This window comes from Natrix helvetica, assembly GCF_964273705.1.
Source record: "Natrix helvetica genome assembly, chromosome: 2".
Lineage (NCBI taxonomy): Eukaryota > Metazoa > Chordata > Lepidosauria > Squamata > Natricidae > Natrix > Natrix helvetica.
In genome coordinates this window covers 48,278,032-48,422,210 of record NC_138552.1, presented here as the reverse complement: position 1 = coordinate 48,422,210, position 144,179 = coordinate 48,278,032, and the positions used below count along the sequence as shown (strand labels likewise).

Here is a 144,179-nt window from a genome sequence, read left to right as displayed (position 1 = left end):
AGAGGAAAGAAAAAAAAAATAAAAAACATACATTATGGTTATGAAAAGCACCATAACTATGCTATAAAGTCTGAAAAAAGCCATGAGTTAAATCTGCATATTAACAGAGATCAATTTGAAGGTTTAAATTAGCACTAAAGTACATCAATGTTAAAAGTATGTTATTACACAACCATTAACAACTGCAGACAATATTACTCAAATTATAAGTTATAAAAGGAAATAAAAGTTGCAATAATTTCTGCCTGATATTCAAAATTTGTCAAGTTTAAGAAATCAGATAAAATTTAATACTATAATTGTATGTTAGGAAAAACCAGGATTGCTGCAATCTTAAATACGTTTAACCTCAATTTGACAGAACTGAAATGTCTTTCTCATAAACGTCTACTGCTGAAATCTATTTATATACTTCCTTAACCTTAAGCTTTAACAACTGACTTCTTTCAACTTCTCATTTAATTACAGGTTCTATAGTGGTAAAACTTCCGGTCAGTTCTTGAGAGCAAGCCAAGGTACTGGTTGTCCCCTCTAAAACCCTTTATGGTATGGGGCCATTTTACTTGGTGTCCGTCCTGTCCCACTGGCCTCTGTCTATTTGTTTGTTTGTTTGTTTGCCAGTCAAACATGTACAAATACGAACATAAACAAGAACCAAGTAAGTAAATGCAGATAAATGGGGACAGTGGGACAGGGACGGTAGGCACCCTGGTGCTCGTATACACGGCTCCTTTACAGACCTCTTAAGAATGGGGTGAGGTCCACGGTAGACAGTTTGAGGTTGTCAATTTTGTATACTATGCTTAGATCAAACTGCAAGTGGTGCAGTTCCAGATTGTCCAAGCCCAAAATTTCAAGCCTGTTGGCATAGGGAATTCTATTGTGAGTTACATATTCTAATGTTTCAGCTTCAGCAGGGTACGCATGTTTCAGATGCCTCCAGTGAAGTAGTCTCACCTGGCATGACCTAGGACCGTGATGACAAACCTATGGCACGTGTGCCACAGGTGGCACACAGAGCCATTTCTGAGGGCATGCGAGGCATTGCTCTATCAGCTCCAGGGCCTTGAAAGACCTGGCATTTTCCCTGGGCACTGAGGCTGGGATGTTAACAGATGTTAACAGGATGGGCTTCTTTACATTGCTTGAAAAACATTTTATAGTGTTTTAGACTTTTTGTCCAGTGCCCAGAATTTCATTGGTTAAAATGGATGGTCACATAAATATGTCATTTATTCATACATTCTAATGAACCAGTTAATGTATATATAGGATGTTCCTCTCAGCTGTATCTGTTATATTTTTATGCCTAATGGATCCAGCCATCAAAACCAAAGTTCAGCAGCAACGATCCAGGTGTTTAGTCAAGATGGATGGTTATTGCTACCCCATTGGACAATTCTGTTCTGCTGCTGTGCCTTCCCTTTTTGCGGCAGTAAAAGAATTCCCAGTCACTTTACTTTCTGTGGGCAGGCCTAAGATGACACCATTACTAACAGTAGCTATAGCAGAAATTAGAGACCGGCAAGAGCAACCACCAGGCCAAATATTATATGAACAATAGCCAGTCAAAATGCAGAATGTATTCTAGAAGAACGTAAAGCATAGCAGATGAACTGGACATCAATGCTTAAGCTGAAAAAACCCTAGTTCTAATGCAGAACAGGAAAATGTAGGGAGAATTTTCCTGCTCTATTCATGGTAGGCCATTAAAGGATCATCTTTTCCTGTCGTGATTAACATTTGTCTTGTATGGTTGCAGTTCATTTCCTTTTACACGACATTCATCTACTTATTATAGGAAAACTATCAATTTTGTCATACAAAAATGGGTTTTGTTTATCAGCCAGTTTGTTGCAATTTGATGGTCCTGATTTGGACTAAGAGTGAATGACCAGCCCAAAGTCATCCAGCTGGCCTTAGAGAGGACCAGGACTTAGTCACAGCATTACATTTCATGAATAAAACCTGTTCTTGCTTTATATTTACAATATGACAACCCAGCAGGGTAGACATTACCACTCCTTGTGCAATTGTCTGTTTGAATGGGGGAGTGCTTGTGTGTATGAGGATAAAAATTTTCACAGATGGAATTTTTAAATTTTTTGTTGTAAAGTGGTATCCATCTTTTCCTGGCAATTTTATTTCAGAGTTCCGTTCTGAAAAAGTCATAGAGGGCTGTCAGTTGGATGGCATTTATTTCTTTGGCTGTGATCTTTTAATTCATTTCTTCTACTTCTTTGATAGTCTTGTCCTGGCATTTCCTTGTGCTAGGAATCAGTCCAGGTGCCCTACATTTGTTTGCAATGTCCAAATCTGACTGTAAATTACATAAAATAATTGGTTTCCTCTATCTGGCCCAAAATTCAATCTCCAGAAATAACCTGCTGAATGTCCCTATGGGCAAGGTATGAGGACAATCACTTCCACAAATTGTACATTGGGGATAAAGGAAAAACCAAGCTATGCAAGGCTGAAACAAATGTGATATTGGTTTTAAGCTGTTTTATACTATTTTCATATTCCTTTAATTCTTTATACCTTTGAACTGATTGAATTCTCTCCAAAGAATTTCTGTGGTTGACTGGAATGAAAAGACAATAAAAAAGCCGAATAGCAGAGGAAAAAAACTGAAGTTACACATTTAAACTATGGTTTCCTCAACAAACCATAGCATCTTTTGTAAATCTAATATATAAAATACAAACCTGTATTTAGTGAGTCCGTATGGCATACTAAGCAAAAATATTTTTGTTTATGATTATGTGTGAACTAGAATTGCACAAGTACATGATTTGCTATTTTTACAGTGAAGATAAAATCTGTTTTTACATTTTGTAATGTATAATGAAATTTTATTGTATACGGTACAGTAGGATTTTACAAAGGATTCCAAAAATGTGGTTCACAAAATATGTTAGTAGTAATAAAATACTCTGCAGAAATGGGAAGTATTTTCCTTGAGTAAAGTGTGTGATTGTTGATTTTAAAAGACTTCATTCCTGAAGATATCCGTGTGTGTGTGTGTGTGTGTGTGTGTGTGTGTGTACACATATTATTCTGCCTTACATCATGTATTATGCTGAGGAAGAATCATCATTTTTGCTTTTTTCATTTAAGTAATTTAACCAGCTATAAAAACATTAAACTTTGTTTTTGAAAAATAAGTAGAAAGAAGAGCAAATAGATTTCAAAAGAATTCCTTATTGCTAGGATTCTACTACTGATTTATAAACGTTGCGGGGAGGGGACCCACAAAATCGCTATGATTGTTTTTATTTAATTCCATTATAAAAATATTTATTTTGCATTTACTGTTTTCAGGAGGGTTTAGAAAGAAATGTGTTAATTGCTTAAAGCCAATGCATCTTGAATACAGAAATAGGTTTACACCTAATTCAAAAGATTTAATTTGAATTTAAACACCTGTACATTATGCAAAACCTTTCCCTTTGGAGAAGGCTCTAGTACTGGAAAAAGTAGAAGAAACTAGAAGAGGATTACCAACACCAATTTGGATGGACTTTTTTACAACAGAATTAGCTGAACTATTGGAAACCTTGAAGGATGAAGTCAGAGGCAGGTCACCATGGGAAAAATCTATCAATGTGGTTTCTAGGAGTTGACATGGTCTTGATGGCACATAATTAATCACATAATCAATCAATCAGGATTTTTTTGTGCAATTTTGGAAGTTAAATATTCAAGGACCTGGGATAGGGAGATACTGTAGGCAAATTATTGTTTTGTGTAAATACCAAATAAAATGGTACTGAAGCTGTTATGAAATTGTCAGGATTCATAAATTGTACTGATTAATTATTTTGGGACTCGGACATAGGATAAGTTGCAATGGTCAAGTTGGAAATGATGCAATTGTCTCAAGGCTAAAAGCTTCATGCTTCTAAAATACTTGTCCTATAGCTGAAATACTTGTCATGTAGCTGAAAACATATGAAAGGACAGAAGCACTGAAAATAGCAACAGCAATAGCATTTAGACTTATATACCACTTTACAGTGCTTTTACAGCCTTTTCTAAGCAGTTTGCAGAGTCAGCATATTGCCCCCAACAATTTGGGTCCTCATTTTACCCACCTTGGAAGGATGGAAGGCTGAGTCAATCTTGAGCCTGGTGAGATTTGAACTGCCAAATTTCAGGCAGGCAGCAGAAGTAGCCTGCAGTACTGCATTCTAACCACTCCACCACCATGGAGAATACTGGAGAAGGAAGTTTCCAGGAACTCCAATGGCTGTTTTGTTCAATGGACGCTGGCAATGCTGTGTATATCGAAGAGATGTCTGCAGTTGGAGACCCAGCTGGAGCAAACAGAATCCGAGAGAACAATATTTTGAGCAAAATGGCCAGGGGGAAAGATGATATTTTTTGAATAATGGATCAGATGTCACCAAGGGCAACTTGTCAAAAGTTCTAGAAGCCCAAAATCCCAGAAAATAAATCATTCCCATTCTTCTTCCTATTCGCCCTAGGAAAAGTATACTCAGAAGTGAAAAAAGAGAAACAAAGAAGGAAAGAGAAAAATAGATACGACAGTGTAAAAAAAAACCCTCACTTTGAAACTGCTTTTATTGATCTAGTAGTTGAGGGGGACGTGGTGGTTCAGTGGCTAAGACACTGAGCTTGTCGATCAGAAGTTCAGCATTTCGGCAGTTCGAATCCCTAGTGCCTCATAATGGAGTGAGCTCCTGTACTTGTCCCAGCTTCTGCGAACCTAGCAGTTTGAAAGCACGTAAAAAATGCAAGTAGAAAAATAGGGACCACTTTGGTGGGAGGGTAACAGCGTTCTGTATGCCTTCGGCGTTTAGTTATGCCAGATACATGACCACAGAGAAATTTTCGGACAGCACTCGTTCTTCGGCTTAGAAACTGAGATGAGCACCGCCCCTAGAGCTGGAAACAACTAGCACGCATGTATGTGGGAACCTTTACCTTTACCTATGGATAGTTTATATTAAAGCTAAAGCCACTGTATATGTTAGATATTAGGGTAAACAGAAAAGAACTGTAGTTCCTTTCCATTTTTGCCACCTTCTGATAGACCCAAAATCCATTTAGCTGTTAAAATAGCTTCTCTATTCAACCTTGAAAATGAACTTGTATTTTTTCCTCCTGCCTTTGTTTGTTGCTTCTAGTTTAACTTTAATCCCTTTTGTATCTCCTACTTCATCTTTGCAATCTGTAAAGCAGCAGCTTCAGTTGGTTTACGCACACAACTGTCTCCAAGCTTCCCACTTATAAACACAGATAAAATATTTGGACCAGATGCACAATTCAGTTCAAATTATAATTAGACCATCAACACTTTATCAGTTTATGGGTGTTCTGTTTTCCTTTTCTTTAAAAAAAAAGTAGATTCAAATAAAACATTGCAAATAGCTACTTTATAACTACTTCCCCTAGGAAAAAGAAGGGAAGGAGGGAGAAGGAAATCAGACAAGTTTATGTTTTTGGTAATTTACATGTCAACTCTAAAATCAGAATGATCCTTGCTATAAGACCATTTTTATCCAGCCTATATAGATATGAATGAAAAGACTGTGGGCTCATTAGTTTTAAAAAGTGCTTTAAGGGATGGAATTACCTTGTTATCATTTTTTCATTTGGAATAAATTTTTAATTTAGCTACATCAACTGACCAACCTCACCTAGTACTTATTTCTTTTATTGAAATTGTGAGTTTACTTCTTATATGTGTAGCAATATTTTATAATCAACTTCATTGTTCTAAAAGTATGCCTTATATTTCTGTCAAAAATCTGTTCCTTATGGATTGACTCCACAAGCTGTCTGGAACTTGGCACCAAGTTTCTCTACAACACGAATGACCCCTGTTGCAAACTGAATTACAGTCTATCCCATAACAACAAAGCAAAAATCACTTAAAAACAAGCAAATGTCAAGAAAATCTCTGAACTAATTTATGTGAAAGTTTGCATGTGTCAGTTTCTCATAATGCTTCATTAGCTTTATGAGCCATGGTGACGCAATGGTTAGAATGCAGTATTGCATGCTAATTTTGCTGACTGCCAATTGTCAGCAGTTCAGCAGTTTGAATCTCACCAGCTCAAAGTTGACACAGCCTTCCATCTTTCCGAGGTCAGTAAAATGAGGACGGAGATTATTGGGGGCAAGATGCTGAGACTGTAAACTGCTTAGAGAGGGCAGTAAAGCACTATGAAGTGGTATATAAATCTAAGTTATAACAGTAAATTTACCCCATTTCAATGAAAAGGAAACATTTATGTTTTACCCATGTTAAATATAGGAACATGGAACTTTTTTTCCCCTAAATCTTGCTCTGGATCTGCACAACGCAGCAAAACTGATATTTTTGGAACCACCTGGAACTGCAGACTTGGCTACTAAACTAAATTTGGTATCTCTGTGTCTCTTTACTTTAAAACAAATAATTAGCTAAGAAATTGCCACATGACCTTCTAATAATCGTTGACAGAAATAACTTTAAAAATCGCTTAACTTCACAGTAAAAATGCCCACTGATAACAATTACTATGAAAGATAGAAATGCATCTTTGACATTCTGGGAACTTCCTTCCTATAATTGGATGCTTGGAGACAAAGAAAAGAGAGCTATTATTATCTCACCCTGTTTGTGAGTTTCCCAGGGGTATGTGAATGATGGCTATAAAGTCCGAAGAAGGCCTCGGGTTTGATCCAGCATCATATTCCTTGTATTATTATCATTCTTCATCCAAATGCACCAGAGCTTAACATTATGGTATAACCTGCAATTATATAAATTTTGGCTGTGATAAAAGGCATGATACTTTTTTATTTTACTAATTTTTATTAAAATTCAACTTAACTAATTCTCTGATTAGCAGAATGGGAATAGCACTTAAATACTGCTGCCCCTTTATAAGAAATAATAAATTACAGTGCAATAGTAGGTACAATATATGTTCAAATTGTTGTTGTTGTTAGTTGCAAAGTCGTGTCCAACCCATTGTGTCCCCGCGGACAATGTTCCTCCTGTCCATTACCATCCTCTGGAGTCCATTTAAGCTTACGCCTACTTCTTCAGTGACTCCATCCAGCCAGCTCATTCTCTGTTGTCCCCTTCTTCTTTTGCCCTCAATCGTTCCCAGGATTAGACTCTTCTCCAGTGAGTCCTTCCTTTTCATTAGATAGCCAAAGTACTTGAGTTTCATCTTCAGAATCTTGCCTTCTAAAGAGCAGTCAGGGTTGATCTCCTCTAGGACTGACTGGCTTGCTCACCTTGCAGTCCAAGGGATTCACAGGAGTCTTCTCCAGCACCATAGTTCAAAGGCCTCAATTCTTTCGCATTCAGCCTTTCTTATGGTCCAACGTTCACAACCATAAATTGCAACTGGAAAAACCATAGCCTTGACTATACACACTTTTGTTGTCAGGGTGATGTCTCTGCTTTTAAGTATGCTGTCTAGATTTATCATAGCTTTCATTTCCAGGAGCAAGCGTCTTTTAATTTCTTGGCTGCAGTCCCCATCTGCAGTGATCTTGGAGCCCAGGAAAATAAAATCTGTCACTACCTCCATTTCTTCCCCATCTATATGCCAGGAATTGAGAGTACCGAATGCCATGTTCCTAGTTTTCTTAATGTTTAGATTCAAGCCAACTTTTGCACTCTCCTTCTTCACCCACATCAAGAGGCTCTTTAGTTCCTCTTCACTTTCTGCCAATAGAGTAGTATTATCTGCATATCTGAGGTTGTTAATATTTATCCCGGCAATCTTAATTCCAACTTTTGATTCATTTTGCCCCACCTTCTCAAAGTAATGTTGACATTACTTTGATATAATCTATATGATGGTAGAATATAAACAGCAAAAGAAGAAAATCTGAGATGACTGGCAGTACAGTAATTCAAGAATAGACAATATCTTATGTCCCACCACAAACATAAAAGAATTATAAACAAAAGCACAACTAATTCAGACAATGAAGTATGCTAAACTACCTCATGCATCTGTCTATAGAGATTTTATTTTCTATTGTGCATATCAGAAGAATCAGGTTTCCACTCAAAACAATTCCTGGCATAGCAGATGTAAATGAGCCCATCAAGGAAACATTGGTGATGTATCTCAAAAGTGCTTTTTCAAAAGGCAACTGGACTACGTTTATTTTTACCTTGAGGAAGAAGAAGATGTTTTGCTTCTCATTCAAGAAGCTTCATCAGTTCTAGCTGGAAGTTGGCGGGGGTATGTGGAAAGATTATATTTATTTGCAGTTGTCTGGTCATTAGCAGTCTCTTTGAGAGCTGTTAAGATCACTTGGGAGTTTATCTGTGCCTTCAGGGTCACCTGAATCAGAGTACAAATGAGTGTGGAATCTTCTTGGAACTGCTGAAAGGACTGAATTGTAGGCAGGAGATAGATGATGTTATATTCGTCCCCTTCTGTTGAGGGAGGGATGTTCAGTTCTAACACAGAAGGCCTCTTTTATTCATCTTTCAAACCAATGGTCCTCTCTATCCAAAATGTGGACTTACTGTAGCTGTCTTCAAAAGAGTGACAAATGCAGATAGATTGCTGAATCTTGTCCTGATGGGTTCTATGTGGTGCCATGCATTTATGAAGTGGTTGTTTGATTTCCCAAATGTACGGATCTGCACATGTCTCACTGCATTGTATTGCATATATCACACTGCTTTGTTTGTGTCTGGGTGTTTTATTGGTGAGATGGACATGTTTCTGCCTTACAGTATTCTTGAGTTTAAGTGTGCATAGATGTTGTGCTGGTTGAAAATCCTCCTGGGCTTTTTAGATATTCCTGCAATGTATGGAATGACAATTTTGCTTTGTTTCTTGTTCTCTTCTTTCTCAGTTATGGAAGACATCCTGCTGGGTCTGAATGATACATTGATATATTGGTGATGTAGCATTTATGACATGATATCAACTCACAATGCTGCCCACGTTTTAGTTTTGAGATTTTACAAAGTACTTAGCAAGAATCTCTCACCTCATTGCTTTATGCGTCATTCTGATATTGGTCTTGCAACTTTCAGAAACACTGTGTTTAAAATACACTGGGTGTTCTTTCTGTTAACCCTCACTATCATATTAACAGTTTTAGACTTTCTCCAATCCAGTAACTTTAATAGCTTTGTCTCTACTTAGCAAGGAAATGGAGCCAAAATACTTAATTATCACTCATCAGGATATATTTTTATTGAGAAAGTAGGCCCTCAGTCATCAAGTATCCCATTTCACCAAAACTGAGGACTATTCTGCTAATGGCTTTGTCACCTAAGAAGGAGAATAAACCACTTTTGGGTTATTGCTAATGCTTATGATTGTTATTTCTCTGCTCCATCTCAGATGTGGCAACATTTTTATAACATGTCCTTCTGAAAATCTATCGTCAAGGATCAAATCCAGAATTTAACATCTCTTTTTTCAATCTATTGGGTTCCACATGGCTATGATGACCAGAGAGGACATCATGAACTAAAAGTCCTCTGTCTGCTGTGTGTTTATGCAGTAGCTTCCTAAAATGGAAGACCTGTATTCAGATCCCCAGGAAACACCATCTGAAAACCACATTTAGCCCAAAGTTGTTCTAGGCAACTTTTTATTTTATAATCTGTAACAAACATTTTGCTATTTGGGGGAAATTGTGAAAGATTCCATTGTCATCATCTTTATTTACATTAGAGAAAGTTAGACAGATAGACAGATCTCAATCAGAAAGAGAAAGAATAAAGTAGGAGAAAATATGTTCTAACTCTTTGAACTAAAAGTCATATACCTGAATAGTATCTTGAAGATGGGAATTCCCATTGCCACATTGCTCAGTACATTGTTCTTTTCCACAAAGTGCTATGCAGCTACTTTTGAGGATTCTTTGAGTGGTGTTTATTGTTCCTTTTTTTGATAAATGTTTTTCCAGTGGATTGCACTTAAGTCATGATTTTTGATGAACCTCTGGTACTAAAAATATAAAATAAGTCTTTTTATGGAAGAAAGATTCATGGCTTATTGGAATGCAACGTACTTCTCTTTTCTATTTATTTCTATAATGGATAGGCTTTGGACTGGAATAGCAAAGTACTCCTTTCCAGTAGTGGGTTTCAAAAAAATTTGCTACTGGATCAGTAGGCATGGCTAGATGGGAGAGGATGTGACTCAGTGAGTGTGATCATCTTGATGTCGCTCATATCCATGCCCACTGAATCACATGACCCCCACCAAGCCACGCCCTCAGGAAAAGGTAGGAAATTTTTTAGGATTTCTCCCTATCTACTCCTGCCCTCCCTTCGCCAGTCACCTCCATTTCCCCTCCTTTAGCAGCCCCAGCCCTAGCCGTGCTTCCTCCCCCCACACACCATTTCTTTGGTTGCTTACCTTATGTGGCAGCCGGTCCAAAGTCCAAAAGGCAAGCTGACTGGAGTTATCAGCTGCCGCTGTTAGGAAGTGACTGGTTGGCAAAGAAGCCTCCCAGTCACTGCCTCTTTGACAGCCACTTTGCAAAGCAGCTTTCAAAAAGGCAGCAGCTGGCTGCAGGCTGCTGAAAAAGTCCTCCAGTCGGTGAAAAAGCTGCTGCCATCACCTTCATGTTCTTTGCGCATGTGCATCCCATTGCCTTGCAAGTCCAAGCAGGATGGGATGTGCATGTGAAAAGTCATGGTGGCAATGGCAGCAGCTTTTTTGCCGACCGAGGACTTTTCAGTGGCCTGCGGTCAGCCAACACCTCTTTGAGATCCAGTATGCAAAGCGTTGTGATGAACGAGCAGTGACTGGGCAGGCGAGGTGAGCAACCGGTGACAGGGGGACCAGTTTGGGGGTGTGGCCAACTGGCCATCATGACTGGTTTGCCAAACTTTGCAAAATTTCCACTACCAGTTCAGGCGAACTGGTGCGGACCAGCTGAATACCAACTCTGCTCCTTTGCCCTTGGTCTGGAGTCATTCTTGGCAGATTGTTGCTTGTTTGGTTTGGATTGACAGGAATCTGGGCTCATTGGGACTTGTAGTTAAAGATGCCAACTCCTAACATTCAAACACTATATTGGGAAGCTCTTGGGAAGATGCAAGAGCTCTGTCTAAATTTTCAATTCTATAATATTGTCAGACATCCCTACTTTGGGGCTGTACCATGATGAAAAATTTTATGAAGCCAATTTCAGGTGGTGAAAGTGTAGATACCATTATCTTATCCATTCTATTGGTGTATGTTTCCTTCCCCCACCCTGCAATCCCTTCAAGCAGGGAATACATAAGCCTGAAGCTATCTTTTATATATATATATATATATATATATATATATATATATAATGCCTATGAAGCCTTGGCTTGTACATCATCCCGAAGAAAATATATGTTGTCAGCAATTAGATCCCTAGAATATTGTTTCTTCCATTTACTAGTTTAGCTTGTGTGTGCAAAGAGTAATCTGACACATGAAAAGTACAAATCTCACTTTGAACTGGTAGATAAAAAGAACCCAAGAGGAAAAGGGGGCAACCTGTTTATTACAGTCAGAAGATAGAACAAAGCTCTTGTTAAAGTCACTGAATAGAGCCAAAAAAAAGTTTATTCCTAAAGTGCCTTTTGTGCCCTATAAATAGCTGGTGCAATGACAGTCTAGGAAATTTATGCCATATATTTCTTTCCAGGACAAATATGGCATTAGGAGAACAGCAGTAGAAATATACGATTCTATATGGATTCATAAGTTTGTATAAGATACATTAGTTTCTCTCTGGAAAATTACTTTACCATTATCTTTTATCTGTGTGTCTATTTTTTGAGTTCACCAGCAACAGTACATTAACTTGATAAATTAAGGAAATAAGATTATATGGCATAATTAGACAACCTTGCATCTCCGATTATTTTCACTGCAACTCCAATAATAACTGGCCATTGATTAAAAAATAATAGACACTATGGTCTAAAACAAAAGGTGAATCCTACTCTGACTACATTTCTTATAGAAGACATACCTTTGTTATAATGTAGAGCAGGGGTGTCAAACTCAAGGCCCTCGGGCCAAATCCAGCCCACTGGGTGCTTAATTGTGGCCCACAGGGCCACCCTGGAAATAGTGAAAGACCGACCGGTGGTGCCTCTGCCAGAGAAAATGGAGCTCAGGAGCTCTCCAGGACTCCATTTTTGCTGGTAGAAGGCTGCAGGAGGCCATTGTGGCTGAAAACAGACCCTGGGAGAGCCACATGCGGCCCTCCCAAGGTCTGTTTTCACTGGCAGAGAGCTGAAGGATCCCCCCAGCCCTGACCATCACAGATGCCCCCCAACATGAGTGACATCAAGCTGGACACGTTCACCCTGGCCATGCCCTCCCAGTCCCTCCGAGGTCAAGCAACCCTGATGCAGCCCTCAATGAAAACAAGTCTGACACTCCTGATGTAGAGTATTACAAAGTGGAGATTCCCACAGTACCATTTTGTTTGAGATCTCAGTGGTATAACTTTTTTAACTGGCTTACAAAATAAACATAAGAGAGTCATAACAGGACAGAAATGACAGGGGAGAAGGAAGGTTGTGCTTGGTAGCTGGGATGGGTTGAAAGTTTTTGTCCAAGTTTAACCCAAAACAAGATTTGCCTCAAAAAGCTGATCAAATTGAAGTGGGAGAAGAGGCACCAACAGCAAGCTGAAAAACAGACATGCGGTGATCTGACAATAGCAAAGAAGTGATAGTAAAGTTCTCTGCCTGGAGTGCTGCATATTACAACTGAGACTGAAATCAAATCAAGCATGCTACCATTTGTGTTGGTCTATCAATATCTTAGGTAAAATCGATGGTTGCCATGGTTGTCATGAATTCCTTAGTTGCATCAAACTTTACATTGTGTCATAGAAAGTAAAAATCTCCCAAAGCTATCAGTCTTGTGGGTTCTTCTCTCTGAGCTTGGTTGTTTCCTTGCAAAAATTTCATTACCAAACTATGTAACATGATCAGTGATAGTACATAGTTTGGTAATGAAATGTTTGCAGCAAAACAAACAATCTCAGAAAGCACCAGGGATACCACAGTTCAATCCTAAACTACAATTTTTCTCTTCTTTTGGTATTATGAATATTGTTGACTTTTACCTCCTAATGTTGAACCATTTTTGAGCCAGATCAGGAGGACAGTTTGTAGAAGGAGGGTATCAGGTAAAATACAGGGCCATCCAAATGGTGATAAAATTATAGGCTAATGGTACTTTTTCTTCAATATACTGGATATAACTGTCCATGCAAAAAAAAACCTCATATAACATTATATATTGATGCAAACTTTCAGATATTCAGAATATAGAGTAATTTAAATAGCTTAAATAGCAGTGGTTGGAGTGCAGTATTACAGGCTAATTCTGCTGGCTGCCAACCGCCAAGATTTCGGCAGTTTGAGTCTCACTGTCTCAAGATTGACTAAGCCTTCCATCCTTCCAACATCAGTAAAATGAGGACCCAGATTGTTGGCGGCAATATGCTGACTCTGTAAACCACTTAGAAAGGGCTGTAGAACACTTGAAGCAATATATATCTAAGTCCTATTGCTAAGTTCAAATGCAATTGATGAGTTTCGACTAAATTACAATGGATTTTAAAATAAGTTTTATCAGGTGCTTTTATTATAGTCATAGGGTGCAATGTAAGCTAGTTTCCTTGTGATGCACCCCGAGCAACCTCACTTTGTCACAGCTAAATAGTCTACACATTCTGCTAAATAGTCTACACCTCATAAAGATCTCCCAGCAATCAGCAGCCGCATGAGTATCAGAAAATACTGTAGAAACAATGGTTAATGCTGTATTCTGTTACACCATGCAAAATAAATAAATCATGGTCATGACTTAACTTGAGCAACCTATCACATAAAGTATACTGTACTATAATTGTTCTGCCAAACTTCTCGTGACCTCTAGATAGAGTTAAAACTTAGAATTCCTGTAGATACTCCTGCGAGAAAGTGTCATAATGTTTATGTCCAGTTTTGTCTGTGAGACTCCCTGCATAATTTTAAAGCAAAGACCAGGCCAAAATAATTTGTAATATACACCAATTGTAGGCATGAAATGGTCTAATCTTCGCTACCGGTTCAGAACTGGAAGCGTGCCCATGCTTTGTGCGCTTCTGCGCATGTGCCAAACATCTTTGATGATGTCTGGGTGGGTGGGTGGAGCCTCCCGCCGCTGCCACTACGGGTTCGCCTGAACCAGGGCAAACCGGTAGAATACGGCCTCTGACCACGTGATATGATACAGAGCTGATTTTAGATCCAGATGATACGACACAATTGATTGCAAGTTCTTCACACATAATCTTAGTTGTGGAAGTATAATTTTACTTGTGCCATGCTCCAATCAAGGGCAAATTGTATCTCAGTAGTTTTGTCTCATACGAGTAGCAGCTACTGCCTGATTAAATGCCAATCGGATGGAAATACACTGATAATTGGATAGCATCATTCGTATTCAGCCAACACTTTCGTGGGATGGCATCACTGAAAAACTACTACTACTTTGCTGTCTGTCAAAGCGACCATTGAAAGGAGATTAACAACAACTGAAATCAGCTAAAAATGCAGAACTTCAGCAGGAGCCAATTTCACACACTTTAAGCAAATTGCTGATGAGCACTCTGTTACAGCATTTTCCCTCAGTATATATGTATATATATTCAATTATAGTGTTGGCTGTTTTACTTAAATGTATAGTTTACAAAAGAAAATGCAAGTAACAGAGGAAGTAAATACATCAGGATATATACCAAGCATGATAATCATGCTGGCTCCATTTGAACCTTGATTTGTTTAAAATCTTTTTTCACTTTAAGGTTGCTGGAACAACTAGAAACGTAGATGAAACATTAAATCAGAATCTTTGGACACATCTGCTTAACATCTGCTTTCTCTTCAATGGAAATTAATGGAAACTAATTAATAATCTGAGGGACTTGATGCATAGCTGCTTTTATTGATATTTTAAGGCTATAATCTTAAAAACACTTTTTGGGGAATAAAACCCAATGAAATCTGTGAGGTTTTGTGTTAAGTAACAATTGTACAATAAGATGAAAAGATAAACATATACCAATGTATTAGTGGTCATACCAATTAAATAAAAATTAATCCTAGGTCTAAACTGGAAAAATATAATAGAGAATTTCAATACTTAGTAACAGTTAATGTTTCAGAAAATAAATATTTTTTAAAAGTTTTTTTCTGCAACAATACACCCAATTCACCCAAAATATTTTCCCTCACTATATTGCTAATATAGTGCACATATACAATAGCTATATCAGATATACATATTTGTGTATGTGTTTTCTGGCTCTAAGGCCATAATGGAGAAGTAACTGTACAATTTATGAATCAGCAAGCTACCTATATTACCCATTTGTGACAAACTTTTTTTTAAATTCCTAGGCAGAAAGCAAAAATCATTAATATAAGTTGAGATCTTCATGTGGAATTAAGAACATAATAGAGCACCTTAATCTAGTGTCATCAAGAACGGTTGGAAAATACTACAATTTCACTCTGTTTGGAAGATGGGGAAACAGATATCCATCCTAAAGCCAACTTTTGGAGAAAAATTAATGATAATTCAACATGTGAATACGAGCAAAGGTCCATTTAGTTCATTGCTATGTCACCAATGGCCAACCAGATGCATTCAGAAAAGGAAAGTTCATAACTGGCACGATCCAGAAGTGGAATAGAAGACTCATTAGTTCAAAATGTGATATTCCTGGAACAATACATTTTATATGCATCTTCAAAAAACCCATCTTTTCTTGTTATTATTCATTGCCTATTTCAATTATTTGTTTCTGTATGCAAGGCAAATGGGCCCTTTTTTCAATATTTTTGTTATTTTGTGTGCCAAGAGACAAATAGCAAAAGCTTACAGTATTAGTATATCAAAACTGCTCTTATGCATTTGTATCATGTATCTACATATAACACAGTTTACGTAACAAGAAAAAGCACTTGGATAGTTCATCTGAGTTACACTTATACAAAGTTACTACATGCAGTATAGACTACTATAGAGTTACTACGCATAGACTAATTTTTACTTAACAAAATGGAAATTATATTATAAATGTCAGTGTTCCAAATATCATGCAGAAATAAATCAGAGTCCAAGGCAGAGTTATCCTTAAAGTTCCAATTTAATAAAACAGGCATGTTGGCACATCTGTGAAATTCCAACTCTGAAGAGCTTCCTGGAATTCCACCCAGTTGAAAGTTCATAATCTTATGCCCACACCCATAAATCCATCACATGGTCCAATCTTCTTCTACAATCCCGACAACTCCACCCCGCTGGTTCCGGTCAGGTGTCGAGGTGCGGAGACAAAAGATGACCTTGGCTTCTATAAAGGAATGACAACAACACATTCCACAATTCTACACCTTTCTATTCTCCCCCTCCCAATTACTACAATAATGAAACAGTATAGTAAAATGAAAGAAAGTGTGGCAGGCCAAAGATTCTTAAAGGAACCGCTGCAGGCCTGACAATATAATTATATTCTGTAAGCCACCTTGAGTCGCCATGGCTGTATAGGAAGAAATATAAATTTAATAATATATAAAATAAAATAAATATATATAAAGATAAAAGACAAAGGACAATTATGGCTATTTATATCTTTTGAAAGAAATAAGTCAGAATGTGTGGAAGATATATGAAGCATCTCTTATTCAATCATTAAAGTTGTCCCTTCCCCCACCCCACAAGACTTGTATAGCTATTCAAAAAACTACTTCCAGCTACCTTCTCGTGTGTATTTAGTATATGCATACTTTGTTTCTATTTTTCCCAGCCTAGGGCAGTTTCTAAAACAGCCACACAAGTCTTGAAAAAGATTTAGCTGCCTACAGAGTTCAGAACAAAGAGTCCTTTGCATGCACTTGTGTGCATTCCAAATACTTCTTTTTCTTTTTTTCTTTTTTTTTGTGTTTGAGGTTTTAAACAATCCTGATAGGGAGGAATAACTCAGAACTGTATAGGGATACATGTTTTTCTTAGGAACATCCAAAATATTTTGGCTTCTGAATTATCCAGTGTAATATCACACTAGATCAGGGCTCTCGAATTCATAGCGTATGGGCCTGCAGAGATACTGAGGCAGTAATAGCAGAATTATTGTGTGGTTTATATTGAAATATTAGTTCTTCAAGTCATTTCCGGTTCCTGGAGATTGCCTGGAGATGTCCCTGCAGTTTTCTTGACAATATTTTCGGAAGTGGTTTGCCATTGCCTTCTTCTGCTTAGGGATGAGAGAGATTGGCACACTGTCACCCAGCTGGTTTCATGCCTCAGATGAGACTAGAACTCCCAGTCCTCCAATTTCTAGTGTGGTGCTTAAACCATTACTTCAAACTGGTTTTCATTTTATATATCCTGGTTATCTCACTTTTTTTTTTGAAAAAGGAGAAATAGAAGGTACACATACACATAGGTTTTTTCCTCCTTTTTATTAGTAGTTACTCAACTAATCTTTCCTTTTCTTAGAAGTACAAATTACTTGGGATAATAACAACTGCTTTTATTGTACATATCTTTATTTAGGGTTCTCCAGGTTTAGGTAATTCAATACAGAAGTGAATTTTTTGCAGATGCTTCAGCTTCCAGGAAGACTTCAGCACAATAGTTCAAAAGTGCATTTTCTATAGTGAGGGGTTCTTGGTGCTCTCTGAGCTTAATAATTTTCTTGATATGTTTCATTACCCAAACTAAGTAACATCACAAGTGCTAGTTGATGATGTTATCTAGTTTGTATAATGAAATGTCTGCAAGAAAATAACCAAGCTAACGGAGCACCAAGAACCCCTCATATCAACCCTGAACTACAAATATAGTCCTACAAGTTTCTACTAAAGAAAAAACATAAACTTAAATAATTTGAAAATAATCAATCAAGAACAGGCTTTAATGCACTTTAGTGCACAATTTTGAGCAGCCAAAAGGACCTCAACTTTTGTTTTCATGCCCTCAGAGACATTTTTGTACAGGAAAAGTGGCAGCACAGCTGCATGCATTCTGAAATAAAAAAACGATGAAAACTATTACATAAACTAAGTCTACAAATTTGGGGTTTTGTAAAGAAAGAACTTTCCCTACAAACTTTCTCCAAAACTCCACTCTCATTCTCATGTGTGATATACTCCCATCCATTTTGTGACTGTCAATCACTCAAAAATGTTAAGTGTGGTTCTTTGAGCTTCCGGAGGAATGGCGGTCTGCCGCTAGAGCTCCGTAGATCCGCGGGGTGCTTTCCAGGGAACTAGGAGTGCTGCCGGTCCCCTTTTCCAGCATGGGGGCCGGGTCCCCAGTAAACAGCTACCCTGGTTTCTTTTATGACCCGAATGGGTCCTCCAGGGTAGCTGGGTGTTTGGAAAAAGCATGAGGAACATAAGGAATGTGAGGAACGAACTGGGAATGCAGCTGATGGGAGGCGGCGCCCGGAGAAGCCGCAGAGAGGCCGTCTGCGTTTGGAGCCGATTGAAGGAGAGGCAGACGGCCTCGAAATGGCGGACGGAGTGTGCGGAGGCGCGCCGATACCAGCGATGCCAAATTTGGACTTCAGGTTGGAGGCTGGTGACCTAGGACCATCTGGGACCGTGGATTGAGGTGGCGAAGGCTGGAAGCGCCGGACGCCAAATCCCTCGGCTTGCAGCTTGTTGTGAAAGGTAGCTGTGGGAGGTTTGAAAAGGCTTAAAAACCATGTTGGCTGAATTTGAGAGGATTGGAGACCGGCCAGGACCTTTGAGGCCGGCAAAGACTGGATGGGTAGGCCGAGAAGGAAGCTGGAGGCCGATGGGAGGCCAGTGGGAGCGGCGTTGGGGCCTGGAATGGTGGTTTGGGGGCCAAATTCGCAGCTGCAGGCCAAGGCAGGATTAAAAGCCGAGGACCTGGTAGGAATAGGACTACGATTCAGGAGGCTGTATAGAGACCGGGGGGGGGAGCTTTGTTGGTGGATTGCCAGGAGGCCCTTATCATCGTGCACTCTGACTGCACCCCCCCTACCCCCCCCCTGCTGACTATTTATTAACAACTGCCCCGGATTCCATCTGCGTGAGCCCTAGAGGACTTCTTCCTACCCTATATGATTTACTGCTAATTGACCATCTGCCCCCTGCCTATTCCAACTACAGTCCAACTACCCCTTGCCATCCGCCACCTACCACCCACCGCCCCCACCTCTTGATTGTCATCTAACCAACCTATCACCATCACCCCCCCCCCCATCTAAGACTAATGACTGGACTATTCTGTTTTGCTGCAACCATGCTTTTCAAATTTTTACTGGATTATGACATCTTCAGCATAGACCCTAAGCCCCGACGACGAACTCTTTTAACACTCTATGTATTTAAGGTCAGACCTGATCCTACTGCGAGAGTCCCCCCTCTCGCAGGTGTGGCCCTCCGCCCTTTCGAGGGCCCACCTTGATGACGGATTTATTAATCCCGAGAGGTGGAGGAAGCGGAGACTTAGGGGGTTTTTAGTTAGTTGTTTTTTTAAAATTTGTAGGGGTGGGGGCTCAGGGGTTGTGGGGTGGGTGGGTCAGATCAGGAGCGATGTGAGAGCCGGGCCTCCAGGTGTGGTCGTGAGCAGAAGGAGCGGAAGGGAGGAGGAGGGGGAGGATATCATTCCTATACAGGGCTCTTTAATTCCAACGGTCGCAGGGAGGGGCAGATACGAGGACAGATTAAGAACTTACAGTCGGTTGGGAGACCCGTGGTTGCTGGTTACACCCGGTCGCTTGTACCAACCCCCGCGTTCTAGGTGGTCAAGAGTTACAGACCCAAGGCCTGAGGCTGTTGTTATGCAATGCGAGGTCCGTTGTTAACAAGGCCCCCCTCATTCACGATCTAATTTTAGAGGGGGAGCCGGACCTCGTGGGAATAACGGAGACCTGGTTGGGCCACAAGGGAGGTCTTCCCCTCGTGGAAATGTGCCCACCAGGCTACCGAGCATTTCACCAGCCCCGGGCCCAGGGAAGGGGTGGTGGGGTGGCAGTAATTATTCGGGAGGACTTAGAGCCGAGGGAGTCTACTGTGCCACAGACGTCCGGATGTGAATCCCTTGTTGTGAAATGGGGCCCTGGGAGACAGTTGGGCCTGCTGATAGTATACCTGGCTCCTCGCTATACATCAGCGGCCCTGCCGGAACTCCTCGAGCTGATCGCATCGGTGACGGTTGAGACCCCCAAACTTTTAGTGATGGGGGATTTTAACCTGCCATCGATGGGAGAAGCATCAGAGGGGGTTCGGGAGTTCATGGCTTCCATGACAGCCATGGACCTGACTCAAATGATTCAGGGCCCGACACATGAGGGAGGACACACTCTGGACCTTGTTTTTGTCTCTGGCCAGTGGCTGAGTGATCTGGGAGGAGGGGACTTAACCATCACTCCCCTGTCATGGTCAGATCACTCACTCCTTCGTCTTGACTTCCCTGGTGCTACCTCCCGCTGCGGGGAGGCGGAACCGGAAAGTACCAGATGGTTCCGCCCCAGGCGCCTGATGGAACCTGATAGGTTCCAGACGGAGCTTGGGCCACCTCCTGTAACCTTGACCCGCCCCCGGGTAGAGGACCTGGTGGTCGCGTGGAATAATGCGACTACCAGGGCCTTGAACCGGGTGGCGCCTTTGCGGCCTCTCCGGCGGCAACGATCCACCCTGGCCCCTTGGTTTACCGAGGAACTAAGGGTGATGAAATGCCGCAAGAGACGTCTAGAGAGTCGTTGGAGATCCTCTCGCTCCGAATTTGATCGAACACAGGCACGAGCCCATTCAAGGATGTACCTTGTGGCATTGAGAGTGGCCAAACGCCAATATTGTGCCACTCTCATTGCATCCGCGGAGAACCGCCCTGCCGCCCTGTTTCAGGTGTCCCGCTCCCTCTTGTTTCAGAGGCCGCGGGAGGCCCCTCTACAGGGCAGGGCAGAGGAATTTGGTAAATATCTGCAGGATAAAATCGCTCAAATCCGGAGGGATTGGGTCCCTGTCAGTGGTCCAATGGAGACGTCCATGGCGAGTCTTGAGGAATCGATCTGGGAGGAGTTTGACTTGGTTGCCATCGAGGATTTGGACAGAATGTGTGGACGACTGCGACCCACCACATGTTTATTGGACCCGTGCCCCTCCTGGCTTGTACTGGCATCCTGGGAGGTTACACGAGACTGGCTCCTGGGCCTAGTGAATGCTTCGTTGAGCAAGGGGTCTCTCCCGGCCACCTTGAAAGAGGCGGTGGTGAGACCCTTGCTCAAGAAGCCTTCCCTGGACCCTTTGGAGCTGGCCAATTATCGTCCTGTCTCCAACCTTCCCTTTTTGGCGAAGGTTGTAGAGAGTGTGGTGGCCTACCAGTTTCCACGTCATCTGGAGGAAAATGATTATCTAGACCCGCGCCAGTCCGGCTTCCGCCCCGGTCACAGCACGGAGACTGCCTTGGTCGCGTTGGTGGATGATCTCTGGAGGGCCAGAGATAGAGGTTGTTCCTCTATCCTGGTCCTATTAGACCTCTCGGCGGCTTTTGATACCATCGACCATGGTATCCTGCTACGCCGGCTGGAGGGGTTGGGGGTCCGGGGCACCGTTTTGCAGTGGTTCGGCTCCTACCTTTCTGGCCGGACGCAGCGTGTGTTGGCAGGAGAAGAGAGGTCGACCCTACGCCCCCTTACTTGTGGGGTGCCACAGGGGTCGGTCCTCTCGCCACTCCTGTTCAACACATATATGAAGCCGCTGGGTGAGATCATCCGTGGTTTCGGGGTGGGATACCACCTGTAAGCTGATGATACTCAGCTGTACTTTTCCACCCCGAACCACCACAACGAGGCCATCGAAGTGATGTCCCAGTGTGTGGAAGCCGTACGGATCTGGATGGATGACAACCGACTCAAGCTCAACCCCTCCAAGACGGAGTGGCTGTGGGTACCAGCTCCCCGGTTCAGCCAATTAACTCCATCATTGGCCATTGGGGGCATTCAACTTGCCCCCGTGGAGCGGGCGCGCAATTTGGGCGTCCTCCTGGATGCCCGGCTGTCCATGGATGACCATGTGACAGCCGTGGCAAGGGGGGCGTTCCACCAGGTTCGCCTGGTGCGACAATTGCGCCCCCTACTGGACCGGGACACCTTACGCACAGTCACTCATGCGCTGGTGACGTCTCGCTTGGACTACTGTAACGCTCTCTACATGGGGCTTCCCTTGAAATGCACCCGGAGGCTACAGTTGGTCCAGAACGCAGCCGCGCGGGTAATTATGGGGAGTACTAGGTACTCCCATGTGACACCGTTCCTGCGCGAGCTGCACTGGCTTCCTGTGGTCTATCGGGTGCGTTTCAAGGTTTTGATAACAATCTTTAAAGCGCTCCATGGCTCAGGACCTAGTTACTTGCGGGATCGTATTCTGCCCCATACATCCCTGCGACCAATCCGCTCGCACAGAGAGGGCCTCCTCCAGGTGCCGTCCACTAGACAGTGTCGGGGGGCGGCGCCTAGGAGTAGAGCCTTCTCTGTGGCGGGCCCAGCCCTGTGGAATGACCTCCCTCTGGATATTAGGAATACCTCTGACCTCCGCTCCTTTCGTATTAAGCTTAAGACCCACCTATTCCAAGTAGCTGGCCTGGCTCAACTTTGATCTAACCATATCGCTCCTGACGGGTTTTTAATTGGGTATTTTAATTATATTTAATTATTTAGGGGTTTTTTAATCACTGTATTCTAATTGTTTTTTATTCATCAGCCGACCTCCTCCTTGTGTATGTCTCGGTATATGTCTCTGTTATATGTTTGTTTTGTCCACATATTTATTTCATATGTTTCATTGTACGCCGCCCCGAGTCCTTCGGGAGAGGGTGCGGCTAAGAAATAAATATTTATTATTATTTATTTAAAAGGTTTCTTGTTCCTGCATTGGGCTATTTGGAGTACAGATTAATTGTTTTATTTATCCTGTCCATAAAATAACATAAAATAGATTCCCAGTGTACAAGCATGAAACTTACAATCCACTCTAACCTGCATTCCATCAATGGCCAATGGCAAAACAAAATGGGTATGCTAACCAGGTAAGAGACTTTACAGATATCAATATATGCCTTACTGCAATTTCGCCCTATGTTCAGGTGGCTTGAAAATTCAGGTAAAATGAAAAAAAGAGAATATTTAAGTAGTTTCTCTGAGTAGCATTTGATTATCCAAAGGATGTAAGGCAGTCAAGTAATCTAATATTCTAACGTATGCACTTCTCTACTCACTTCACAGCATGAACAAAGGAATGGACTGAATATAGTTCCACTTGTTACTATAAATAAAACATTGCTTTAAGGTGTAAATGTTTGACTTTGCCACCAACAAAATGCTGTCCTTTTAAAATGGTTATGTATGTAAATAGGGCAGGTTTTAAAAAGCAATGTTTTTATTAATAATTCAGACAGAGGAGCCCATGGCTGAATTGTTTTCTTGAGCTCCATGGCTGCCTCTGTTTGTTTTTTGCAACTTGCATTGAACCAGCAAATCCTTGTCTTACATCTCACATTCAGGATAAAGCATTAGAGATCATTCACAATGATTTATATAACAATTTGGGTACTGAGGATTTCATGGGAATCTTTGCATGGAAGAATCTTTGTTCATATGATTCTTGGACACTTTGTCCCTGTCTAATTCAGCCAGTCACAAAACAGTTCCTGGACTACAATTTCACTCATTCATAACAAGCTTAAAAACATCTGGACAGTACCGAGAGGAAAAGGATTGGCATATCTTAGTTTAACTCACATCAAATATGCCTTTTTGGCATAATAAACAATTGTATGAATGCCCTCTAGCCTCTGAAGGGACCTGATCTTCATGAGAGATTAATAAAGCTGTATCCCCCTTTTTCCCTCTGTAATCACAGCCTGGAATAGATACTGTTCTCTTCTTTGGGTCTAAGTGGCTCTTCCAAGTCTATGAATTCTATGTAAAATTAAACAAGAGCAATTTTCTATTGAAGAATAGAATAGAATAGAATAGAATAGAATAGAATAGAATAGAATAGAATAGAATAGAATTGAATTGAATTGAATTGAATTCTTTATTGTCCAAGTGTGATTGGACACACTTGTCTTTGGTGCATATGCTCTCAGTGTACATAAAAAGACAAGATACATTCATCAAGAATCATAAGGTACTTAATGATAGTCATAGGGAACAAATCAGCAATCAGGAAACAATCAATACCAATATAAATCATAAGGATACAAGCAAAAAGTTACAGTCCTGCAGTCATAAATGGAAGGTGATAGGTGATAGGAATGATGAGAAGACTAATAGTAATGCAACTTTAGTGAATAGTTTGACAGTGGTGAGGGAATTATTTGTTTAGCAGAGTGATGGTGTTCCGGGGAAAAACTGTTCTTGTGTCTATTGTCGGTGTGCAGTGCTCTGTAGCGTCATTTTGAGGGTAGGAGTTGAAACAATTTATGTCCAGGATGCGAAGGGTCTGTAATTATCACCAGTCTAAAGTGTACAATGCCTTCAATTGTGGAGGGTGCAATTCACTGCAACTGGAGGGTGTCAGATTTTTTTAAAAAAATATTTTTTTAGGATAAGAGGCTTTCTATAACCACCACAATATTCCTTGCACTGACATATTTGAATTTCTACACCAGTCCGAATTTTTCTATGGATCCCACTTGTATCCATGAGAGCCACAGTTGTTTGCAGGGATTACGATTCCCTTTGTAGACATCAGCATCTGGCTACAATAAACTGAGAGGTAGGAGAGTGTGTGTGTGTGTGTGAGAGAGAGAGAGAGACTAATTATGAAGAACAGACATGACTCACTGAAAGGAGACCATTCAAAAAAAGGTCTCTCCTGGGTTGTCCTTTAATTTTTCCTAAACTGTTCAGTCTGAACACCTGCAGCCTATTTTGAGCTATTTGGTGTGATCCAAAATCCTTCAGCACAAATCATGACTGTAAGATAAAATGTACAAAGCAAGGGGAGGGTGTCCTGCCACCCTTTAAATACTTCGTCCCTTTCAACTCACATTTGCAAAGGAAAAAGAAATAAATGCTATCACAGTAAAGAGGAATTTCTTTTAGTCATTTTTGTTTAATGTTGAAACTATTCATCCTGCTTTGATCATCCTACACAGTCTATCCCAACTTTATTCTCTCACCACCCCCTGCAAATTCCTGCTTTGTACCCTTGATAAAATGATAGATATTATTCACTATATATATCAAACTCCTTGCACATGTTCAAGCTGGAACTAATAGAAAGGAATGATTTATTAAACAACACGTGTATAAATTACTTGGGATCAATCAAATCAAAATAGTTAAGGTTGTGTCTTGCATACCATAGTTTGGGATAGAAGGGACCCCTTCTTTTTTATACTTAACTTTTTGTGACAAGTCTTTATGAAGAACAGTTTTGCATTAGCTCTTGATAATCTGTCCATTTTTACATAGCTATGAAAACCAGATTTGGACTGCAAAAATCTGGATGGCCAGTAGATGGTGGTAAAAAGATATAACATGTTGGAATCACTTATAAATTTGCAGCCCAGAATCAGTAGCTTTGTGCACATCCCCAGTGGCAGCTTTCTATCTGAACATCCACAAGAAAGTTAAGAATCCCTGAGCTTCATTATAAATATTCTGACAAGAATAATCACTGCCAGTAATCAATGGCAATACAGACTAAACAACAAATTATCAAAACTCCAAAAATAGTCAACATAGCACAGAACAGAAAAGGAAATAAATGATCGAATGTAAAATTATGCACACATCACAACTGATTTGGAATAAGGGTTTTGGGTCTCAGGTAAACATAGTACCTGTTTACCTACACATCTTGCCTAAATAGAAAGGCAGCTGCTTTAAGAATTGCCTTGTGTTTACTGCATCAATTCCATAAAGTGGCTTTAAAAATCTTCCTTCTATTGATTCTGCTTGCAAAGTAATTCAAGGAAGCTGAGCAAAGCAACCATTTTATCACTGTTAAATAGCACAGCCAAAGCTGAGGGGAAAAAAGATACAAGACTCCCAGACAATGCACCTCCACCCAATGCCATGGACTTCAGGTAGAAGTGCATCCTAGAAACTAGATAAGGGAGAACAAATTCAACTGGATTGTCTCAACAGAATTTTCACTAGTCTCTGTGTCTCTCACACACACTCGTTGGATAATACAAAGCCAGCTCTCCCATCGGGTCAGCAATAATTGTCTGTTCACCCAGTTGCATTGGAAGGACTAGATATTCCTTCTACTTCAAATGCTGAAGTGGAGACAAGAGGGAAAGCAACAGGAATGTTCTTAATTGTTTATTCTCCCATCAGTCACAGAATGGATTTTTAAAAATGCAGGAATAAATATTTGCCAACTCCAACACTACAATCCCTTTTCTAGTCTGTTTTAGCTTTGTGATTTTCTTACATTTTGCCCCTAACATTTGTAGACTAGATGTTTTGCTTTTTAGAGTTTTTGGGTTTCATCAACTCTTTTCTTACCATACACCATGTTTCAGCAAAAATAAGACAGGGTCTTACTTTCTTTTGACCCCCCAAATAAGCACTTGGCCTTATTTTTGGGGAGGTCTTATTATTTTTGTGGTACATGAGGCGGCGAGTGTGGTCACCTTATGGCTGCTGCTGTGTTGCAATATTTTCAGGGAGGGCTTATTTTAGTGCATGTGCTCAAAAGCCCGATTGGGCTCATTATCCAGGAATGTATTATTTTCAGGGAAACAGGGTAACAATAGGATTTTTTTTAAAAAAAAGAACGAGTTCAGAAATGGAGGATGTGTTGTCTGTGAGAAAAGTAAACATCTGTGTGCATTTGTGTGTGTGTGTGTCTATATATGTGTGTATATATTTCTATATGCATGCGTGGACACATTCACACACACACACATACAAACACAGCCTTAGAAGCCACTTCAACTTAATCTTTGTTGCACATGAGGCAACATGTGCACTCTGTGTGCAGTGGAATGTCCTTAAGAGCAGTTTTCTGTCAAAATAGCAAGTAAAACATTATTTTCAGGCTGAAAGAGTTTAGACTGGTTTGACTCTGACTGAGCAATGGCATGGCAACAAGACTGATGATGCAGTGTGAAAAGTTACCTTCAATACCCAATGATTCTCCTTCTTACTGCAGAAACCAGAACATATAATTGAATCTAAAGATCTGATCTGAGTTCTATCTATACCAAACTGTCCCTTTTGATCAACAGGTTTTAAAGAAATGAAGTGCTGGTTAAGTCATATTCCCAACAAAACAGTCCCCGCTGGCTGGGCAGACTGACTAAAACCAGTCATGATATTTGTCTGTGTTTTTCAGTTGAAGGATCAGTTGTTAACCCTCAGAAATTGGGAAGGAGAGAGAGACAGAGAGAAAGATAGAGGGCCACTCTTTGTAGGTTCTTATACTGCTTAAGAAGCAGCTAAATTAATAAATGAAATATAAATTAATGAATTGAATAAGTATGATTCACATTTCTTTTTCTGCTTAGTGAAGAAAAAATCCATATGGTGGTTATAATGTATGAGTATAACTATAAACTCATATAATTCAAGCCATGATAAACATAATTAGTCTATTAAGAATGACCATTTTTTCCTCCATTTGCTTCTCATTTTGGTAAATAAATGATCAAAGCTGCAGTTTTAACTAACACTTTTAGTCTAGATTAAACAGAGTTTAGGATATACATTAAGAAGTGAATTCGAAGTGCCACCTGGCTCATGAGTGAAGCCCTCTAGTGAATGCTTAGCACAGATGGTTAGAGCTTAATTTCATAGGCTGTCAATATGACCTTGATAGAATTGGTTCTCAATGGTCTTTTAACATGCCATTAAGGAATGGAAGGAAAAAGAGTTTAGCTGTTGGCACTTTACCTGGGTCTTCATAGAGTCAATTTCCCTTGCACATATGCCAACTTCCATCTGAGTACCTACAATTATCAACCATCCTTAGATAGATTGAGCTTCATCCAGGGAATCCAATAATCAATTTGCCATTAGTAGACCGATGTGCCAGACATTTTTCTATGAATCCAGGAGCAGTGAACACATATTCAATATGGGGTTAGATTTCAGATATTTTATCTGTTGGTAAATGTTGAAAGTACAGGGTCCATGTTGAAGAACTATATACTTATATCTTCTTATGGGTTATTAAAGCCATTCAAGTTTAATCAAAACTAAGTCTAGCTGTGTTCAGTGGATCTTGATCCTTTGAAATGTTACTCTTTATCAGTTGTAAGTAGTCATTCATGTAATATTTTTAACTGGATCAATGTTGAGCTGCGTAATAATATTAATGTACAAGATGGGAGTAACTTATTGTTTAGGCATGTATGAATAGTCCTTCTGGAATGTAAGATGTTTATTATGTCAGATCAACATCCACCCAAAATCATCCCAAAATCATATTGCCTCCATTGTTGGATTTTAGTACCGTCTTTTAAAAGTTAAAGTAATGGTTTCTGGGAAGTGAATTGCTCCTATTCTCATCTTCAAGTCCTGCTCAAATTCTTCAAAAGATGAAAAGATATTCCAAAGAATTTCAGTCCTGGGCCTGGATCAAGAAACTAAATTGTAACTCCATTCTGGAAAGCATTTTCTATTCCTGCTTCAAATTTAGAGAGGAATTAACCAAAACTTTAATTTCTGCTTGGTTCACAGGAAAGTCTAATCCATTTATATTACCCAGACTGTGAACAAATAAACTAGTTGCAACGTTCAGAAGGCTTGTGCAGCTGTTTCTAAGATTGTGCCCCAAGGGTTTAGGCATATGGGTACATACATAAACCACTTCTACTGGAGCTGTCAGTGGAGAAACAGCCTTCAAAGCAGCCTGTAGATTCCTCCAAAGGTAATAAATATTTGAACACTTCATAGAAAACTGTTTCATTCATGCTAATGTGTTTTACATTCTGCTAATATGAATAATCCCACTGCAAACTATTAATTCAATTGGTTTGGCCCATTGAACTGTTTTGAAGCCTAGAAATCCGCTGCCATATTTTTAACCACTTACTCATTCATAGCCCACATTTCAAGCAAGTGTTGTCCACCTGACTTAGGTGCTTCCTACTCATAGAACTGGGCCTTTTCAGTGACCACTCCTTCCTTTGAAACAGCTTATCACCTGAGATTTTTAAAAAGGCCTGTAGCCTTACAGCCTTACAGAGAATAGCCTTCCATTTAAACCTTGGGTTTTTCATAAAAATGGAAAAGGAAAAAAAAAAAACCAAACCCCACCCTTCGATAGTAAACAGCTGGAGAAAATCAGGAGTTAGTTATTTGTGTGTGTGAGAGAGAGAGAGAGAAAGAGAGAAGAGAGAACAATTAATCAGAGAGAGAACAATTAAAGAGAACAATTAATCAGTGGAACAGCTTGCCTCCAGAAGTTGTGAATGCCCCAACACTGGAAGTCTTTAAGAAGATGTTGGATAGCCATTTGTCTGAAACGGTATAGGGTTTCCTGCCAAGGCAGCGGGTTGGACTAGAAGACCTCTAAGGTCCCTTCCAACTCTGCTATTGTATTGTATTGCATTGTATTGAGTGAAGGGATGGAGAAGAAGAAGGGGAGGGGAGGGGGGAGGGAGTGGGAGGGAGAGGGAGAGAGGGAGGGAGAGAGAGAGAGAGAGAGAATGAATGGGTTAATGTTGCTTGTGCTGTGTTTTGATTTTGTACACTTGCTACAACATCCGATGATAAACACTCCCATGCTAAAATCAAGTTATATTTCAACCAGTGGTGGGATTCAAGAATTTTTACTATCAGTTCTGTGGGCATGGCTTGGTGGGCATGGCAGGGGGAAGATACTGTAAAATCCCCATTTCCTCCCGATCAGTTGAGACTTGGGAGGCAGAGAATAGATGGGAGCAGGACTAGTCAGAGGTGGTATTTACTGGTCCTCTGAACTACTCAAAATTTCCACTACTGGTTCTCCAGAACTGGTCAATACCTGCTGAATACCACCTCTGATTTCGACCATATGACAATGCTTTTATATGCCTACTCTAGCAACCAATGCATTAGGCATGTGAAGATATTATTAAAGGAGATAAACCTTTCTAGAGCCAACAGAAACTTGAGATGTGGTAAAAAAGACATGGAAGCTCTTAGAGGAAAAAAATGTTTACTTTCAGAAACTCCACATTAAGTAATATTAGATGACTCGTAAAGATCATATTGGAATTATTTCTGAAGGACTCTTGTAACTAACATGTCATACCGGACAGAATTTGTCGCCGATTGGATAAGGGGAATTTGCAAAATTAGCTATTTACAGTTTTTCCCCTCAAAGTCAAAAGGACCACAAAGAACAAGTTGCAAAAACATATCAAAGCATGTGCTGAACTTTCCACTGCCTCTGTGCTATAGGGCTTGACATCTCTCAAAACCACAAGAGTGAATGTGGTGACAATTTTTCCAAAGGTACTGTTGAAAAAAAAAGGGAGGGGGGAAATCTAAGGTGAGTGTTACCCTTAGCATCACGTTATAGCAGAAGAAAGAAAACTAGAAACACATACATCCCTAGAAATACCTGACTTTGTCAGACAAACATCTCCTGGCTCTTTATAGAATAATTTAAACAGGAGACTTCTTTTAAATGTTGCTGTCTTCTATCAATGCACAGGTATTGTGCCCCCTCTAGTGGAACAATGGTCTACTTATAAGCATTTCAATCCACCATAGTGATTATAGCTATACAGTCACAATGGGATTCTTTTGCCTATATTTTATGCACGGTTCTAATTAGGCTTTAACTAAATATAATAGGTGAGCTTATTAACAATCAGGTAGTTGCTGAGTGGATACATTAACAGTTGAATTAGCTGGCTGTGATAGCAGTGACTTGCATATGCAACCGTGCTTTGGTGAGGATTCAATTTTAATGAAGGTCACTAACTCCATCTTTATACAATATGTTTATTCATTTGTAATAAAGGAAGGCTTAAAGAGGCTCTGGGGACTGAGCATTAGCTCACCTGCTCCATCGCATGGAATGACACTGGCATCAGTTCAAGGCCAGCAGCTACCATTGTTACTGGCACAGCTGTGGTGTCCCTGAATGTGCACCTGAGAAAGGGATCACGTTATACTGCCAGTAATCTTTGTGCCATTCCAGCTATAAGCCAGAACTAGAAGGCTAAATGGCCTGTCTGTTTTCATTTCAAAATCAGAGTCTTTTTTCCTCCCTACTAAAATACCCTCTTGGATGTTTTTATCTGTGCTCCTTTCATTGGCACTGTTTGCTTAGTAGAAGAAGGAACTGAACAGCCTTGTAAAGGCATAGGAAGAGGCAATTTGTGCTGCCTGGATTTTATTTTGTTCAAGCCGAATCCCAAAGTTGCAGTTTTAAAAGAGAGGCAGAAGAGGATGTAGTGAGAAAGGGACTCATGAGACAGAGCATGTTGATAAGAAAAGCTGCCTGGACTACTAGCATTGCATGATAGAAAGGAGTTTTAGCTCGTGTTGCAAAATAAAAGGCCAACTCTATTCCAATAATATTGGGATACTTATTGGGAGACTTTGAAAAAACTACTGATGACTTAATACTTGAGAGCTGCTGCTGTTTTTGCTTAACTCACTATTTAGTCTTTTAAAAGTAAATAACAATGACAAATGATAATAATTCTTTGTCATAATAATAGATAAGTGCAATATTGCCAGTATATGACTGAGCCACTACACAAAGGGCTGGTTGATCATACAGTCATCCAGAGGTTTAGACTGGATTTGGCATTTTTATCCACCTAACAAGTCTTTCCCATGGACCTGGAACAGACAGATGTTGCTTGATCATGTTAAAGGTATCCTCGCGTAATGTAAATCGCTTCAAGTACATCTGTATTTTGCAATTGACTGATAGCAATTTTGTCAATGCCAATGGTGTTCAAGTGATGCTCCAAATGTTTTGAGATAAGTAGTAGTAGTAGTAGTAGTAGTAGTAGTAGTAGTAGTAGTAATAGTAGTAAGATAAAGGTTTCACCTGTCCAGTCATGTCAGTCCAGTCCCAGTTGAGGCAATACTCATTTCCATTTCTTAACCAAGGGAGCAGCAGTAATAGTAGTAATCTACAATTAGATTCACAGTTTATGACTGGTAAAAACTATTATTAGTACAGTATTGTTATATATATTTTTCTTAAACAATGACTACATTTCCAAGGAAAATGCTTGCCTTAAGATGCAGATTAAGGAAATAGGGAATTTTGTGACTGATGATGTCTTTAAGATTTGACTTAATGTACTTACAACACATTAAGAAAAATAAATACCCATAAAGATGCATGTAGGGGAGGTAGAAGTTTTGATCTGCCTGCTAGAGTTTTCTTTTTTTTTAAAAAGAAAAGAAAAAAGTCTTTTGGAGAAACTGAGTTGAAACTTTATCATACACTTTTAGACAGGTGTCTGCAATATAAACAATATTGTGCATGCCATTTTGTCATTACAGATGATGCAAATTAATACATATGCATAATTTCTACCATAACATAACTAATGCAAATTACATACAAATTATATAATGTTCTCACCTTGTGTGGTGGTATTACAATAAGCCTATGGACATATGTTCTGATTTTGTGTGCTACACAAGGTAGCTTTACAATTCTCCTAGCAGAATCTGTAGCAGAATAAGTTTCGATTATGAAGTAAAAAGACTGTAAAGCAGAGAGTATGTATTTCTTTATTAATATATTCCATTCTTGATAAGTCCCATCTTTCTTGCTATGTACAGCACTAGAATTAGAGATCATCCAACAAAATTGAAATTCTGGAAGAATAAGGACAGAGAAAAGGATTTTTTTTTTTACACAATACAGTATTCAACTTTGAAATTCACTACTATGAGATGTGGTGCCAACTAGTAGCTGGGTTAGGCTGAAAAAAATGTGGATCAATTCATGAAAGTTATGGAAAATCACTGGGAAACCCATGAATTTCCTTGTGCAATTGATTAGCCACTTTTCCATTCACTAATAACTAATTGCTGTACTAAACTATTTTTCTTTTTACTGTACTCTTTTATTGTAAAGGCTCATCAAAGAACATAATAAAGATATTTGATTTGATTAGGCTGCTGTCAAAACAGACTGCTGGAGTAAATGGATCAGTGATCTGATCTAGCAGGGCATTTCTTATGTTCTGTCTCCCAGCATGAAACATAAGAATTAGATACCACTTTGATCACCTTTTTAGTCTTAATGCCCTTTCTCTCATCACTGAAATTTAAATTCCTTTTAAAAATACATGATGTTACTCTAAAAACTATAAGATTGATACACTGATAGAGAGACCGATCTTGACACCAAAAGGACATTTTCTTAAAAAGCAAACTCACTGCCTTAGCTATTCCAGGGATTCCAAACAGTTGACTCACTGGTGGTGTTAGATATTTTATTGAATCTGATATTCTCAAGGCATAGAATTATAGTGTTGGGCAAGAGCTTGGAGGTCTTTTAGTCCAACTTCCTGCTCAAATAACGAATCCTTGAACCATATTGGAGTCCATTTCCCATCATTCCCATCAAGCAGGGTGAATAATTATGCTAGCTGGGGAAGGATTGAAGTCGTTTTAATATGTCTGAAGAACATTAGATCAGCTAGCAATGATCTGTGATAAATATTTTTAAATCATTTAAAACAATGGTGCACAATTTTGGGAGCCATAACATCATCTTTTAGCAACTGTCTATAGTTATATTCCAAAAATTGACAGGACCAGAACAAAGATTAGAAGAAAAATGAAATTTGATTCAATTCAAATGTAATTTAACATGATGAAAAACCATTAAAATCATTACTGACTATTCTCTGTTTGTGGTTTTTAAAAGCACTATCATTAACTGCACACAGACATCAATGTACACCAGTCTTTTACTGGGATGATAATTTGACTCATCATAATTCCATTCTTCTTGTCTAATATTTTAAAGCATTATTTGGGGGGGTACATTGGCAGGGATGGGTTCCTGTCGGCATTACTACCGGTTTGGTGCCGAAAAATTATCCCAATTTTGTTACGCGCACATACTCATTTTCCCTAAGACAATAGTTTTAAAACAAAGTATGTTTCAAGAAACAGTTGAAATTATCCACCCAGTGGTGAATCTGCTTCAGAAAGTTGGAATTTATCAAGTTAGCAAGCTAAGTTTTAAATTAAAGCACAACTCACTTCAGATCAATGAATTGATTTGCATGCATTTCAAGCAGGTCTGATTTCTTTGGGTTTTGAGTACTCAGTGGCACTGCAGTTGAATCCTCTGCATAATTAAATCTATATTTGCTACATTTACCAAAGTGTTGAAACAGGAATTTTAAAAGGCAGAAAGTATCCAATTGTACAATAGTTAATACAATATTTTACCAAAGTATTTCCTGTCTGAGTTTGGAAACTATTTATTAATGCAAAAGGCTGCTGTGAAACTGCTTAGTATAACATGGATAAAGTAAAATTTAGCCATATATTGTCTTTTACAATTGAGATCCACATGATCTAAATTGTTGTCAGTGACACCCTTTTTGAAATCACCTCTGAGTATCAACAATCAACTAAACATATTTTGGCAATGCAGAACATTTCTATTAAATTGTGTACTTACGGGTGGATTGTTTAATTACTGGTTTTCAAACAAAAACATCTAAAGAGATGTCTTAAATTCAAAAAAGAATTTCAGAAGAAACATGTACAATTAAATGTGAGAGCCAGGAACAGCCTTTTCACCGAATGAAGAACATCATCGTAAATTCAAATACTACTTTTGACAGAAGAAAAGTTTCTGCTCTGCTTTTGAAGAAAGATAAAGGCAGGACTTATTAATGTCCTGGAAATGCAATGAACGAAATCCTTAAAAAGTGATAAGGAGCAAGTCTCAAAGATGATCATAGCAAAAATAATATGGAAAGAAACAGAACTTGACTGAGTTGCTAAATTAATCTACTGGTCATTATGTAAAAAATATGATTTACCTGTACCCAGAAAGTCATGGGGACATAAAGTGGAAAAAGTTATTGAAAATGAGAAGGTGAAGATCTTGTGAGACTTTCGAATTCAGATGGATTGTCATTTGGAAAACAACACACCAGATATCACAGTTGTAGAGGGCCGAAGTATACAGTTTATTGATATCGCTGTTCCTGGAGATGCCAGTGTTGAAGAAAAAGAACTAGAAAGAATAATGAAATATCGCGACCTGGCCATTGAAACTACATGGCTATGGATGAAACATGTAACAGTGATATCCATTGTCATCGGGGCACTTGGTACCATGTCCAAGAATTTTACAAGATACATCAACAAATTGCCACTTCCTGCAATAACACCAGCGAAACTGCAAAAAACTGTGCTACTCGGAACATCTTATATTTTAAGAACGTACTTGATTGATACCTAGGACGCTGGCAGCAAACCGTATCAACCATTAGTACCAGTCACTGGTATTTGTAATGCATTTTTTAATATTCAGTTGGCTGAGATTCATGTTTAATGAATAAAGTATATAAATGATGATGATGATGATGATGATGATAAAAACACTAGACTGGGATACCAAATCTCAGGACAACATGGCAAGATAAACCATCTACTATACATGAATGACTTTAAAATGTATGCGAAAAACCCCACTGAACTTAAATCAATATTCAACACAGTTCAACTCTTCAGCAGGGACATTAAATGAACCTTGAACTTGAAAAATGTGCTATATTATCTATGTAACAGGGAAAAATGGAAAAAATAGAAGGAATAGAACTGGGAAATGGAAGCATAATTAAAGCATTAGCAAAGGATGACGGTAACAAATACCTAGGCATATTGGAAGCAGATAACATCTTGAATGGAAAAGTCAAATAGTCAACACAAAAGGAATACATCAGTAGGGTCCACAAAATATTAAAATCAAAGCTGAATGCTGGAAACATAATTAAAGCCATTAATACATGGGCAGTTCCAGTGATACCCTACTCAGCTGGAATCATCAACAGGACTTTGTCTGAACTGGAAAACGTGGACCGGAAAACGTGCAAACTTTTGAATATGTATCACGCTTTACATCCAAGAAGTGACATTGACAGGTTGTACCTGCCACAAAAAATAGGGGGCAGGAGGCTATTCCAAATACATCAAACTGTAGAAGAAGAAAAATGAAGATTGAATGATTATGTGAACCAAAGTACAGAAAAATTGCTGCAGGCTATGAAAACGGAGAACAGTATAAAAACAACAGAAACAAAGGCAGAATATAAGGAAAAACAGCTGGATGACAGATTGAATAGATGGAAAACCAAAGCTTTGCATGGACAGCACTTGAAAAACATTGAAAGAAAATGTGATGACAACTTGACATGGACATGGCTTACAATGGGAACTATCAAAAAAGAAATGGAAGGTTTAATACTCGCTGCTCAAGAACAAGCACTACAAACTAATGCCATGAAAGCGAAGATACAAAAATCTACTGACAATCCAAAGTGCCGACTTTGCAACAACAAAATTGAAACTGTTTCACATTTAATATGTGAATGCAGCAAAATTGCACAAACTGATTACAAAGCTAGACACGACCAAGTTGCTAAATTAATCCACTGGTCATTATGTAAAAAATATGATTTACCTATACCCAGAAAGTCATGGGAATATAAAGGGGAAAATGTTCTGTAGGGAAAACGAGGCAGACAGGAACTGAGGCAAGGCAGGTTGAAGCTAACACAACTTTTATTAACAGTATAACATGGGAAAATGTAAGGCAAAACTCGAACTGGCAAACAGCAGCATTTGACAGCTGACCGCCCTTTTTATACCAGAGCTGTCAGATGCTGAACCAATAGAATGGCTGCATTCTCCCGTCAGATGGCTGCTCACGTCTCAACCAATCAGGGGGCGGCAATGATAGTCAATGGCGTCATAGCCTCGAGGACTTAACAACCCTCTCCTCCCAGTTAGCACATGTGTAGTCAGCCAAATATGTTAGTCAGCGTCGGCTCCACCCAGATCGCCTTAGTTCAGGGGCAGTGGCGAAAGGAGGGGCCACTGGTGGAGGGTCCTATGGAACATCAGGAGACTACGCAGCTGAGTCGGCAGGAAATGTGACTGCCGTGGGACTGACCGGATTCTCATGTAAGCCTGGTGACAAGAATGCATCAGTGGGGAGTGTTGTATGCGGCTCTGTCTGCGCTGGAGCAACCTCTGTTGATATTAGTTCCCCAGGGCAGGATTGGGCCTGCAACAGGTGTTGGTCTGCTGCCCAGGTAGCTCACCATCTGAACTGGTTGATGTGTCGGTGCAACATTCGCCCGTCACTGAGCTGGACCCTATAAAGTAGGGTCCAGTTAGTTGCGTGATTTGTCCGGGAAGCCACCTTGGTTTGGCCCCATAGTTTTGGGTGTAGACCGGACCTCCCACATTAAAGGCCCATGTGGAATCACCTGTGAGGGGGCTTTCCTCTGCTGCATAACCAGGGTGTAGCCAATCCAGGGTTGTCCGGAACCGACGATCCATAAGCCGTTCTGCGGGACTTTGCTTGGTGATTGGGCACGGAGCTGTATGCTGTGCCAGGAGGTATTGGAACAGTTTGTCGTGCCAATTCCCTGGCCCAGGCGGCCCAATGCCTCCTTAGCTGACTGGACAGTTCGTTCTGCCAGGCCATTTCCGGCTGGGTAGAACGGGGCCATTGGAGCGTGTCATATGCCATGCTGGCCTAAAAACATCTGGTTGGGTGACAACGTGAACTGGAGCCCATTGTCAGTCACCACCATGTCAGGCAACCCATGGGTCGTGAATAGCCTCCCCAGCACCCTAATTACGTCCTCCGAAGTGGTGGAGGACATGAGTACCAGCTCCACCCACTTCGAGTAGGCATCTATGAGGACCAAGAAGTTCTGCCCTAAGAATGGGCCGGCGAAATCCAAATGGACTCGTGCCCATGGAGCCCGGAGCATGTCCCATTCCCTGATGGGCACAGAAGGGGGAGCTGGTCTAGATTGCTGGCACTGCTGGAGTTTTCTATTTCCTGGTCAATCTTGGGCCACCACACATAGCTTCAGCCCAAAGCCTTCAAGTACACAATGCCCAGGTGAGCAGTGTGCAGGCAACTTAAAATTGGTGACCAAAGCTTTGGGGAAGCTACCACCCTATTGCCCCATAGCAGGCACCCATTAAGGATGGACAACTCATGCTGCCATATATAATAGGGGTGAAACTCAGGATCTACTGGCCCCTGTGGCCAACCCCTGCGCACCCAGTCCAAAACGTGGACCAATATGGGGTCTGTGGCAGAGAGCCTGGCAATATTCCAGGCAGAAACTGGCATGGCCAACTCTTCAATTGAGAGGACCAAAACTGTAGGAGCAGGGTCCAAAACAGGCACTGGCAGAGGGCAGCGACTGAGGGCATCAGCGTTCCCCAAGTTTTTTATAAAAGTAATAATAATAATAATAAAGATAATAATGATAATAGTGATAATGATGATCAGGAGGAGACAGGGACAGGGGAGGGAAAGGACAGGGGGGGAGGGGGAGGAGGAGGAGGAGGAGGAGGAGGAGGAGGAGGAGGAGGAGGAGGAGGAGGAGGAGGAGAAGAAGAAGAAGAAGAAGAAGAAGAAGAAGAAGAAGAAGAAGAAGAAGAAGAAGAAGAAGAAGAAGAAGAAGGTTTGTCAATTAATAATCAAAGTGTGCCTAATATTAAAAGCAGTACAAGCAACAAATTGTAGCTACATTCAACGAGACTGAATCATACTGATCTGATGACAACAACTGCACATTAAAAAGTTCAGAACTTTCCAAGTTATTTTTTACAGAACTATTTTTTCAGAACTTTCCAAGTTATTTATGAGGAGTATCTTTGAGTATGAAGAACACAGAGTAACAGGACATGTGCTATAGTTTCGACAGCCGCTTATGCACAGGGCCATAGTCTCAGTTCCTTGGGTCCTTTTTTTTTTTAATTGGCCCTGCAAAATTACACTTGGGAGAGCGTGGAAGCATGCTAAGATTAGTTCTCTACATTTGGACCAACTAAAGCTCATGAATATTTTTCAAAAGCAGATTCATATTCAGTTCATTGCTGCAAACAAAACATATATGTAGTAATCATATAGCATAAACATTGAGGCATATGTAAGTATATCTGTCCAAGATCATCTTCTCTAGACAAAGGCACAATTGAGGCACCACACTAAGCAGAGTTAAAACTCAGCTGGCACAACTTCCATCTGAAAAACTGGGAGCAAAGCCAGGTCCAGGAATGCTTCCAAATTGCAAACTTCTTCCTTGAAGATGATTGCAACACTGTCCATAAAGATAAATAATTAAATTTTACTCTCCCCAAAATTATTGTTTCACTGAAACCTACGGAGAAGAGCAAAATGACAAATAATATATCCAACATAATGCTTTTAGTTTTCAATTCCCTTTACAATGCCTAATTAGCAAAGGCAGGAGACATTTACTGTTTTTGCTTAATTTGAAACAACTGATTTGGAATTTAACATATTTCTTCACCTGCTTAATTTTGTACATTAATATATACAAGAAAATGATGATGTACATGTAGTCCCACACATTTAGAGGATATTTTGACAGAATTCGAAATACAATGCAGGAGATCCTTAGAAAGTGATAAGGACCAAGGGAAAAGTTTTTATAAGAAATAATATGAATACACATTTATTTATGAAGTCATTTTCAACACAAGTTCTTGTCACACATTCCTTAAACAACTGACTATCTCTGCTTTGATCTACTCTTACACTATAAATACACACACACACACACACACACACACGGTCTTGTTGTATTTGGGTCTTTTCCCATGTAAGATTGAGATTGTCTTGGCAACGTTTTGGCGAGGTCTCACTCGCCATCTTCAGGCTGGGTTTTGGGCTTAAAGCGTGGTCAGAGCTGCCGTCTTTCCATAAATCTTGGTGGGGTGTGTGTGGAATGCTGGCTTTGTTTCAGTTTCAGTTTGTTTGATTGGTTGTGTGGTTGTATCATGATAGGTAGATTGGTGCTGATTGGTGATGGCTGTGTGTATTGTTGTTTCCTGTTGTAACGGCCTGGGTGGTGGATGGGGCTTATTTGTTGTCTAGGGCTGGCTTCCAGAGGTCTAGTAGGCAGGAGGTATCGTCACGTTTATTCATGTTCTGAGGGTGTTTCTCTATTTCAATAGTTTCCATAATTATTCTCTTGTTGAAGTGTTCAGTTTTGGAGATTAACCTAGTCCCTTCAAAATTAATTTCATGTCCTGTAGCTTTAAGGTGCTGGAAAAGGGAGGAAGTTTTTTCTTTTTTTTTCTTACTGCGTTCTTGTGTTCTGTGATGCGTGCATTTATTCTCCTGTTCGTTTGTCCTATGTATGTTGCAGGACAGATTTTGCATGGTATTTTGTAGACTCCTTGTTATTCTAGCTGGATTTTGTCTTTGGGTTTCTTAAGATGTTGTCTATTTTTTGTTCAGTGTTGAAGGCTGTCTTGATATTGTGTTTGTGGAGAATTTTGCTGATTTTATCTATGGTGCCTTTGATGTAAGGGAGGAGGGTAATGCCATTGTCCTGTTCTGTGTCTCGATTTTTTGGGGGAGTCTCCCTTTGGATTAGGTTGGTAATTGTTTTTCTTTGGAATCTGTTGGAGATTAATACATTTGTGAGAGTGTGTAATTCAGTTTTCAGGTGGTCTTTGTTTGGTTCTGGAAATGAGGGTCTTGGCTATGGAGTTGATCTGTGCAGAGTAGTGATGTGATTGTGCATTTAAGCAGCGGTTGGTGTGTATTTTTTTCCAGTAGATGGGGTGTCCTAGGGAGCCATTAGGTTTTTTGTAGATTAGGACATCCAGAAAAGGAAGTTGGTTGTTTGCTTCTATTTCTGTTGTGTACTGAGCCGGTCCACCAGTAGGTGGCGCTGCGTAGACCTTCCTTCATTGGCCCATACATCCGGCGGGAGAATCCTGGTTACCCTATTGGTTCCCCGGCTGACGGCGTTTGTATAAATTGCTGTCAGCCGAGGATTGCGTATCTCGGTTTTAGTTAATTACTGTTGCTTTTAAATAAAGATTAACGTCCAGCAGCCTTCTTGTTCTTCTTGCCTTGGAACACAAAACTGGCGACAAAGGTGAGCAAACCTGAACCTCAAACCACAAGAGCCATGGCTAATACAGCTTTCTTCGCTTCATTCCGCATTGAGGCCGAATCCTGGGAGGCGTTCATAGAGCGGTTTGAATGTTTTCTTCAAGCCCATGACCTGCTGAATCTTTCGCTTGAACGTAAGAGGGGTATTTTCTTGAATTATTGTGGCCCAGAAATGTTTGCCACGGCAAGGGCACTATCTGCCCCCACCCCTGTTCATACCATGCCATGGGAGCTCCTCATGGCAAAACTTAAAACGCACTATGAGCCAGCGCCCTCACGTTTCGCCAGGCGCCAAGATTTCCACCACTGCATTCAACGAGATGGACAATCTATTAGTCAGTACGTAGCCGCGCTTAGAGCTGCCGCTATTACTTGCGAATTTGCCGACCTAGACGAAGCGTTCCTCGAGCAATTCATCTACGGTTTAAAGGATGTTAATCTCCACCGGCGCATTCTTTCCCGCTCGGACCTCACGTTGAAGAATGCTGTCGATGAGGCTCGCGCTTACGAAATGGCAGGTTAATCCACCCCGGACCAGAGGCGTTTTCCCCCAGCTACTCCCTCAGCCACCAACCAGCTTGTCGCCTCTAACTCTTTTCAAACTGACTTAGATTTGGCGATTGACCGCCTGCAATTGTTGAGCCATAAAGATGCACGGAATTGCCTCAGCTGCGGCAGCTGCCATTTGCGCTCAGCCTGCCGTTTCCGCACTGCTGTGTGCCGAAAGTGCGGTAAACGGGGCCACTTAGCAAATGTTTGCCGCTCTACCGTTCCTGATTCCCGTCCTGCTACGGTGCCTTCTACCTACCGCCCAGCCCCGCCGCTTCTCCCTGCCAGGCGCCAAAATTTTCTCTCCCTGGGTGACATTGACGACTCCTGTCCAGAATGGGTCGTCGACGCTTCCTCCTCCTCCCAGGGAGAACGTGGTAAGATTCATCTCTCGCTTCAGATCGAAGGCAGTCCGTGCTCCATGGAGCTGGACACCGGATCTGCCCGTTCTATCATGTCCTGGAGCACCTTCTCTTCTCTTCTGCCCAACTTCCGAATACGTGACCTAACTCCTGCCTGCTGCCATCTTCGAGACTACCAGGGCAACCCAATTCCGCTGCTGGGTTGTGCGACGCCTACCGTTACCTATGGTTCTTTCAATGGGCGTCTGCCACTACTAATTGTAAAAAAAAACCTGGCTTCTCTACTAGGGATGGACTGGTTCCGTGCTCTGGGTCTATTTGTTTCGGGGATCCACTCCACCCGGTGTTCTTCTTCCCCTGGGGATGACCTTTCTTTCCTTCTTTCTGAATTTTCTGATGTTTTCTCTCCTTCTCTGGGTTGCTATACGGGCTCTCCTATCTCCCTCAACCTTGATCCTACTGTTGCTCCTATCCGTCTCAAAGCCCGACGTCTGCCTTTTGCCTTAAGGGCAAAGGTAGACGCTGAAATTGATAAGCTTCTCGCCCAGGGGGTACTTCAACCTGTGGACTTCTCCTCTTGGGAGACGCCTATAGTAGTTCCCTTGAAGCCCGACGGATCCGTAAGGATCTGCGCGGACTTTAAGTCAACTGTCAACAAGGCCCTTCAAGCCCATCCCTATCCTGTTCCAGTTGTGCAACATGTTCTGCACACACTCGGCCAAGGCAAGATTTTTGCTAAATTGGACCTTGCGCAAGCGTATCAGCAGCTCCCTGTTGACGACGCCACAGCGCTTGCACAAACAATAGTGACCCACCGCGGCGCTTTTAAATGCAAAAGGCTCCAGTTTGGTATTAGTGTCGCCCCTGGTATATTTCAAAGTCTCATGGAGCGATTGCTCCATGGCATCCCAGGCGTTACTCCCTACTTTGACGATGTCCTGATCGCTGCCCAGGATCGATCGGGACTCGCCAAAGTCCTTCGCTCCATACTGCAGCGTTTTCGTGAGGCTGGATTCCGCCTTAAGCCCTCCAAGTGCCAGCTGGCCGTTCCCTCCGTGGAATTTTTAGGTTTTCTCATTGATTGGCACGGCGTACGTCCCTCCCCCTCTAAAATAGAAGCCATTCTGTCCGCCCCACTCCATCAAATAAGGTTGAGTTACAGGCCTTCCTTGGCCTCCTCAACTTTTATTCTTCTTTTATTCCTCATAAAGCATCTCTAGCAGAGCCCCTCCATAGGCTTTTAGACAGCTCTGCCGCCTGGACATGGACTAGCCGCGAAGCGCAGGCGCTCGCGTCTGTTAAGGAGTCCCTTACGCGTCCACCTGTCCTGGCACAATACAATCAGTCTCTTCCTCTGCTTCTTGCTTGCGACGCCTCCCCCTTTGGCGTCGGGGCTGTTCTGAGCCATGTTTATTCTGATGGCTCAGAAGCCCCTATTGCCTTTTATTCCCGCACTTTGTCCAAGCCTGGGCGTAATTATAGCCAGCTGGACAAAGAGGCACTGGCTGCCGTTGCGGGGGTAAAACGTTTTCACCATTACCTTTATGGCCGTCCCTTTTCCCTCCTTACGGACCACAAGCCGCTGTTAGGTATCCTCGCTGGGGATCGCCCTACGCCACCCATCCTCTCCCCTCGCATGTCGCGCTGGGCGGAATTTCTTTCCGCTTACAATTACTCTCTCATCCATAAGCCCGGTCGTCACATGGTCCACGCGGACACTCTTAGCTGCTGCCCACTTCCTCTGCCTCTTTCCGACCCTGCTCCCATCGAGTCCATCTGCCTCCTGGACGACCTCCACTTGCCTATTACCGCCTCTGACATTGCCCTGTCTTCCCACTCCGATTCTACCATTTCGGCTGTCCTTAACTACGTTCGCAGAGGATGGCCTCCCTCCTCTGTCGAAACTCGTTTTCTTCCCTTTTACCGACGCCGCACTGAGCTCTCTGTACTCCAGGGTTGCCTCCTGTGGGGCCACCGTGTGGTCATTCCTGATCGGTTGCGCCGGTCTGTGCTTGCCCGTCTTCATGAAGGGCACCCAGGCATAGTCCGGATGAAGTCCCTGGGTAGGGGGTATGTTTGGTGGCCCTCCATGGACACGGACATCACAGCTTGGATGCAGCGTTGCACCCCATGCCAACAGGTCCGTCCCGCCCCTCCCTCCGCCCCTGCTCGCGAGTGGGAACATCCTAGGGCTCCGTGGAGCCGCCTCCATATAGATTTCATGGGCCCCCTCGCAGGCACCTCTTTCCTCCTTGTTATTGATGCCTGGTCTAAGTGGGTGGAACTTTTTCCTATGCCCTCTACTACATCTGCGGCCACTATCCGCATCCTTAATTCGCTGTTCAACACCCATGGATTGCCAGACATCATTGTCTCGGACAATGGCCCTCAGTTCTCTTCCCAGGAATTAAAGCAATTCCTTGCTGGTTTGGGCATTCGCCATGCCCCAGTCATTCCCTTTCACCCTGCGGAGAATGGCCTGGCTGAATGCGCTGTGCGTTCCACCAAGGAATCGCTTGCCCGCATGGCTAATCTTCCCTTATCATCCCGGATCACCACCTTCCTGCGATCCCAGCATTCCACCCCGTGCCCCCTCACAGGCAAAAGTCCTGCTGAACTCCTTCTGGGCAGGAAAATCTGGACCACCCTGGACTGTCTACACCCTCTGTATTCCTCTTCCCCCCTTCCTACCTCTCCCACTCCTAGGGCTTTTCTGGTGGGTGAGAGGGTTTTTGCACGGAACTTCACGGGTGATCCGAAGTGGGTACCCGGGAGTATTGCGGACATAACAGGGCCCTGCTCTTACAGGGTCCTACTCGGCGACGGACGAATGTGGCGGCGCCACATAGATCAGCTGCAGCGGCGAACTGACGATGGGTCTCCGGATAGACCACCAACTCCGAGTAGACCAGGCCCTAGCGACGCCGCCTGCCGGCCCAACGACAACAACGCAGCTAGCTCCGAACCCGTTTCCCCCATCACGTTTAGATCCGCAGACTCATCTTGTAACTTTGGTGCACCTCCCAGGGTGGGGCCTCTGGAACAGCTCCGCCTGCCTTCCGGACCGAGCCATCCTTCTACGTCGACCACAGCCACTCCTTCCCTGCGAAGATCTCTGTGCGTGCGCCAGCGTCCCGGGTATTTACGGGACTACGTCTGCGCGAACCAAGGGAAAGGGGTGTTGTGTACTGAGCCGGTCCACCAGTAGGTGGCGCTGCGTAGACCTTCCTTCATTGGCCCATACATCCGGCGGGAGAATCCTGGTTACCCTATTGGTTCCCCGGCTGACAGCGTTTGTATAAATTGCTGTCAGCCGGGGATTGCGTATCTCGGTTTTAGTTAATTACTGTTGCTTTTAAATAAAGATTAACGTCCAGCAGCCTTCTTGTTCTTCTTGCCTTGGAACACAAAAATTTCCATAGTGAATTGTATTTTCGAGTGTAGGCTGTTGAGATGTGTGAGGAAGTTGTCCACGTACTATCCTGGGTTTTAGCCTTATGGGGGCTATATTGGGGTCCAAATTAAAGGAGATTGGAGTCCCCACATACTTACCCAGACCAGTGCCAAAGACGTCCTCGAAATCCTTAAAGATGGCTTCGGCGCCTTCGTCTTTCAAGGTGTTGATACCGGTCACTTCTAGGCCCAGGGCTTCGAATCAGTCAAGCCCCAGGAGACTTTGTAGGTTGCCACTGACCACCGTCACTAGCAGTTGGCTGCTGAAATGCTTGAATTTCACCCGGAAGGTGCCTTGGCCGGGACCCGGTTCCCCTGGTAATCACGAAGACGGATGTCAGGGGTGCATAGATGTTGTTTCTTCAGGCTAGGGATAGCCTGCTTGAGGGTCAACGATGACCCGGTGTCGATCTCCATTTCACATGGAGAGTCCTCGTTGAGGACTGTGACTTTCAGCTTTTTTGGCCGCCTGGCTGATTGAGGTATGCTAGGTGACTCTAGTGTCGCCCTCTGAGCACCATGGTGGCTTCTGCCAGGCCTTTTGGTTGGGCCTCTGTTGGAGGCTTGGTATGCTTCTTGGCTGCCAGGTAGTAGCAGGGAGCTCGCTCTGGCACACCTTGGCGATGAGCCCCCTTGGCTCGCAGCGCTGGCAGGTAGCGTTGTGGAAGTGGCAAGCTGATCTTGCATGGTCTCCTCCGCAGCTAGCTCAAGGCAGGAGGCACGGTTTGAATTTGCATGCCGGCTGGGCACGGCTACTGCGCATGCGGCAACTGTAATCTTCCTCGCCCTCTGAGCTCTCGGCCTCTACAGCCTCGCGATGTACGCTTGTACTCTTTTGTGCATCTTGTGGAGTGCTTTGGCACTGCAGAGTCTCAGTGGATTTGACGGCCAATTTGGACACCCTGGCTTCGTCCAAGGCAATTTGTAGAGTGAGGTTAGATTTAGCAAGTAACCTCCTCTGTAAATTAATGTCCCATACACTGCATATAATGCGGTCAAGAATAAGTTCGTCTAAATCTCTGAACTCGCAGTACGCTGTGGCTTTTAGTAGCGCCGCAATGTACTCGTTGATCGATTTGCCCTCCTTTTGGTTCCGAATGTTAAATTCATGTCAGCAAACATGCTTGGATGGCTTGGGGGCTTCAGCGTCTGCTGGAGCATGGACCAAGTGACCGACTGTAGCAGCGTTGGTTCAGAAAGGTCTTTCGCCGTTTCAAACACTTCCCGGCCACAGTATCCAAGGAACATGTTCTTCTTGCGGCCTTCAGAAAGGCCTATGAGATCGTTGGCCTCGAAGAAGCAGTCAAACCATAGTATATATGAGTCCCAGTGCTCAATGACTGGGTCATATGGAATCGGTGGGGCGTGCATGGCCATTTTGTGTTCTGAGGGCGTTTTGAGTTTGCCGCTCAAAAATGGCTGCTTGAAGCCACGCTGGGCTCCGGGCTGGATGTACTTGCTGGATTGCTTCGCTGTTTTTGGTTTGCCTAATTGCCTTCCAATCCCACCCTCGTCACCAATGTTAGATCGGGTAATGGAAAGGCAACAAGGCTAAAGGCAACAACAGCTCTTTATTAAAGTACAAGTAAGAATAATCCAGCGAAGGTTGAGTCTGACAGCAGCCCTTTTATAGGGAGCTGTCAAACCCTTCGACCAATAGGATTAAATCTCTGTTCCCACCGGAACAGAGGACCTTGGTGGAAACCACTGTAGTTGAAATAAGTATCTAATAGAAATCCTTTTCACTGTATCCCAAATATAAGATCAGAGAGCAAGCTTTCCAAAATCATCAGATTCAAAGTAGACTTATTAAAAGTTAATAAAGTAACCTAAATTAAGATTAATTCAAATCAGTGACAATCTACACATGGCAAACAGTAAAAATGGGATTTTCACTATTTGGTGGGGGTGGGGGAAGATCCCTGATGAAATAATTGACGTTTTCATCTAGTGGGAATCCTGATGCTTCTGGAAGCCAATACACAACAAAAAGTTTAGTAAAATAAAAAATAAAAAATCTGTGTGTTTGTTTGTTTCCATTATTTTCAATAAGCTTGAGACTTTTCTTTTTGAAAATATGCAAACTTTTTTGAAGAAAGCATGCCACAACAATTCTGTTTAATGTGCTTGTCTTCCTAGTAATACATCTCAATGAATTCATTAGGAAAGCATTTCAGCCTCAGCATATCTTTCGTTAAATCGCCCAAAATAAATTCAAGAGTTTGCAGTCCATTCGATGAATGCTTCCAGAGAAATACAACCTACCAAGATATCGGAGGCTGTTAGAGAAAGGTGCCTAAATTTATATATACCTTTAAAACAGTAAGGAATGTTGTCCGAGGACAACTCTTTAAATGAAGCCTATTTTTTTTATTTTACATTTTACTTTACTTTTTTACTTTACTTTACTTTACTTTACTTTATTACCAAATACACTAAAAACGTCAGTGTGCGAGCGAGTATGAAAGAGGACTATTTAAAATACTACTAGTTCAGTTCGCTTTCCTCTGGGCAAGAAACTACAATTCCCAAGATGCAACGCTTGACGCTGGAGACGTCTCCGGAAAAACGTCGTGGAGGTAACCACAACGGAATGGAGGTAATGAAAGTTTTATCTCCCTTGGGCTGCCCCCACCCCCACCCCTTTGCTGGACTTAACCGCATTCCCCTTACCGCTAGTTCCGCAGATCCTCTTCATCGTCCGTTGAAAGGAACCCAAGTCTGAGCCTGCAGGCAAAAGCCTTTACCAGGCGTCCATTTCCCAGTTTCTTGCGATGGATGGAGAAACGAAGGGGAAGCTTCTTAAAGTTACGGAAAGAAATCCAGTATTGTTTCAGACAGGAGAAGTACAAATGTCGGGCTGATATACAAGTTTCACTTTCTGGACTGGAAATGGACTGTAGACCCTCGTTTGACCTGGAAAACTAAGGATCGAACTGGGATGGGAGGCCACGAGGAAATTTTAAGGATGTAGGCTTGGAAGCAACTGCAGTTGTAGCCAAGAACATTTGAGGTTGAGTTTTTTAATCCCAATCTGACTCCCTGCCTGGCAAATAAACTCACTAGATGCCTGGTGCCTATGAAGTAAGGCCCTCATTTGTTTGAGGACTGAGTCCTGCTGCTGTGTATTTTCAGACACAAAATGTAAGGTTGTTGAAGTGGGGAAAGTCCCTTTGAATCAGTTTTGTATCCAAGTGACTTAGCAAGGATTTTGGAATTGTTTTGTCACTGCTTGTTTAGGACTTAGAGTGAGTGAGTGATTGGCTCAAAGTCACCTGCTTGGCATCCATGGCTAAGACAGGATTTGAACTCAAGAACTCCTTGTTCCTAGTCCAGTACCTTAACCACCAAACAAAACTGGTTCAATCACTAATGCTTAAGAAGCATTAGCCTTACATCAAGCAGATCCTATCAAATCACTTTGTACGCTACTCAATTTATTCCAATACTAAATGTGTTAAAATCTAAGGAATTTCAAAAACAATACATCCTGATCTCAATAATATATCTGTTATTCTTGTAAGGGTGAATAAAGCATTTTGATGTTTGAATGTGCTGAGGAAAAAAATGTTTTCAATGTGAGTCCCAGAGAAGTAGCGATAATGTTTTTATTGCACCCGATTAAGCGTGAAATATGAAGTCCTAGTATGTTATTTCTGCATTAGTAAGTTATACGTAGAACAGCCATTATGGCTATGAGCGCTAAGATCATAGAGTTAACAGCTGGCAAGAAAAGGAATTTATGTTTGATAGAAGTACTGTAGCAACCAAGAATTAATCAAAAGCTGCAGTTCAAATTAAACAGCACAAGAAGAGAAGTGGTAACTGCAAGTGGTACTTTTCAACTCTGCTTTTGTTAGACTTTTGTTTATCGTTCATTAACTAGCAAGCTTTATTCCAGAAGAATCACTTTTAATTACTTTTCTTGTAGCTTCTTGTTTTGTTGAATTGTTTGTAGGCTGTGTCTATTATCTTTTGAATTTGGTTACCCTATAAATGTGAAATCAGATCAATATAGTGTGCTGTGATCCAGTTTTTCAGCCTGTTACCTTTTTAATCAAACAGATTATGGAAGATAGCGAAGGAAATCCAAAAAAGCAACTGATTTCTGAGCTTCATCAGCTTGCTGCTGATGGAAACAAAGCCAGGCTTACAGCACTTCTGGATCATTCTCCTTCTCTTATCAATGAAACTGCTAGGAATGGTTGGACGGCGCTAATGTATGCAACTAGAAATGGTCACTTTGACGTTGTACAGGTTCTTCTTGATAAAAGGTAAGAGAAAAAAAAGAAAAATAACATTGTTCAACTTGTCTAAAGTTACAGCCTTGTTGAAAGTTACTTCTCTGTGGAGATTATTCTATTTGCTTAGAACAATACACTCATTTAGATTCACTTTTAAAATGAACACAGCAAAAATTACATTACATGCAATTAAAATGAAAAAGAAAACATGTATATTTTGCCTTTTCACTGGGAATTCAAAGCAATGCACACTGGGTTTCATCTCATTTTATTAACTTATAGGCAAATAGTATGAAGTAAACTGAGATAGTGACTGTTCAAGATCATGACTAAATGCTGTGAACCTGGGTTTACATAGAATTGAGTCCTAGGAAAGTGGGAAGTGTGATAAAGAAACTAAAATAACTGCATCTTGATTCTGTTTGATATAAAATGGAGTGAAAAGAAACTGGCATATTTTGAAGATTTTGATACTATACCCTATATAGCAATAAAATAGAATTCCTGGAATTCTTATCATGTCTAATTGTTGACCTGACTTATTTCAAAGGGCTAACAACAGTTTTGAAAGACTGTCCAAATTATTTTCAGCTACTTTGTCATGCTTTCTACTTTCTAAGGACTGAGTTGTATTTTTGCCTTCTTTAATGATCCTCCACTCCTTTTCTCTACCTGTTGTTTTATCACTGTTCAAAAATATATTTTGGTGTTCCTTATGTTCTGCAATGAAAATTTGTGGTAGTTCAAAATCCTAACTTTAAATGTACTTTACTGTGTTCAGTGTTGATATTATATTACTAGTGAGATTAGGATATTTTTATGTTACCAGATATCATATGACATTCTGTCTGAAAATGTTACCTCCAAGTAACTTTTTGAATTTTTTTGTTTTAAAGGTGTGACAGGTCCAGAACCAATACTTCAAACCAAACGGCATTGGATATTGCTAGATTTTGGGGTTATAAAAACATAGCTAATTTATTAGCTAATGTGGAAGGTGGATTGAAGCCATTTTTCTTCACTTATCAAGTCAAAGAACCGGAACATTATTTTTGCAGGACATTTTTGGATAGGAAGAGTGAGAAGAGAGTAGATTCAAAGTGGCTAAGCATGAAACAAAAGGAACCAACAACCATATATATCATTTTTTCACATTTAAATCCTTTAGTTACATCAGATGATGATGAACGTAGTTTCCAGTATCCAAAGGTTAAGCTTTGTAAATTTTTCTATAAGGATGTCAAGAGATATCTGGAGCAGACAAAAACTATCACTACAATTTTTATGGGAGTGGAACCTCAAAGAATAAATGCAAAAGATTTGAATACAGGCAAAGAAGATGAGAATGGCCTAATTACCTGGTTTGCACTCAGTATAAATGCTACAGCGGCTGATAGTTTTTTACAAGAGCATCCAGGTTGTTACTTTCTTCATCCACCAATGCCTGCACTGTTGCAATTATCTGAAAATGAAGCCGGTAAGGTTCTGTTTATGTGGTGGAGCAAAAGTAAGAAAAGTCTTTTGTAACTTTCCTAATACAGGTTGGGTCACTTTGTAGGTATTTCACTTTACTTTGGGAAATATCAATCTAAAAATCCCTGCTTTAATTTAGGATTTAAGGGATTCTGATGCACATCCTTAGTTGGTTCTACTGAACTATCTGTAACAGGGCTGTCAAACTCCCGGCCCACCGCCTGGATGTGTCACTCACTGGCCACACCCACTCCCGGTTTAGCGAAGGGGAAAAAAAGTCCTGATACATCATGTGACACCGCTGTAACAACATGAGTTTGAAACCCCTGATCTATAAACAAGTATTAGCTCATGTTATCGCATGTCATTTCTATGTGATTATTACACTCTACTGTAAAGATTGTCTTAATTTCTTTTCTTTTTTTTTTTGAAGAATTTTATTGGTTTTTAAACATTTATGGGGAAAGGTAAAAGGGTACATAGAAAATTTTGGCAGCTCCCATGCTAGTGGTAGAAATCCATCCAAATCTCACAATTTTTACAATGTTAAAGACAACGTATAAAAGATAAGCAAAAACAGAATCTTGTTCTACATTATATCAACCATGTGTTCAATCATCTCTTTTTTTGTCACTTTCTAGTATATCAATAATTACAATAATATTTCAAATGCATTTATTTTTGTGATCTGAGCCTTTTCGATATTGCTCCCTCCTCCCTGTCCCCAGATGGAGCCACATCCCCTCCCCTCCCTCCTTCATATCTTGTACATTACTACCTTTTTCACAACCTCAAAGATTGTCTTAATTTCTAATGTATTTGCAAGTCTACAAATTCGGCATTGATAATTATTTAGAGCAGTGGTCGGCAAGCCGCGGCTCGCAAGCCAAATGCGGCTCTTTGCACATTTTAATGCGGCTCTTCTGTGCGCCGGGCGCCCGCTTCCCTCCCTCCTCTCGGGCTTTGGAGGGAAGCTTCTGCAAAAGCCCGGGCATGACAAGTCTCCCAGGCTGTAATTTGCCGAGCTGTACGTGCGCGTCTGTTTTCCACGGCGTGGAGCAGTGGCGAGATTCTGGGCGGCGAGCAATGATTCCGGGGGCCATCAGTGGGGGGGGGCAGGGTCCCCCCTCGCGTTCCTCATCTTCCCGGATGGCCCCTGGAATCATCACTCGCCGCGCAGAATCTCGCCGCTGCTCCACGCCGTGGAAAACAGGCGCGTGCGCACAGCTCGGCAAATTAAAGCCTGGGAGACTTGTTGCCACTCGCCTTTGCAGAAGCTTCCCTCCGAAGCGTTCCGAGGGGGGGCTGTAAACTTCCCTCCGAAGTCTTGGGAAGTTCTGAGGAGCCCCCCAAGGCAAAACGCCGCTGCCAGGTAGCTAAAAGTACGTCTCTGATTCGTCTCTGTCAGTCTCTCTCTGATTCCCTCTCTCACTCCCTCTCTCTGTTCCTCTCTGTCTGTCTGTCTCCCTCACACACACACACACTGTGGTGACCACAGTGTGTGTGTGTGTGAGTGAGACAGACAGACAGAGAGAGGGAGTGAGGGAGGGAATCAGAGAGAGACTGACAGACAAACACACACACACACACACACGCACAGAGACAGAGAGGGGGAGGGAGGGAGAGAAAGATAGACAGACAGAGAGAGAGACACACACAGAGTGAGTGTTTAAGTGAATGAGTGAGAGACAGACACACCCACATACACAGAGTGACAGAGAGAGAGGAAGGGAGGGGAGAGAGACAGAGGGAGAGACAGACACACACACACACACACAGAGTGAGTGAGAGACAGACAGACAGACACACACACACAGAGTGACAGAGATGGGGGAAGGAGGAGAGAGAGACAGAGATACAGAGAGAGAGACAGACAGATAGACACCCAGAGAAAATGACAGAGGGAGACAGAGAGGGAGGGAGGGGGAGAGAGACAAAGAGCCAGAGAGAGAGAGAGAAAGAAAAAGAAAAAAGAAAGAAAGTGGGAGAGAGAGATGAAAGAAAGAAAGAAAAACAACATATGACCACAATTGAGCCCAAAATTTTGGTTGCTAAGCAAGAGCGGCTCTCCAAATAAATTTCAATCATGGTTTTGGCGAGATTTGGCTCAGTTGAAAAAAAAGGTTGCCCACCACTGATTTAGAGAAAGGGCTTGCCTTTCTTGTCTCATTTCCTTTTCCGTTAAATTCCTTTTATTTTTTTATTGTGGTTTAGGATTATGTTTTTCTTAATAGCTGGATGTCAGAGAATTGCTCTGGTTACATTTCTATTGATAACTTTTAGCATGCTATTATTTAAGGGCTAGACCAGTGATGGCTAATCTTTTTGTTGCCACGTGCCGAAAGTGCACATGCCGAAAGTGTGCGTACACATGCGCACCCATAATGCAATGTGTGTGCGACCCCTACCCCCAGTGTGCCCTGCGCATGTGCGTGTGCCCCCTGGCATGCCTTTCTCCCCCCACATGCACGCATGACTCCCACGCATGTGCGTGTGACTCCCTACACATGTGCATACATCAACCACATGCGCCCCGTCCATACGCAGCAGAAACTGAAAACCACCTGGCATGTGAGAGGTGCGCACGCATGTGCAGTGGAGCTGAGCTGGGGCAACGGCGTGCGTGCCCGCAGAGAGAGCTCTGCATGCCACCTGTGGCATGTGTGCCATAGGTTCGCCATCACAGGGCTAGACCATTTCAATGTTCTGAAATATCACCAATGTAAAGGTAATGACGAAAAAATATTCCGAACAGTATACAAACTGTTAAAAGCTAATTTTTGCATTGGTTTTAATAATACATTGGAAAGTTGGTGTTGTGGTATCTGCAGAAAAGAAGCTCGGTATTGACCGAATGTTTTATATGATCATTTTTAGGAATCATCGCCCAGGCTAGATCTGTGCTAGCATGGGATAACCGGTATCAATTTTGCCCAACATGTGGCAGTGCAACTAAATTAGAAGATGGAGGCTACAGGAAATTGTGCTTAAAAGAAGACTGCCCCAGCCATCAGGGAATTCATAATACATGCTTCCCAAGAGTTGGTAAGAAAATCGCTAGCATGTTGCTATTTCTTTGCTAATGGCATTAAGAAAAATCAGAGTAATATGTAGCAATATGAATTCTGATTTGTCTCTGAACTCATGCATTAAACTAAAAATTGCAGCAGTATGTATGGCATAACAGAGCTGCAAGTTAGTAATGGGAGAAAAATGGATAGTCGGAAGGTAGAACAACCATGTGAAAGCATGGCTTTTTTCTCTTTTAAAAACACCTCCATTATTATTTAGTGTATGAGGAGAACATGACAGAAGAGAAGTAAACATATATACACAGTCCACATAATTACAGGTAGCCCTTGACTTACAACAGCTCGTTTAATGACCGCTCGAAGTTACAACATCACTGACAAAAGTGAAGTATGATTGTTTTTCACACTTAACAACCTTTACGGCATCCCCATGGTCATATGTTTAAAATTCAGATGCTTGGCAACTGACTCATATTTATGACCGTATAAGTAACATTTCTACAAGGGTATGTCAGTGGCCTTATAACCGGATGTCCGATTCAATTGCCTCTGGCATTGCTTCATGCAGATCTTTTGGGGAACTGGAGGTCATACATTGTGGACAAACTTGCATAATGTGTTTAATAGTTTGCATATCAGCAGCACAATCACAACAAGGGGAATCTTTCCATCCCCACTGATACAGGACAGAGGCACTTTTTCCAGTATCACACTTAATTCTCTTCAGTTTCGATCAGACAAAGCAAGGCAGGCTAAAACCAGGTAGTTTGGTAGAGGGATAACTAATGATCAGGTCGCAAGAAGTTACCAGGCATTCAGACGGGTTAAACCGGATAGATGTTAAGTGAACAGCTGCTTTCCAATCTGGCCTATGGGATTCAGTCTTGTGATGGGCTGTTCTTTGCCCTGGTGAATTGGGAGGGCCTGGTTGCTTAGCCTCCTGGACCATAGAAAAATGAGTGTTTGTCTTCTAATGTGGGGTGGAAGGTTTTGCTAATGAGTGGGATGAAATGTGCAGAAATGATACATATTATCCATGGAGTTGGACATCAATCATTTGGGTGTGGGTGCTGTTAAGTCACATGTTGGCACAATATTCAGCTGTGGAATAAACCAAAGCCACTGTCGTTGTTCATAGTGTGTTAGCATTAGCACCCCAGGATGTTCCAGCCAGTCTGTTCAGTAAATTATACAATACAATACAATAGCAGAGTTGGAAGGGACCTTGGAGGTCTTCTAGTCCAATCCCCTGCCTAGGCAGGAAACCCTATACCGTTTCAGACAAATGGCTATCCAACATCTTCTTAAAGACTTCCAGTGTTGGGGCTTTCACAACTTCTGGAGGGAAGCTGTTCCACTGATTAATTGTTCTAACTGTCAGGAAGTTTCTCCTCAATTCTAAGTTGCTTCTCTCCTTGATTAGTTTCCACCCATTGCTTCTTGTTCTAAATTTTTGTGGCTTTTCAATTTTTATAAATGTTTTTTTCCAGATGTTACCAGAAGGTTAGTGATCTGTCCAATGTTATCCCCAGGTACTTCGGAGAAGCATTATATTGTAAAATACAATTCTAGAACTTCATGGAAGGCTGATAATTTGCGTACCTATTTCTGAAATGGAATGTGACTACTTCTGTTTTTGTTAAGCTTTGTTGGAAGTGTCAAAAAGGGGTTCTGGTTGATTTACAATATTAATCTTTAATTTTATTATTTTACTTATTAATAGATAAATCTTTTGCATCAGTGTGTTAATTTGTATTCAAAATTTCTTAGCTTTCTCACAAGTCCACCATGCATAAACATTTTCTTGTGTTTTTCCTATAATCAACATTGCCTTTATACATTTTTGATAATTTATCTGGTGTCATACATCAATGATAAATCATTTTATATATTTTTTCTTAAATTATGACACATTGTAAATTTAATATTGGTTACTTACATTCCCTACCAAGTGTCTACCTCGGTATTATAACCAAAATTAATACCCAATCTTTAATTTCTTCTTCTGTTTCAAATCTTAACAAAAAAATTATACATTTTTCCTATTATATGTTCATCATTTGTGGATGGCCAAATTTATTTTATTTATATTTTTCCAATTGTCTTTTTATACATATTACACCTTTCTTTTAACTGTGTAGATAAAAAGCACTGAAAACAATTTCCTTCTCCAGTCAATTACTCTCTTGACTCCAGTCCTTGTCTTAAGTTCTTAGTTTTTCTATTCTGTATTTATCAATCTTAATATATTAGCCATTCTTCTAAAGAATGCTTCTTTTGTTCAGGTTATTAAATGTTTGGGAAAAACTTGAGTTTATATTTCTTTCATACATTAAATATGGCACTTCTTAAATATGATTTCTAAAAATAACATTAACTTTACTGTACTATTAAAAACCATGCCATTGAAACCTTCCAATGCTAAGATTCCTTTATTTTTTGAAAAACTCATTCTTTCATTTAAATTAAACAGGCTACAAAATATATAGTTTTTGTACATTTTCCATAGATATTTGCAAATACAAAAATAAGGCAATAAACATCATTAAAATTAGATTATCACTTTTTATTAATACTGTATGTGCGTGTTTTGGTCTGTGACTGTAAATAAAGTATTATTATACTGTATGTGCATATGGATAAGCTAAGTTTATTAGCTGATGTAGCCTATAGTTAATAAACTACACTGATACCAGTGGTGGGTTCCAGATCCCGTTGCAACTGGTACAGTGCAATGGGACCGGGCGTCCACCACATGAATGCGCACAGCATTCACGCAGTGCATGCATGCGTACTTACCGCCTGCGATGCTCCAGCTGCTCAGCGGAGCATCACGAAGGCGCCATACGCTCCATGCATGGAAATCCCAAACAGCTCAAATACAAGTAAGGAGCGCGGACCGGCGGGTGTATCCTTCAGAGCACTGTACCAGAACGGTACCTGGTGATCCCAGCAGGCACCGGTACGCCCATACCGGGGCGTACGGTCGTATCCCACCACTGACTGATACTCATATGTCACTTCAGCCCTCCTGCCATCATAAAAATACTCGGCAATGTTTTCCTACTCTGGAGTTGAAAAACAAGACTGCTTTGTGCTTGCAAACATGTCAGCATTACAAGGTTGCCTCATGTGTCCTGGGTTATGGATGGACTAAATGTAAGGTCAAGCATTCAGATGTCTAAAAGCGAACATTTTTAAAATCTGTTTAGCTACATAATTATAAAAGAAGGACTCATTTGACGCACAGTGGGATCTGCAGGCGGAGGATAGAGGTCAAAATAGGCAAGCTAAAGAAACAGATATGTGTATGTGTGATGCATATACACAAGGGACCAGCTTACATTTCAGTACAGCTTCCTTGCCAATTTTTACTCCTCTTCCCACCTTTTCTATGGATGCTGATGGCAAAGCAATACAGTACATCTGACTTACTATTCTGAGTTAACTTTACCACTATGTTCTCTCTAGAGATCTTGTATTCCTTTTCGTTCAGATATAACCAAGTTTAAAGTATTTAAATAATTATTCCACAATATAATGTATATCCTTGCTTGTTTTCATCCTTATATATCTATTTGCTAGTATTTAAAAGATCCATTTATATTTTTATTTAGATTACTTAGCTGCTTACTATCAATTTCCTGTTTATTTTTTGTTAACTTCACCTCATTTTCAAAGTGTATTATAGATGTGTTTCTTATCTTTTTTTTCCCTTGGGGTTTTGGTTGATGCACATTATCTACATTTCCTACAGGTTAGTTGAAAGTAGGAGTAAATATCTATCATATATTCAGATAACTAAAAAAGAAAAAAAATGTGATCAGGATGAGATATGCAAGAATGCTGAGCCAACAATTGGTAATTCCAGTAAAATTTCTTTAACAAAACAAGTAGGCAGCAAAATTTGAAACTTCTGCTCAATACATTGCAGCATATAAATTTGTCACAGGTCATCAGTCTTCGAAGCATATTTACCTAATGGGATTGTCATATCTGTCATTTTGAGAGGATAAGATGAGATGGCAACAAAAGTGGGGAGGGGGGGGGGAGGGAATGAAACAAGAGTATTGAATATAAAATTATGAAGGAACTGGGTTGCATATCTATACTTTTTAAAAATTCCTTAAAAATGCAAGTTCTGAGACAGAGTAACCATCATATCTTACATGTATGGCAAAAAAATGCCATACCTTTTGTCTGTTTTCTTTTACCCCACTCGCAAATCCTACAGATAGGCAGAAGAAAGAGTGGACAAAAGGAATGGTCTACGTAGGGATCACCGGTTGAAATCTCTTTCAATATCTTTTTTTTTAAAAATTTTGAAGGACATCTTTTTGAATGAAAATGTCAAAACCTGACAAAAGAGACAATGCAGCAAATGCAGGTCTTAAGATTGTGGGAAAAGATTGTTAGAAGAAGAGATGAAAAAGTAGGGCAAATACAGAATGGGAAGAACCAAGGAGAAAAAAAAATTATCATACAATGCAGAGCTCTTATATTTAGCATGTTTTAGAAAATAATATTCCTGACAACAATAGAAGCGCAGCATCTTTGATTTCAGCTGCGTGTTTCCAGCCAGTTGTTCTTGGATTCTACCAAATCTGTTGTGTTTCTGTCCATAGAAACAATCAGGTTGTCATGTTTTTTTCCATTATTTTCTTATTATTATTAACAGACCTTTTACATGTTGCCTTTTTGCTTCAATATTTAATGTCCAGAGACTGGTCTGTTTAAAATTATAATTAAGGGAAAATTACAAATTACACTACACTAAGTAAGTCTTATTGTCCTTTAAACATTGCATTTGGAAATCAAAATATTATCACCAAACCATTCATCAATAACTAGAAGGCGCAGAAAGCAAAAATTCCTGCTGATTAAATTGCTGATATATATAACTGGGTCACTTATTCCAGTGTTTTATCAAAATCATGCAGCAGCTCAGGCAATTTATCTCCTGAATCTTGCTTTTGGCCTAGGTAGGTACATCCCCAGAAGGCATCAATGTTGAAAAAAAAGATGATTTTTTTTTAAAAAAATCCTGCAGTAAGTTTGCCTAGCTACAGGGCTTCTTGTGAGAACTGGGTTTCAAGCAGTGAAAGGAAATAGCAATGCTAAATAAGAACGGATAGGCTTATGCTTCTCGCTGCTTTTTGTAAAAGGGATTTAAATATTTATGCCTCTCCTTAATTTCTGTTTCAGATCCTGTAGTAATAATGCAAGTCATTCATCCAGAAGGCAACCATTGCCTTTTGGGAAGAAAAAAAAGATTTCCCCCAGGCATGTTCACTTGCCTTGCTGGATTTATAGAGCCTGGTAAGTTTTCTTTATATGTATACTGTTTTAAAACTTTTTTTGCTGCTTTTTTTTGTGAGAGTGGGGGAGGGAAAGACAGGGACACAGTATTGATTTCTAAATAGCACTTTTTTGATAAAAGCATGTAGACCATTTCTGTTCCTGAAAAATGAGTGAAATTCCAGTCACATATATGATAGATAGATAGATGATAGATGATAGATAGATAGATAGATAGATAGATAGATAGATAGATAGATAGATAGATAGATAGATAGATAGACAGACGATAGATAGATGATAGATAGATAGATAGATAGATAGATGATAGATAGATAGATAGATAGATAGATAGATAGATAGATAGATAGATGATAGATAGATACATACATACATACATACATACATACATACATACATACATACATACGAAATATGCTGTGTCCCTATATATATGCATGCATACATACATGTATGCATGCATATATCATACTTTCATTCAGGCACAGAGGTTCAGGGGCTTAAAAGATACTGGAAAAGGTCTATACTTAAGCGGTTCGAATCCTGCCACCACATGGTCAAATGAGCCCCCTCCCCTCACTTGCCTCAGCCCCTGCCAACCTAGCAGTTCAAAGGCATGTACATACAAGTAGTTAAATAGTTACCACTTTGATGGGAAAGTAACAATGGTTTGGCGTTTCACCGTACACTTGCACTATGACATGATGTCATGCTAGCCAATGCTGTGGAAATGTCTTTGGACATTGCTGGCTCAATGGCTTAAAGAAACAGATAAGAACCTCCCACTAAAGTCAGCTATGAATAGCAGAGTAAAACCCATAGGGATTCCTTTCTTACCTTCATTCAGGAACTCAAGGTAACATACATAGTCTTCATTTACAGAGTAACAATTCTCTGAGATACCTTGGCTAAGGAAGATGTTACCCATTGGTTGTGGTTGGACTAGAATCTGGGTCAGTCTTCAGTACTTCCTTTCAAGTTAGAAATTCAAGAATTCAAGTTAGAAGGATACAGGGTGAAATGAAATACAAGCAATATAAATTACAATTGGAAAATAGGGAGCTAATGTTTGTGCATTAATTATATGAGCATGGTTGGGATCACTAGTAATTTGAACAGAGATTGCTAAAAAAACCGGGTTTAGTCAGTTTATGGTCATCTGCTAATTAGCTGATGGTGTATCCCAATGCAGCTTAGAGCAAAGGCAGTTTTTTAGAGACAACATCAGTTGTCAAATACCATTTGTCAATTCAGGTAGATTGACTAAGGAACTTGTACATCAGTGTGTCATCCTCTCTTGCTTATTGACACCTCAAATTTTAAGGTAGACATTGTATTTGAGAAATCCTTTGAAAATGTTTTTAAGCTCATATTTCATTATATTATTCAAGTTCAGCCACTGAACAACTTCACAGCAGCTTTCTTGGCAGTTTTTCTCGTATTCCCTGCAGAGGAATAAATAAGAAATATTTCTCCGTATTGATAGTATCTGATTCTAATTGGGAAGCAAGAGTTGGATCTCTTGGGGATAATACAAGAACAGTGTGCAGAAGTTTGTCATATGCAGATTCAAATAAAAATGAAGAAAATTGGTTTGCAGGGAAGGCAATTAACATTCTTTCATGCAGAATGCACAAAAACAGAAATCATATTTAATTGTGCCTTGAATAGATTTATCAGAGGAGTCAAAATAGAGTCCTGCTCACTGAATAGGACTTGAGGATAGGTAAGACAGCAAAGCAATTTGAAAATATATGACTCTCTTATGTTTAGCAGCTTTGTAAGTTTGAATAAGACCAAACTGTGTTTGATGGGCATGAATGATTTATTTATTTATTTAGCCAGTTGAGAGTTGAAGAATATGGGTCACTAATATCTTTTACTGCAGTGGTTTTTTTTTAATTTAGCAACTTTAATATATATGTAATTCAATTTCTAGAATTTTACAAGTTTGAGAAAAATGCTTTAGTACAGTAGATTGGACTGGAATTTTAGGGAGGTTTTGTTGTTATTGTTGTTTGAATATGGTATTCATTGGGAGACAATGCCCCAGTATTTCTTTTGGGAGATTTAATGATGAAAATGTCAGGAAATAATTTTAGCTATGGATTGTTGTCAGAATATATGGTGCTATGACAAATTTCAGAAATGATGCTGACCTTGATTTTATATGGCTTTTATTATCACTTTGTTTTGCTCTTGAAATAACAAATGCAGAAAGTCTGTTGAACTGTTTCAGATTTGCTGCAGTTTGATAGTAGTAAAACCCATAATATTTTATTCATTCTGGGTTTAATCTGAAACATATCAACATATTAATCTATGACATATCACAGTAATTTTTGCAGGGCAAGAAGGATCCCTCAATTTTCCCAACCTTATCTCCTGGACATCCCATGCTTAGTCTTCCCAACACCTTCCCTAATGTTTTCCCTCACCTCTTCTAATTCCCTATTAATACACTGGATTCTCTGCCTCTCCCTTTCTGATAGCAATAAAGAACAGCCTCCAAACCAGAATATCCCATTTTCTTGCCTAAACTAGAGTGATTTTCTCTATCCTGCCCTCAGTTCCTGCTTTTCATGCAGTGTACCCTATTGCTCCTATCTTCTCAGCACATTTTCTTGGCCAGGAAAACCCTTTTACTGTGCCTTTTTCTTCCTCTTATTTTGCCCCTGCCTTAACCTTGAACTACTGTGCTTCAGTTCATTTTTGGAACAAAACAGGACTGTTTCAATCCAAATACAGATCAGAATAGCTGATTACAGATGTGGTGGGAGCGAGGTGAACTATTCATAACTGGATCATGCATAAAGCTTTCAGCACATCCCTAAAATATTTATTATTTGGCTGAAGAGACGTGCACAGATGCTTAGAAAAGACATATAAGGTGTATATGGTGCTATTTACTAAGTCTGCATTACTATTACTATTAATCTTCTTATCGTTCCTATCACTCATCTCCTCCCACTTATGACTGTAACGTTGTTGCTTGTATCCCTACGATTTATATTGATAGTTTCCTAGGATGATTTGATTGCTTATTTGTGTTCTATGGCTATCATTAAGTGTTGTACCTTATGATTCCTGATTAATGTATCTTTTCTTTTATGAACACTGAGAGCATATGCACCAAAGACAAATTCCTTGTGTGACCAATCACACTTGGCCAATAAAGAATTCTATTCTATTCTATTTGGGTCCATTGAGAGATGGTTATGGAATAATACATTCATTGCTCTTGAGGGACATGAGGGTACCCAGCAATAAGCATTGCTTTTGACAGTTACTGGACCAGGATTATTAGTTCCAGGGTGGGTGGGGGTGGAATATGTAGGAAACATTGACCTCTAGAAAAACCCTTTGATTGCTAGATTGTTTTTCCTATATGTCAGTGTATGCAGACTCCAGAGTCCTCCCCATATAATGTTATTAAATTTCATAGCATGTTGTCAAAATTCAATTGCAAAATGCCATTTTAAGTATTCTACTACTGTTGGTGTTGTTTTTTATTTGAATGTTTTGATTTTTTTAGATTTAAATGATTCCCTGCCCTCCTTCAGCTATATCAATTTTGACTGTATGATAAGTCTATCATTTAGTAGGATAGTTTGGTTCTCAGCATGAAAAAGGTTGTTCAGTTCTGCTATATATTAGAAGTACCGTTAATGGAGATCCATGTGTATCTAAAAGCATTCCATTAGTTTGAACTTAATAGATGCACTGAGCTAAAAATTAAAGAAATATTAAAATATTTGCATAATTACAATCTATAGCTGTTATTCTCAAAGCAGTTTGCAAGTCCTCCTTTCTTTATTTGAACTAGAGCTGTCAACATGCTTTGAAATGCAAAGATCCCAAGCGTCAACTCTTGAAAAATGATGTTCAGATAATTAAAAATGAGGCTTGAAATCTATAAAGCCAAACAAGTAATTGAAAGCTCCTTGCAGCCTTTAATTAAGATTAGCATAAAATTACAATTTCCATTAATATGAGTTTTGCACATTTTTTTCCAATACAGGTCTGTTCTTTAGAAATTTAAATTATTAAAACTTATTCCAAACCTTAAGATGCTGCAAGACATTAGTTGTTGCAAGTATTTCCTCCCCTTCATAGACACGGCCTGTTACTCTCATTTTCAGTGGATCCCATGAGCTGTGTGGATTCAGTTTCTTTATCTTGCTAGATATGAGTTACCCATTACAGTAAAACTATTGGGGGGGGGGGAGTATGGAAATAATTTTATTAGACTTGTAAATACGCTCATTGGTAAATGCACTGGCAGGGAGGGGACCAAAGATGTTCAATCAGTTTAGATCTTTTGAAATTATTAGCATACTCTGCTTTGACATGCTTTTGCTTTTGGACGATTAATTTTTCTGTTGAAAATAGTTTATGCTCTAATGTTTGAATAGCCACAAAAGATTACTCAAGAAAGTTTCATATCTTTTGGAGTACTTTAAAGCACAAGGTACAATCTTTGCATTTAGCTTTGTCAATTAACTGTTCTATTCTTTCTTTGATTAGGCGAGACAATTGAAAATGCTGTTCGAAGGGAAGTAGAAGAGGAAAGTGGAGTTAAAGTGGGCCGTGTTGAGTATGTCTCTTGTCAGCCATGGCCAATGCCCTCCTCCCTAATGATTGGATGCATAGCTGCTGCAGTGTCTACCGAAATTAAAGTTGACAACATTGAAATAGAAGATGCCCGCTGGTTCAGTAGAGAACAGGTAAAGTTCAATTTAATTTCCTTTTCTTATTGATTGTCCTCAGAATGCATTGGTTAGGGCATACAATATGGATGTGCTTTTTCACTCAAACAAATTAAACTTCTTACTCTCCTTATTGTACAGTGATTACACTGAAATTGAAAATTATATGTTGGTCAAAGAATTGATACAAGCAATTGTTTCTCTGTTGAACCCATAGATCTTGCCAGTAGGTACATTTCATTGAAGACTATTAGAAATACATGGTTTTCACTCTAAACGTAATGATCTTCCTGATTCAGTTTTACAATATTGTCTCCTTGGAGATATCAGATAAATGAGGTGACCATTTTTATTAGGATGACTTCTATTTCCATAAAATATTTCAGCTGTCGGTGATGAGATAAAATACCGCTAAAACAATTATTTCATAAAGTGATTGCCTCCCATGTTTTTCCTTCATATTTCGCTTTAGTTGTTTTCTTCGTCACCGAATTTGATGACCTGACAGAGTGATAAGTAACATTCTCTGGTTTTAATGGATGCTTTCCATCTGTTCATTTTTAATTCTTCAGGGTGAAGAATTATTAGCAGATATACATTGTTTGTTTTTTTAAACTTAGCTTGTAGAAACATATTTTGAAATATTACATTGATGTGTTTTTTTATAAAAAGGAACCAATGCTTTTAGTGTGTGGTTTTCCTTTCACCAATTTTCAAAACAAAAAAGGGAGTAGATCATTCCAGAAATAGTAAACACTACCTATATAAGAAGTAATGGGCAGATATGAGATTTGCCCAATGTCTTCTATCAAAAACAGTTGGTTATTGATCTTAACTACTGATTTTCAATTACTGCGTAAGGTGAGTTTCTTGTTCTGATATTTATTTATTTATTTTTACATTTCAGATAATAGAGATCCTCAACAAAAAGAACCAAAATATTTTTGTGCCACCATATCAGGCCATCGCTCATCAGCTGATAAAGCACTGGATTGGAATGAATGCTAATCTTTAAATTCAGCAAGCTAATATTTGCATTGCATTATAACTGCATCTTTTAAGATAAAATTAAACTTAATATAATTCTAGTAGTAATTTTAGATTTCCAATTCTTTCATTCCCCACACTCCTGTAATTATTCCCTGTAATATTTATACTTAACAGTTCTTTTGACAAATTTTATCAAACATTGCCTAGTTTCTTAATAAATGGGCTCATAAAAGCTTATTTTATTAGGAAATAAGTTGGGTGTTCTCCTAGCAAGCACTGTACATATGGTACCTATGATAGCCTGATTAGAACCGTTGATCTCCAAAAGTTTTTTTTAATGCAATTAAAATTTTAAGTGAGAACTGTCCAAAAATCTCATAAGCCAAATCTTACAAAATCTCTACATTGTTACCCAAGCTCACATGAATTTTTGAGGGGAGGAGGCTCATAAAATTGCACGCTTGAAATGATTTCTGATGCCTAGTATAAAATATTAAGTAGTATTTTATCATTAGTTCAATAAACACTGCAAAATTGTAAATATAGTATCAGTATAATATTCTTATTAATGTACTATGCAATTCTTAAAACAAAATTGTAAAAATCCTATTAGAAGAATAGACATTGCATTACCAATGCGACCTAAAACCTCATTCTTGTAAAAAAAACTTGCTGTGTTTTGCACAGCATTACCATTAGCATTACTAAATCATAAAATTATAATTTGGGATTTCTGGATATATTTGCATTAAGCAGGTTCCTACATTGCTCCAACATACCAGATTAAGAATTGTTCTAAATGTGTCATCAATATTACATTAATATTATTAACTGTTTAAATTGAGAGAAGTTTGGAATTAGCAAGCTGACTTTTGGCTTTTTTGTCCCCTGGAGCTCTTTAATAAAGTCTTCCTAAACCCTTCAGCTGTGTGACATCTATTAAAAAGATTTTGCCTCCGTAGAGAGTTCCCTAACAAAGTTGTTCCCTGCATTTTCTTCACTCAATACCTCTAGTCCAATTATATCAAATTGAAGTTAAATGATTGCGGACTAACACTGAAATAAGAAAAGTACAGGAAGTAGAACAAATGGCACAATCCAAATTTAACCAGCAGCTATGAACCTGGTTTCCTTTTTGAACTGCAAGATAAAGAATGCTCTCTATGGAACTCAGGAGAAAAAATGGAAATGTGGCTTAACCATGACTGCTGCAAGTATCATTACCTTTTGCCACTGGGTAACAGAGATGTGGTCTTTTTGAGAAACTGGAGAGTATAGCCTGAGGTTATTTCTATTTCTGTTTCTTTTTTGATTGCCAATTTGGGACTTTCCTACCTTTCCCATGGGAGAGCTGAGCTGTCTTTTTTTTTTCAAGTAGTCTGGATACAATTCCAATCAAACGACCTCCTGTGTTAGTCTGAACAGGCCCAGATGTTTCCAGATAGTCCATTTAAAACCCCTTAATGGGACCAAGTTGGCTCAATGGCTAAGATGCTGAGCTTGTCAATCAGAAAGGTCAGAAGTTCGGTGGTTCAAATCCCTAGCGCCACGTAATGGAGTGAGCTCCCATTACTTGTCCCACCTTCTGCCAACCTAGCAGTTCGAAAGCATGTAAAAATGCAAGTAGAAAAATAGGGATCACTTTGGTGGGAAAGTAACAGTGTTCTGTGCGCCTTCAGCATTTAGTCATGCTGGCCACATGACCACAGAGACGTCTTCGGACAGCGCTGGCTCTTCGGATTTGAATCGGAGATGAGCACCACACCTAGAGCCAGGAACGACTAGCACATATGTGCGAGGGGAACCTTTACTTTACCTAACTATCATAAAAAGTAGTTACAATCCCTTCCAATTTAGTTTGGCTCTTCTACAATTTAATTCCATTCGTTCAGTTATTATGGTTAAAGACTAACCTTATCGCACAACATTTGTACTCCCATCATATTGTGTGCATTCTTTCTAAAATGTCGATAGGCCATTCTTTTTTCAAACGGGGTAAGACATCCTGCCTAAGACTGAGAAAGCATGAGTGAAACTTGTCCCATTCTTTCAACATGTATTCTTTTTCTTTTAAGCAGTGTTTGTAGTTTGAGCCATGGTCCTTTAAATTGTTGTACTATCACAGTCACAACATCACAAGAGCAATCCTTGGCCGAAAATTTTTTATACATGATTACTGGAAAGGAAGTCCCATTAAATTCAGCAAAACAACTTCCCAGCCTTAAATATTTCCTGGTGGTGGTGGTTGTTTTCCTTCTGTTATACCAAGGCAGGAATGTCCATTAGGTGGTTAAAAAAGTTAAAATGGCAAATGACACAATCTGCCAGAGCTAAATCATGTTAGCTGTAGACCCCAATTAGACTTTTCACCCCCCCCCCCAATGGATGGGTCAAAATGGATAAACACCATCGATGCCCCACTATAATAGGCACAAAACCTACACAGTAGCAGTCAAGTATGAATTGGCTGCTGCTTAATATTCAGTCTTTTTGAATGTCTGAAAAATTATATTTGATTAATTCTCAAACATAATACAAGAAGAAAATTTATTCTGTTCTGACTCTGTCTATACACGTGAGGGGAAAAAGAGCAGGTATTTGTAGGCTGATTAAAGGTAGGTCGTTCTTAATAATCTCGGGAATTAAATAGCCTAATCCGATTCTGAGGTTAAGGAACAAGAATAGAAATATAAAGAAATAGAGCAAGCCAATCAGGCTTAAGATTTGACTAGTCTTTCTTCTGAATGCAAAGTCTTTCTTTCACAAAAATAGGAAGATGATACAATTTGCACAGGTGAGTTGCTTTCCCATTGCTTATGATGCGGGGGGGGGGGTGTATAATTTAGACCAATAATTATAATATACACATCTTTACTCCTTCAATCAAAAAACTAGCTACCTCTATGTGTTGCTATTAGTGTTCTGAATTGATAATACAGAAAATAAATAAGAAAATGAGATAGGTGAGGGTTTTGAACTGTGTTTTACAATCTTTATGATATCACAGACAATTATTTTGTTCTTTCAATGTGGTGATCAGAACACAGCTGTACTAAACCAATGAAATTGATTTTAATGATTAGCCTTTGTAATATTGACACGAATCTATTCATTTTCTAGGTTATTCACAAAACACCAGCTACATTTGCTGTAATAGAGTTTCACAAGATTTGTTCCAATAAAGAAATATTCTATATTTTCCCCCTCAAAATAGGCTAGTTTCTTTATCTCAACATTATTTGGAACCATATGATTCTAAAGTGAGGATAACAATTTCTTAAAATTTTATTTCATAAAGGTGTGTGTGTGCGTGTGTACACTACATACATACTGTGTGTATATATGAAAATAGATACAGGTGCCCTTTGTCAAAGTGCAGGAATAATATATTTCTTCAAATGGGGGTGCATTTCTTTCTTTTTGTTTTTTGAAGAGTTAATAATTACATTAATGATTCCTTTTTAAATATATTTTAATTGTTTCCAAAATGTATTTATTCTGAAGTAGGTAATTCATTTTGAATGTTTAAGATCAGAGTCCCACTGTTTTTGTTCCTCTATGAATATATATTATTATAAAATAATAATATTAGAAGCAGTAGTGGTGAAATTATTTGATAGTTTTGCTAGCCTGAACTATATCTTCTTAATCTACATTTAGAAATTCTTTAGACGAGGTTCTATATCCATAATTTATATTTAAGTGGAAAATAATAAATTGAAAACAGGTTCTAATTAATGTTTAAGTTGGAAAGAATATTTATTGTCTGAGGTAATGGTGATAAATGATGATGCCATTTTTGAATTGGATTCTGTGGATGGTGGAAAAACACATTCTGCTAATTTATAAACTCTTTGAAGTTCTCACTGCCACTGTCAATATGTCCTGGAAGAGCCTTTAAGCATCCAAGAATTATTTTTGTGATCAATGAAAGCTACAGCACCAGAACAAAGCTCGGTGAATTTGTCTTGAACCAAGCTACATTTAAAAACCAGTATTTAAAATTACATCAACTGATATAGGTCACTTAAGAAGAGCAAAAATAGATGTAATAAAAAGAATAAGGATTGGTAAAACTATATGCAATTTCCAAGCTCAAGATTATTCCCTCTTTATTCTGGAATAGCAAGACATTTGATTAAACCAAGAGTGAATTTATATTGTACAATGAAGGAAAATATTTTAATAGATTCATTTGTTCTGCTTAGCAAGATCTCTGCATCACAACTTAATAAACATGATAGACATATCAAAAGGCTATAGATTTTTAGTGATATAATTTATAGCCAGTCATAGGCTATTTAATTTTGTATTGTCTTTCAATTAGGTTTTTTGTTAAGCAACGTCAATTAAACAGGTTACTGAATATTATATTATTTCATTTTCATTTGACCATGACAATGTATGCATTTTTCTTAATGTACATTAACAGTTCAACATCAAAATAATCTCTAAAAACTAATGTTAAAAAGATAAAATCAGAAAATGGATGTTGTATCTGCTTTCTCTTCCCTTTTTTGATACTTTCATGTGCTCCCTCAATTTAATATACCTTGAAAGCCATAAAAATGCAGTGATAAGTTCCACCAACGGATTTTTGATTAAAGACCTTTTGCAACTATAAGATTCATATAGTTAAACTTCCTTGGCATGTTATATAGCCCATTTAAAAAGTTGTTCCCAATGAAATAAAATAAAAAGACATTTGGGAAAAGCGGTTAAGAATTAGTGTGGCTCTTCAGTCTCTAAGAATGATGAATTATGGTGTTATTTATATGGACCTTTCCGAATTGTCAATTGAAGTTGGTTCTTTTAAGATAGCTGTGCATTCAGGACATATATATATATAGCGCGATATGCTGTAAAACTGCTATTAAGATTTGTGGTGGTGAATGGGGAGCAAGCAAACTGTTTTTTCATTATCTGACAGTTTAAAGTGTTCCATTTTTAAAAATAGAGATTTTCTAAGTATCATGTCAACACATGCAACGGAGCTAAAAACTTCCTATCAACACCTTAAAAAAGATATTTTGTCTATTCCATTGCTGCAATAGACACACACACACACACACACACACACACACACACACACACACATTCTCTGGCAATACTATCAATTAACTTCTTTGTAGCTCAGATTTTAAAATTGCACTCCCAGCAAATTACTCTAATAATCTTCCCAAACTATATCAAGAACTGCAGTTGGCAAGCTCCTAAGCTTTATATGATTTTAATCAGTAATTTTAAATGCTATGTTCAATATCCCAAATGGACTTTTTCAAGAGGTACTGTTTTCTTTGAAGATATTTCGCTTTTCATTCAAAAAGTTTCTTCGTCTGAAGAAGCTTCATTGATGAGAAGCGAAATGTCTTCAAAGGAAAATGAAATTCATTTGCCTCTTGAAAAAGCACCTTTGGGACAACTATGACCTGGATACTGAGAATCTCCATAGACCTTTAACTATACAAACAGAAAAGGTCAAAAAATACAGTAAGAGTCCTGATGGATCAAGAATAGAAAAAGTAGGTTATTCATCCGAGAATAGCTATTCATAAGCTCTCAAGGTCAGAGATGCCTGATCTGTGATCATTACTGTATAAAAATATCCTGAACAAAAGAGTGAAGCACTGTGATTTCTTTCCTCAAGCTTTAGCAGCTTCAGCTCAAATCCTAGCTTGGGCTGCTAAATAACTTCCCAAAGACAATGCTAGGGAATTAGACTTTTCCATTCTAGAGGTAAGATATGTTCTAGCATGGATATCTTGGTATCATTCAAGTCCTGACTTACAATACAATATTCATCTTAAGGAACAAATTGTATACATTACACCATTTTGTTCTCATTTAAAATATACTCTTCTGTATTCATAGAATGTGCTAGGAAGATTAAACACAGAGTCTATTGTTCTTTGTACTTCATCCATATGTTCATTAATTCCCCATGTTCTTCCCTACCAATACTTATGTAATTCCTACAATTATATAGAGATGTGATTTCATATTTTGTTACATTTTTAAACATGAATTCAATAGATTATAATCAAAATACCTAACTTTATTGGGAAAGTAGCATAGAGAAATTTACATAATAAAGTTGACTTTTTCTTGATCCAAGCAACGTACTTTTTCAGTTTGGTGATCTTTCAGGGTCCCTCCCCTGCATGCCCCCCAAGCCATGCCATGCCCACAGAACCGGTAGTAAAAACAAATAAATCTCATCACTGACGTGAACTCTCTTGAGTTGCCATTACTTGTAAATTATGGTTACTGGGAACTCTGACTGTTATAGTCCAACATGTCTGGGAGTTCCTGCTTTTCCAAATAAATACTAATAAAAAATAAATTGGAATAAACTTAGGCAAACAATCAGCATGCATGGCCATCAATCATAGTTATTCCATATAACCATGGTGGTTAGAATGTAGTATTGCAGGATAATTCTGTCAACTGCCATCAGTTCAATTTTCAGCAGCTCAAGGTTGACTCAGCCTTCCATCCTTCTGAGGTTGGTAAAATGAAGATTGTTAGGGGCAATATGCTGACTCTGTAAACCGCTTAGAGAAGGCTGTAAAATATTGTGAAGCAGGTATATAAGTCTAAGTGCTATTGCTATTGCTAAAGTAGTTAAGTGGCAAGATATTAAAAAGAGTAACAGAAAGCATTTACATGAGTAATACACTCATTTCCAGAACATAAAAGTAAAGTACTGGTTGCTATTAATCATTGTTGAAACACTGGGGAGAAAAGCTGCTACTTAAGTCTATTGTTTGTGTCAAGATATTTATTAGGTCACGGACTGAATAATTTACAGAATACTGAATGTTTTGCAAAATATATAAACTAACAGATTATACGCAGTGTGGGAGTAAAAAAACAAAACCTGAAGATGGCAACTATGGTCATGGGTTATTGGCATCCATCTTTCTAAAATGCATTGCAATGACACACATAAAATGGGTGAAAGGCTTCGTGTGATACCCTGTTCTGGGATTGATGCCTTCTATGCTGCTTGTATATGTATGACTGTGTTATCCTGTTGCATATTTGACACACAGTGATGTAAAAAATTTAGACTAATGTGCATAAAGCAGACTACAAGAAAACACAAATTATGCAATGAAGAGCCACTCATATAAGACCATACAGGGGCAGAGAAACAGTGAAAAGAACATCCCTCCCTTATAAAATATATTTATTGGGGAAAATGAAAACACTGAAATTATTGTGCAGACTGAGCACAGAGACTAACATAATGGAACAAAGTTTAAGACAAAATGAGTTACTGAATAAAGAGAGAAGAGTGTGGAAGGCAGAGTCTGTGATGGGGTGGCTATTTATGTCACCCAAAGCTCTCAATCTCTCCTACTTCTGCAATGCCAGGAAAATTATGGAATCTGCAGATCACCTTTGAATCTCAAAAGTTTATCCAAGTATCAATTCCAATATTTCTTTGGAAGGAGTGATGTGTCCTGGAATTTTCTCCGTTTTACACCATCTTAAATCTACAATGGGTGGCAACCTGATGAGGTCTAGGGGACCATACAATCTATCTGTGCTGTACCAGCTGATAAATTCAGTCTGGCATGGTTCGTAGACCTTTCTGAAAAGAAGGCAATTTGTAATTATCAGAGTTGCAGCAGAATCAGGATACCCTAGGAGCATTGTGTCCTTTTGTAATCCATTAAAAATTATCAGTGACCTGCCTAATTGATCTGCCTAATATGTTTAAGCAGTCTTACTTTTAGAATAGTAACATCATTCTTCTCTTTTATTTTTCAGATAAAATATCAACTGATGCCAATAGAACATTGAAAACAATGACAATCCAAGAAACACAAGATTTCATCATGAAGCAATGGATTTGCAGTATCTGATTGAAGTAGAAACCATCTTATATGGAATAGAAAAGGAAATAACACTGATTTTTTAAGGCAATATCTGAATTTTTTTAAAAAAGGGAAGTGAGGATAAGATTGACCTGCTTAGACTCTTTTCTGCTCAGCAAATGATATTGTTACAATGTAAATATTGATGACTTAGAAAAGACATCAAAGAATATACTACAATGGAGTGTAATTCTGTGGTCTGCTAATACAGAGAAGTGAAATATAATCTCTTGAGTATGAAAATGAGTGTTGTGATCCTTCATGAAGAGTCACTGTATGGCTTGAAAGTCAAAACACTTAAAAAAAACTCATCACAAAGAACATTGTTACAAATAGCAAAAGGCCACTAATTTCTTGACTAATCTTTCTGTATAATCTGAAACATTCAAATCTACAATCCAAATTGCAAGTCCATCCAATGAAAATAAGGGTTGGTAGGAAGGAAAATATATTGGTGGAAAGGAGTTATTGGTTAATTCTGAGCCTGGTAACGAAGTAAATAGGCTTGGGCTCACATTTCACGTAATTTTGAAACTGTATGAAAATATTGTGTTTAACATTTTTAATCATTGAAGTGTCTTGCCGTTAAAATTTTGAGTCAAATTCTGACTTTCAGGAGAAACATTTTTAAATTGCATAAATATAGAATGGTCCATTCTTACATCTCCTCCAGCTTTATTTGCTGACTCTGTGGAAGCTGCTTAGATATTACAATTAAGATTATTAGAGCCTTAAGACGATAAAATGGATGTACCAGATACCTACTCAGTTGCCTTAAACTGGGAAAAAGAAATTGCTTCCTGTCAAGAGAATATGAAGCGCTGCACGAAGGGAAAAGATTTATATAAAGAAATGGCTATGGAAATGGAAAAAACTGAATTGAAATTCAGCTATTCTACAGAAACCACACAAGAAAATCACAGTTACCAAGAAATCCATTTTGGAAAGAAATATAATAAAGAGATGAGTAATGCACTACAAATAAGGAACAACAGCTTGTTTGAAACAGGGACTGCTATGCAAACTTCATCCAAGGAATCAAAAACCAAAAGAAGATACTCTTTTCCCGTTCCATCCATTGATGTATTGTCATTGCCTCAGCTTAGAAGAGACTCAGGTTTTTATTCCATGCCATCTTTATCTTTAAAACTCCTCTCCATCCCATTCAAAGTAGTTACAACTTATAAAATGAGTACTAATAGACGTGTCAGCTGCACAAAACCTTATTCGAGTTTCACATCATTGTCTAGTACTCTTACAGATCTTAAATCCTCACGCTGCTACGCTTTTGCTTCATGCGATCACAATATGAATGTGTGTCATACTAAGCAAGAAAGCAAATTCAGCAATACTTTTTCGGAGGACAACTATTTAGAATACAGACAGAATAGTAAGGAAACAGGGCAGGTGATAGTAGAAGCAAGAAAGCAAATTCATTCTATTATGAATTATCATCAAGCTCAAAAAGAGAAATATAGACCCATTGAGACACCAACAACCCCAAAAGGAGGTAAGGAACATATTACCTTTGAAAAAGATGGTTTTGTTGGCGAGGAAGTTCTGAGAAGCAAAGACCAACAAGTTCACGTTCATGAAAAACTACCAAACAAAGTAACTGCAAATCAAGACTCTTTGCTTTCCGAAAGGCTATCGAGTGGCAATAGCAATAATAACATTTCTGCTAAGCTTTCTGTAGAAGACATTCAGGGTCAAGAATCAGTAATACAGTCAAACAAAAATCTTCTGCAAAGTATTTTTGAGCCTAAAGAAATGAAAAAAACCCAGAGAAAATCAGTCATGACTGTAATAACTGGAGAATTGGAACAGAAGCTCATCATTCCAGGTGACATTAAATCTATGGCAAATTCATTTGGCTTGGCAATAAGAAAAGAGCCCAGTAGCAAAAGGCAAACAGTATTTATGTTGCCTCTTTTAGATTCTGAAGAATCAAATCGAGTTAATGAATTCCAAAATTGTACTGACATTCAGAAAATGTCTGAAAACATTGTGGAAGATCCTGATCGCCAAGATTATTCTATGCAGTCTGAGCATCTTTCAGCTGGGGACTCTTTTACAGATGCCCCAGAGATGTTGTCCAGTGAACAACGCATAAGTCTCTCTCATCATCCTGGAAGTCATTTAGCAGATGTTCAGAGAGGGACGTTATTCAAACCCAGCTCTGAAAAACGAGATGAAGAAAAGGAAGCAAATATGAATGTAGTCATGACCTCAGTCACATTCTCACCAGTAAATCAAGATGATCAGATAGGCAAGTAATTTTAGCTTTCTATGAAACAATAAAAGCAATCTCTGTAAAGGCAAAGGTGACAATGACACAGGACCTGATGATTTTAAAATAGTCATCAGATTTTTGATTCATATATAGAATCTGTTCAAACATAACCTGTGCAGTTTTCAGTGTTCTTCCTGATGTGATGAGCTATATATTTGCCCCCAACTATTCATTTATGGTGATATTTTAAGAACATCTAAATAAATTTTACATTAACTGCAAACTCATATATTGCCAACATTAAGTTGGCTTTAGGAATAATGACAATGATATGATCCTTCAAAATAGTTTTATTTTTTTATGCAGAATTTGAATGCGATTTCTTATGTAAGTTAAAAAGTATAAGAATGCACAACGCAGTTCTGACTTGTCTCCAGAAATTGTGAATGCTCCAATACTGGAAGTTTTTTAAGAAGACATGGATAACTATTTGTCTGAAATAGTATAGGGTTTCCTGCCTGAGCAGGGGGTTAGACTAGAAGACTTCCAAGGCCCCTTCCAACTATGTCACTCTATTTCTGTTCTATGTTTTGAAAGAGTGAAATAAATAATTGCCTTTAAAAAATCAATTGTGAAATATAACCCCCAAAAGTAAGACATCAGTATAATAAAAAGAATTATACACAGACATATCAGAAATTAATAAACAACACATTTTCTTCACCAATTTTTAACATTAAGATCAGACATTGCTTTTCATTTCTGTGCCAAACCCTACATTCAATTGAGTCATGAGAGGGGAGGAGATGTCTGTCTGTTGTCTCTCTGTAAATATACTCTAAAGTAAGAAACACCATCTTTCCCACAAATATTATTCCCTTTATCATGATGGCGTTATTTGCCAATGCCCTCTTTTTTCTAAAGTTTTTGTCCATCAATGACCCAGAGAATAGGAATGTATTTAGAAAAATACAGATACTCAAATGATTGTTGAAACAATATATTAATTGATTTGTTTAGTTCCTTGAATGAAAAGTCTTCATTCTTCTACTCATTTTGAAAAGTGGACATTCTTGAATGAGGTTCCTACAGCATGGGTCTCAGGCAATTGTTCTTCTGCTCTGTTCCTGAAACAGAATCCAAACTAGACTTAACCTATATCAATTCAGATGGAATAAAATTATTGCATTTGAAAATACACACTGGTGATGGACTTAAGAGGAATATTAAGCCATAAATTGGTTTCATCTTATTTCTGATCATCTATCAGCCCAAACAGGAAGGGTAATTTACTCATGTAAATTAAGTAAATGTCTGTCTGACTGTCTTCCACAGATTTTACGGTGGACATATGTTCTTTGCCTTATTTTTTTTGGCAACGGTGAGTGCATATCTCTGACAATCTTTCTATCTCTGATATAACCCTAGTAAAAAATATAGTTGTTTTTATCCAGTGGAACACAACTTCATATTTTTCGTATAAATTTCTATCTTAGTTTCAAACCTGGGAGATAGCAAGATTAAAATGTAAGCAGTAACATAATTTGTGGGAAACTTCACACAATTTCCACATGGGAAAAAAGTTCCTCTTAACATGCTGTACTTCCTAATACATTTATATTTTTCCTTTTGATTTGACATACCTTTCTAAGCATAACCAAAACCTGAAGCCACAATTTAAGGCTATAATCTAAAGATTTGATTATTAGTTTTCATATAATCAAAACTGATTGTTTGATAGACGGAAGTGAATTCAGCTTAGTCTCTTTAGTAAAGATGGATATCTAAGATTCCCTTTGTGGGTAAAAGGAAATTTGTACTTTCTAGAAGTGCATGCCACACAGAAACTACTTCTTGAGGCATTGAGGCAAAAATATAGCAAGGTAAATAATTTGTGATGTATATAATGAACAAAGAGAATTTAAATCATCATGACTCCCATCTTGATTTTTTTTCTTGACCACAGTCTTTATATACCCCTGACCAGAAGAGAAGTACGGAATTTAAATCTTTTTAATCTTCTCACATAAATTATAAGCTTGTTAGAAAGCATAATTTTATTTTATGCTATTTTCAGAATGTCTTAAAATATTCCAAGAATTATTATTTATAATACATTAAGAAAAGGAGAAAAGATATAGTCAGAACCATTGATTAATCTAAAAATTCTAAAATGTTTTTAGATGAGCTGACTTAAAAGATTTCTTTTCCATTATTTGCAATGTTAGGGATTTCTTTATTTATTTTTAAAAGTGGCAAGTAAAGCAGTGTATGTCCTATCTTCTTGACCTCTGGTTTGGTGTTCTATTCCTGGTAGAATGTTGGAAATATTGTGTTGCTGTGCACTTATAAAATATATGAATATAAATAAATGCTATCATTGGGGTGAAAATATATTTGGCCCACTGGAACTCTATTCAAGGTGGTACTTTCCAATTTTTATAAAATAGTTCTTTTAGTTTAGTTATTTTCAGTAACTGATATTAAGCTAACATATCTGCAACCTATATGAAGTGGAATATTGTAAAAGGTAATGTGTCTTTAAATCTTGTCAGGTATATAGAGTGTTTTTTTTCCTCCCACAAAATATAGCTAAATCACTGAAAGACACTAGCACAGGATTGTCAAGGGACCAAGTGCTGAATGATGCAAGGACAAACAATAGTTCTCAAGAGGAAGAAGAACCAGACCGTTGGGCTAGACGAAGAAAATGGTTCAAAAACAGCAAAAGGCACCCTTCAGCTAGAAAGTGTTCTAAGAATAGCAGCTTCACCAAAAGATCCAGTAAGTACTGCATTTGGTTAGTGATATGAAGAAGAAAAAATGGCAAAGATTTGCGGATAAATTCATCACTTGGGAGTTGTGCTATTGCAGGTTTTTTTTTATTCAAAGTTTAGCAGTTCCAGGGGGGAAATTGTAAAAAGCGACCTGTTTAGAATGAGGGCCAGGGCCAATGAAAGAGCTAACTATGGCTCCAGATGCCTTCAAATTCGGTTCCTCAAAATCAATTATACTTTTTAAAAGGAAAATGAATAAGAAGGAGATGGTTAAATACAGCATAGAAGAGCAATCATAAAAACTATTTTAAAATTTTAGTTACCTTTAAATGTTAATGAAATAAATTTTAACTTTAATCCTCTCTCAACATCCATTGTATGACTCATTATGGTGGGTTCTTTAGCACGTCATTCAGAGCCCAGGATGCTTCTTGACCCAAAAAAGTTGGATTCCCAATTTAGACAAACCATCAAAGAAATCCCCAAGCTTTATGTGTGAAGAGAACTGTAGGCCTGACATTTTTGCACTCTAGTAATTGCACACAAACAACGCAGAGCCTTTTGACATGATCCAGCTCTTTAATTTAATTTAATTAGGAAGGTTTTAAGCTGGCCCTTCAAAACAAAGAAACTGTTTTAAATAGCTGATGCTAAGGATAAAAGGAAAAAACAGCAAAATTTCATGGTTTAAGACATGACTAAAGATTTGCTGTATTTTTAATATCACAGAAAAATCAATGGTTTTCTGTCATAGATTATTGAAAAATAATATAAACAATAAAATAAAAACATAGATTAAGAAAACAAAAATCCTCCCAGTTCTTTGTATTTACCTATAATAGTCTAAATAAGGAAAAATAATTAAATATTTTGAAAATGTATTATCAGTAAGAAAAATATTTTATTTTTATTCAGTTTGCCAAAATATAAAGTTCATAAGTGTCTTTGAAAGGCATAATTTCCCCAAAAGAATATATTGCTAAAGCTTTCTGTTTGTTGCTTAAACTTGGCTAGACTTGACTAAGTCATACACTCTCATGCACATAGTGCTGTGACATAAACGATAACTTGTTGCTTGAAAGTGCTGTGTTATGAACGCCATTATCCCTTATGTAACACCATGTTGATGAATGCTTTCTGGAGTGATTGAATTAACTGTGAATCATTCATCCATATGATCTAAGCTGCTCCTTGAAAACTCCTCCTCTTCTTAACTGTGGAACTATAAACAATATTATTGAGCTTTAAAATCAGTGGATTTTGATAAAGATCAATGCATAACACATGGACCTTCACAGGTCAAAAGGACAACAGAAAGGTAAGCTCACGTGGGCTTTTATGTGAAAGTCTGTAATTTTCTTTTCTGTGACCCAGCAATGGTAATGTTGAATAACTTGTTTGAATGGAGTTAATGGGAAGAAAAAAAATCTAAGTATTGGCGGTGGGGAGCATCCCTTCTGTTTTTGTGAAACATTCTGTACTAAATAAAAGGAAATTATCAGATATTTTATATTGTATTATCTGTAATGAAAATAACACAGGGTTAAATATTAAAATTATATCCATTTTTAAGGTGATGATGTTGACACAAAGACATTCATATATCTTGGTAAACATATTATAAAAGCAATGGGTTAATGTGGAAGGAATATTAATCTAAAACCAGTGATTTTGATAAATTGGTTTTTTTATACCTACATATAAAAATCAAAGTTAAAATGTATGTTCAAATATCAAAAGCCTCACTTGTGATATTACTTATTTTAGACTCTCCTTTTTGCTTCCCACACAAAATCCACAGCTTGGCAGTTTCTATTCTTAACATTAACAAGCATTCAGAATATTGGCTTATAAAACTAAACCTTCCAAACTCATCTGCTTTCCTAAGCAATAGGAAAGTATCTGAGCAAAAACATTCCTTACATAATTGGTAAAAATTCAATAGGATAGAAAGAACAACCTTGGAAATCATGTTTGTGATCAACTTTAAAACACATAAAGTTGATCACTAACATGATTTGTATTTTATACGATCCTGAAATTTAATATGTCCTAGATTCTGAGTTCAAGAAAATAACAACCTTTATTGTGTGATACAGATGTGGCTATTTTAAATGAATGGCTTGACATGTGCCTTCTAATTAGCCAGGCTGCATGCACTTGCTTGTCAAGTTCACTAGACTTTGGCTAAGCCTCCTTGTTGGCTGCTCATGTAGGACTACAGAAGCAATAGCAACAGCTAAGTTATATCCAAGTTACAAATCAAAGGTTTAATCAGGGTAAGTAAGCTGAATGACCAAAGCAAATCTTTTTACTCTTCTCTCTCCAATTGATAGAATGCAGATGTTCAGCATTTTGGACACTCCTGAGACCTCCCCTCCTGAAAGCCCACTGCTACTGCTTTGAGCCTCCTAATCAGGGTCACATATCATTTCTAAGCATGGAAGCACTGACCTAGCCCAAAGGGTGATCAGCATCATCTTTCTGTTCCTTCTGGGAGCTTGTGCTGATCAAATCTAAAGAAAGAAGGGTAAGGAAGTAGTTCTAGTGATAGGCAAAAGGAAGATTCACTTAATGAAAATGAAACCCTTTGTCTGAAGCTGACACTAATCCTCAATGCAATTTATGTTTGTTTATTTATTTTATTTATTTAGTTTGTCACAAGCATGTACGAGATAATAGGTATAAGTAAGAACATGAACACAGGCAGTGACGTGTGGTCAAGGGAGGCAGGGGAGGCAGAGCCTCACCGCTCTCATCATGAAAATAAAATAAAAAACTCCGGGAAGCCGCAAAAGTGGCTGGGAGAGGCTTGGTTTAGCCTCCCTGGACATCGCAGCAGCAGCCCCAAGTGCGCTGATCTCGCCATTTTTTGCATCAGGCGAGCCTGGGATCCTTGCAAGGGGAATGGGACCATGTGTGCAGGAGGCTCCTCAGCGCCAGCCTCAGATCAGTGCAGCCGCGATCCCCTTCATGTTGGCTCAGGAAGGAGGGGAATGGGACCACGTGTGCAGGGGAAGGGGACCGCTCATGCTGATCTGAGGCTGGTGCTGAGGAGCCTCCTGCACACGTGGTCCCATTCCCCTTACAAGGATCCCGGGCTCGCCCGATGCAGAAAATGCCTTGGTAACATCATCAGTGCTAGAAGGGAGGGGGGGGAAGGAGGAGAAAGGAGAAGTTTCTCTTCTCAGAAATGTCTTCTCAGTGAAGCTGTGGCAGCCTGCCTGTCCCTTTCTGACATTTCTGAGAAGAGAAACTTCTCCGGTCGGGCTGCACCCGTGTGAGCGGAACAACCACGTGGTTTGATGACATCACCAGCCTCACCAGCCATAAACCTCACCACACGTCACTGAACACAGGAAATGGGGACAAATAAATGGGGACAATAGGACTGGGACAGTAGGCATGCTGGTGCACTTATGCAAACCCCCTTACAGACCTCTTAGGAAAGGGAGAGGTCCACGGTAGACAGTTTAAGGTTAAAGTTATGGGGGTTTGAGGATGTAACAACAGTCAGGTAGTGCATTCCAGGCATTGCTGAAGTCATAGTTTCTGCAATCGAATTTGGAGCGATTTGGAGATGTTAATCCGTTAAATGTTTTATACAGGTAATAAAATATTTAACATAGCTTACAAAGTAATAAAAGAAGATGGTATAAGAACAGGATGAAGGCTGAGTTGCACCAGTGTTTGGTTTGGTGCCTAGGGGAACAGTACCTTTCTTTTTAACCATGTTTTAGGGTTTGTTGTGAGCCACCTAGAGTCGTTGTATGAGATAGTCCTGTCCATATAAGACCTGTAAATAAATAATATAAATAAATAAACAAAACTAAGATGTAACTTTATAGAAATGGAAAGAACAAGCCATTCAAATACTCAATTTATTTATAATAATGAGCAGAAAAATCATGACCAAGACATAAATAGAGGTGAAGCTTTTTGTTTTTAAGCATTTTTTAATTAGTAGATACTAATTTCTCTTCATCTTTTTTGCTTTTAATAACTTTGTCACTTTCTTGATGACACCAACAAAAACATCTGATCTTTCCAAATCTGCCTTTTCCCAATTCTTGCCTCTTTCCAGTGAATTCAGAACGTGGTTGTCCCTTGGATCTGGGACCACACAGGGAAATTGAAGAACGGGGCTTCTACACAGAAATGTTCCACTCAGCTTCATGGATGTTCCAAGGGGATGATACTAATGCAGATAATAATCTCAAATGTCTTAGCAAAAGGCCAGTCACTGGTAAGTATAAAAGGGTGTTGTTAGATTGGGTAATGGATAGGCACACACAGGCTTAACAGTAACAAAAGCTCTTATTAAGTACAACAAGTAAGAGAAATACAGCGAAGGTTGAGTCTGACAGCAGCCCTTTTATAGGGAGCTGTCAGACCCTTCGACCAATAGGATTAAACCTCTGTTCTGGTGGTAGAACCCACTGTAATTGGCATAAGTATCTAACACCCCTCCTCTCTTAGATGAAACAATCCTACTGGTAACGTAGTCACACAGGTAGGCAGGCTTTTGGGTAGCTCTGCCTGATCACAGTTCAGTAGGAGGGGTTTCCTTGGACAGGTCAGACAGACCTATTTGCTCCGCTTGGTGGAAGCTCCTGGAACCTTTCACAGGCCGCGACTGGAGCTTCTGGAGCCAGTTCGCTCGGCACTCGCTGCGAGCCTGCAACAAAACCAGATAAGTTTCCTGGTATCCTCAGGCTTGAGCTGACTGTGGAAGGAGTGAGCGTTTGCTCTGTTTGGGTAGGGCTTTGGCTAACTCGTGCAGGAGTTACCTCTGGTTGTCTAAGATTGGAGTTGGAGAGGTGGCCATGGAGTTGGTCAATATGCCTTCTCAATTCCTACCGTCTTCGAGTTCTAGGCGGTAAGAGTGAGGGCCAGTGATGCCTACCAATGTGGCAGGAATCCAGAGTTCCCCCGGCATAGTTGTGGGCATATACCGAATCCCCTATGCTAAATGTCCGAATCTTGCTTTTGGAGTCTGTGGGCGATGAGGCAGAATAATTGAGGTGTAGCTGGTCTAAGTGGGACCTTAGCTGGCAACCCATGAGAAGCTCGGAGGGGCTTCTCCCAGTAGTGGCACTGGGCGTGATGTGCTGAATTAGTAAGTAATGGTCAACCCGTGTTTGCCAATCTCCCAGGCCCATCCTAGAGAGGGCCTCTTTTGCAGATCTCACCATTCCTGATTCTCTGTGCTGCTAGGAAGGTCTCAAATGCCATGAATTGGGGCCCGTTGTCAGAGACCAAGGTGTCGGGCAGGCTGTACATGGAGAAAAGTCTCTGTAGCACCTTGATGAATGCTTCTGCCATTGTGGAGGTCATCAGGACTACCTCTAACCACTTCGAGTAAGTGTCCACAACTACTAAGAATGTCTGGTCATGAACTGGGCCAGCAAAGTCAATGTGCACCCTAGACCACAGTGCTTGAGGTCGCTCCCACTCCTTAGTGGGCGCCTCTGGGGGACATGGTCTGGACACCTGGCACAGTGTGCAGGTAGCCACCCATTCTTCGATCTCCCTGTCCATGTTAGGCCACCCATAACTCCTAAGCAAAGACTTCATCCTGACTATTCCTGGATGCCCTACATGTAAAGCCTCTAAAACTGCAATGCGCAGTTTGGGTGGAACAACAACCCAGTCCCCCCACAGAAGACAGTCATTTACCACCGATAACTCATCGCATTTAGCAAAGTACATTTTAAAATCAGCTCCAACAGGCACTTTGGGCCATACCCTCCACACCCAGTTCAAAATTTGCTTGATGGTGGAGTTCTTCACGGAGTGATGGGCAACGTCAGTGGACGAGACAGGCCCAGTCTCCAGGCAGTCAATGAGGAGGACTGGCATCTCGGGGGTAGGGTCAGCAAGAAGTTCAGGCAGCGGGCAGTGGCTGAGACCATCAGTATGCCCCAAAGTGGAGCCAGGTCGATGGATAAAGTGGTAGGAGTAGGCAGCCAGGAAAATAGTTCATCTGGTCATGTAAGGTGATAAGGACACTGGGGTATAAGGACAACAGCTTGTGGTCTGTAATCAGTTCGAAGTCCCATCCATAAAGGTACTCATGGAACCTTTTTACTCCTGCCACAGCAGACAAAGCCCACAGTCCAACTGGCTGTAGTTCCACTCTGCGGTGGAAAGGGTCCTGGAGTAAAATGCAATAGGGACTTCAGTTCCATTGGGCATACGGTGGCTGAGGATGGCGCTGACGCCGAACAGTGAAGCATTGCAGGTCAGCACCAATGGCTGAGCGGCTGAGACCATCAGCATGCCCCAAAGTGGAGCCAGGTCGATGGATAAAGCAGTAGGAGTAGGCAGCCAGGAAAATAGTTCATCTGGTCATGTAAGATGATAAGGACACCAGGGCGCTGACGCCGAACAGTGAAGCATCGCAGGTCAGCATCAATGGCAGGATCTGGCTGTACTGGACGAGGAAAGAATCCGCCGACAGGAGTCATTTTACTGTGGCAAATGTGGCAGCCTCGGCTTTTCCCCAGGACCACTTTGCGTTCTTGGCCAGGAGACGATGTAGGGGCTCAGCAATGGTGGCTTTCTGTTTAAGAAAGATGCTGTAGAAATTAGGGAGCCCGAGGAACGCCTGCAGCTTGGTTTGATTGCGAGGTGTGGGGGCATCCTGAATTTCTTTGATTTTTATGTGGTCGGGTGAATCCCAGAGCTGTCGATCATGTACCCTAGGAATTCAACTCTTGGCACGTTAATTTGGCATTTTTCCTTTTTGAGACGGAGGCCTTTGTCTCTAATTCTAACCGAAACTGCTCGTACTTGTTTTAAAAGTTGCACCTCATTTGCAGCCGATACCAAGATGTCGTCGAAATAGGGGACAACTCCTGGAATCCCCTGCAAAAGCCGTTCCATGACGCTTTGGAACAGGCCAGGGGCGATACTAATGCCGAATTGCAGGCAGTGACATTTGAATGCTCCCCTGTGTGTCACAATGGTTTGGGCCTCTGCTGTAGCGCCATCTACAGGCAATTGTTGGTATGCCTACGCCATGTCCAATTTAGCAGAAAACTTTTCTGGGGCCTAATGAATGGAGGAGGTGCTGTACAATGGGTACAGGGTAGGCGCTTTGTTGTAGCGCTTTATTAATTGTGCATTTGTAGTCTGCGCAGATGCGGACTGACCTGTCAGATTTGACAGGTGTCACTATAGGGGTCTCCCAGCATACATGATCGACCGTCTCTAGGATTCCCTGGCCTACAAGCTTGTCAATTTCCCTGTCAATTTTGGGGCGGAGAGCAAAAGGCACTCTCCTGGGTTTTATCCTTATTGGGGCTATGCTGGGGTCCCACATACTTGCCGAGACCAGTGCCGAAGACGTCCTTGAACTCCTTAAAGATGGCTTCAGCGCCATCTTTCAAGGCGTTGATACTGGTCAACTCTAGGCCCAGGGCTTGGAACCAATCTAGCCCTAGGAGGCTCTGCAGGTTGCTGCTGACCACTGTCACTGGGAGTTTCCCACTGAAATGTTTGAAGTTCAGCTGGAAGGTGCCTTCGCTCCTGGTGGGGATCCGGTTTCCCTGGTAATCACGTAGGCGGATGTCAGGGGTGCGAAGGTGCTGCTTCTTGAGGCTAGGGATAGCCCGTTTCAGGGTAGACCATGGTATGATCGTCAGTGATGACCCAGTGTCGATCTCCATCTCACATGGAGAGTCCTCAATGAGGACTGTGACCTCATTCTTGGGGCGTGCTTTGGCGCTGCAGAGTTTCAGTCAATTTGACGGCTGATTCTGATGCCCTGGCTTTGTTCAAGGCAATCTGCAGAGTGAAGTTTGATTTTGCGAGCAACCTCCTCTGTAAATTAATGTCCCATAAGCCACATATTATGCGGTCCAGAATCAGCTCATCTAAGTCTCTGAATTCACAGTACGCTGCGGCCTTACGGAGAGCAGCAATATACTCGTTAATCGACTCGCTCTCTTTCTGATTCCTGATATTGAATTCATACCGGCGAATGTGCTTGGATGGCTTGGACACGTAATGAGTCCTAAGCATCTGCTGGAGCATGGACCAGGCAACTGATTGGAGTGGTGTCAGCTCGGAGAGGTCTTTTGCCATCTCAAACACTTCCCGGCCACAGTACCCGAGGAACATGTTCTTCTTCCAGTCTTCAGAAAGGCCCATGAGGTCGTTTGCCTCGAGGAAGCAGGCAAATCGTAGCATGTACGAGTCCCAGTGCTCGGTGACTGGGTCATATGGAGTCAGGGGGCGTGCATGGCCATTTTGTGTTCTGAGGGCGTTTTGAGTTTGCCGCTCAAAAACGGCTACTCGAAACCGCACTGAGCTCCAGGCTGGATGTACTTGCTGGATCACTGCACTCTTTTCGGTTCACCTAGTTGCCTTCCAATCCCATCCTCATCGCCTGTGTTAGATTGGGTAATGGATAGTCACACACAGGCTTAACGGTAACAACAGCTCTTATTAAGTACAACAAGTAGGAGCGATACAGCGAAGGTTGAGTCTGATAGCAGCCCTTTTATAGGTCAAACCCTTCAACCAATAGGATTAAACCTCTGTTCCCGTCAGAACAGAGGACCTTGGTGGAACCCACTGTAGTTGGTATAAGTATCTAACAGGTGTGATATGATAATGCCTTCAGAGAAGGCAAGTTAGACATTTTTTGTCATTATCAATTGCAAGATACTATCATTGCTTATAAAAAAACAGTTGGTAGCTAGGTAGATATGTAGATTGGTAGGTAGGTAGATGATAGATAGATAGATGATAGATAGATAGATGATAGATAGATAGATAGATAGATAGATAGATAGATAGATAGATAGATGATAGATAGATAGATGATAGATAGATAGATAGATAGATAGATAGATAGATAGATAGATAGATAGATAGATGATAGATAGATAGATAGATAGATAGATAGATGATAGATAGATAGATGATAGATAGATTATATAGATGATAGATAGATAGATAGATAGATAGATAGATAGATAGATAGATAGATAGATGATAGATAGATGATAGATGATAGATAGATAGATGATAGATAGATAGATAGATAGATAGATAGATAGATAGATAGATAGATAGATAGATAGATGATAGATAGATAAATGATAGATAGATAGATTGATAGATGATAAATAGATGATAGATAGATATGGATAGATAGATGATAGATAGATAGATAGATAGATAGATAGATAGATACATAGATAGATACATAGATAGATAGATAGATAGATAGATAGATAGATAGATAGATGATAGACAGATAATAGATAGATAGATAGATAGATAGATAGATAGATAGATAGATAGATAGATGATAGATAGATAGATAGATAGATAGATAGATAGATAGATAGATAGATAGATAGATGAAATCTCAGTGTCTCAGGAGGGATATAAAAGTACATTCAGAGATGTGATATGAAGAGAATCTATGAGAGGTAGAAAAGAATAAAAGAAATCCATATGGTTGCGAGGACTGCACAGTCAAACTCCACTTTTTTACATGAAATGCAATAAAAAAACAAGTAGAGGTCAGGGATTCTTGACAATTGTTCTAATGATTCCAAACATCGTTGTGGAGTCCGTATGTATAACCAATCATTTACTTGAACAATGTACCTAAATGTACCTTACAAAGTTAAGTATTTCAACGAAATCACAGTTACCATTCTGGAACCTATTGGGTATACTGTATGTTTCATAAGAATGTCCCAAAGGTGCTTTTTACAGGAGGCAACTGGACTTTCGTGTTTTTCTTTGAAGACATTTCGCTTCTCATCCAAGAAGCTTGGGAATGGAAGGATTTACACTCCTTGCAGACAGCTGGTCATTTGCATCCTTTTAGGGAGTCATTGAAGCACTTGGAGGTTTATCTGTGTCCTCGGGGTCACCTGAGTAGTGCTCCTGGTTCCTGTGGTCTGCAATTTTTTTTTCCTCATGAAATCCATTCCAACTCCCATACGATGAAAAGGCCGTTCGTCCCAAATTGTATAGCTAAAAGTCTTTATGCCCAATAAAAATATGAATGTGGGCATTTTATTTCACTTTTGTTTTCTTTGTTCTGTTTAGTTCGGGAGCGAACTGTGAGGATTCCTAAAGGAACGGGTGACTATCCTTGGGGATTCCAAATCCAGTTCTCAAAGCCCATCTTGGTGACCAAAGTGGATTCCAGTAAGTGACACGATCATCCTCAAAGTTCACTTCCTTCGGGAAAAGATTCAAAGGAGTTTTAAATGGTATGGTGTTTAAAATAGCCAGCAAAGAGATAGCAGGTTTTTCAACAATTCTGATTTCTTTGTATTGTGATTACAATGAAGCATTTTTTTTAAAAAAAATAGAATTCTATTGGATTTCTATAATATGGAAGAAAATCCTGCTGCTACTCTTGCAAATAGACCTGCCATTGTTATAAAAATAATTTTAAAAAAAGTCCTTATGGGAGAAGTTTTCTTTTGCCATTCACTTATGGATGAAGAATCTTCCTTGATTCTGACTTTCATTTAATCAAACTAAAAGGGTCAGCTGTTGCCTGAAGCAATTACTTTCCCTCTGCTCTGCTTTATACTCTGCTAAAAAAAAGATGATGATAATGACAAAAAAGGTCAGTGTGCCTTGGCAGTTAGGGAAAAAGTGGATTGCTTGTAGTTTTGCCTGTCTCTTTTTTTGAATAAGATCATTTTTTAACACCTGACCTCTTCTTGTGATAATTCAGTTTGACAGAACAAATGATTAGTGGAATACCTGCCATCCTGACATGTATCTCTTTAGAAAATATTTGATATGGGAGTATGTCGTTCAGAATCACCTGTTCTTTCTTCTCTTTTCCTTCCCCACATGAATTTAAAAACATCCATTTCAGGCTTAACAGAAAGCAGAGCTTGAATAGCTTGTCCACCATCCCTGATTTCAGGCCACTAGTTACACTAGTTTGCATTTATATGAAGTGTGGACATTACCCTTGCAGAAATCATTGCTTCTAGAAATTCACTTAAATGCAGTTTTATTTGTTGCTAATAGATATTTGTAATTGCTGTAAATGAAGAAAAGAGACCATGGTGGAGACTCATGTTTTACAGCAGGGGTGCCAAACTTGAGGCCCACCCAGATACATCACACACTGGCCACACCTACTCCCATTTTAGTAAAGGGGGAGAAGCCGTGATATGTCATGTGACGACATAACAACGCAAGTTTGACACCCTACTTTACAGCATAGATAAGCAATTTATTACTTTCCAGATGTTTCAAGCTGGTTCTGAATAAGTTGTAAACCAGGTATCTTTTTCTTGTTTTAGCATTACACCTACAATTCTGTAGGATACTGTATCTTTGATGGAAACTGGTTGAGATCCAGTTCCTGACTGCACTATTGGTATTTATTTACCTTTCATTACCCACAGATGCACCTGAAATCTGTTGCGTGAAGACTTTTCTGTGGCTTATAAGAGTTTTATGGGTTGAGAAGCAGTTTCAAAAGACATTCACAAGTAGAACCCAGAGAAGTTCAGAAGTATAACATACTTTCTTTGAAATTCCTTTCTGGCATTTTTAAAACTTTCTAAATGGCAGGAATGAATAAACCATGAGCCAGTTCCATCAAAATGGCTTCTTTTCTCCAAACTGCAGTTAATGGAGATGGTGATAATAATAAAAGTTACCCCCCAAAAAAACCCCTTCAAAAATATTGAAATGGCTTTGGAAATGTAATGTCAAATGTATGGATGTATCAGTCAAATGCAAGATATATTATTTGATGAGCCATAATCTGACATAATGCAAGATATATTATTTGATGAGCTTCTATGAAAAGAGCAGAAGCTCCCAGAACTCCTGTGCCTGTCATTTCTCTGCTACCTTCTGATTTTTCCTTCCACTCCTTCAGAAAAGAGCTTTACACTGTTCAGATGCACTTTCTACGGCATGGGGTACAAGAACATTTAGATTACTTATATTAATTAAGGACATCTGTATTTGTGTTTTCTGGAAGAAAATACTTCAGAATACATTATGACATGCAATTGTATGTTGCCAAGCGATTCAGAGGAAAACATTATTCTGAGAAACACTGAACAATAATTCAAATCATAGTGAATCGATAGACCTGAATTGAACATATTTTCTATATTTCCTTCTGTCCCTAGCATGTCTTTACATAAAAGCAGGCTACATCCATCTGTACCATAGACATAATGTACATGCATATTTAAGCTACTGATAATAATCCAGAGGATACTTTAGCACTTCTGGATCAGACATATTATTATATGCTTTGAAATCCTACCAGCCAGTGCTATCCATAACAATTATTTTCAAGCCCTCAATTCTTCAAAAAGTTGTTTAGCTCTGTGGGAATGCAAAGTGGTTAAGGTGTTAGATTAAGGCTAGGGAAACCCAGATTCAATTGCATTCTCAGTCACTGAAGCTCACTTGCTGATTTTGCGTCCATCGCTCTTAGACCAGTTTATCTAATAGCACTGTTACTGTAGGGACAACAATTGTACTGCAGTGTTAGTCCAACTTCTTATAGGAAATTCTTGCAGAAGGGAAAGCTATATATGCTGCCTTGAGCTCCTTAAGAAATATTTGAGCACTTCCACAGAACCATCAGGTTCATCTGGTCTCAGAAATGCAATCTTGTTATCCTACAACTACAGGTAGTCCTCAACATATGACCATAATTAAGCCCAAATTGAGCCCAAAATTTTCATTGCTAAGCAAGACAATTCTTAAGTGACTTTTGCCCCATTTTTATGACCTTTCTTGCCAATATTGTTAAGTGAATCACTGCAGTTGTTAAGTTATTAAGTCATGGTTATTAAGTGAATCTGGCTTCCTCATTGACAGCTGGTCAGAAGGTCGCAAAAGGTGATCATGTCCCTGGGAAACTGCAACCATCATAAATACCTGCCAGCTGCCATTTTGATCACATGACCATTGTGTGGTCATGTGATCAAACTACGATTGTGTGAAAAAGGGTCATAAGTCACTTTTTTCAGTGTCATTGTAACAGTCATTCAACAAATGGTTGTACGTTGATTAACTACCATATTTTTCGTACTATAAGATGCACTTTTTAGTCTCCCAAAAGGGGCTGTCTGTGCATCTTATAGACCAAATATTGCTGAAGCCGCACACACCCTCCGGGCATTTTTGGGGCTCTGCACACCCCTTTTTCAGGCTTTTTTTCAGCCCATTTATCAAGCTTTTTTCAGCCCGTTTTTTCAGCTTTTCTTGGACCATTTTCAAGGCTTTTTTTTTTGGCCTGTTTTCAAGGCTTTTTTTGACCCATTCTTCAAAACAAATGGGCTGAAAAAAAACCCCAAACAGGCCAAAAAAGCCTAAAAAATGGGTAGAAAAAAACTGAAAAAGAGCCAAAAATGAAGTGCGCAGCGGCCAAAAACCTTTTGTTTTTTGTTTTCCTCTTCTAAATTTAGGTGTATCTTATAGTCAGGTGCATTTTATAATCCAAAAAATATGATATATTTGTTCTCCAATGAGCTGTCCAGCTCCTTCCATTAAGGGAAATCATAAAAACCTGCAGTCAGAGCTTCACCTTCCCATTCTCAACATTTTTTATTTGGTAACAACAACAAGAAGCAGAATCACCCAATGCTTTTTTGTTAATTCAGTTCACCTGGTATTTCTGGGCAATGAGAGCATTTCCTAACCAAGCAACCTGCCACATTGTCTTTTAAGAGATGTGAGATTCAAAGGGATCTCTGCTTTGTTTTGCACTTTGCCATGGGTTGAAGGTTGAAGTACGGTGAAGAGAAATAACCTAGTAATATTAGGGAAATTCAAGAAGTACCCCTAGGAAAACATAATCCCTTCTCTATTGCTCTTTTTCTCCTATAATTGCCTCTGCAATAATTCTTTTTTTTTTTTAATGTCATAATATGAAACCAAGATTGTACTATGAAGCCCAAGGTTCATTGTTCGTATTCTAGCTTTTTCCGACAATCCATGATGTCATTGTGTAATGACCTCATGCACGTAAAAATCAAGTGAATTCCGTTCAGGTTAGATTGTGAGTCTGACCTAATAAAAGAGGGGGAGAGAATATCAACCCCCCTTCCCCCATTTCATTTTAATCAGCCTCAAGCAGAGAAAAACAGACAGCAGTTTGCATGACCCCCAATACTAGACAAGTTCAACTTGGATCGCCTAATGCAGGGGTGTCCAAACTTGGGAACTTTAAGACTTGTGGACTTCAACTCCCAGAATTCTGGGAGTTGAAGTCCACAAGTCTTAAAGTTCCCAAGTTTGGACACCCCTAGCCTAATGCAAAGCAGGGGAAAATCCTAGGAATGACTTTTCCAACTTCTTCAGAAGTGGATTGCAATGGCGGATGTAATAGGAATGAGGTTGCCTCCTTTGTGTTGATACAATATTATCCAAATGTTGCTAAATGCGCAGCATTTTTTCCCCCATTCTGTGGCAGATAGTACAGCAGAAGAAGCGGGCCTGCTGATTGGCGACATTGTGATAGCTGTCAATGGCACAGATGTCACCAGCATGCCTCATTCAGAGGCAGCAAACCTAGCAAAAAAAGGTGAGTCTGCTCAAAAATATGAACTTTTAGCGGGTGATTTGTAAATGGTGTGGACACCCACAATAATAAAAGACCTTGGGTTTATGCCAGTGATGAAATGTAATTTTTTTTTACTACCATTTCTATGAGTGCGGCTGGGTGGGTGTGGAAGGATACTGCAAAATCCCCATTTCCTCCCCACTGCTGGGGCCAGCCGGAGGTGGTATTTGCCGGTTCTCCAAACTACTCAAAATTTCCTCTACTTGTTATCCAGAATCTGTCAGAACCTGCTGAATTTCATTCCCATTTTATGCAAATTAACCAGAAATAATAGCTGCAGCACAGAGTTACAAAGTTTCATACAACTTTTTTTTTAAAAAAAAAAAACCTTGTATTACCAACATTAAAACTTTGATCTGATATTTCAAGGGGACCCTCAATCCTGGGAATTTTTTTTAAAGTTTAAGACATATTCTAATGCACACTGTTTTGATAGCATAAAGTTGAAATAAAAAGTAAAATGATGGGTTGATTTTTCTGGCTGTGATACTCAACTATCAGGATTTTTAACACACCCAGTTGAAGGAATCACAATCAATACAAAAAGTCTCTGGTTTAGCTCTGACTGTGCTTACTCAAATTGGGGGCATTATCTTGTCAACAATGAAAAAAATTGCACACTTTGCAAAAATAGAGAAAAAAATTGAGGAGTGTCTAACTCGACCACAAATATCAGCATCAATATTAAATATTAAGCAAACATCTTTTCCGCAACATATAAGTACAGTAAATATTAAGTCCCTAGGTTATGTGCAATATGACTAGCATATATTTTGGAGTATAATATGCACTTTTTCCCTCAAAAAAGAGGGTAAAAATCTGGGTGCATCTTATACACGGAATGCAGCATTTTTGGCCTCCCGAAACCCCGCCCCTTTGCAAAAATAGCTGTGCATAGACTTTAGGAAGCTTCCAGAGTGCTTCTGGGGGCTGGGGAGGACATAAACGAGTGACAAATGGGCAATTTTTTGCTCGTTTTGTGGGGTGCCAGCCCCCAGGAGCACTCTACAAGCCTCCTAAAGGCTATTCATGAGTCTTTAAATTCACTACCTTCAACCTATCTTCCTTACAATAGTGGATAAGGTCCCATTGGGTCATTTTTGTTCGCCACTTCACTAAGATTTTTGTCTTATCCACATTTTCTATTGATGTACTTTCTAGAAATTCCTTATTTGTGGATCAGTTCTTTGCTTGCCAAAATATGCTTTCTTTAGTTACACATGCTTCTTTCTCACAACATGGAGCAGTATACTAAGATAAGTAATGAATGGAAATCTGGCAAGGAAAGTTCCAACATAGAATTAAGGAGAAATTTTCTGACAGTGAGAACAATCCATTGGTGGAACAGCTTGCCTTCAGAAGATGTGGGTGCTCCATCACTAGAGGTTTTTAAGAAGAAATTGGACAGTCATTTGTCTAAAATGGTAGAGTTTCCTGCTTGGGGAGGGAGTTAGACTACAAGACCTCCAAGGTCTCTTCCAAATCTGTTATTCTGTATTCTGCTATTAGTTCTTAGTCTAAAACCAGAAATAGCCAGTCAAATTATTACAACAGAATGTTTTAAATAGTGCTTAGGAGTTTATTTGCAAAGTTCTCACCATTTTAGGGTAACATGAAAATAAGAACTGTCCATAGATAAACTAGGTTGATCTATTCAATTGAAAATTTAATTAATGACACAAGCAATTGGATAACTGCAGCTTTCTTCTAGCTAGGAGAGATGTGATAATATCGTATTTTATTTATTTATTAGATTTGTGGGCTGCCTATCACATCTACAGGCATCTCTGGATGTCTTACAAACATAAAAAACTGATAAATGATAAACAATGAATGATAAGCAATAAATAACAATAATAATCATTAGAATAAAAGATGGTAAGCAGAAGAACATGCAGTACTTGAGGAGAGATGCAGTCTTCTCTTAATCTGATAGCTTCCAAAGTGGTGCATTCCCATTAGGGGCCCCAAGCAAAATGGCAGAGCCAGGTCTACATGCCCTTATACAAGGTCTGGAGATCTTGTATAAGATCTAACTTTGCAGGGCATGATTTCCAAAGGACAGAAGCCATAGTAGATCCCACTAGCCGAAATTCTTTGACGAGTTCTGCAACATGCCCTTTCTGCTGGCACAAGTGGGGCAGACCAATCTCACTGGACTGAGATGTTATCCATAACAGAAATATATATTATCCATAGAAACACAAGATGTGTTCAGGACCATATAGATTACTTTTAACCTATCTGAATTCTCAGTTCAGTTGGATTGTTAATTCAGTGCTATTCAATGCAGGCAGCCCTCAACTTATGACAGTAATGGAGCTTGCCCATTCATGTTGGAAGTCGAGGACTACATTTAAAAAAGAACATAACTAATTGTTTGTTTGTTTGTTTGTTTGGATTTATATTCCGCCCTTCTCCAAAAGGACTCAGGGCGGTGTACAACATTAAAAAACACATATCCCAAAAGTTTTTAAAAAATTAAATCCATATCCAAAAAAACAAACCGAATTTAAAAGACAATACATTTAAAATGAGTTAAAATTAACAGGCCAGGCCGGCTTGCTGGAAAAGCCAACTTTTTAGGGCGCGTCGGAAGGACCGGAGGTCAGGGATTATGTGAAGCTCCGGGGGCAGCTCATTCTAGAGGGAAGGCGCTCCCACAGAGAAGGCTCTCCCCCTGGGGGTCACCAGCCGACACTGTCTGGCCAACGGCCAACTCTGTGGGATCGTACTGGACGGTGGGAGGCTACTGGTGGCAGTAGGTGGTCTCGCAGGTACCCTGGGCCTAATTATCTCCTTGTCCCTGCTTTCCCTAATGCATTTGTTAAATGAATGCATGGGTCATTAGGTAGAACATGGGGTGACTCAGGGATAGGAGAAACTGAGGGAGGCCTAGTGCAGGCACTCCTAGGAGACCTCCTGTTCCTTCATATCCCATGCCGCCCTCTAGGATATCCCACGCTCTGCCTCCTGCTCCTTGGTTTTCCCAAAGCTCTGTGGGCCTTCTCCCTACCCTCACTTCCCTGTCACCATTTGCTTACTTACATTGTGACAAGCTCAGGAAGTCAACACAGAGAGGCCGTTCCCTTGATGGGCCACGTGGCATAATCAAGAAGAAGAAAAATCTAATCTCTTTTGCTCCCATTACAATCTTTTCATCTCCAGACAGCATAAACTACTACAATTTCTTCTTAGCTCCACCAGCGCTAGTTTTATGCTGGCGGTGCTAAGAAAATATCATAGTGGTTTACCCTGGCTGGGGAGGAAAGGATTGCCATGGAAACAAAAAAGTTCAGATTTCTTCTTTGCTCTACGGCCCAAGACTAGAGCAAATGCGATGTTAGAGCAAAGAAGAAATTTGATCTCTTTTGCTTCCACTGCAATCCTTTCCTCTCCAGCCAGCATAAACTAGTACGATTTCTTCTTAGCTCCGCTGGTACTAGTTTTACACTATTAGAGCAAAGAAGAAATCCAATCTCTTTTTTTCCATGGCAATCCTTTTCTCCCTAGCCAGAGTAAACTACTATGATTTCTTCTTGGTGCAAAACTAGCACCTGTGGAGGTAAGAAGAAATGCTGGATGGAAAGAAAAGGATTGCATTTATGTCTGTATTTTCTCTGGAGGAAAATTCATTATTGGCTGAATTAATGCATTAACTCTTAGTTCTTCAGCCAACAAAGACACTTTTTTCTGATAGTAAGAAAAAAGGGTTCTTTGCCACCAGTAAAAGCACAATAACATTCATATTAATATGAAATTTCTTTTAGGAGATATATATTTAAAATTCAAACTATTCTTGGGTGAGGGCTAATCATACCCAAGGAACTTTAATTACTCAGTAAACACAGTTTTGACAGAGATAAAAATGTTTAACAAAAACAAGTTATTTCTCAAGTTACTGACAAACTTATTTTAGTATATATCAAATTTTTTAATTGTGGAGATGGAATTCACACTCTTCTTTAGAAAAACTAGAATTCCTTTTCTAATTATTATGAGGAAGTTTGAGAATTCTCTGCTCTTATTCCCCGAATGCAAGTGATACAAGCACTTTTCCATCAGCAGAAGCACAGTAACATTCATATTAATATGGAATTTCTTTTAGGATATATATTTAGAAGTCAAGCTATTCTTGGGTACTGCTATTCAGAAATCATTTTAAATAAGAACTCTGAGATTCTGTCAAGAATGACTTCAGGTTCCTGTTCCTCTTATTGGGATGACAAAAGCCCATTTGATTGGAAGATCTGTGTGTGAATTTTGACAGCACAATGCTATTTTAGTCAAAACCCATACACATATGTACAGCACTGCAGGCATGGCAGGGTGGTGTTTCAAAGAATAATTTCCACATGACAGTCAAAGGCACTCAAAGTCTATTTAGAGATGCTTAGAGGAGGTCTTAGAAATATTCAAACTTGTACATTGTTCAAAAAAGTGTCATTTTAAAAATATTTTGCATAAAAAACATCTATTCCGATATTTGGGGGAGGTAGGTTTGTAAAATGTGTGAAGCACTGGCACAACTTGCTTACACACCCAACATTTGAATCTTCTGGAAGGCTCAGCATGATTAGTTTGAAGAGTTTTCCAAGGTTGTCAGCACACACCTGTACTTGTATAGATAACTCTTCTACTAAGAATACTGGCACAGTGCAGGAACTGTCTAGGAGATGACATGAAAACCCCCTCAAAACATCCCTATAGAGATGAAGTGTCTTCAATATTTGAAGCAGAGTACTTTAGTCATAGCAACTCATTTTGTTAAGGATCCCTTTAAGTGTTTGACCCTCTATTAAAATATTTTTTTCATTTTGACTTTCTGTCAGATGCTGTTGGATAAGCCCAGCAAAATAATGTCCCTTATAAATAATTTCCCATAAAAGCAAATATTTCTGTTTGCAACAATCGTTATTAGCTCCATTACCAACCAAGCATCTTTTCCTAACTGAAGCCAGTCTTTAACTAAACATGCCATTCACATTCATGCCAATACATTCCATTTTTCTCTTTTCTGACCTTCTAAATAAATTGATTAGAGATACCAAGTCAAATAAGGCACTTAGAGAATATAGCAGATAGCATAAATCAAAAGGAGGAGGGGTATCACCCTATCATAATTTCCATTTTTAGACACTGTATTTAGGTTGAATCTATAGGAAACATTAATATAAATAATGCAGCAATGGCAAGAACAGAGAGAAATGACATTTTCTAGTAACAGTTTCATTATAGAAAACAGCCTTATTATAGAAAATGCTGCCCATATCACTAGCTGAGTTTATTTGTTTCATATTGTGTAGTTGTTGATACATTTTCAATGAATAGTGTCTTGTTGTACATAATAAATCAGTATCAGTAGGGTTGATGGTCGCCATTTTTTTATAAATATAAGATTTTTGAAAGAAATTGTAGCTTTTATAGGAATAGAATTCAATAAGTTTGTTTTGATTACTTATGTGCAATTAAAGAATATGTTTTTTTTAATTTGCTCAAATTTGCCAGGTCCTGATATCTTGAACTTATTGGTGGGTTCTGATATAAGTTGTTGCCCCAACATCCCTCGTCCAACATGTCGAGGATACCTTCACAAACGGACCCACTCTGGAATCCTGAAGGGCTGGAGAAAGAGGTGGTTTGTATTAAAGCATGATGGTTCCCTGTATTATTACAAACACAAAAAGGTAAGACAAGTGTGAAAGTACTATCTATAATGCAAGGGTTTCATGGGATTCAATATAGAACTACAATGATAATTGCATCAATTAGAACCGTGATGGTGAACCTATAGTACACATGCCATATTTGCCGGCACACCAGCCCTCAGCTTCGGCGCACACAGACGTGCCGGCCAGCTGATTTTTGGCCGTTTTCGCCCTACCCAGGTTTCAGGAAAGCCTCCAGAGTATGGGGAGGGCAAAAACTCCCCCTCCCCCGCACATGGGGAGTGCATGCATGCGCTGGTGGGTGTGGCGCATTCCAACGTGAGTCTGGATGTGCTCGCCAAATTTTGGCATGCCTTTATAAAAAGGTTAGCCATCAGTGAAATAGAATCTTGGAATATGTAAGATGCTGCATACAAAGCATAAAGGTTTTTTTGAAACAGGTGCTCCTAAAGATCTGTTTTTTTTTTTAATACAGATGAAGTTTTAGCATGCATTCAGTGTTCCCATATACAGAAACTTCCCATAATGCTCATGAAATTATATATTGTGTTTCAGTACAAAATGAGATTATCTTGAGTTCATTATCTATCATACCCAACTTCAAAAGTATTGGGTGGGGAAACTCTAATATATTTAAAAAAAAACTATGTTAAGAGTAGATAATACTGTGTTAGATCAAAGATCAGTGTTCAGCAATTTGTCATATTTCTTTTGAGATACTCTTGAGATACATATATTTATGAAAGATTTACTTCAAAGTATAGGTTGCTTAGTAAATGAATTAACCCACCACAGACTCCATTATACAACTGAGAATTTTAATATGCCTACCTGCTGTTTTGGTTTAATAGAACGAATGTTAAACCAAATCTGCTTTGTTCTTTTTTATTATTGTTGCACTCAACAGCAAGCACAATGTTACAAACTTAATAATTCAGATTAGCTTGAATATGCATGCAAACTGGTTCAAGGATACAAATTAAAAAGTTTTTTTCTTACACATATAGGCATAAAATATATGAATTATACTATTCCCTTTTGGGGTGTTATGCAAAGTGCAGGAAATAATTAAGAGTTAGTAAAAGAAATTGAGAAACTCTTCAATTAAAATAAATTTAACTAAATCTAGTTTACACCAACACTATTAGCTATACCTCTCCATAACTTTCTGTCTTGGTAAATAAATTTTACTGGGTCCATATGCTAGTTCATATATTGCCTTTCATTTTTAAAGTCTCATATTTTTTAATTTGTGTGTATCACATGAACTCCATCCAATCCTGACTTTCTCCTCATTCCATTCCTTTCAACTTATTTATTCTTTCTTCATACCCTAGTTAATAGTATTAAAAGTCACAGAAGCAAAGATACACTCCTCTAGTTGTGCTCTCTTAATAAATCAACTATAAGGGAACTAGTAAAATCCCCTGCCACTCTACTTGCTCTAATATTTTTTCCATTTATAACTTGAATGTGTTTCTTTTTGATACATTCATTTTCAGATGCATTCTTTTTATTGCAACAAAGAGTCTCTATAATATTTGCTGCAAATATTTTATGTTCTCAGCCAACCATATTGGCTTCATCTGTATACCACAAGTACTGCTTATACATTTATCTGTAAAATCATTAAACGACCAAAGGAACATCGCAGATCTCAATGTTATTATTAACTGGTGAACATTCTATTTATGTTGTGGATGCTTCTCTTCCATCATATATTAGTTTTTATTCCATTTAGCAAGAAAACGTCAGTACCACATTCATACATACCACTCTGGAATCATATACTTTTCTCTTTTTTTGTAAATTAACAGATAGCACATTTTTTCATACATTCATACCTTCCTCGCTGACTTGTCAAAAAGCAAAAATCTGACCTGTATATTCACAGCCCAAAACAGAGTTTCACTGCACTTTCTAAATTTTGGGCATTTTATTGCTCAGATTTTTCTGATGTTGCCAACATCTTTCCAGGTATACTTAACAAACTAACCTTTGCATGATTTTGCACTCTTCTTAATTTTTCTCTTTTCATATGTTTACTTGTCAGGCACGAATGCAGTCTTAACACACACTTTCAACAAATTTCCCAACCACTATAATCATTTATTACCATAGTTTAAGGCTTCTCTAGTTTCACCATCCTCCTTTGCAACCTTATCTATTTTTAAAATTCTTACAGGATTTATGACTTTCAAATATCCCTGTAATTTCAAGTTTTTGTTTTCATCATGAATAATGTATAGAGAAACTAGGTCTTGCATTTACTTGAAAATGATATTCCAATACAATTTAAAGGGTAATATATTACCAACCCAGAAAGAATTATGTGTCTTCTATTTCAGTGATATGAATGATAATGATGAAAATCAAACCAACATGTCCTATTCCTATACTTTTTTGAACTTCAATTTGGTAGCTCAAGGAGAAAAGGCTTGTTTTCATTTTAATCTCCGATTATCTACTTATCTCATTTATGCCAAATTTCAAACCATAAAATCTGATTTAAAAAGAATCATACCTAAACTATGATTAACTAGTAAATATGGAGTTCTGGTACAACACAGCTAGAGGGCACTTTACTTCACTTTCAGCAACTATCCTTATAGTACTTTCTTAAAGATAGCATGTTAATTACAAGCAACGTCCAGCAGGTGGAGAACTTTGATCAGAAATATTTCTCAAAGCACAGGAAACAAATCACAGGTAGTCCTCAACTTACGACCTCAGTTGAGCCCAAAGTTTATGTTGCTAAGTGAGAAATTTAAGTGAGTTCTGCCCAATTTTATGACTTTTCTTGCCACGTTTGTTAAGTGAATCACTGTAATTGTTAACTTAATAACACTGTGCTTAAGTGAATCTGGCTTATCAGAAGGACACAAAAGGTGACATTGGAATTGGTTAAATAAATATAAATATGAACCAGTTGTCAAGCATCCAAATGTAAATCATATGACCATGGGGATGCTGCAATGGTCATAAGTGTTAGGTCACTGTTTTCAATACCACTGTAACTTTGAACAATCACTAAATGAACTGTTGGAAGTTGAGGACTACCTGTATAAATATTGTCCAAAATCAGATAATACAAGATTGATGAAATTGGGAGCTAGTAAATCAACCATACATCAGGAATTCCTGTTTCATTTTGGTTCAAAATTAAGATCTTTAAATTGGAAACAACATTTGTGCAATGAAGTATTGTTTATCTCCCAACAATACTTATTGGATATAATAAATCAGCTGAATAATGATAGCATAATCCCCTTTTGCCATTTTTCTCTACTTTGGTGAAGTCAAGACATGGTGCATCCACATGCAACTATACTGGTCACTCACTCTTTCCACCCTACCCCACCCCACCCCCCAAAAAAGGAAGATCAGCATGGTTTTTTTGTTGATAAACCCACTCTAGCTCCTTCCAAGAATTGCAGAGTTTTTTGAATGGTCAATGATTTACTGCTTGGTCTTCTGTTCCAAAATTAAGGCAAATATCTGCATCGAGCAGACATTCTGTAGTTACAACCCTTTTTTAAAGCCTTTTTTTAAAGATAGCAACAGCATTGGGCCTTTCTACAATCCTCTGGCATCATGACTGTCTTCCATAATTTCTCAAAGATCACCAAAAGACATTCCACTACTGCTTACTGTGGTCTTTTATCTGGGCATCTGATTTTCCTTGCTTACATATCACTTCAATACATATATAATCTTGTTTCAGTCTTTTGAGCTGTTCATATTTTAGCAGGCTTCTAGATCAGGGATCTCCAACCACCGGTCGGTGGGCTGGCACCAGGCCGCAGCATGACAGAAACCAGATCACACAAACAAGTGAAGGACCACCCACAGGATGCAGGCAGCATGCGAAACTACCTCCAGCCCACTCCCCCCCCCCCCCCCCCGGTCCACAGAAAAACTCTTCTCCACGGAACCGGTCCTTGGTGCCCAAAAGGTTGTGGGCCACTATTCTAGACGTTTCTCTAAATTTCTTTTCCACATGCACATAAACACATAACTTTTAGATCAGCATCCAAATATTCAAGAAGATGACAGCGAAGTGGATCCCTTGGTAATTCTTCTTTGTGTGTTTACTTGATTCATGCTTAACTGAATGAAAAGGGAAATCGTCTGTCAGATTGGAAAGCTAACAATCATTCTTTATTGGGCAAGCCTAGACAAAGCATTTCAATCATTTAAATACGTTTTAGGCCAGTTCCAAAATTTTCTATATCTATATATCTATAGTACATCCAGCACAAAACATTCCCACCCAACATAGCATCTCGGCTGGTGAGAATTGTCAATGTAAACATCTGGTGGGTAAATTACAAAGAAATCAGAAAACATTGTCCAATTCTAATCTATTTCATGTGCCATTTCCCAATCATATTGAATAAATTACCAATGCAATGCAACCCTTTTTATTTTTTATGTACAGGGAAAACCAGAGGAGATAATACTGCTTTATTGTGTATAATCCTTTCACATTATTCCACTCATGCCCATCTTCCTTCAAGCCGCTAAATTCATTGCTAAGTGCTTTTCCTTAAAGAAGGCTTAACTATAAATAGATTTTTGTCCATGCTGTTGTTCCAAGCTTTATCCGCCACAGGCAGAGAGACATCTATTCTTTACAAGCATCCTACTATCTATTTCATTTGCAAAGCTTCTGAAATGGCCACTGCCTGTCAATAGATTTGCTAATTAATCTTTCAGAGTCTATCTGGGCTGTAATCCACAGAAGTGTAAATCACCATGTATTTTCCAGTTGCCATGATCCTTCCCTCCCTCAATCCCTCTCCTTTGTCTTATTACAGGGGTGTCCAAACTTGGGAACTTTAAGACTTGTGGACTTCAACTCCCAGAATTCTGGGAGTTGAAGTCCACAAGTCTTAAAGTTCCCAAGTTTGGACACCCCTGTCTTATTAGGAAATGATTCTTTTTTTTTTATTGGCGGAAACCACAATGTACCTTTTGAATGTTTGGCTTAGAAAGCAAACAGATGTATGAAATAATAGATTGGAATGTCACTCTTTTCTCAAAGAGAGTTGGTCCCATTCATTTCAAGTCCCTGAGTATCAGAAGCATTACAAGTATTAAAGAAACTATTTTAAATGAGTGGGCACTGTTATATGAACATCATCAGCATCCTCTTTTAGCGACTCCATAATCCCTTACGTGATGGAGCCTGAGCAAGCTGAGTGTTTACTGGCCAGATGCCCTTCCTGTCACCAATGCAGAGGTTTTTTTCCCCCAGCAGATATATTCTCAGTGTGCCCAGAGAAAGAAATATCTGCCTCTACCCAGGATTGAACTCACATCCTCCTGATTGTGAGGCGAGAGCTCCACCTCTAGGCCACCCCACTACTTTATATCATGATGTACATTCATATTTTAATCATTGTAATTAAGAATAGATGCCCATGTCTGCATTAAGAATAGATGCCCATCTCTGCTTATTCATGAAAGCTAAGCAGAAGCCCAGTTTCTCTCAACTCGCACAGATTTTCTGAACATTTATATGTTTTGAAATATTAAAAAGGAACACCAAGAATCCCACCACGAATCACTTGCATTTCTGCATTCTCCTCTTCTTGAAGCAACTAAATTCTGCTGAGATCATGAAACATAGCATGTAGTACTAATAACTGTAACAATTAATTAATCCCAACATGCAGATAACTTACAGAAAAATATAATACAAATGCTATATGTTTTGCTTACAGCAAAATGTTTTGCTATAGCAAAATGTTCCATTGGAAGCAGGAGAGTTTGGTTTGGTTTGGTTTGGTTTGGTTTGGTTTAGCTTAGTTTAGCTTAGCTTAGTTTAGTTTTGTTTATATAAATTAAATAGAAACAATCCTTGATATTTTTTGTTGCTGAAAGCAAATTTGGCCCACATAGTCTGGCAAAGTGTTGTTGTTTTCAACACTTTGTTTCCCAATAACAGGATCTCCAGATGAACTTTCATGGCAAAGCTAAATAAGTCACTCTTCCTCATCTTTGCACACTGGTTTCCATCCAGACTGGATAGATAGTAGAAGTAGAATCTGCCACTATAACCCTCCCTCTTCTATTCTGCCACTTGAACTGACTTCCTCAGCTTGAGGGTCCTCCAGAGCTAAGGCCTTTCCCTCCCATAATTACTCAGCTAATGTAGCCATTACTGACAGTTCTGGGAACTGGAGTCTAAACTTCAAGAGACCATCTGGGTTGGAGAGGCTGCACCTGACTACCTCTTAATCAGCCATCCATGATCAAGTAGTTTGTTTCTAAGCTATTGTACTTTCAGTAGGCCCTTTGGATTTTTCTTTACAGTCATTTATAGTGCAATCCTGAGAAATCTTGTTGAAATGTACCTCATACTAATCTCAAGGGACTCTATTCTCTAGCCACCTGATACACAGAGGCCTCTTAATATCTTAATCTCCCGTGATTAACTCACGGAAAATGTGAAACTGCTTTAATATTAAGAAATATAATGGGCTCCTTTAATTTTCAATTCTATAGAACAGTATATCTCAACCTTAGCAGCTTTTTAGATGGGTGGACTTCAAACTGGCTGGAGAATTCTGGAAATTGGAGTCCAGCCATCTCTAAACTGCCAAGATTGATAAATGCTGGCCTAGACTTTGATCAGGAAAATCTCTGTTCCAATGTCATTTTAAAAAAGCATAACTTACTGTGTAAGTGATCTGATAAAGCACCTCCCCCACCCCAGACAACATTATTGAAATAACTTCTGTTCATAGAAAAATAAATCTATTTGGGTTGCACGTTTTATGATTTCCATATGAATCAGGAGCCTACATTGTAAGATGGCAACACTTGCATTTTGTAAGTAGGACTTGTGACTCTTCAGAGAATCAGATTAGTATCTAGAGATGTAAAGAATTAAATGCTCTGCATTTAAAACAGAAGCTTTGTTGTTGCTTTCATCTTGCTTCTAAGTTATTGGCCATTTCTCTTCATTTTTATTTCACCGTTGGTTTACATTTGGGTTTCAACAAATAAAACTAAATAACTTGAGATAGTTTTCTTTTTTAAAAGAATATAATAGCCTCACTGGGTTTGTAAAGGGAGTTCTAGGCAAATAAAATCCCTTTTCATAGCATCATAATAAAAATGTGCTGCTTATCCTCTGGAAATTTTTTTTTTAAAGAAGAAATGTACTGTGCAAGCATCAAATAAAACTCTTCACATTGATGAAATCACAGCTGTCCAGTTTTATTTTAGCTAAATATAATAATATATAAATAAAATGCCTTCTGAAACTACAGTTATCTGGCTAGAATTAACCACAAGATTTGTATGTGTGTCTGTGTGTATAAATGCCTAAGCATTTGAAGTGAACTGTTTTCTAAGAATTTCTCTAGCCAAACTTTTAAATAAAATATTAACTCTAGTTTTTACGTAGGAAAGCTGTACATCAAATTCAATAATTTATCAGAAACTTCCTCAGAATCTGAAAATGAACTTTTTACAACTGGACACTTTTGCACAAATTATATGTTTACAGACACACACACACACACACACACAAATACAATTAACTTACCATATTTTCTATGAGTACTAAATAAAATTAAGCCAGACTTAAGTAGACTTAAGAGCCATTCTAAAGCCTTTCTATATTTGCTTTGTTCCAGCAGCATTTCTGGACCAATATATATTTATGCAATGTCACCAGTTTAAATTAGCAATCTCAATGTATTTTTATTAAGTGCTGCAGTAGCTTGAGGGAAAGCATTAACTGAATGATGATTTCTCATCATCCAATTGGTCAGCTGAAAGAAACTGATAGCGATGTGCGTACACAGTGTTCAAAAGTTAGAGAATTGAACATGAACACATGGCCAATTTTCAAATGATTTCAAGGGACTGTGGACTAGAAATGAAGTTGGAACGAAACAGTAAACTAAAATTCAATAAAGTAAAACATACACATTGTACTCAAATTTTATTCTGTATTTATAAAATGTGAAATACCATACTATGTACAGTTTTCACAGTACTTTGCTAAATCCGTATGATATTGTTTGATCAATGAACCTTGAATTGCAATTTAGTCTTACAGAACTCCTAGAGGAAAATAACTTGAAACTGCGATGTTTCTAAAAAAAACAAATTCTAATGTTTTGCTGTAATCAAATGGTTTTCTTAATTTATTCAACCCAGATGTAGTGTCTTTATTTAAAAAAAAAAAACACTTTCCTACAGCTAAAAAAAGCCATATAAATACTCTAGTTCCACGCCGTATAGAGATTTATAAGTAATATAGCATCTTGAATTGTATCCAGAGGCAAATTGGGAGCCAGGGCATTTGACAGAGAAAAAGTTTATTTAAAAATGTTATGAATGCTGACTATAATACTATTCAATTTGAGATCCCTCCCTCTCTCAATTATAAATATATATATTTGATTACAAAGGTTTTGAGTTATGTTTGTTCCTGCTACCTCTTCGATTAAATATACACCAGCATGTAAAATGACCAAGATTGAGAAAGAAAGATTGATTGCTCATGAAACAGAACCTGCATAACATTTTGAAGGGATTTTTTTTCTCCTAATCCAGGGGTGTCCAAACTTGGGAACTTTAAGACTTGTGGACTTCAACTCTCAGAATTCCCCAGCCAGGCTGGCTGGGGAATTCTGAGAGTTGAAGTCCACAAGTCTTAAAGTTCCCAAGTTTGGACACCCCTGTCCTAATCACTCTTCTTAAATTCAATCGCAGGAGATCGGTTTGCTTAATAAGGGAGGAGGGACAAGATCTGATATCCCCAGTCTATCACATTTAAATCCTATTCAATTTCAACTCCATATTGGACTAGTTGCTTATTTAAACTTTATTTTCTGACTTTATTTGGGAACCACGATTGATTTACAAACATGTTGCAATAACCTGTCAATTATAAAATCAAATTACTATTGTCCAACTAGCCTGAAAATATTTATTTTTGATCACAACAAGGCAACATTATGTGGCCCATTGTCATCCAGCATAGTCTGTAAACTTTAAAAATATTATCATGGCACTGATAATGAAAGTGGAGGAACATGGCCGGAGGAATTGGCCTCCTCTTTCCAAGCTGTGCTATTAGAAAATATAGAATATTGAGATATCCTATGTGTAGGAACATTAGATAGAAGTATAAGTGTTTCACAATTTGTCTAAAATGGGATTAGATAAACAAGTCTTGCTACATAAGCAAGACTTTGCCTTTCATCCTCTGGCAATTAAAGTTGCATCATAAGCACTCTTCAAGCTTGAATGTGTTGGTTTTGTTGTAGGACGAAGGAAAATGCAGACCACTGGAAGTAACAAATGTTGAAGGTGCTGAAATTGGCATGGATAACAGCCTGGGCAAGCCTTTTGCATTTAAATGTGTTCCTCGGGCTGGAAACAGGGTTTTTTATTTCCGCGCTACATCAGCCCAAGAAATGAAGAGGTACAGTACATTCCACTCACTAAATTAGCATGTTTTCTCTTTTTGTGTGTGTTGCATTTATTAAGTTATGTAACAGGAATACTCATCAGCCTGTTGTGGACGGGAGGGAGAACTAACATATGGCACTCAGACTTAATTACAGTTCTCTCTTTCACTGGCAAGGATTGTCTCTGTTAGCATTTTGTTATTCCCAGTCGGGTGGTGGGGTTTTTTTGGGGGGGGAGGGTGGAATCATTTCTCTTTTAATGTAGCAGTTCTGTCAGATCACATCAAGAGTTATATCTGGTCCAAGATTCTTTTTTTTTTTTCAAGAGCTCTATCGAAAATTCAGAAGCACAAGAACGATGTAATGCTTTCCTCTATATTAACACACACACACACACACACACACACACACAGAAGCACCATCCCTGTTACTGACCACTAGCAGTACTGATGATCAAGTTAATAGCAAGGAATATTCATTTCATTCCACTCTGTCTCTACAGATAGCCCTCATTAAGTGACCACAACCAGAACCAGTAACTGGGTGGTTAAGTGAAGTGGTTTCTAAATGAAACTGTAATTGTGGCTATGAACTTCACCTTTCTTTTGCTTTGCAATGTGAAGATGGTCATAAAGTTACTTTTTAATCATTATCATTATTGCAAACAATTATTAAACAAGGCAGTTGCTAGTTGAGGGCTACCTGTACTCTGTGTTTATCTGATTGAAAGATTGTTACTTTTAGCTCTGTCTTCAGCCTTCTACCTACTGAAAGAACAAAATATTCTTCCTTCTCCTCTCCACACCCTCACAATGAGGCAGCAAGCTTTACTTCAAAGCAGGTTTCGTAATAAAACAGATTTGTTTTATTACCTGGCTCTAGATAACCTTAACTGCTCTACTCGCGCACAACAGCGCAACGGGGGTTTGTTTGTTTGCTTGGTGCTTTGAGTCAATGTTGACTCACGGTAACTACCTGGTTTAGTTCTTGCAGTTACCTTGTCAATATTTTTGGAAGTGGTTTGCCATTGCTTGCTTCATAGAATTGCCTGCCAGTGATTGGCCCAAATTTATCCAGTTAGCTTCATATCAGGGGCAAGGGGTGGAGTGGCTTTAACTCACACTCTCCCAGATTCTAATTATATGCCTTAACCACCACATCAAACTCACTCACTTGAGCAAATGTGTATGCTAAATTCAAAGCTCAGAGAAAGAACTAGGTGTTCCAGTGAGTTACCATCCATTCTTTTGGACTAAATAAGTAGAGAAATATCAAAAGTGTGCAGCTCAAGAGGCTTCAATCTTTTCTTGCATAAGCCTTTCAATTGCTGTTAGTCAATGCATAACTCTTTTCTTCCAGACAAAACTATACTTTTTTGTATTTTCTTCCCAAAGGTGGGTAGATATCATGGAAAAAGCTGCACATCCTATTCATCAGGTAATATGATTTTTAAAATACTAAAAGTAAATTTATTCTTTGATATAGAGGTTAGGGGAAACTGGAACCTCGGGGCAGATATGAAGGGATGCTGGGGGTCGATCACTTTTAAAGATACCAAACTCACTGTTTGAATTACAATCCCAATATCCAACATAGGAACTCCTCTAAAAGCCACATTACAACTGGCTACGATTCTGGCTGTTGAATGCCAGATCACTCTGTAATAAAGCTGTCCTTAGACATGATTTGATAATGGATGAGAGAGCTGACCTGGTTTGTATCATTGAAATCTGGGTAGGCCAACACAGGTCTTTCCCCTCTCTGAGATGTGGCTACTTTGGTTTTATGTTGACCCTCAGAGGATCTGCCCTGCAGATAACCAAATCTGAGACTATCAGAGACTGTTGTTGTTGTACTATCTTCCCTGTTGCATAATATCTTTCCTGCCTGAGCTTTTGGTTCCATTGCTGGGTTGATGATTGAAACCCTTAGCCTAGCAATACTTGGAAATTTCAATTTGCTGCCCAGTGACATTAAGTTTGGAGTAGCTTAGTAGGTCATGGTTTCCATGGCAACTATGGACCTGTTCAAGTCATCAGGTCCAAGCATACTAAAAGTGGAACACTAAAGCTAGTTTTTGTCTTGGGGCAGTTTACATGATCTAGGTTTGGAAAACATAATCATCAATCCATTGTCAAGGTCAGATCACTTTCCGATTTACTTTTAAGGTCACTGGTGCCACCCACACTGCAAGGCGCAGAGTTCTGATACAATAGGGTTCCAGAAAGAATTTGAGATCCCTGAGGGTCTGGTGGGCTGTTTGGCTGAGATGACATCCTGAAATATGTACGTTGCTGGGGTCTTAGATCAGATTGCCCCTACACAGCCTCTCACCCTGTGCCAATATTGGGATATGTCTTGATTTTTTTGAAGAACTCAGCAAATAAAGTATATAAAGAGATGCCTGGATCACTGTTGGAGGAAGACTAAGAATGAATATGACCAAGCATGTGTAGTTATAAAGATTTTTAAATGTTCTCATTTCTCCATCCTCATTGTGTTTGCTAGTACCCTGCCTAGCAGGGTATAACAACTCAGGTGCTGATGAGGAACAACAGGCCATAGTATCATCTCTAGGACTCTTATGAGGAATATTCCGGATATTTTACAAATAAACTTGCTCGGCCCATCTCAGTATTGGAGTCCAACTGGTCAGTTCCAGTGGAAGTGTCTGGGGCAAAAGCCTTGTGGGGTTATCTCAAATGTGTTTTATTCTGTGCTTCTGAGGAAATGGACAAAGGTCTTCGATCTGTTCTTGAATCTGTTACCTTGACACATGTACTTGCTAGATCACGTCCTCCTGGATAGTCACCTGGAAGTGACCTGTAACTGATTATATAGAAAGGGTGTCAGCTTTTTTGAGAAGGTGGCACCATTGGTTTTGAAGAAATTCTAATCCACACTTTCCTCAAAAACCCAGACCAAACAATTCTGAACAACTATTGTCTGGTCTCCAACCTTCTTTTATTAAGACTGGAAGGACGTAGGATTTGGGATGGAAATTGGATGGGATGATCCATGCATCCTCATGTGCCTTGATGTTTTGCAATTTTCATTACCATCAATCACTATATTTTTTTGGATCAGCATCTGGGATTGGGGTGAGAGGCATTGTTTTACAGTGGTTCTCCTCCATTCTTTGTTTGATTTCAATTAGTGTTGATCAGTAGGGAGAGATGCTGTATGACTCCTCATCTGTGGGATCTTCAGGGTTTGACATTCTCTCCAATTCACTCCGTGTGTGTGTATGTATGTATGCATGTACCAGAGGTGGGTTGTTACCAGTTCGGCCCAGTTCGGCTGAACCGGTAGTAGAATTCAGGCCTGGATCACAGAATCGGCAGTGACCCAGGCCTGACATGCCCCTGAACCAGTTCTCCGGTGTCTTCTGCCATTGCTGCATGGTTCTGCAAATATGCAGAGCAATTTTAGTCAAATGTGCATGTGCAAGCAATGCACAGCTGGCGCGCACTCAGGGAACTGGTACTAACCAGTTCAGGAACCTACGCCTAGCATGTACTGTATACAAACACATACACACATACATACTCATAAGCCTTCCAGAGTATCTCAAGAGGGATGGCCAGTAAATGCAATAAAAAATAAACTTCTGGAATTAATGGCCTTATCATAGCCATTTTGTTTTCTTCCTAGTGTTTTCCCACACATGCAGCCCCCCACTTTTTTATTAATTGAGTATTGATCCATTGATTACAACAAGAATTGATTGACCAGCTTGTTTTCGAAACCTGAAGTTGTGGGCTAAGAAAGCGTGATTGCCTCAAAGTTACCCTAGGTCTTTCTGGCCTAAGGCAAGACTAAAACTCAGTCTCCTGGTTTCTAACTTGATAACTTAACTGTTACATTAAATTGGCTCAAAGCCTTTTATGCATGCTTGTTTCGTACAGTAATCGGTGATCCCTTAAATGTGCCAATAAGAATTATGCTCTTTCTCAGAAGTAGCTTATCACTTATTTTCTGTCTGGAAAAAAGAGTCATAATAGAAAAGGAAAAGATAACAAAATACAAAGAGCTTCAAATAGAAATAGAGCAATTGTGGCAGAACAAAGCAAAGGTAGCACCGATGGTAATAAAAACTCCGTGGGTGCAATCCCAAAACAATGAGATTTGAGCCATTTGAACACCATTGGCATTAACAAAATCACCAACAGCAAATTGCAAAAGGCAGCTTTACTCAGAACAGCTTACATCCTGAACGATATTTGTAACCCCATCAAACATCAACATCTGCATATCCCCAGATCCTTGGGAAGAATTGAAATAATTGGATAAAAAGCCAAATCTAGTCTGAATATCTGGCTGACTGCAACAAACCATAATAAATGCAAATGGTTTATGAGTATTTCAGCTCAGGGTTGAAACATGAGTCGGTGTTACATTACTCATCCTTGACAGTGAGAAATAACTGCAACTGGATGCTCAATCATCTTACTGTGTCCATGACGGAGCTGCCCCTTAGAAACCTCTCAAACTTCTGTGACATTTTAAAGACTTGGAAACCTATGTGCAATAAAATGTCATTGATTAGAGCTGCTTTATCAGCTGCAATCCACAGGAATTTATGATAAATGATTTTTTTTTCAAGAGCCTTAGATGTCATGAAATTGATTTATAAGCATGCTCCAGAGTGAATGTTGATGCCTAAAAATAGTTTCTGGGGTTACATTTTAATTACCTCATTTAAGGGCTCTATTTAGGAAGCATGTTGAATAATTATCAGTTGAATCAAGAAATACCTTCATTTCACTAATTAAGCAAAATTTCTACTGCCATTAGATGTATTTCTCAATATATCAAATAAGCATTTCTTGAAATGGTCACTTACAAGCAAATGTAATGATGTTTAAGAATTGAATGTAGTAGAAGTTCTTGTGATAGAAGAACACAAATTGGATATGACAGACGTTTAGCCCTAAAAATGAAAGGTATTTGTTGCATACTGAACAAATATTTGATTAGTCCACTTTTAAATACACGTAGAGATGTTTTCATGTCAGCAATTTCTGTACAAGTGGGAAAAATTGACTTATTTTCTAATGTTGACATACAGAACCATGTGTGGGAAGATGTCACCATGCATAATACAAGCCTTCCACCACTTGCTATCAAAAATCCAGAGTGCCTGGGGCTCCTCCACCAGCTGGACAAAACCAAGAATATATGGGTTCAACATTATTGCATTTTGAAAGATGGCTGTTTATATTTTTATGCTAGCATACGGTCTACACATGCTGTTGGTAGGTGGCTCTGCCTTTCTGTCTTGCATCCTTTTTTTCTCTTTAAAGAAATAGTTTGTTTCTCCCTGAGTTACATGAAATAGTTTATAATACCTTGTAATATTGTGTTAATGGTAATACTATAATTCTAATCTTATATAAACTTCCATAGCCTTTTGAATTGTGCTAGAAAAAGCAGTGATCTTCTCCCACTGATTTATTTTCTATCCTTCTTAATATATGTAAGGTAGTTTTATAACATACATATTTAGAAATGATTATCGCGAATGGGACAGCTGATTGCATCTTCCATATGCTAAATGTGTGAGGACAGCCTTCTATTTAGCATCTGTGTATATTAGAGCCGAAAAAAGTTTCTGTGAAATATAGAGAAGTGTAGATGTGTAGATGATGGCCATAACCACATGGCTTAGAACATACATATATGTAATATATATTATTGTACCTTTTCTCTTATTTTTCTCTTTCATTATTGTTTTCTCTGTACTATTTCAGTGTGCGTATATATATATATATATATATATATATATATATATATATATGTATGTATGTATGTATGTATGTATGTATGTATGTATGTATATATGTATATGTATATGTATATGTATATGTATATGTATATGTATATGTATATGTATATGTATATGTATATGTATACATACATACATACACACACACACACACACACCCATACATACATACATACATACATACATACATACGTGTGTGTGTGTGTTGTATTAAAAATAAAAATATGGTTTTCTGCCTGGATGGGTTTCTGCCGAATGACAGAAAGAGGGAGTAGTGAGCTATATATATATATACATATACATACATATATATATATATGCCTTTCAGCCCATTTCAGGAGTCTTCCAGGCAGAAAACCCATTTTTGTGTTGCATTTGTCAGTCACTTTTGGCAGAAGATAGCAATCACAGCCAAGGGCCCTGGCTTGTGGGATCCCCCAGAACTGTGGCGTGCTTTGGGTCCTTTCTGTTACGCAAATCTTCTCATGGGCTCCAAGAGGGCAGTTATCTCTGTGGTCATGATTGTGACTTTGTTGTTTTAACTTTCATAAGCTTCCCAGAGATTCGTGGCTGAGTGACTAGTCAGAGAAATTAAATTTTTAAATAAATAAATAATAATTAAATGTAGCTTAAGTTAGTCATGTTTATATATTTTATAATTTTTTTCCAGATTTTTCTTTCATATCTCCTCAAAGCCAAGATTCATATGTTCATTTTCCTCATACTGGTGATACCGTCTCTTGAGAGAGAGTAACTCCTAGTTCTATGCTACTCTTGCCATTTACTTATTATCTTATTTTTTTTAGGGGGCATTTATTTGCAGGGCTACACTGTGAGTGAACAAAGCCTTGGTTCCAGAAGATCTGTGATTGAAGTAAAGCCGCCTTCAGAAGAGTTTACTACTTTCTACTTATGTGCCGAAAGTGTCAATGAAAACCAACGGTAAATCATTTCATCTTTTTTCCAACTATTTGCTTATTTTTTTTTCCTCTAGTATATTTCTAGTTGCCTGTTTATACTTTACTGTATGTGCAGAAAAAACTACACAGAAGTTCAAAATGATTTGGAAAAATTTCCTTTAAATTGCTTTATTTTATTGATATACTCAGAGGTGCAATTCAGCAGGTTCTGGAGAACTGGTAGCGGAAATTTTGAGTAGTTCGGAGAACCGACAAATACCACTTCTGCCTGGCCCCAGAGTAGGATGGGAATAGAGATTTTGCAATATCCTTCCCCCAGGAATGGGGAGGGAATGGGGATTTTGCAGTATCCTTCCTCTGTCACACCCACCAAGCCACCCCCCCAGAACCTATAGTAAAAAAAATTGAATTTCACCACTGTATATAAGGATTGGCCCAAGGTCACTCAGCGTATACCTAAGGCAGAACTAAAATCTACAGTCTTCCGGTTTCTAGTCTGGTGCCTTGACTACTACACCAAATTGGCTCTCAAAGTATGAATACTATTACTATATCTCTCTTACAAATATGGAGGCAGGGATAAATTATGGAAAAGCGTAATTATTTTAAAGGAAGCTCTAATTGTTTTCAAATAAAAATATGTTGGTCTTTAAAGATATATTTTGTAGTTGTCATGGGCTGCAACTCACTTCATCGAATAGAAGCATTATCCACAACTGACAGATTTTATGAATTTATATAAAATGGGTTTTAAAAATCTTTATCTCTATATATAAACTTACATATCTATAAACAAATATTAAGAGTACTCTTCATGTTGTGCATGCAAAGAAATATCTTATGTAATATCCAATTGCAAATAAATGCAGCACGTTACTGTATACAATAGCTCTAATTGAGTTACTATTACCCTTGTACTTTAATCTAACATTTAGCATTGAAAAATCGTAGAAGCACTAAGAGAGTGCAGTGAAATCTGCTGACAAAATGTAATTTAATAGTTCCACAGCACAGTCTTCCTTTAAAGTTCTGCCTGAGTAAATGGTAACTTTGGATCAAGTCCAAGAACAAATGAAGAAATGTAAGCTCTTTGTGGGGGGAAAACAAAAGATGCCTTTCAAATATTAAGTAGTCTAGGATACATTCATAGAAATGCTAGGAGATCTGCAAATGATTAGATCCGTTCTTCAAAACAATGATCCTACCAGGTATTAAAGATTAATGAACTGATTATGACCTAAGTTTTCCTGGAGAAATTCTTAAGCCAGGCTGGACAACCTTAGATCTAAGTGACAATGTAACACACACACACACACCCAAAAATTCTTTTTCTCTCATATGTACTCAGAAATGACTTAAGGACAGAGTCTGTCCTGTTTGAGTCATGAAAACTAAGCCAAACTATAACAAAACCAAGCCCACTTTGTAATATTCCTCTGTTCACTGCACCCCAAAACATTATCTTGCCCTTTTATCAGTGGTGAAATTCAATTTTTTTTTTACTACCGGTTCTGTGGGCATGGCTTGGTGGGCATGGCAGGGGAAGGATGCTGCAAAATCTCTATACTGCAAAATTTCCATTCCCTTCCCACTCCAGGAAAAGGATACTGCAAAATCCCCATTCCCTCCCCACTCCAGGGGAAGGATACTGCAAAATCTCCATTCCCACCTCACTCTGGGGCCAGCCAGAGGTGGTATTTGCCGGTTCTCTGAACTACTCCAAATTACCGCTACTGGTTATCCAGAACCTGTCAGAACCTGCTGAATTTCACCCCTGCCTTTTATGCTTTCATAGAATATCCTGTATACAGAAGACTTGGTATTCTCCACAAGTGTTAGATTTCAGTTCCCTTCAATCAACGCTAGTAGGGATTTTGGAGTTATTGTGATAGCAAAGGCTGGCATAATAAACCTAAAGATATATTAATCTTTAAAAGGGATGTGTATCTCTGGACCGGGATGCCTTACGCACAGTCACTCATGCGCTGGTGACGTCTCGCTTGGACTACTGTAACACTCTCTACATGGGGCTTCCCTTGAAATGCACCCGGAGACTACAGTTGGTCCAGAACGCAGCCGCGCGGGTAATTATGGGGAGTACTAGGTACTCCCATGTGACACCGTTCCTGCGCGAGCTGCACTGGCTTCCTGTGGTCTATCGGGTGCGTTTCAAGGTTTTGATAACAATCTTTAAAGCGCTCCATGGCTCAGGACCTAGCTACTTGCGGGATCGTATTCTGCCCCATACATCCCTGCGACCAATCCGCTCGCACAGAGAGGGCCTCCTCCAGGTGCCGTCCACCAGACAGTATCGTAGAGCCTTCTCCGTGGCGGGCCCAGCCCTGTGGAATGACCTCCCTCCGGATATTAGGAATACCTCTGACCTCCGCTCCTTTCGTATAAAGCTCAAGACCCACCTATTCCAAGTAGCTGGCCTGGCTCAACTTTGATCTAACTATATCGCTCCTGACGGGTTTTTATTTGGGTATTTTAATTGTATTCAATTATTTAGGGGTTTCTAAACATTGTATTTTATTGTTTTTATTCATTAGCCGACCTCCTCCTTGTACATGTCTTGGTATATGTTTTTGTAATATGTATGTCTTGTTTATATATTTATTTCATATGTTTTATTGTACGCCGCCCCGAGTCCTTCGGGAGAGGGTGCGGCTAAGAAATAAATTATTATTATTATTATTATTATTATTATTATTATTATTATTATTATTATTATTATTATTATTATTATTATTATTATTATTATTATTTCATGATATAGATAGCTATACCCTTGAGAAGTCTTTCACACAGTCAACTGAATTCAGCTTTAGCCATATTTAATTGGCATAGACCCAATTAAAATAATTTACATATTGTGGATTTAAATGGGTTTATACTAAGCTTGACTTAATCGGAATTTAACCCATCAACTCAGATGATTTTTTTTAAAGTATTTAGTCAAGTGAATAATCATTTAAACAAGCTAAAGTACAGCCAGTTCTGTGAAAGAGCAGGAGGATTTTTTCATCTCTTGGCTTGAATGTATTAATGCTTATGAATTTCAAGGTAATGCAGATATCTGTAATACCGCTATGTAAAAATATTGCAAGTGGATCTTGCATCTTAAAGTTGCCAAGAGTGGGAACTCCTGTTCTTGGTGAGGCAGGTTTTTTTTAAATGTATGTTTGATATGTCATTTATTATGTTGTAATTACGTTTGTTTTAATTTGCAGTTAGATAAGTTCCATACAGTTAATTATCAGCTTTGACTTCTCCTTTTTTCCAGGTGGATCAGTGCCTTGAGAGCTTCAGTCAGTAAATGGCTCCCTTGGAACAAGGCCACAGAAGACTTCATGCATTGATTGCTATAAAAAGTACAATGTGAAAAGAAAACTGAGACTTCTGTGCAACTACTCAGCTTTTGTTATGAATTTTCAGAACATGAATGCAGCTGCTGGCATAAATTCTTGATCATGTCCTAGTATCCCATGAGTAACAAATCCTCTATTTGTTGATATTTTTTTGAAGTATAATGAATTTAAAACTGTACATTCTGATGTTCCTGTATTTATTTCAGCATCTTCTCTTTCATTATTTGAGACAATACACTGACTATCTGCATCATTTGTATACAACTTGTTACGCTCTCATTTTCACTGTTAAGAACTTAATTCTCGGAGGAGGCTTGCTAGTTTCTCCTTGGAGTTGTCATTTCCTTTTAGGGGATTAAAATGAAATTTTCCTGAATAATATTGCTTATTTCCACTAGCCCCTAGAGTTTTTAGTATGTCCATGGGACAATAGTTGTTATAAATAGCAGCATGTAATTTTGTGCTCATGCAGTGCTGCTGACTTAATTATAGCTATCTCTTGTTACTTGTAACATCTGATGTTTCTCACAGTGGTGGGATCGTATGCTCTCTTCACAGTTTCCTCCAAATTCTGATGAAATCATAAGGGATAGTTTTAATGTTTGGGGATGTATCCAAGGGTTGCTTGAGTAGAAGACAGTTCAGCTTTCAGTTCTATCTTTTAGGCCCTGCCTTTACCAGACTGTAACATAAGAAGAAAGAAGAATCTTCTGCCACTTTCTATTCCTTATTTTTTTAAAATAATTTTATTAAAATTGTAATTACGTTAGTAAAAGATAATACAAACAAAAAGAAAAAAATAGAAACTTGCAGGAAAGCAAATACAAAAGAATACAAATAAAAAAAGACCGAAACAAATAAAAAAGCAAATTTCCACCTCAGCAAAAGCATAAACAATTTTGCTATCTCTTCACCTCCTCTTATTTAACAGATATAAAGCTCTTCACCCATAAGTCATTTCTTGACTCAAGGCAAATCCAATAACATCTGCTCCAATCCGGTATCAGCAAAAAGCCCCCAAAGAGTGCTAAAATAACATTAGTTAACATATATAAAATTAAATGTTGCACATATTACTTTTAGCTGAAAAAAACACATTCAAAAGGCATAAAGTGGTTCGGAGATCCTAGTGTGAACAAAAGACTAAAGTTTAACATGACATCTCTCCTTTAAAGAGAACAATCTCACAAAGATCTTTTACTTTAAGTTGAAAGACAATTAAATACAAAGTCAGTTTAAATCCTTTCAGATTAAAATACATAAAGTAACTGTAAGAAAAAGTTTAAAATCCAATAAATACATAACATTTTTCCATTCTAGATATCAAAAAGTCCAAAGAGAACCACACCAAATAACTATATGTCCCATTATAAACATTCCATATCTCAACTCATATAAGCAAGTCCACATTTAGAAGGCATAAGTAGTTCCAATATTGTAGTATGAACATTAAAATTTAACATGACAAAGAAGGATAATTTATCCTTTAAAGAGAACATGCTCACAAACATTTTTCAGCTTAAAGGACAGATATAAAGCCAATTTAAATGTTATCAGATTAAGATTCATAAAGTAACTGTAGGGGGGAAAACCATGTTAACTGAAAACAAATCTAATACAGAACGTTTTTCCAATCCAGATGTCAGAAAATCCAAAAAGAACCTCTCAGAATAACATGTCCTCATTTTAACCCTGATTAAATTAACCAACTTTGACATAAACCAATTTTGGTCTTCAATCCATTCAGATGATTGATGATTCTAGTTTTGAATTTCTTCAATATTTAAAAACTTTTGTGAGTGCAGCAAAGGAAATTATTCTAATTGTTCTCGGGAATTATCATTATATTTCCTTAATTCCTCATCCATTTTTTAAATGTCTAATGGCAAACTCTTGTTCAAATTCTTATTCACATTGTTTTTAGATGGATTTGTTGCACATCTTTTTTCTGTAACATCATCTAGAAACAGACTGTTTTCAAGAAAACATAACACAAAAAGTTGCAATGCAGTTCCTCAAAAAAATGTTCTGCATGCCATATAAATTGCTTGTTTTATCAAAAAGGTTTTTTTCTTTCCCACAAGAAAGCATTGATTATTTAAAATTAACTTCAAAGACTTAATACTCAAGAGTTCAATATTCCAATGTTTTCCGAGCTCTTAATTCATTTAAACTTTCTATACCCCCAAACTTGTCTTTCTTTCTGCTGTTCATTTTAAATTCTTAAATCTTATAAAGATGCAATTTCACTTTCTTATACTGAAGATTAAAGGTATTCACTCAGTGTCTCCAGCCTTATTTTAAAGGTGTCTTTAAAGCAATAAACAGGCAATTTCCTGCTGTATATCAAAAGTTACCTTGTAAAACATGTGGAATGGGCATTTTTCAATTGATTTGGTACAGAGCATTGACAAAGTACCCATCAGGCTTTATTTATTAAATTTATTCAATTTGGCAACCTCCCAGTAAAGCAAGAGTGGATATCCAGGCTGCCGGAAGTGGGAGTGAATGACAAGAGAAATGGGAGCAAGAACTGACTGATTACCCACCATATTTTCAATTTCACTGAGCTGTTTGGTGCAGTCAGAGACCTGGCATACAATGGGAAAAGAGACCACTCTGACTCTTTCAACTCTTACTGCAAATGGAAGTCCTGAAAAAGGGTGTCTAAAGTTGGGAGAGGAGGGACATGCCCATAGGAGCCCAAAAGTGGCCACCTACCCAGCTCTTGACCACCTCAGCCATCACTTCCTCACAGATTGTGTCTATAGAAGAATTGTGGCAGAATATGGAAAATACTACTTTAAAACTGGAAATGTGTAATCAACTTTCTTCAGCTATGGATTATGCATGACCCAAAGGTGACAACATAAAGATATGCCATTTAAAAATGATTAGAAGGACATTCTTTGATTACCAAAACATGAGGGAGTCCTTAAGCTACACTCCTAAACAAAGTTGCTAGGGAGAAAAAAAACTACTGATGATATAATAGCTTACCACTCAGTAAAAACTTTTAGGATAGTGTTGTAATGGGACATATTTGCATACAGTATGTGAGAATGGAATGTGTTTGATGAGGGCTTGCTGATTCCCTGAAAGGGTCTCTAATCTCTCCATCCATAACCTCACCATACATTCCTCAAAGCTCATGGGAAAAGTCAAGTCAGTATTGCTGCTACCTCTTACTTTTCCCTATACCAGGGGTCAGTAAACCGTAGCTCCTGAGCCGCATGTGCCTCTTTCATCCCTCTGTTGTGGCTCCCTGTTGCTGGTCAGCTCCACAATTGATAGGTTAGGACAGGTAGAGGAAAAAGGATGCGACACTAGAAGGAGACTCTATGATGGGAGAACCGACTTCCGGTCAGCAGAGGAAAAAGGACGCCACACCACTTCCAGTTGGCTGCAGAATTGAACAGGGGGCTTCTGGTTAGGACCTTTGTGGCTCTTTGAATCTTAAAGGTTGCAATCCCCTGCCCTAGACAGAGCCCTCTGCCAGGAGGATTCAAACCACAACCTTCTTCCCATCAGTAGCTTTACAAGAAGGGAAGGCTCATTCTAAAGTGTGCCCCCTTTTCTGAAATAAACATTACTTATTCAACAATAATTCAGAATTTTTATAATATAAGACAAATCCCAGAAGTAGGAGAATATAGGAAGGAAACAAAAGTAAAATGAGAAGAGCAATGACTTCTGAGAAGAGCAATGACTTCTGAGAAGATTGATCTCAGTCATCTCTTTCTTCAACCCAGGATTTCCCATGAGAGAGGGAGGGAGGGAGGGAGGGAGGGAGGGAGAGAGAGAGAGAGAGAGAACCCATTGTGGAGCATTACTCCATAAAATACAGTAAAATTGAATCTATACTGCATATATCCAATACTGTTCTTAAACTCTTGCACATAATTCTGTTATCTCTAATCCAGATTTCTATGAGTTAGGGCTTCTTTTCTGATGTGGTTTTCAGACAACCCTGGGCTTGAGGTCTCAGAGGAATAAAGACAAAAGACAGATGTACAGGGCTGATCCCTCTCTGTTTAAAAGCCCACTCAAAAGGGAGAAAATCCCAATCTTGACCGGCTTCTCAGCACCTGATTTTGTATGCTGTGTTCATATACTCAAGCCTTCGTTTAACTTTTCCAGTATCTGTATCCGAGGTGGTATTCAATAGGTACTGACTAATTCTGGAGAACCGGTAGCAGAAATTTTGAGTAGTTCAGAGAACCGGGAAATAGCACCTCTGATTGGCCCTGCCCACACCTATTCTCTGCCTCCCGAGTCCCAGCTGATCGGGAGGGAATGGGGATTTTGCAGTATCCTTCCCCTGCCACACTTATCAAGCCACACCCACCAAGCCATGCCACACCCACCAAGCCACGCCCACATAACCAGTAGTAAAAAATGTTAAATCCCACCACTGATCTGTATATCTTGGAATGGATTTCACTATACTATATGTGTAATTGTTCATCCTTCCTCTCTAGTTAACAAAAGGCATGATAAGAAAAAAAAATCCTATTCCTTTTCCCATTCCCTTAGCTCCCCTATAAATTTATTTTATTGAACAAGTTAAACTGTTTTAAAAAGACAGCTGCACAGGTTAAGCTATTCCAAGGCCTAAATGATCATTTTTGGTGGCTTTTTGGATAATTATCCAGTTGTTTTAAATGAAACTTGAACATTACATCTATATGACCAACTGCTCTACTGATATAATGCCCATTCAGAAAATAGCATGAAATGTTTCACCAAATAAAATGAAATGAATTGGTTTCTAGAAAATAAAATGTGAGCAAATTGTGTTTAACATACCCATAGAGTGACAATATTAAAAAAGCTGAACATTATATAGATGTTTTTTAAGGCATAACATTTAGAAATAAATATTTAAAAATAAATATTTTATTTATTTTTAATTTTTATGGTCACATGCAGTATTAATGCAGCTTTAGATCACTTGTTGCTTCTTGTAAATTCTTACTTCCAATTTGGCTAATTGCTTGAAGTTTTACACTGTTGCATCAGCTGGTTGAAGCTACTGCCAGGTTCGTGCTGATGTTACTATAGAAATGTAAAAATGCATTAAGGGAGCTTACATGAATATGAAGATACATTGTGCAGAACATAAATACCAAAAATTTGAGTTTCATGCTTTAAAAATGAAATTAATAATTCTATGACAATAACAAATAGGTTATGATATCAAACAAAATATTTTTGTATTTTTAAGTATCATTAGTTTTACTTTTCTAATTCTATAAGAGGAAGGAAGGAAGGAAGGAAGGAAGGAAGGAAGGAAGGAAGGAAGGAAGGAAGGAAGGAAGGAAGGAAGGAAGGAAGATACAGCATGGTGATCGATACTATTAGAAGATGCTCTTTAGTGTTGCCAGTAAATTTGCTGGAATAGTAGAATATAATTTAAAGTGAACAATTTGCCATCCGCTACTAAATCAAAATATATGTCAAGGTCTGATCCAGCGCAGCATAATTGAAAACAAAACAAAGACATATAACTTTATCATTGCATGTTCATTGACTTCCTTGTAATGTACTTTAATTTCTAGATTTCATAATTTCAAGATTCTGTTGATTAAGCCTTGACATTAAAGTAGAATAAAATATGGATTAAAATATAAGAATGAAGACGTGGCATAAAAGGGACAGTTGGAACCTTGCTTAAAGGCACAGGGAAATGTCATCAGCCTTCAACCACAGCATGTTCCAGCAAATGTCCCTATGTCAAAAGTCCAAAACCACAAGGTTCAATTAAAGTTCGTTAATGGCACATAGTCCATACCTGTAACAAAAGGAGAAGTAAGACCCCCATCTCCTTATAAGACTTTTTCCTCAAGGTAACCAATAAGAAATGAGTTAAGTGTTTCCGTGTTACACTGTCTTTGAGAATGTATAAGAATGCGTGCATCAATAATAAAGATTGTTCAGAATTTGCAATGTTAGCCATGGGCTAACGTTTCTGAACCTGGCTGCCAAATAAACTTTTCCTGTATCCTGAGAAGTCTAAGCCTGTCATTTTCTGCAACAACATGAACTAGCTTGTCACGTTTCCTGTCTGGTCTACCTGGGAAGGACGATATCAATATTGCAAGTCTGAAAGTACAAACATCCCGTTGTCTCCTTTACAGCCCAAGGAACTAGGGAAGTCCCCTCTGAGCCTCTTTCTCCCTCCATTGTGCAGCTGTGGGTTATGCCCTTTCTTCTCCGACTATCCCTTGGACAGTATTTCTTTCCATGATATCTCAAGCTCTTTTTCATATAACATTACATTGACTCCTATCAGTCCATGGAGTGACTGGGAATTACGCTGGGAGAGTTTATATTTCCACCAAAAATTGTGCTCAGAGTATGAATAACATGCAAATATACAATATATATAATACATTTTGAATACATAAAAACCTTTAATACATAAATCTACTAGAAATAAAGAGTACCCATTAGGTTAAAATCTGCTGCAGCTTAAATGTCTATGGAGATTCTCAATCATCCAGATCACGGTTGTCATAAAAATGCTTTTCAAAAGGCAACTGGACTTTCTTGTGGGTTTTTTCCTTGAAAACATTTTACTTCTTATCCAAGAAGCTTCTTCAGTTCTGGCTGACTGATGGGGAATAGAAGGATTTATATTTCTTAGCAGTCACCTGGTCGTTACCCCTCTGAAGATTGGTCATTAGGCTCTCTGAGAGTTGGTGAGCATACTTGGGGGCATATCTTTACCATGAGAGTCACCTGAATCAGAGTGAAAATGAATGTGATATATTCTTGGGACTGCTGAAAGAGCCGTGTTATAGATAGGGGATAGGTGGTGTCATATTCCTTCCTCTCTGTTGAGAGAATGCTGTTCAATTTTAATATAGATGGCCTCTTTGACCCCTCTTTCAAACCAGTGGTTCTCTCTGTCCAGGATGTGGACTTTGCTGTCTTTAAAAGAGTAAACTTTTGCCTTTCAAACACAGATGGACTACTGAATCTTGTCCTGGTGGGTTTGTTCCAGGGGTGGGATTCAGCTGGTTTGGACCAGTTCGGGCTAATCAGATGTTAATTTTACATCTGGTTCACCCAACCTGTAGTTGCAAGGATTGGCTGGCTCCACCCACCCTGCCCTTCCCCTCCCAGAAGTCTCCACGTGGCCCGTTCACCATGCCAGGTAACTGCAGGGCCTGCACAGAGGCTTTGGAAGGACCTCCAGAGCCCGGGGGAGGTAGTTTTTGCCTTCCTGGGGGCTTGAGGAAAGCCTCCAGAGCCTGGGGAGGGTGAAAATGCCTCCCTGCCATGATGCAAGAGGCCAAGTAGGCCACACCCATCATAGCCATGCCCACCAAGCAACCAGACAGAGTTGCTGACATTTTTCAATCCTACCCATGGTTTGTTCTCCTGTGTTGTGCCATGTGTTTGTGAAGTGCTCAGTGCTTTTTAAAAAAAAAATCAAATCCAGGGAATGATTCAGCAGGTGCTCCTCCATAACAGATAAAGGAGAGAACAATAAATAAAGCAACAGTTATCATTCCATACATTGCAGGAATGTCTGAAAAGCTCCAGAGGATTTTCAACCAACGCAACATAAGTGTACATTTTAAACCCAAGAATGCATTAAGGCAGAAGCCTTTCCACCCCAAGGATAAAACACCCAGATACAAAATGAGCAATGTGGTATATGCTGATATGCTGTGCAAAGCAGTAAGACGTGGGAAGACCTGTACATTGGTGAAACTAAACAAACACTTCACAAACGCATGGCACTCATTAAGTTAATATAAGCACTCAGCCAAAGATGATGGACTTGCAATTACTCATCTTCCTTTTCCTAAGTCACCTTCCAGAAAATGAGGAAGTGGAATGATCTTCCAGTTTCCTACACTGATTTTATATACTACATATACATATGTATAGAATAATGTATATGTATAAAATGGAAAATCAGGATAGATGTATGCCATCTTCATTAAATGATTTGGTACTTTTTAAAAAAATCAGATAATCATCCAGCTCAGAAATTAATTTTGCCAAAATAAATGCAACCAGGAGATCCTAGAGGGGAGGAGAGAGGAGGAAAGCATTCTCCTAGGTCTCACTCTGATTTTGTCTGATTGTTCAGTATTAAATACTGGAGAGGCTTTGGAGCAGGGGTGTCAAACTCAAGGCCTGCAGGCCAGATTTGGCCCACCCACAGGGCCATCTGGAAAATATAAGGCGCCAACCTGCATCACTTCAGCCCAGTCTACCCAATGTGAAGAGGAAACATTGGGCCTGTGTCCAGGGGTGGATTGTATTATACCCCATGTTTTTTATACCCAGAGCTGTCAACGGAGCAGCTAATTGCTGTGTGCTAATCTTCCCGCTCTTGCTTCACCTCTTAGCCAATCAGGAACGACTGTGTGCGGACACGTTCTTGAAATGGGGACATAACAGGTTGCTGCTGGTTTTGCCACCAGTTCACAGCGTATGCGTGCGCTGTTCAATGTTGTGCCCATGTGCACAACAATTTACAGTGAACTGCACACGCACAGTCACTAAAAACCAAAATGGTGATGGCCCAGCGGCAGCGAGGGAACCAGTTCAGGGGCGTGGCAGGCCTGGGTCACTGCCAGTTCTGCAACCCAGGCATGAATTCCACTACCTGTTCAGCTGAACCAGGCCGAACTGGGAGCAACCTACCTCTGCCTGCGTCGCTTCAGCCCCGTCTAACCAATGCGAAGAGGAAACATTGGGCCAGCATGGCTTCAGCCAAACCTACCAAGTGCAAAAATTAAACATGCCAGCAGTTTGGGGAGTGGCATCAAGCTGGCCAATTCCACCCAATTGGTCAAGCACACCTAGTCAGCCACGCCCCCCCTACCCTTCACCCAAGATCAACCATAGCCCTGATGCAGCCCTCAATGAAATTCAGTTTGACACCCCTGCTTTGGAGCAATAGCTATGCAATTCACAATGTACTTCTGTACAGTCAGATAAGGCATTCAGATGAACTGCCAGACACATCCAGTGAGCAGTGTGGAGTCAAACAGTCTAGACAGTGGCTATAACCATAGCAGTAAAAAGTATCTTTTCCTCTTTTATATTTGCCATGTAGTGTTTTTAATCCTGTGTCTATACATTTGATTATCTTACCCAGAAGCAGGACTTTACAGGGAGGACTGAAGCTGGGTGGATCTTTCCCATTCAGCAGGCCAATGGCCTTTTAACACTTCCTGTTTTTTTTATATAAATCTCAAACCCATTTTGCATTCCTCATCAGCCTTCTCTCATTCTGGACATTAAAAACCAGCAGTTCTGTTATTAACTCCTCTTTCCATTTCTTATACTGCATATCACCTTTTTACTTCTCAATTTATCTGTGACTCCTGTAATGGGAAGAAGGAATGACCTTGAAGAACAGGAGGAAGAACTGCAATTGAGGCAACAATCTGATAGAAGATATCTGAATCCAAGGCAGAAATGTAATTTGAGAAAGTGCCTCAGGTGTGACCCTCTCTGATTTTCATGAAGGTAAAAGGAGAGGCACATTCAGACTTTCATCATTCTGTTACTATACCCTTATAATAAAGTGGAATTCACTTCTGTGTCTTTGACTTTCAAATTTGGTCTCCCTTGGAGGCTGGGAGCTATCTGTCCTTACCAGCCTCTTAACATTTCTTCCCATATTTCCTTTTCATGGAATTTGTACTTTCAGCATCTCATTTTTCAGGATCTCTCAATTATATTCAACTTGAATATCCTTCAAGATTTTGAGCACACCCTTTGCTTAAAAATATCACGTTTGTGTGCCCCCATTCCCAATATCTGCTCTACCTGATTAAAATCTGTATTCCTGAAGTCCAAAGGCCATGACTGACTTCTCTACATTTCCTTCCCTAGTTATCTTGAACTTTTCCCAAGATAAGCTTGATTTCCTTCATGGCGTCTGACAACTTTAGTTCATCAATCAATTCCTCTTAGCTGGTCAGGATTAGGTCAAGGCTGCCTGACCTCTTGTTCTACCTTCTGAAAAATTAAACTGTCACCAAGAGAGATCAGATGTCTGTTAGATCTAATTCTTTTAGCTGAGTTAATTTTACAGCAGATCTCAGGGTAGTTGAAGTCTTCCATTACCATTATAGCATCCTTCTTTAACATCATGGAGAGTAGGAAGGCACATTTCATATCCTTTGCTTAAAAATATTGCTTTCAGTAAATTCTCCCAGTGGTACTATTTTGTTTACACTCCTTTTCATCTTCCCCAAAAGCTTGGAACTTCTAAATTGTGAAATATGAATTATTTAACGAGCAAATGCATATTAAGATTAGAAAGCCAAAGGACTTTCTTTTTACTGAGTCTATTTCTTTTGAATGAATAATATCTGAGTTCTACATTCCAGTTATGATTCTCATCCCACCATGTTTCACTGATACGTAATTTACATTTCCTAGTAAGGTTTTCATTTTCTCCTGTTATTGCCTGGAGATTGGGGATAACACTGCTTGCTGGCCTGTCTACTGCTGTGTTGAGGATTTGAGTACCTCCCATCCTCTTGCCTTGTCCACGTCCTTAATGTCCAGCACTTTTCTATCTGTGTCTATGGACCTCTGCCCTTTTCCTTCTGCTTTAATTTACAATATTTCTGATTAAGATTGCAAAAGACTCCCCCCCCCCCAAATATGCATTTCACTTATATTGTAGAGTGAAGCCATCGTTGCTAGGAAACCCTTTTATCTGTATTGCATATCATCGTCCAATTTAATGTTAGAAAAACTTTACTAACAATAAGAGGAACAATATGACCAGTTTGATACTTAAAACAAATTTTTCAGAGAAGTCATGGACTCCCCTTTACTGGTGAATGTATTCTAGCACCTAAATGCTTTTCATTCAACCATATGATTTTATATTCTAGATATGAAGAATCTATGGCCTTCAGTCATTGGATTATAATTCCACCTTCTCTATGTGACAAATCTGGTTATTTGTCTGTTTCAGTGGTGGAATTCATAAATGTTTACTACCGGTTCTTTGGGAATGGCTTGATGGGCATGGCATGGGAAGGATACTGTAAAATCTCCATTCCCTCCCCACTCCAGGGGAAGGTTATTGCAAAATCCCCATTTCCTCCCAATCAGCTGAGATTTGGGAGGCAGAGAATAGATGGGGGCGGAGCCAGTCAGAGGTGGAAATTTACCAGTTCTCCAAACTATTCAAAATGTCCACTACCAATTCTCCAGAACTGATTAGAAAACCTCCTAAATACCACCTCTGATCTGTTTCCTTTTCCATTTCCATACATTGTTTTGGAGTCAGTAGCAAATTGCAATGAAATTCTTTAGATGTAATGATAGTTGCCAGTATAACAAAATTGTTCATGGAGTGTAAATGAACCTTTTAAGTAATGGGATCTTTATTGGAAGGTTTTCCAACTGTTCCATTAACTATTTACCTTTGAAACCAAATTCTTTTAGTATCTGCTCTCTGGCTGCCAAATTTTAATTGTCTTTGCCTGCCAGATTGCAAAAACAATTAGCTAGTATCAGAAAACTCTTACTCATTCTGGTATTAATAGAATGGAAAATGATCAAAAAGCAGAAGAGAAATAAAATATCTCTGTGTAGGAAATCATGAAAAAGCATTGGGGGCCAATTTTATTATACTAGGAAGCCACGTAGATAAATAGTTTATTCGAATACCAACATTATAATCTTTCCATAGATTTTGTATTTTGGCATTCTGATAATTAGTAGTTTTGTGATCAAGATAAAGAACAGAGCTGTGAAAACAGGGTAGTGCTATGTTCATGTATCAACCTGAGGCAACCTGGTGCATTAAATAAGCCAAAGACAAGTCTTGCAGATAAGAAAAAGTAACCTTAGCTTATCTGGCTAACTCCTGTTTTGTTTTGTTTTTATTCGGCAAAGTCCTTGGAGTATCCAGTGAAAGGGAGCTCAAATAGGCCAATCTAACAGCCACAATTATGCAATTGAAGTTCTGCCCTCTTTTACCTGCACCACCATACCCAGTTGTGTCCCAGTGGTGGGATTCAATTTTTTTTACTACAGGTTCTGTGAGTGTGGCTTGGTGGGCATGGCTTGGTGGGCGTGGCAGGGGAGCATTGCCTCCACACTCCATGGGAAGGTTACTGCAAAATCCCCATTTCCTCCTGATCAGCTGGGACTCGGGAGGCAGAGAATAGATGTGGGCAGGGCCAGTCAGAGGTGGTATTTACCAGTTCTCCGAACTACTCAAAATTTCCGCTAGCAGTTCTCCAGAACTGGTCAAAACCTGCTGAATACCACCTCTGTTGTGCCCACCCACCTTATTTGACATCCTGAGGGCATCCTGGTAAGGCTATCATACTGCAGTCATAAATGCAGACAGGTTGCGAAGCCTCTGAATTTTGGTCACATGGTTCTGGGGGGAATGCAACAGCAAGATCTTGAGGACTGGTCACAACTACAATTTGTTAAGCACTGTCATATGTTCAGTCATTGAACGAATGGTTATGAAGCAAAGGCTACTTCATAACATCTGCCACATTGCAAAGACAATTAGCTAGTATCAGAAAACTCTTATTCATTGTGGTATTAATAGAATGGAACATCATCAAAAAGCAGAAGAGAAATAAAGTATCTCTGTGAAGGAAATCATGAAAAAGCATTGTAGGAAAATTTTATTATACTAGCAGGTCACATAGAATAAATAGTTTATTCAGCTACATTCTCCTATTCTTTTTTCATGCTAAATCAAAATTGACTCCAATTGAAGCACAGCCATAAAACAGTCTATAGTTTATAAGACTCCTATTCTTTTGCCACGCTAAACCAAAATTGATGCATAGCCATAAAACAATCCATGGTTTTTTCTCCAATTCCTGCCTATCAAAGAAAATCTCTCGAAAAATAAATAATAGTTTAGGAAGATGCATCACCCCTGCCATAATACTGAAAGCTTGGAAATAGGAAATAGTATGGCTTGAGTTCAGAGTAATATTCCAAGTGAATGGGTCTCCAAATTATTCAGAATGTCCTTATTGAAAGTTTTGTCCTTTCTTTGTTCTTCCTGGAGCTCTTAATATCTGCTCCTTAACTTTTCAAGAGTCCCCCAATTTGCTGAAGCAGATTTTCATTGATTTAGGACACACCAACATTGTGGATCTTTTCATATACCATTGTTTATTTTAACTTTGAGAAGCATCCCAGAGTTGTTTGGAGTTGGTATAACAATTCAATAAATAAATATTTATTTTTATATTTATCCTCCATAGTGCCCTCATGAATGATGAGAGCCCTTTTGATCCTCAGCAAGCCTACAGTTTGAAACACAGAAAGCTAGAAATGTCTGCAGACTTTAACTGTCCAAATTATTCTCTTTATTGAAATAATTTTTAACAGAAGAAAAATCATAAAAGAAAAAAGAGATAATAAAGAAAAATGGTACATAGTGAAAGAATGAGAAAGGAAAGATTAGAAAGAGGTGGCTTCTGATATTCCTGATAGCAATTATAGATACATTTATCTATAATTCTCTCTCCCACTCCCCCCCCCATCTCTCTCGCTAAGGTTACATCACCATCTTCTTTCCATAATCTACCCTTCTAATCTTCAGACTCATAAATCACAACTTCATTTTTTTTCTTTCTTCAGCAAAAGGTCCATTAGAGGTTTCCTATCACTAATAATGGAGCTATTGATCTTTCTCTAATCAAACAAGTTAATTTTGCCATCTCTGCTAATTCTGTTGTCTTCACCAACCATTTGTCCATTATGGGTATTTCAAAGTCTTTCCCTTTTGCATGTATAATAGTGTAACACAGTGGTGGGTTCTTACTGGTTCAGACCAGTTCTGCACAACCTGTAGTTGTTGGGCGGCCTGGGTCACTGGAACTGGCAGCAACCCAGGTCTGCCACGCCACCAAACTGCACTGTTTATTGCACTGTGCATGCGTACATAGAGCACATCAAGCACACGCACCCAGTACACTGATGAGCGAACCGGAAGTAGTGCCTGCCGGAACCAACCCCTGGTGTAACAGTAGCAATCGTATGTAAAAATAATCTTCCATGGCTAATTGGCTGTCCATTAAACACAGCAAGAAAAGTTCTGCTTTGAATTGAATGTTGACCTTTTTATCATTATGTATATTTAAACTCAGAAATTTCTGGATTTTTTACAAGTTCAACTCCCTAAATTAGCTCAACTTCAAGTTATTTAAAGCCTACTATTTTAGGTCTGACACAAAATATTAAATTCAGCTTATGATTGTAACAGATAAAGGAACTCTTTAATTAGTAGGTAAACAAAGATCATGAATAGCCTATTTTTTCAAAACATTGTCCATGTTTATTCTTCTTTGGACAGACATTTAGCTCCTGCATCTCAATCAAGTCTCTACCACAAATAGCTCTACATAAGTATAGTTGTACTCCGGGGTGGGCTTCAAAAATTTCAGCAATGGGTTCTCTGCCCAGTGGGTTTTGAAGGTTCTCTGAACCAGCCAAAATGTTAGCTAAAGGCTCTCCTGAACCCGGGCAAACCCGGAGCAGCCCACCCCTGGTTGTCCATATCACATCCTCTCAGGCAGGGGTGCACAATTTTTCCAAGGGACCACTTAAGAAACTGGGATTGGGGAGAGCTGAATCAATAGGGCTGTGAAGGTGCACAAGCATATATACATTTTTTTAAAAGTAGCAGTTATCTTCAAAATAAAAGAAATCCACACAGGCTAGACAAAGACAGCCAAGCACTGGATGTGGCTGGGAAGGAGGTTCTAAAATGTCCAAGTCTGCTCTTAAAGTCTTAATTCTCTGGTGATTAATCACGTCTTCAAGCCATCTGATTTTAGGAGATCCCAGTATTTCTTTTTGTAGAAGATATCCTGACCATCCTCCATTAAACAGATGTAATCAGGACCAGCAGCTGCCTATGCCAGTTTAGATGCAAGCTTTATTTTTAAACCTTTTCATGCATTGTTTGTGTGTGTGTGTGTGTGTGTGTGTGTGTGTGTGTAACAATCATTTCATCATATTATCAGATTTTTGTTCCATGTCACAGAACCTGCATCCGCATTTTCTACAGGTTGAAAGCCTTGAACTTGTTACAATTTTTTCTTCGGACTATAAAATAATATCATGTAAAGATAATACTGTCTGAATAGTGAGAGTTCAGGCGTCAGATTTATATTCTCGTGAGGTCAGAATAGATCCTGCATGTTTAAAATAATAAATCTGCTCCCTCCCCATAAGGAGAATGTATAGAATAACTCAATGAAAAATCTTCTGTACAACTAGGACCTGCATATTTTATTTAGAGAAGCATAGCTGGTGAAACCTGACAGATTAAGTGTTGTCTCCATGTTTCTGCCTTGAGATGACCTTGGGCTAATGTTGACAGTGCGTAATATGAACACATCAATTACCCACAGCAGAAGGAAAAGTCTGCTGAAATCAGCCACTTGTAAAAGGCACCGGCAAAGGCAAAAGGGAGGAGGAGGGTTGAGAGAGAAAGAGAGAGACAGAGACAGAATAGAAATATTCACTGTTATTCACATCACTAAATCATGTCCTTTTCTATGCACACCATTTAGTTGATTTGCCAGCAGTGACTCATTGGAAGGACTATGTGGTGAGAGGTCAGAAATACACAGATAATTTGTCGCATTATATCATTCCCTTGAAGTCCTGTTCCAAACAAAACCTTGGTATTTGTGGCATTGTTTCAGAATCCAGCCTTTCAATCACAAACTATAAAACCCTCTGCTATGAATAGAGGAACCGACAGAGGACATTTCATCCTTAGCTGATGTAATATTATGCACTTCACTTGACTTCCAGTTCCAGACACCCTATTCTGTAATTCTGTTCATTTTGCATAAAAAGTAATTGAGGGGGAAGGGGAGGAAAACAATTTAAGTTAAATTAAATTAGCCGGTTTGGTCTAATGCTTAAGGTACCAGGCTAGGAAAACTTGAGACCGTGAGTTCTAGTCTTATCTGAGCCATGAAAGCCAACTGGGTGACTGGACTTGTCACTCTCTCTTAGCCCAACCCGCCTCACGAGGTTGTTGTTGTGGGGAAAAATAGGAGCAGGAAGGTGTAATACAATACAATACAATACAATACAATACAATACAATACAATATAATACAATACAATAGTAGAATTGGAAGGGACCTTGGAGGTCTTCTAGTCCAACCTCCTGCCTAGGCAGGAAACCCTATACTGTTTCAGACAGATGGCTATCCAACATCTTCTTAAAGACTTCCAGTGTTGGGGCATTCACAACTTCTGGAGGCAACTTCTGTTCCACTGATTAATTGTTCTAACTGTCAGGAAATTTCTCCTCAGTTCTAAGTTGCTTCTCTCCTTGATTAGTTTCCACCCATTGCTTCTTGTTCTACCCTCAGGTGCCTTGGAGAATAGCTTGACTCCCTCTTCTTTGGGGAAACCCCTGAGATATTGGAACACTGTTATCATGTCTCCCCTAGTCCTTCTTTCTCTTAAGCTAAACATACCCAGTTCCTGCAACTGTTCTTCATATGTTTTAGTCTCCAGTCCCTTAATCATCTTTGTTGCTCTTCTCTGCCCTCTTTCTAGAGTCTCCACATCTTTTCTACATCGTGGTGACCAGAACTGAATGCAGTATTCCAAGTGTGGCCTTACCAAGGCATTATAAAGTGGTATTAACACTTCACGTGAGCTTGATTCTATCCCTCTGTTGATGCAGCCTAGAACTATGTTGGCTTTTTTGGCAGCTGCTGCACACTGCTGGCTCATACTTAAATGGTTGTCCACTAGGATTCCAAGATCCCTTTCACAGTTACTACTGTTGAGCAAGGTACCACCTATACTGTACCTGTGCATTTTGTTTTTCTTGCCTAAATGTAGAACCTTACTCTGTGTTTATTATGTTTGCTGCTTTGATTTATAAAAAATAATAAAAAGTGGGACATCAATAAAATAAATAAATATAAATTAGATTAAAATTGAAATGGGTGGGTATTTTAAGATGTTGGGTTTTTTTTAAAAAAAAATGGTAGATACTCTACACCAGTGATGGTGAACCTTTTTTGCCTTGGGTGCCAAAAGCACACATATGTGCCCACCACCATAATTTAATGCCCCCCGCACCATGTCCCTTGCACACACATGCATGAAACCCCCACCCCACACATGCGCACACGGCCTTCTCAAAGCCTGGGGAGGGCAAAAACGACCTTTTTTCCAACTTCCGTTTTTTGTCCTCCCCAGGCTGCAGAGGCTTTCTAGGAGCCTAAGGAGAGCGAAAAAACTCCTAACTCACAAACCAGAAGTTCAGGAATGGATTTCCAGTTTGTGCATTGGGCAGTTTTTCGCCCTCCAGAGGCTTCAGGAGGCTCCCGAAGGTGAAAAATGGCCAAAAATCAAGGCTGAAAATCAGCTGGACAGCATGCATGCAAGCTGGAGCTGACAGGGTAACGTCTTGTATGCTCTCAGAAATGGCTCCGTGTGCCACCTGTAGCACGCATGCCATAGGTTCCCCATCACGACTCTATGCAAATCTACCCCCCAAAAAATAAACCTTTCTTCCCACATATACATATTCTGATCCCTAAAAATTGGCTTGCATTCTCTGCACTTGTTATTTGCATTTTGGAAAAATTCTTATTGAACTGAAGCTACCAGAAACATTTTCTACCTGCAAATGACAGATAACTTCTTCAGAGGGAACCTTTTGAAGCAATATAGCCTCTCTGCATGATTTAAAACTTTAGAAGATCAAGGTTTTAAATTATACAAGGAAGCCTTCATGGCTAGAGAAAACTCATAACTGCAGAAAGCATCCTCAGCAAAAAGCCACATTGAAATTTCTATTGCATCTTTATGCCAGTTAATATACAAAGAGAAGATAATAATAACAACAACAGGATTAAACAAAGTCAGAATATCCTTAGACAAGAAAGATGTATAGAATATACAAAAACCAGGTCAGTACTTGTAATAATGTGAATATAAAATGTAAAAATATTTATTGACTATAAAATATTCAACAATCTTGAGATATTTTCAAGTAGCACGTTTCATTCAAAATGAATAGAGTGAAAGGTAACTGCATATCTTGTCTCTGAAGTATCCCTTTATCCAAAAGTATTAGAATCTAAAGCACAAAGAAATAACTGGAGAACTATCTCCACCGTTGTAAAAACATAAATATTCAGACACAGGTTTAACAGTGTATTGGCAGTGACATATTATATCTCATCAGAAACATACACATTTCTTTCATATGTGACAAAAAGGTTCGTTTGGGAAGGTTTTTTTATACCAGCATTTGGAAGGAAGAATTGTTCAGCAGAAAGGTCATGGTTTTCATATATATATATTTGCAAAAAAAAGGGGGGACATGAAGAGGCTTTGGGAGGCTTGTAGAGTGCTCCTAAGGGCTTGAGGGGGCAAAAACGAGCAACAAATGGCCCTCTCCGGCCCCCAGGAGCACTTTGCAAGCCTCCCAAACCCTCTGCACACCCATTTTTGCAAAGGGGGCGGGATTTGAGTACGCCAAAAATGTTGTATTCAGTGTATAAGACGCACCCAGATTTTCACCCTCTTTTTAGAGGGAAAAGGTGACTTTTATACTCTGAAAAATTGTGTGTGTGTGTGTACATACGTATGTATGTATATGTGTGTATACACACTCCCTCTCTCTCCCTCTCTCTCTCTCTCTTGAGTCCCCCCTTAGAGCTTTCTGTTCCTATGTAAGGGCAGATATCCTGATTGGTTGTCAGAATCCCATGGGGCCATGCAGGGGTAATTTTATAGGTTGTCTGAGTCCCAGGCTTGGTTGAATCTTGCTGGATGATGATGTAATGAAGAGGATTGTATTCTGAAAGGGTGTTGGGCAATTTTTATTATGGCTTAATGGCTTTTTCCTGGTTTGGATCTTGAGTGATGGCTAATCCTATCATGTCCTGAGGCTGAAGGTCTTCTGTTTTGTAGATAAGCTGGCCCAGCCTTTTGTCTTGTTGATAGGTTGCCACCAAAATATCTGCTGGGTGGGCAGGGAGCTGAGGCTCTGCATTTATGTCTTTAGAAACACGTTTCTCCTTTAAGGAAAATACAGTATTCTGCCTTTTTAATATTTCCTAAAATATTTCATTTTTCTGGGAGAGGGATGAGTACAAAACTCTGGAAAAAAAATAAGTAGGTAACATGTTAAAACTTCTTTCTACAGTTTTGAGGCATTTCCCAAGGCCAAGCACTAACAAAAGAGAAGAAACTTTATTATTTATTGACAGGAAATGAATTATACATGAATTATATACATTGCACAGGGAGTTTTGTTTAGTGACAGCCTCAGACAACCACCATCCGCAGTTACAATGCTGATGAAAACGTAACTTTGCAATCAATGCCCACATTTATGCCATTCAGTGTATCTCTCAGTGACATGTTTGCAATTGCAGTCAACACGAGTTGTCCTGTGCCTGACCCATTTTTTCTGCCCCATCCCTAGCGGACAGATTGCTTAAACAAGTTACAGTATCTATTCCTGAGCTGCTTTTCCCAGCAGTAGCATGCCTATAAAAAGAGCTAGCCGCAAGTTAACAAATTCAGTTCTGTGACCTTAATTAGTTGATTGGAATACTCTGCTGATTGACAAGCTGCTGCTTGCAATTGACCAGACCCTAATCAGTTTCACGTTAAAGGCTTTTGTTGGCCTCCTAAGCAGCTGAGGGCTCAGAGCTGCCAGCTGCTAAGTAAACAGCAGCATAGCACATTGCTTTTGGTGTATATTCCCCACTATGTACCTGCTTACTCTCTTGTAATCTCATCTGCTCTGAGGAATGTAAATACAAATGCTAATTCCCTGCTTGCTAATTGTTCCAGCGCAGAGGTGACCATTCCAAAGGGATGAGAAGTAGGGAAAAGGGGCTGTAGAATTTGTCCTCCTACCCTGCTTCCTTGTGAATCAAGTTCTGGAAAGCTTCCCTGCCGTTTGGAGTCACTTGCTGTTTGGGGTCATGGCCTTCTGATGCTGCAAAGTAAAGTAAAGCTGAAGAGCCTCTTTGGCTTCCTGATTAAGGTTCTGATCTATAAACTAGGAGATTGTGTGTTCTAGTTCCAGATTAGGCATGAAAGCTGGCTGGGTGATCTCAGTCTTAACCCATCTCATAGGACTGTTGCTTTGGGACAGATGTGCCAAACCCTCAGCGTCCTGGCGAGGGTCACATGACGTATCAGGATTATTTCCCTTTGCTAAACCAGGCGAGGCCAGTACATGATGTATCTGGCCTGCAGGCCTTGAGTTTGACAGCGCTGCTTTGGGAAAAATAGATTGAGAAAGGAGTACTATGTATATTCACTGATTTGAGTTACATATAAAATAATGGTAGGGTAAATGATTAGATCAGGCCTGTCAAACTGGCGGTGGTGGGCCAGATATGTCACCTACAAACCAAACCCACCCTGCCTCCGTAAAGGCAAAAAAGTCATGATATGTCACAATCCAGCCCATGACATGATTGAGTTTGACACCTGTATATTAGATCATAAGAAAAACATAAAGTCATGGTTACATGATTTTTCATTCAGTGATCAGTTCCTGGTCCTGGTGTCAATTGTGGTTGATAAACAAGAACTACCTTTATTGCTAAATGAGGATCATCATCATTCCTTAAACTATAAGACAGGTGGAAACCAATCTTCTCTACATAAGAGTGCAAAAATAGCAAGATAGTGGTCATGACAGCATGATTGAAGCCATGTCCCCATTCCACAGGAATGCAAAGGAAGTAACACCTCTTGTGATTGCCATCTTGCCTTTTTTGAACCCCTTCCCCACCATCCCTGCTGGGTACAGTCTAACTTGTACTGAGTTATTGCTATTAGTTTACCCTTGTGGTAGTTGTAAACAGCATGACTTAAGTAAAGACTTCTTAATTCAAGCTATTTGGATGGGTGGATGGGGGGAACATGCCAGTTGTAAACATCTGGTAATTCTCTTCTGTGGCAATTCCAGAACGACACCTAAATTTGAGAGTTGAAAACAATGCCCCATATTAAGCTGGCTTTCTTCCTTTGGCATCAATCTGAGGCATTTAAAGTTAAAATGAATGGCAAGGTCAGGATTTAGCAGATTGTTTTGCCTCCTGCAAAAAAAGAAAAGAAAGAAATGTGGAGTGCAAATCTCTGATGCAGTCATTTGTTGTTAAGCAGCTGAAATAGGTCATAGTGCCTAGAGCAGTCAGTAAACTTTTAAAGCTGCATTAGCTTTTACATCAGCCACATTACATGCTGGGGTAGACAAGAAGCTTCTACTCACATTTCCACTATGTACATCCAAGATAGTGAAGTTATACTGTAGATTCAAAGTACAATACAAAAATATTTTACATTGTAAATGTTAAAAGGAAATGTTAACATATACCATTTAAAAGTAGGTAGCATTCAACATTTTGAAAATTGAGGACTGGAGTGCCTTTATTTGTATTTATTTCATTTAGGAAGTTGGGCAAGTTGTATCAATATAGGTTAATGCAGTCTTTCTCAAACTTGAACCGAAACTCTCAGAGCTCACTGGCAAATTGAGAAGTAAAAAGATGATCAGGGACGTGCAGTCAGGGGAGGCAGGTGAGGCAGAGCCTCACCTCTCATCATGAAATAATAATATATAATAATAATATCCACAAGGGAGTTTCATATATATAAGAGGAAGAGGAGGGAGGAGGAGGAGCGTGCACGGGGGCGGTGCCAGCTAGGCAACCGGCGGAGGCAGGAGGGTTCTCGGAAGCGCCAATAACCTTCCTGCCTCCGCTGTACTTTGTGCGTTCCTCGCGACTGCAATAGACGTCCAGAAGTGGCAGGGGCTTGATGACGTTGCCGCAGCTGCCATGCGCGGATGGACGGAAGTAGCCAGAGTGGTGCCGAGGCAGTCTGGCGGATCCCATTCCCCGCCTTCCTGAGCGCGCTTTGCCGGCTCGCGCTCCGCGATCCCCACAGAAAAGCACTGAAAAGCAGCTGCTGTTGGGGATCGCGGAGCGCAAGCCGGCGGAGCGCGTTCAGGAAGGCAGGGAATGGGATCACGTGTGCTGGAGTCTGAGGCAGCCTCAGCCTCCAGCACACGTGGCCCATTCCCCACCTTCCTGATGACGTCACCAGCCTCACCAGCCATAAACCTCACCGCACATCACTGAAGATGATATATAAGAAACAGAAAGAAGGGCTTATAACTACATGGTTGTGGCCACTGTCCATTGCAGGGTTGTCAAACTCCCAGCCTGTGGGCCGGATGCGTCATGTGCTGGCCATGCTCATGCCTGGTTTAATGAAAGGGGGGAAAAGTTGTGATACGTCACGTGATGCCACTGTGACGGCGTGAGTTTGACACCCCTGGTCTAGTGTATGGCTGACTGGAGAATTCTGGGAGTTGAAAGCCAGCCATTTTAAAGTTGCCATGGTTGAGAACCAATGTATTAGTGTTTTTAGTATTTGTGGTTTTGCAGTACAACAAGCCAAGACCTTAATTGGTACAATAATAATTCTGATTGAATGAATGCAGATTGCAGATGACATCATCCCATTTGTTTTTTTAAATGAAGGGGAAGAGGAGCAATGCAGGAAAAGATCTTGAGTTACCACACTCTGATTCAAAATAACTTCTCCGTCTTTGTTTTCTTTAAACATTTGCCTTGGCCTAAAAACACTTATCTTCCTGAGTTAATGAACATTGGAATGCTAATATAGAAGTAAATCAGCAACAATTACTGAATACCCTAATAATGTTATATCCTAGATCAGGGGTGTCAAACTGGAGGCCCACAGCTCAGATGCGTCGTGTTGCAGGCCATGCCCACCCCAGCTCAGCAAAGGGAACAAACGTTGTGATATGTCACATGATGGCAACAGCGAGTTTGACACCTGTGCCCTAGACTACCCTATTTCCCCAAAAATAAAACTTCCCTGGATAATAAGTCCAATTGGGCTTTTGAGCGCATGCACTAAAATAAACTGTCCCCAAAAAATAAGCCCTCCCCAAAAATATTGCAACACACCAGCAGCCATAAGGTGACCATGCTTGCCGCCTCCTGCACTCAAAAATAGTAAGACCTACTCAAAAATAAGGCCAAGCACTTATTTTCAGGGTCAAAATGTCTTATTTTGGGGAAAACATTGGTATGTGTGCAATAACTCATGTAATTTTACCTACAGTGTTACATTATTTTGACAACTACCTTCTCCTCTTAGTTTGTTTAAATCAATTTCCAAAATTGTTTTCCAAAATGTTCTTTCTTCTGTGATTTAGAAAGAAAGCATAACATGACATGTTCTGCTGTCATATATATTGTAGGACTGAGAATCTTGAATTCAGTAGAAGTACATGTGAAAATACTCAATTTCTTTTTTATAAACAAGAACATCTTCAACAACAGTAACTATGTAGGGATGTTGTATGCAGAAGTGCTGCTTAGCAACCACTTGGTAGCTGGGAATATCTGTCCTGCTCTATTAAGAAAATAAGGCTGTTTTAAACAACAGCAACTGTAATTATACAGAGCATCATGAAAAGAACTAACTTTCATATGACTGATATTTTTGTATGCCACCATACTAATTAAGAATGAGCAGAATTTTGTCTTCTATTTGGGCTACAATCAAGAGTTAATCTCATTTCTCTCCATGCATTTTATATAGGAGTTTCTAGTGTACTGAGGCAGGATGAGACTTAATCTCCTACAGAGGCAATTCAATATATCTGATTAGATTGATTGCACTAAACTGTTAGGAAAAGCTGATGTGGAGGGATGACCTATATTTTAAGGAGTGTTTGTATCTGTGAGTGCTTTCTACCTAAAATTTCTCATTAAGCACCATCAGTATCATAAATCTTAGCTCATATTTTACATCCGAGAAGAAAGCAGTGCAATATTTGTTTTTAATATTCTTTTGCTTTGGACAATTTATTTATTTTTTTGGCTATTTAAGAGCTTTCTTTTAAAATACAGGAATTTTTTTTACTGATTTCTTTGAATTAATCAAGTAAGCCACACTCCAATGGTTTCTAACATTTCTATAAGGTGCTATCTGTTTATCAACTCTTGAGTGTCAAATAGATTAAATATATGTGAATTAAGAGCTTGACCCTTTAACTGTTCTCAGGATACATATTATTATAAAATTTTAGGGGTGTCAACACACTACTACTTTGATAATAAATATATGAATTATTTACAAATAAGGTCGTGGTTAAGATCCCAGAATAGAAAGCAGGACACCGAGTTTTAGTCCCAGCTGGCTGGGTGACATTGGACCAGTCACTCTTTTTCAGTCCAATATTAATTTAAAGTACAGGGTTGTTGTGGGGAAAATAGGAGGAAGAAAGAGTATTGTGTAGGTCAGGGGTGTCCAAACTTGGGAACTTTAAGACTTGTGGACTTCAACTCCCAGAATTCTGGGAGTTGAAGTCCACAAGTCTTAAAGTTCCCAAGTTTGGACACCCCTGGTGTAGGTTTGCCACCTTGAGTTTTTATAAAAATAATAATAAAGATAGGTAATACATAAATAAAATGCACAACATTAATATTTCCATAGCTCTTCAGCAACTTTTCATATCCTAATTTTGACACAAATTTATTAACTTAGTTCCCACCTTTAGCCACTGAGGGCAAAGGGGCAAATTGATGAATAATTTTTGTTTTTCATCTTCAACCCAACATATTACCAAAGTGGCACTGGCCACCTGTCAGGTAAAAGCTAATGTTTCAGGACAGCTTTAACAAAATATATATTCTCAAAATTCATTGAGACTCAAAAATCAGGATTCTTAAATTCTTAAAATAGAAAGGATTCTATGAACTACTGACCAGCTGCAAATTCATAGTACTATGTATGATGACCTAGTTTTAATAAATGGGAAACTTTGCTTCTTAATGCTTCACTGTTTTGTGTTGTTTCGACTGGTCCCAATAAAGGCATATATCCATTATAGATTTTGATTTATTTTATTATTTTGTAAAGAATACCAAGGCTAATTCTTTTCCCATTTATTTCATTTAAATTAAATGTTGTGGATCTAGTCTAGGTTTCTCTTCAAGTCTATTGATAAGTTCAGTCAACGTAATGTTTTGCTGCACCATTTTGTTGTTGTTGAGTCGCAGCCGACTCTTTGTGACCCTAGGGTGCTACAACTGAAGTAAGTGAATCCTTTGGGTGCATTTGATTAATATATTAACATAAGGGTCTGCCAGTTGGCCTGGGCACCAAATGGAGGAGTTCCACAGTAGAGGTGACTGCTAAATTGATGGCAGACTCCATTTCCCCTTCCCCCACTCTCTGCTCTCCATCCATCATTTTGGTTAACATATTGATATATGTATAGCTACTGTGTGCCTTTGTCATTGTTTATATTATTGTTGCATTATTTTACTTCTGTTTGTATTCCTTTCATTTTTCTTCCTTTTATTATTGTAAACTGCCTAGGGTTGCCCACGGTGCTACAGGCAGCAAATTTAATAAATAAATAATTTCACTTAGCTTAGTAATACATGAGATATATGAGCCCTTTGTCTACACATGTTGCCCCGTCCAGTCTAATTGTTCTAATTTCTAATATTTTCAGGTTCCAGGCAAAGACAGTGCAAAAGTCCAAGTGAAGGAAAAAAGTCCCAGCTAGGAGAACATAGGCCCACTGGCCCTGTACTATATTACAGTAATAAAATACTATGAGCAACCATCTAATGTATAAGTTGACAGCAAGGGATTATTTCCAATATCATATTGTTTTGCTATAATTGTTTATGGAACATAAGGGAGCAATGATTATAAAGAGGAAGTGGTGATTATTAGATACATTAACTATGTTTTTCTTGATGTAATTGGCTAAATCATTACATTTTGAGGGGAGAAATGCTAAAATGTTAGGACAGCCAACTGCAGCAATGGATATAAGTAATAAATCTTGCAGTCATAGAACTAAGGAAGAGTTGTATTTCAGAATTGAAAGGTGGCTACCACAGAGCAATCATAATGAGCAGTAATTATTCAATTCAATACACACATTTCTGAATTAAAATTGAAAAGGCAACTCACAGAGTAATGAGACTTAATTGTGATTAACATCTTTACTTGTGTAAGTTGTTGTGAATTACAGATCAACATTGTTATGAAAGAGAAAAGAGCAAGGGAAATTATGAACAGCAGAAAGATGGCATGGCTTTTAAAATGACCAGAGATAATAAAACTTGAAATATATTATATGAATCCTATTCTCTGCTTATA

General features: G+C 39.1%; 2 protein-coding genes across 5 annotated transcripts; both read left to right on the top strand.

Annotated features, from left to right (window-relative positions):
• Positions 1-47,961: 47,961 nt before the first annotated feature.
• NUDT12 (nudix hydrolase 12) lies at positions 47,962-73,385 on the top strand. 4 transcript variants are annotated; one of them, XR_014174730.1, is made up of 8 exons: positions 47,962-48,097; positions 49,564-49,772; positions 50,639-51,219; positions 54,093-54,260; positions 59,453-59,566; positions 64,094-64,293; positions 65,183-68,059; positions 73,045-73,385. XR_014174730.1 is itself a non-coding variant. In XM_081945283.1 (7 exons), exons 1-7 carry the CDS (start codon positions 48,032-48,034, stop codon positions 65,288-65,290), a joined length of 1,446 nt encoding a protein of 481 aa, XP_081801409.1. In that variant the 5' UTR covers positions 47,962-48,031; the 3' UTR covers positions 65,291-69,006. The 4 variants fall into 4 exon arrangements, 3 of the variants coding, with proteins under 3 accessions (XP_081801409.1, XP_081801411.1, XP_081801410.1); XM_081945283.1 differs by lacking the exon at positions 73,045-73,385 and having other exon boundaries at positions 65,183-69,006; XM_081945285.1 differs by lacking the exons at positions 47,962-48,097; positions 73,045-73,385 and adding an exon at positions 48,172-48,511 and having other exon boundaries at positions 65,183-69,006.
• Positions 73,386-73,624: 239 nt separating this feature from the next.
• Positions 73,625-118,321, top strand: LOC309386597 (uncharacterized protein). The gene is made up of 11 exons (XM_081942167.1): positions 73,625-75,420; positions 77,977-78,168; positions 82,246-82,407; positions 88,242-88,343; positions 92,614-92,724; positions 98,272-98,450; positions 107,729-107,886; positions 109,267-109,309; positions 112,944-113,130; positions 114,467-114,602; positions 117,867-118,321. Exons 1-11 carry the CDS (start codon positions 73,896-73,898, stop codon positions 117,940-117,942), a joined length of 2,871 nt encoding a protein of 956 aa, XP_081798293.1. The 5' UTR covers positions 73,625-73,895; the 3' UTR covers positions 117,943-118,321.
• Positions 118,322-144,179: the final 25,858 nt, after the last annotated feature.

Coding starts and splice junctions, on each gene's coding strand:
- NUDT12 (XM_081945283.1), top strand. CDS start 48,032: ATGCAACGCTTGACGCTGGAGACGTCTCCGGAAAAACGTCGTGGAGGT. Junction 54,261..59,452: donor TACATGCTTCCCAAGAGTTG/GTAAGAAAATCG, acceptor TTTCTGTTTCAG/ATCCTGTAGTAATAATGCAA. Junction 59,567..64,093: donor TGCTGGATTTATAGAGCCTG/GTAAGTTTTCTT, acceptor TTCTTTGATTAG/GCGAGACAATTGAAAATGCT.
- LOC309386597 (XM_081942167.1), top strand. CDS start 73,896: ATGGATGTACCAGATACCTACTCAGTTGCCTTAAACTGGGAAAAAGAA. Junction 78,169..82,245: donor CAGCTTCACCAAAAGATCCA/GTAAGTACTGCA, acceptor GCCTCTTTCCAG/TGAATTCAGAACGTGGTTGT. Junction 107,887..109,266: donor TCAGCCCAAGAAATGAAGAG/GTACAGTACATT, acceptor TTCTTCCCAAAG/GTGGGTAGATATCATGGAAA.